This window comes from Taudactylus pleione, unplaced genomic scaffold (assembly GCF_031769625.1).
Source record: "Taudactylus pleione unplaced genomic scaffold, aTauple2 ptg000113l, whole genome shotgun sequence".
Taxonomy (NCBI): Eukaryota; Metazoa; Chordata; class Amphibia; order Anura; family Myobatrachidae; genus Taudactylus; species Taudactylus pleione.
Genome location: NW_028284515.1, coordinates 4,416,097 through 4,560,275, shown reverse-complemented (window position 1 = coordinate 4,560,275; position 144,179 = coordinate 4,416,097). Strand labels below are relative to the sequence as shown.

The window sequence follows — 144,179 nt, the reverse complement described above, 5'->3', positions numbered from 1 at the left end:
TTCGGTTCCTAAGTATAGCCTCCAGCCTTGCTGGAGGCTGAAGTGGTATGTGAGTGCCATCCACAACCCCTATGATGTGTGGGAAGCCAGCAATTTGGTAAAAATTAGCCTTCACCACATTAAGGGAACCCATATCCAATGGCATTTTAATAAAATGATGGAGGTGTTTAAAAAGTGCCTCCATCACTGCCCTCAGGATCCTTGTAAAGGAGGATTGGGATATTCCTGCCACTATTCCAATGGTGGTTTGAAAGGATCCTGAGGCACAAAAATTAAACACCGCCATTAATTGCGTAAGTGGTGGTATTGCTGTAGGACTGTCAAATTGCCATTCAAGATCACTCTCTATTAATGAGAGAGTGTCTATTATGATTTGTGGTGGAAGCCGGTAGTGCCTTAACACCTCATCATCTGGCATTCCAAAAAGGGTGACACGTGTTCTATATATCTGGGGCCTTGGACGCCTACGAGGCCTATGCCTGGGACGAAGTTGAGATTGGTCGGGTTCTGGAACCATGGCCAATATAATACGACCAACATCAACCTGAAATGTTAAGCCAGGTAGTTATTGTTTTAGACAAATGTGTTATGAAAAATATACTTATCTTTTCAAAGAAAACCAAAGATTCTTACAGGCCTGGGTCTTGTCATGTGAATAGCAAACTACATTTCAAAAGTAGAAAATATTTTTATGATTAATTTAATAAACTAGGAATGAAGCCAAATATAGTTGTCGAAAATTTAGAGAAGGGAGCACACATTAGTTCGCAAAATAGTACGCTACATTTAGAGTTAATACATGATTTTACACTGAAAAAAAACACACATTAGTTCGCAAAATAGTACGCTACATTTAGATTTAAGACATGATTTTACACTGAAAAAAACCACACACATTAGTTCGCAAAATAGTACACTACATTTAGAGTTAAGACATGATTTTACACTGAAAAAAAACACACATTAGTTCGCAAAATAGTACGCTACATTTAGATTTAAGACATGATTTTACACTGAAAAAAACCACACACATTAGTTCGCAAAATAGTACGCTACATTTAGAGTTAAGACATGATTTTACACTGAAAAAAACCACACACATTAGTTCGCAAAATAGTACGCTACATTTAGAGTTAAGACATGATTTTACACTGAAAAAAAACACACACATTAGTTCGCAAAATAGTACGCTACATTTAGAGTTAAGACATGATTTTACACTGAAAAAAAAAACATTAGTTCACAAATTAGTACGCTACATTTAGAGTTAAGACATGATTTACACTGAAAAAAAAACACATTAGTTCACAAATTAGTACGCTACATTTAGAGTTAAGACATAATTTTACACTGAAAAAAAGACACACATTAGTTCGCAAAATAGTACGCTACATTTAGAGTTAAGACATGATTTTACACTGAGAAAAACCACACACGTTAGTTCGCAAAATAGTATGCTACATTTAGAGTTAAGACATGATTTTACACTGAAAAAAACACACATTATTTAGCAAAATAGTGCGCTACATTTAGACTTAAGACATGATTTTACACTGAAAAAAAAACACATTAGTTTGCAAAATAGTACGCTACATTTAAAGTTAAGACATGATTTTACACTGAAAAAACACACATTACTTAGCAAAACATATGCTAAGACCAACACATCGAATTTGTTAGTTCATAAAGCCAAAAACACTTACCAAAAACAGACAAATATCCCAAAGTTAGAAAAGGTCACTTGGTCACTGCCAAAATAACTGTTAAAAAAAAAAAAAAGTTACAAAATGAACACTATTTACTAATAATTTTTTAGGGGAATTTTTGAATTACTTACTCAAAAATATAAATAAAAATAGAAAAAAAAGACGCAAAAAAGCTAACGTAAACAAACAAAGTACAAAAAAAAAACTTAACAACAATACCAACTACTCCTTCAAGAAATCACAAAGCACGAACAAACCACTACACCGAAAAACCTCCAACAATCCAAAAATGCCACCTCGAATGGAGTCACACCAAGCCATAAATAGGCTTTATTTTCCCGCTCAAATTAAGGACGGACAATAGGAGCGCACAAGGAATGATGCGCCGAATAATGCTGACACATGTATAAAAACGTCACTGAAGTCCAAAATCGGTCTGCTACATTGAAAAAAGACAATAGAGTACAGAGCAGCAAAGTACTAGCCAAGAGGCGCCATGTAAATATTTTCTAAATTATGTGAAAATGCTTATGTTTAACATTACATTTTGAAACATTTAACTTTTAAAATTTTTCCACCATTTAAAAAAAAAGGTGTGGAGGATGCCATGGAAGAGGCTGCTGGGCCTAGTAGGCAAACTAGGGCCAAAAAAAGAAGACAGCCACAATTCACAAGGAAGGAGATGGAGGTTTTGGTGCAAATGTGCAACGACAACCTGGCACAGGCACCAAGGAATATGGGTGCAACACAGAGATGGAAACTGTGGGACGACATAGCCAGTGCTGTCAATGGGGTGGGTGAGTTTGAACGTGCAACCCGGGAGGTGGGAAGCCAGCAATTTGGTATGTAAAAACTACATTTGAATAAAAGATGGTTACAGGACCAAATACTGCAATAATAATTCCAACTTTTTAACCAACAGATGGAGCGACTTCAAATATCAGCTTAAACAAAAAATGGCTGTTAGGGCTATGCATGCAGGGGGAACAGGTTGGGGTCCCACCACTGTGTCACTTGAGCTCACGGATTTGGAGGAGCTTGCCCAGGGGTGTGTGCAGGATGAGGAGGTGTTTGGCGTGTCGAACACGGATACCGACATGCCAGACTTTGCGGCTCCTCATGTTGCCCCAGGTAAATGTTGTAATGTTAACAACTCAGAAATGTGTTTTGTAAAATATCTCGTTTTGAATTTGAATCTTTTCTCTTTTTTCACACAGAGACACAGGTGGATGAATCTGCTCCAGAGGAGAGCTTTGGCCGCAGAATTTCTTCTGGCTCAGCAGGGGAGGAAGCAGTAGATCCGGCTGGGGACCCTGTGGCAGACAGTCCAGGGCCTTCCCCCTCGCAGGCAGTGGCCCTCCTCACTGATCTCAGTGTTAAAATGGATCAGCACACAGAGATTCTGCTGAGGATGGACGCCAATATGCTAAGGGTGGCGGATGCCCTGGAGCAAAATACTGCAGCCAACGTGAGAATTGCAAATGCCCTGGTGGAAAATACTGGGGCAAACATAAGAATTGCAAATGCCATGGAGCAGCTCGTTTGCCAGCACATGTTGGAGCCGGCCTCCCTTCCTGCTTGAACATCAGGACCCTCCACCTCTGGCACAACAACACCCATCCCTCCAAATGTGCCTAGCCCTATGCCTAGTCCAGAGGCAACAACATCTGCCTCTGGCCAGGCCAGCCGAAGGAGCTCCCGGGCCCGTTCCGGCTCCCTCCAACCCCCGGCCAAAAGGCCTAAAAGGCGATGAAAGCACTGGCTAATTACCCCACAATCCATCTCTGTGTTTGCCCCATATTCCTTCATGACAACAACCTCCCTCTCCTTTCTTGTGAATTGTATTGTTTAGATTTTTTAAAGTTCAAGTGCCACTTATTTTGTGTGTGTGTGGGCCAAATCATTTTTAATTTTTTTATCCTTATTAAAAATATGATTATGGCCAAAATAAATAAATAAAATAATAAACATGGACACAATCATTTAATAAAATTATGAAAAAAATCTGCAAAATTCTATTGATGATTTATTCCAAAACGGGATAAAAGGTAATCCCTCAAACAAACTTAGAAACAATACAACGGAAATAGAAACAAATTTTGTAAAACAAAACAAGGGTTAAAAACAAATTATGAGTTTGAATTAACACAGCAAAAAACAAAAGGACGATTGGTTTCTTGTCCTCCAAAAAAATAAGCAAATAAACAAACATGCGTACAATATTGTTTCCCAAAAAAAGAAACACTTCCAAATATTTTAAAAGCACCAAAAAAAAAAATTGGTTAGCTAATTGATTGTATGACCCAGAAATTAGCAGCTGAGTAGTTCACCTGCGTTCGGATTTTAGCTACTAAAAAAGGTCTATTTCCTAAACACCTTACAAGCACATTTGCAATTAAAAGATTATTGTTTTTGTGGCCTCAATTGATAAATTGCTACACCATCGATGAGCCCAGGGAAGTACGAAGAGACCATCGTCATTGTGGTAGACTATACCAGACCACAAGCTGAGCGAGCAGTCTTAATGGAAATTGGATAAGACAGTGACGTATCACTTGTTCCGTTCACATGTGGCGCTCGCATAAGATAATTTATGTACGCCCAAAAAACGCCTCGACACGCCTGCATTTTTCCATCTCCACCCCTGTCACCACCCCAAAATGGACAATTCTGTCAATCACATTTGACATGTCACTTCCTGTTCGCTGTGTCTACAATTGACTGAAAAATGCCCGCAATCAGACGTACGCACATGCGTACTGTTACAACGACGCATGCGTGGTTGTACAACATCGACTGACTACGAACGAGCGGCCGCTTACGAGCGGCTCTGAATCAGGCCCTATGTTCGCTACCACATGCTCACACACACACATACAAATGAGGGTTAATTTTGTTGGGAGCCACTTAACCTACCAGTATATTTTTGGAGTGTGGTAGTAAACCGGAGTACCCGGAGGAAACCCCGCAAGCACATGGAGAATATACAAACTCCACACAGTTAGGCAGTGGCGGGCTGGGCCGGGGGGCAGGGTGCCATGTGCCCCCCGGGCCGCAGCGTAATGCAGGCCGCGGGCCAGTGCAGTCTGTGTCACTGTGACACAGACTGCACCGCGTGTGTAGCGCTGACCGGACGGAGTTCGGTCAGCGCTACACTGACAAACACACAGGCGCCGGCTCCGGCAGCTGTGTGTTTGTTGTAAGCAGCAGCCAATGAGAGTCTGTCAGACTCTCATTAGCTGCTGCTGTGCCCACTGCGGGAGCCGCTCCATCTTCCGGCTCCCGCAGTGGGCAATGGGAGAGACGTCATGATGTCATATGTCGTCTCTCCCATAATGCAGAGCGGCCCGGCCCAGGAGGACAGATGGAGGAGCAGATGGCGGTGGCGGCAGCGGGGATTCAGTTTTTTTAATTTTGTTTTTTATATTACGTGTGTCTACTGGGGGGGGCGGGTGTCTGGCACTACTGGGGGCACTACAAAGGGGGGACTACTATACTGGGGGCATTACAAGGGGGTGGGGCACAACTACTGGGGGCACTACAAGGGGGGGCACTACTACTACTGGGGGCACTACAAGTGGGGACTACTGCTGGGGGCACTACAAGGGGGAGGGGACTACTACTACTGGGGGCACTATAAGGGGACTACTACTACTACTACTACTGGGGGCACTACAAGGGGGGTGGGGGACTACTACTACTGGGGACTACTACTACTGGGGACACTACAAGGGGGGGACTACTACTACTGGGGACACTACAAGGGGGGGACTACAACTGTGGGCACTACATGGGGGACTACTACTACTGGGGGCACTGCAAATGGGGGAACTACTACTACTGGGGCACTGCAAATGGGGGGACTACTACTACTGGGGGCACTACAAAGGGGGGGACTACTACTACTGGGGGCACTACAAGGGGGGGGACTACTACTGGGGGCACTACTGGAGGCCTGCATAAGGTGTTCTCTCCTGTGGCACACGGGTGCACTGCATATGGGCACTAGGACAGGGGGCTGCCCTAATCTTTATTTTTACCTTACATTAATCCCATATGGACCCGCCTCCTCCCTGGAACACTGGAGGGGGGGGCGCCGTTGCACGCATATTCTTCGGGGACACACGCTACTCCTCTGCCAGGGCCGCCTGAATGCATTTGCCCCCAGGCTAAAAGTTACCAGCCAGCCCCTGCAGTTAGGGTCGTGGTGGATACTATTACACCAGCGTTCCAGCACCCGCAAGAGATAAGCATTATACTTCAAAAGACCTATCTAGGGATGAGTTCAAGCAGAGCTGTAACTATACTTTTTGGTGCCCTGTGCCAGAAAGAGCATTGGCACCCCCCCAGTATTTTTCTAATAGAGACATAAGAAACGCACCCAAAAAAGGACCATGGCCTCATGGGGAAGGGCCAGGGAAGAGATAGGGGAGAACAGGAGATGCTGGGGATAAAAGAAGAGGAATCTAGAAGTGAGAATGATAATAAACAGGAAATTTGACAGGCCCGAACAGCGCCCCCTGCCCTGCGGTGCCCTGTGCCATGGCACAAGTCGCACTACCCTAGTTACAGCGAAGGAGGAGGTGTTCAACTTTCACATATTTGAGTCACAATTATGAGAACATGACCATAATGTACTTGGCCTACATATGCCCTTCCCTTCACTCCACCATTCGGCTCTCCAGGCGGATGGAGTTGAAAGTGTAACATATGGAAAAATCAGAATGTTCACATTTGAGTAATTTTGCATTCATGCCAAACAAAGTCACAGACATACGTACAGTTCCTAATGAGCCTCAGTATGTATTAATGTTAGCAGATACCCTGTATAGAAGCAGCAGAAAGTATAATATCAAAGGCAAATAAGTGATTGTCTGACTCGATTGTTGTGGTTCCAATGCACAAAAACTATTTATTAGAATGCGAGGGGATCGCACACACAAAGCAATCACATTTTACAAGAATGATCAGATGCAGTTATAAGGGAAACATGAAGACTAGCATGCACTGCTAGTCTAGCACAGGGGCATCTCTAGGACACTCTGCCATCCAACAGGTCAGAGTAGTACAATTTATACATAGGGATGGGGTCATAAATTACATCATTGCAAACATAAGGTTTCAGGAACACAGGTCAGTCTCCTATAGGACAGGGGGTCAGATCCATCGAGGAACACAGTGGTTAATTGGTAGATACGTGACAAAGAAAGTTATTGTGCTGTCGGGTGGCGCTGGATATACAAATATAGAGGTACAAATCAATGATATAGTACTTAATCCTTTTCCTGAATAGGAGATTCTGACATATGTCACTTTATATGTAGAATCCTCAAAGTCTCCCGAGGTTATCCGTATGGTACATGTAAAACAATAAATGCAGGAAAGAGACTGTCTTACAGATCTGATATAATGTTCCTGGTAATCTCTATATAATAAAGATGAAAAATGGTGTAATCCTGTCAGTTGATCGGGTATAATAAGTGCGTACCCCGACTCACATTCAAATGAGTGGTTATATTCCCATAAAGGTTTCTTTATCCCTCCAGCCCACTCAGTATTCCAAAGATGAGGGTTAAATGATGCGTACCCTACTCACGTGATATGGATGCTGTAATCTGCATACAAAGGTTTCTTTCAATCGTTCCCCAGAATATTCTGGTAATTTATCACCATATGGTAAATCCTGCTTTCCTTACCATTACTGTCTTATTAGAATACAACTTTATAGTCCTGAAAGAGCAGGAATTGCAAGGGTACAGACTAGCCTGTGAGGCAACATGAAGCCAGGAACAGAATTGATTCAGGTAACTTGAACTGAACAGCAGAGAGCCTCCTGCTAGCAGCATGAGCTGGATAGTCTGAGACGCATCATTTTACCCTCCTCGTGACTAGCATGCGCTCTTGGCCACCATCGACCCGGTTGCGAGCGATCAGCACTTGCGACCGGGTCTGAATCAGGCCCTAAGTTCTATATCTATATAATTTGATTTGTACCTCTATATTTGTATATCCAGCGCCACCTGACAGGGCAGCAGGTTTTGCGCACCATACTTCATAGTTATCTTTTCAAATATCTGTTAATTGGTAGATAGTTTCTCTTTGTTAGAATCAGGACTTTCCTGAACACAAACATGTTTAGCCTCAGGTTTCCGCTCTGTGGACCTGATTAAGATATGGACATTAATGGATTAGCAGTTGCGATTTTTGTACACAGGTGCTGTGCAAAAATATACTAATGCTATAGCCATCTGGAAATGAGACGCCCACTTGTGGCCTCGCAGATCTAAGCAACTGTGTACAGATGTGCAGTGGTCGTAGATCCTTCGATAATCGACCATGTAAGTAACCCTATGGTAGGTCATGATGGCAAGGGAACTGAGATGCTGGTGCCATGTTTTCTACATACTGGATCATAGATGTAAGCAGATACATGCCCCAAAAATGGAAATCGGTATGTAAAACCGAGAGTCGGGATACGCCCTGTAAAAATACAGACAGTGGCATCCCGATAGTCGGTATCCTGACAGGGGTCAGGTAAGTATACTTCCCCTCCCCACTACTTCCCCTAACCCTCCCTTCTTGTAGCCTAACCCTAACCCTCCCCATTAGTGCCTAAACCTAAGTCTCCCCCTTCATGCCTAAAGCTAACCCTCCCGCCTTAGTGCCTAACCCCCCCCAGTGGGGCCTAACCCTAACCACCCCCCCAAAACCTAACTCTGGTATGCTGCCTAAACCTAACACTCCTAAGATGCTCTGGACTCACCTTATTTGGGATGGCATCCCTCTGGATTCCGGCATTGGGATTAAAATAGGTGTCAGGATTATTAGCCACTATCAGTATCATAGCCCTACTATCAGCTGTATTATTTTCAATTGTTACTATTGTTACTCTTTTTCCACACTTCAGTAGAGCAGGAACACATCTATAATATGTATAAATTATTAACAGGCCATTAAATATAAAGAATAAGGAACTACTATCACCCAATCACCAAATCCTGAGAACCAATTCACAGGATTTAACCATGAGACCCAATCTACCAACTTTTTGCCCACTGCAGAAAGATAAAAATTATGTGCTCTCCCATTTTAGCTGTAAGATCTCATCCATTTTATGATCAGTTATTTCCTTAGGGTCATTGGTATTGTTAGTGATGCAACACTTCACACCAAACTGTGTTACTAAGGTTACACAGTATCCTCCAGTGACAGCTGTCAAATAGTTGAGAACCATTATATGTTGTACTAATTCTTTCTTATAAGCCTGCAGCTCCTTTCCCGTATACCTGAACATGTCATCATACATTTCAGTTATGTTATGAATTAATCTTGCCAGAACTTGTATATAATTAAAATTAGGGTTCCCCAGGAAGTCCTGGTTTTGTCCAATGCTACCAGAAACTGAAACACTGTAGACTGTGTTATTAATTAGTACTGTAGCTAGGGGTTCCTCCCCAGGTACGATGCTTCTTTTAAATCTCTGTTCATAGTCTTCTGGTAGACAGGGCGATGAGTATAGCCGCATTTTAGACCGACTCTGTGTTTTAGCTAGTCTAGCTAGTCTCATCCCTGGTGCTAATACTGGTATTTGCTACCAGGGGGTGTATCAATGCCTCTAACATTTCCTCCTCTTGCACCCTGGGGCTGCTTCATGGAGCCAAACTGTCTTCCACCAGAGTCCAGCCCAAAAGTTGGGCCCACCACAGTGACCTGTCCTGCCACGTTTTCTCCTGCATTGGAGATATAACTGGGAGAGCTGATCTTACCACATAGCCCTAGGCAATTATTATTATTATTATTATCCTTTATTTATATGGGCGCAAATGTTCTGCAGCGCCTTACAAAGTACATAAACAAATAAGTGAACAAGAAACCAGTGACTTACAGTACAATACAATACAGGACAAGGAAATGATTTATACACATTGCTGCATTAGTGATCATAACACTCAAAATAAACAGCATGGAGTCAGCAATCAAGTGTTAGATGCCATTGTGGAAGTAAGGAGTAGAAGAAAGTATAAGAAGAAGCACATGAGGGAAGAGGGCCCTGCTCGTGAGTGCTTACATTCTAAAGGGGAGGGGCAGACAAACAGGTGTGACACAGATGGGGTATACAGGGAGGAAAGAGCATGAAGTAGTTGGTTAGGATGAGAGCTGAAAGACCTTGATGAAGAAGTGGGTCTTAAAAGCCCATTTGAAGATTTGTAGAGAGATGGAGAGATTGATAGGGAGAGAGTTTCAAAGATAGGGAGCAGCATGGGCAAAATCTTGGAAATGGGATTGGGAGCAATCCACCTCTACTGTGCTGGAGGCCCCTGTGCTGTGATAGTTCTTTGTCCTTGGCTTGGACCGTGTCCACTCTGGTGATCTCTGGTGTGACTGGGGGTTTCCTTGGTGGACTGATTTGCTGCTTTCAGCTCTGGGAGGGTTCTGCCTTGCAGTTGAGGAGCACCGGAGTCCTGTCTCTACCTCAATTTCTGATTGCGGTACTGCTGTTTTCCACTGGGCAGTTCTATCATGCCGATGGCTCTGCTGAGTGCTTCCATTACAGTCACACAGGATGCCACCCTCTGCTGTGACATTGCAGATCACATGTCTGAACCACTGGCTTCACCAGTCCCTTGATTGTTGTGGGACTTCACTGTGCTGCTGATCTACAGCATCCCTGATTATCCTGCTGAAGTTGTCATTTCTGGTGTCTCCTCTGGGAACAGAGCTTGCTCACCTGCTGCCCGATGGTCCACCTGCCTGGCCTTATCTGCATTACGTGCAGCCCCTGCTTTTCTCCTTCTGTACCTGGTGCCTTTGGTTGGATTGCCTTGAGTGAGTGTCTATCGACACCCTGCCTGATAGTAATATTTTGCTGTTCAGACAGTGAACTGCAGAGAACTGTGTAATATGTCCAACATCTTGCTGCTCGCCACGTTGGTTGTCACTGCCCTGATCTTCTTGTCCATTGATTAGGTCCTTTTTCGGCATTGCGTAATTTCTCAGAATTTCAAATATGATGCCTCTATAAATATTGTTTACTGTTTATTCCCCTTGATGTTCTACTGCTTTTTGTTTTTGTAATTGTACTGTTTTGTATCTTTTCTACATTTGCATACTATACTATAACTGTATGTGTTAGACACTGCTATATATTTTTATTGTATTTGTACTATAACTATTTTCCTATAAGACCTATTTACTGTGTCCATTAAGTAACTGATTTTCCTAGTTACAGGTTTAACCTTTCACTTAGGGTTTTGTTTCTTGCACTTCGCAATGCCATGGACCCACAATAGTTTCTCCAGTTAGAAAATGGCACTCTCCCTCACCCCTCTACTTTACCAGTGATATGGGTTGTTTTACCAATGCCTAAAGCTACTGCATTTGCCACACAATTAGCAATAGAGGTGTGGGACCTATTGATGCTCTAATTGGAAGACAGATTTAATCACCTATTTTCTACTTTGGATTGTGCCCAGGTCAACTGATTGATTCTCAATCCTGTCCTGTATATCCACCACAGGGGAGAGGCAAATCTGTCGTTGGCGTTCCTCTTTCCCCACGTTTGGTGTCTAAACCTATTACCCTGGCACTAGTTTGTGCTGAAGGGGTTGACAACTCATTACTGCCCCATCCCTTTACCACTGCAATGTGCTTTCTAGTGTTGTCCTAGGCTCTGACTGCTTTCCAGGGTAGTTGGATCACAGGGGCATCCTCTCTCTGTGGCACTGAACTTGCATAATGGGATGGGAGCAGTAAGGTTGGAGAGATCCCAATATCTTTCCCAGAGGGATATGAGTAATATCTAAAAGCCCTAATTTTTTCACTTCTGCTTTTCAGCTATTACAGTTTCTGCAGAGATGCTGATATTGTATATCAGATGATCACGCCTGCTCATTTATACATTGGTTTTTTCTCAAGGACTCCTTGGTTTCATCACATGAACAACCTTTGTGTTCTCTACATACCCCATACACTATGTCAGTTACCTTTATCTAATGACCCAGTTGCATTGACTAAGAAGGATTAAGACCCTCCAACTCTAATGTGTTGTATTTTCCCTCTTACATGCCAGTACTTTTCTTTATACAGTAGTTTTTGTTCAAGTTCTACCTGGCTATCTTTTTTTTAGATAGGATAAATTAGAAAAATTGAAGCATATGTGTTTTATCTAGTTCCCGTTATTACTATGATTCTGTGCATTGGCTCTTTAGTGCTCCTTTCAATTGTTACATGTTTGCTGTGTAGCTACTATTTGAACCATATTATCTGTGTCTTGTACCTTTAATTTTCTTTCTTCACTACATTTGTGTTCTGCCTTTACGCCATAGTATGCTCAAATAAGTTATTGTTTCCAATTGCTGTATCCATGTTTATTTTGTGATACTATTATTGTAACCTTTCTTATAATTGTTTTATTATGTTATGCTTCAATAAAAATATGTTGAAAAAAAACGTGTTCAGACTGTGTGTACCTATGGAGGTGGGGTAGATCTTTAAACACTGAACTTCTTTTCACATGATAAAATCATGAATTTGGGATTATTCTTCATAGGAAACATACTCCATTGGAGTTCAGAGTTAACCATTTACAGGTTTTACACCCGCAGACATAATACACCTACTTGGGGAAATTATATGATACAGAGTAACCTAGAATAATGCTGCATAAAGTTCTAGTAAATCTACCCAAGCCCAAAGTTCCAATCTGTTCAAAACAAGTATTTGCCTGGATAGTCACTAGACAGTATGAGATTTGCACTTTGCCAACAGACACTTTTCTAGGCTTACTCATGTATCCTGTTCTCTTGAAATCAGATGTACTATATGATAAGATTTAGCCTGTTGATATCAATTGGTTTCCCATCAGTCATCCTGGAAAAGGAAATTGTCTTATTGAGCCACACTACTTCCCAATACCCAGGTTTCTTGGTGTTGGTGAAATTTATACATATCAAGGACATGTCTACTGAGTATTGACAAAGTTTCAAACAAGAGGATTTAGTAACATTATACTTTCCATCTGTTGGCTTTCCCTCCTGTAATTCAAGAATTTCCAAGATTGAATGGGGACTAATTCTACATTATGTTGTCCCTAGGTACATGGGTACACACCCAGCAATCACTCTGATTTAAAACCCTTACCACTAAAGCATGAAAGTATTCTTGGTACTCTGTCAAAATCAAAGTACTGTTAGACTGATACAGCTGGATGTACCTTTCTTCTATTGCAGGGCCACAATATTTACAAATGCAGCTTTCTTAAGACAATAACCCCTCACATTGCCTCCAAACTCCAGGGTGGGCAGATCATTTATTGATCCTTGAGTTTAGTAGAGTGAACTACCAATTCATCCTCCATCTCTACATCAGCAGTCTCATCCCCAAAACCATTTCCATGACTTTGCATTATCACAGAAATACGGGGTACTGTATAAAAGAAAAATAGAAAGAAAATGAAAAAAAAAGAAAAATGATGGTCCATGGTAGAGTAATAGAATCAGTCTATTTTCGGTGGAGGCTACTCAAGTCTCTTGAAACATGCTCACGAGAAACAGTGATGTTGAAGGATCTGGTGCTAATCATCAACACTTGATATGGCCCTTCCCAATGGTCTACTATACAACCTGCGCACAAAAAGTTTTGAATCATTACATTTTCTTCAGGTTCAATATCAATTCCTAACATATCTGGAGAAAGCAGTTTTAAACATTTCTGCTACTGTCTTAGCTGTTTGCTAATTTTAATGAGATACTGGACTGTCACTTAACTGTTACAATTTAAATCATCCTGGGGATCTACCATTGAGTACAGTTGTGACCAAAAAATATCTCACTTGGTGAAAGGTTAAGAGGTGGTCTAGGAGTGGTTCTGTAAGGACTAGTGGCAATGCGTCTGGGCACAGTAACGTAGTCTGCTCGGAAAGTATGCTTCTTTCGGAGCTACTGCATACCTGTTCTATCTTTTCTAGCTACATTGCTTCAATTTTCAGAGGGCCTTTTCCTGTGGGATATACATTTCTTGCATTCTGGTTAGTCTGTTCATTCTGCGAGCTTAAAATAACAGCAATTAATTTGAGTAATCATCAGTGTCAGTCTCTATGTTTCTTTGCAGCCTCATCTGCTCTTCTGTTGCCCATAAATACTGGGTCAGTGTTGTGTGTGTGTGCTTGGCATTTGATGACAGCTACTGCCTGCAGTAACTGTATGGCTGTCAGTAGTCCTTGCATATGTTGTCCGTGTGCTATGGCCATGCCTGTTGCTGTCAAAAAGTTTTTCAGGAGCCACAGTGCCCGAAAGTCATGGACCACCACAAAGGCATACCTGGAATAATTGTAGATGTTTACCAATTTCCTTTCTGCTAACTCGCAGGCTCTTTCAAGTGCTATTAGGCCTGCAATTTGTGCTGAGTGTGGCGGTCCTAATGGTTTGGCCTCAATGGTGCCTCTGTCATCAACTACAGCATATCCAGTGCACAAGACTCCTGTATCTGTGACAGTTCCTGTCAATGTTATGCCCGTGTCAACTAAAGGGAAGTTGATGATAGAAGGTCTTGCTGTGAATGTCTGATTTAGATACTCCATAGAGTCATGCTAACCTGAACAAATGTCAAAATGCATCTTATATATAAAATGCATTAGTCTGTTTGTCCGGTTATGCATCTGGACACCCCTTCACCAATTGGGATGAACCCAAAGTGAGGTGGTTCATTTGGATCCTGTCTAGGTTTTAAGGGGGGTTAGGGTCCAGTCGGAATTCCTGTTGGTGTATGCTGGGCAGAATTTGACCCAGGGAGCCTGTTTTGAGCTTCCAACTGGATGGATTTGGATGAAAACCTCAGAGTGGTAACATTGGGTCCCATAACACAACATACTAGGGGGTTGAAGTCCTGGTTGGACCCACTGTTGGTCTATGCTGGGCAGAACTTTGACCTGAGAAGCCTGTTCTGGGCCTTTCACTGAATGGATTTGGATGAAATCTTCACAGAGGAGTGGCAATTGGTCTGAGATGCCTAATGAAGTGGTTGGGATCCTGGTCAGACCTTATGACAGAGTACACCGGGCAGAACTTTGACTCAGGGAGCCTGTTCTGGCCCTTCCACTGAATGGATTTGGAAAACATCACATAATTTGGATGAAAACTTAACAGACATACTAGGGGGCTGAGGTCCAGGTTGGACTTCCCGTTGATGTACGCTGGGCAGTACTTTGACCCGGGGAGGCTGTTTTGCTGTTATGGTTCTTCTACTAGATGCATTTGGATGAAAACTTCACAGAAGGGTGACAATTTGTCTTGGTTGCCTAATGGAGTGGTTGGGGTCCTGGTTGTACCTCATGGCAGAGTGCATCTGTCAGAACTTTGACCAGGGGAGCCTGTTCTGGGCCTTCCACTGGATGTACACTACTGTTCAAAAGTTTAGAGTCACCCAGACAATTTCGTGTTTTACATGAAAACTGACTTTTATTTATCAAATGAGTTGCAAAATGAATAGAACATATAGTCAAGACATTGGCAAGGTTAGAAATAATGATTTTTATTTAAAATAATAATTTTGTCCTTGAAACTTTGCTTTTGTCAAATAATGCTCCTTTTGCAGCAATTACAGCAAAGCAGACCTTTGGCATTCTAGCTGTTAATTTGTAGAGGTAATCTGAAGAAAATTCACCCCACGCTTCCTGTAGCACCTCCCAACAAGTTGGATTGGCTTGATGGGCACTTCTTGCATACCATACGGTCTAGCTGCTCCCACAACAGCTCAATGGAGTTAAGATCTGGTGACTGCACTGGCCACTCCATTACAGACAGAATACCAGCTGCCTGCTTCTTCCTTAAATAGTTCTTGCCTAATTTGGAGGTGTGCATTGGGTCATTATCCTGTTGGAGGTGGATATTGGCTCCAATCAAGCGCTGTCCACAGGGTATGTCCTGGCATTGCAAAATGGAGTGATAGCCTTCCTAATTCAAAATCCCTTTTACCTTGTACAAATCTCCCACTTTACCAGCACCAAAGCAGCCCCATAACATCACATTACCTCCACCATGCTTGACAGATGGTGTCAGGCATTCTTTCAGCATCTTTTCACTTGTTCTGCATCTCACTAATGTTCTTCTTTGTGATCCAAAACACCTCAAACTTCGATTCGTCTGTCCAAAACACTTTTTTCCAATTTTCCTCTGTCCAATGTCTGTGTTCTTTTGCCCATATTAATCTTTTAATCTTTTCCTTTTATTGGCCATTCTCAGATATGGCTTTTTCTTTGCCACTCTGCCTAGAAGGCCAGTATCCCGGAGTCGCTTCTTCACTGTAGACGTTGACACTGGCATTTTGCAGGTACCATTTAATGAAGCTGCCAGTTAAGGACTTGTGAGGCATCTATTTCTCAAACTAGAGACTCTAATGTACTTGTCTTCTTGCACAGTTGTGCACCGGGGCCTCCCACTTCTCCTTCTACTCTGGTTAGAGCCTGTTTGTGCTGTTCTCTAAAGGGAGTAGTATATACACTGTTGTAGGAAATGTTCAGTTTCTAGGTAATCTCTCGCATGGAATAGCCTCCATTTCTAAGAACAGGAATAGACTGTTGAGTTTCACATGAAAGTTCTCTTTTTCTGGCCATTTGGAGAGTATAATCGAACCCACAAATGTGACGCTCCAGATACTCAACTAGCTCAAAGGAAGGCCAGTTTTATAGCTTCTCTAATGAGAAAAACCCATTTTCAGCTGTGCTAACATAATTGCACAAGGGTTTTCAAGGGTTTTCTAATCATCCATTAGTCTTCTAACGCGCTTAGCAAACACAGTGTACCATTAGAACGCTGGGGTGTTCGTTGCTGGAAATGGGCCTCTATACACCTATGTAGATTTTCCTTTAAAAACCAGATGTTTGCAACTAGTATAGTCATTTACCACATTAACAATATATAGAGTGTATGTCTGATTAATTTAATGTTATCTTCATTGAAAAAAAACAGTGCTTTTCTTTACAAAATAAGGAAATTTCTAAGTGACCCCAAACTTTTGAATGGTAGTGTATTTGGATGACATCACATAATAAAACTTAATATCTTGAATATTTAAACATTGACAATGCCAGGCACTTCAGCTAGTTTCTTTTAAATTTCTGTCCTCACCATTCAGCCTTTGTGCCTTATGCAGGATTCAAAGTGTTACATCTTGTGATAGTGATGTTTGCTGTTACCATTACCATGTCATTGTGTGAGGACAACTAGCACTTTCCATACAGAATAGGTCAAATGGCTTTCCATAGTCTGGTATTCCCAAAGCAGGAGATCATGTCAGACTTTTCTTGAGTGCTAAGAAAGCCTGTTCCATTTTCTGTTGCACTTGATCAGGCTTGGTAGAGGACAGATTAGATATTAGCATCAGATTAGAGATTGTGGGATCTACTGCCTACAATACAACACATACCCAGAAATCTTTTGCACTTGCTGCTGGTTTTGTAGCAGGGTCATGTCTAGTATAGCCTGTACTCTGCTGGGTGACAGTTGTCATAGTCTCTGGGTTAGACATTGTCCTAAGTATTTTATCTGGCACAGCTGTAAATTATCCTTAGAAACATTGTGACCTGTTTCTGAAAGATGCAATGTCAGAAGATTAGTGTTGGTCAGGGAAGATTCAAATGAGTCTGAACACAACAATAAATAATCAACAGAACCACATGTAGGCTGAGAAGACTGAAAACAATCATGCAACAGTCATGCAAGGCTTGAGAAAATATATTAGGGCTGTCTATGAACCCCTGAGGTAACTGTGTCCAAGTATATTGTACCCCATGATAGGTAAAAGTAAAAGGGTACTGGCAGTCAGGGGGTAGAGAAACTGAAAAAAGCAGAACAGAAATCAATTACAGTGGAATGGGTAGCAGAAGGAGGGATTTGCATCAGTATGACAGCTGGATTGTGTACTACAGGGAATTGTAACTTTTGTCAATGCAATCAAAGGGTGATGGTCATCTCGACTGTTACCCCAACAGCCAAAATAGTTTCCCTGGTAAGAGATAAGTTCAAAGGATAGGTTTACACAGTTCTAGCCACAACCATAATTACTAGGAAAGTTTGTTTACTCCACGCAATGTTAATTTCCACTTTTGGCTCCTTACCAGACCTACTAATTAACTGTACTGGTAGTAGCAACTGGGTGTGGCCTAATCTTTAACCAAACCTTCACTCAACCTGCCTGACCATATGGTGCATGCACTCAGGATCGGTCTTAGTGTGCATCGTTTATGAGTGTATGCACAATGTCGCTGGCGTGCATGCAAAATGCATTCATCAACTTCGTCAAAGTCTAAGCCCCATTATACATGGATTGTATGACCCACCTATTGTCCTGACTATGTGTACGTGCATGTCACTGTATCTCCCTTTCATATGCCGATGTGCGCAATATCTGGCTATATGTCCCATTTTTCTACATGCGTAGCATACACCTATGGGTGTATCTTGGGACAATGATGGCCACCACACAGAACGGGAGAGTAAATCCAGAGTTTTGGAAATACCTGGATGACCTGCAGCTTTGCTGGAATGAAAGTCCACCAGGACTTTCTGGAACAAATAATAATCCTGGAGGTTTTTCAGAAGGAGCTTCCGACTGAAAGGTTTGTCAGAGATAGTAGACTGCTGAATAGGAAGAAAACTTCAGGAAAGGGCATCAGCCTATGGGTTGTATTAAATTCGGAGCAAAAAGCTGTTTTTGCGAGTTTTTTTGCAAAAATTTCACCTGAAAATTTATCTCCGTTTTCAATTCCAGTCCATTTTCGCCTATGCGAAAAGTCAATGAACTGAAATTGGTGAAACTTGTTCTCCACAGAATAGCAGGTGAAAAAAAAGTGTCAAATCTATATTTTGGGGTGGAGATGTTGGGAAACCACTCGAAACCCTTGGTACACCCCCACAATTTACAATTCACCCAAAAAAGAATAAAACAAATTGCAGAAACACCCCACAAACACCTTTGAAATTTGGGGTGAAGATGAAAAAAGTGGGGGGACAACTTCAAAACCTAGCAAAATAAGCTTCTGGGGGTGCTCTAAGAAGGGACCAAGTGTTTTTGGGTTGCAGGTGCTTGTATGATGGAAGAATTTAAATTTTTCTAAAACTACACTTTCGAGACATTAAAATATGCTAGTACCCATTTTCAAGCACCCCAAATTTGATGGAACTACTAATTTGCTCCAAAAAACACTGCTTTATGCCATTCTTCCACACTTTTACCAAGACACTAATAGCAGGCATTTACCACCACTTAAGTAGCCTAACTAGTTCAATTAGGGCTAATCATATATATCTGGATAGTCAGAATTTAAAGAACCAACTATTAGTGAAATATACGGACAAAGGTCCCACATGTACAATAATAATCGTTGGTGGTGCTCCCCAAGGTTAACAGAAATGTAATCAGATACACCTAGGATATCCTCACAGGAAAACTGAGAGAAGAGCCCTGTAAGGACATCAAGAAGGAAGAACCCTTTTTGGAGGCACAACTTCAAAAAAACATATAAGACTCGTATGAAAAAATAATAGTTAATTAAAACATAACTTTTGATCTATACAAATAAAAAATTAAATATATTTGGACACATTTGGCCCAGTGAACATTCTTTGTAGAAACTCGCTCCTTTAGATTCAAGTATTAAAAATAATACAAATATATTATACACAAATATACAAGCACCAACCTTGTTTATAAATACTGGTTGATGTGTCCAATTCAGAAAGAAAAGAAACAAAACACACATACAGATTTATGAGTGTCAGTACAGGCTTATTGGAACAAAATCACCAAGCTAGGTGAAAATACTAAGATAAATAACATAATATAGTCTCACAGAACATAAACCTGTGAGAAAATGGCAGGAGAAAAAATATATATCATGTATATGGAATAAGGCACCAATTAAGCCCTTCTTATTAATTCCTAAGATAGAAAAATCAAATATCCAGCAGATATAGGTATTAGTTTGATCCAATATCCGTTAATGAGATGGCTCAAAAACATATTAAGAAAATTCACAAAATGGGTCACAGTCTATGCAGGGGCGTTTCTAGTGAGGAGGGGGCCCGTGTGCAGTCTCCGTCATGGGCCCTCTTCTCTCCGTTCAGCAGCCGGCAGCACTCTGAGCTGTGGGCCTGATTCAGAGCCGCTCGTAAGCGGCCGCTCGTTCGTTCCGAGCGATGTTTGCCCAACTGTGCATGTGTACGGATTTTAATACGCATGCGTGAACCATTCAATGCGACCGAAAATCGTTTGTTCACTAAATAGCGAATGCCTGCTATTTTGAGTGACAGGAGGAGGCGTATGTGGGTGGTAACGGGGAAGGTGCTTGAAAACGGGGAGTGGAGATCAGAACGCAGGCGTGCTTAAAGGTCAAAACGGGCGTTTTATGGGTGTGCATAATTAATACAGCAGCGTCATTGACCACGTCACTGGGTTATTTTATAGTCAGAACTGCTGGCAAGATTGTGGTAGGAAAAACCAACCACAAGAATAGCGAGCAGTTCATACGCTGGTCGATGTACTCGATTAATCTAATAAATAGCAGACATGACGTAGGATGCGAGCGGCCAGGGGGCGTAGTTATCCAAAAAACGACCGCAAGTTTTGTTCGCTCATTCAGACATGGAGGCGTCAACAGACCGCAAAGAGTGAACGGTTCATTTGAATAGCCACCCCCTTTTCCTGAACGACTGTCCGCAAATAGCGTCCGGCTCTGAATCTGTCCCTGTGTGCAGCCAGCACCGTAGTTATAGACTCTGGGCACTAGAGTGTGCCCAGAGTCTACAGTGCATGCACAGGTCACCAGGAAAATGGCCACGGCGGCCATTTTCCCTGTACTGCGCATGTGCAAATGATGGGAAAATGCAGCCATTTTCCAGACGTTTTTACAGAGAGGTAAGTAAATTATGGGTGCTACAAGCGATGTACAAATAGTAGAATGTAACACTCTGTAGTTCTTCCTCACTCTGATATATTATGACCAATGATGTAATTCTATATTTAAGTTGAATGAGAGAGAAAGAGTATATATTGGCCATAAACAGAGAAAAGACTGTGGTGTTGCAAAAAATTAACTGAAAGATGGTATCAATGCAACAGGCATTTAGAGAGCAAATAGAGAATAGTTAAATACATATAACGCCAAAACATGAAATGGTGCATGAGATAATATAATATAATCAGCACATACATTGTGCTGCAAAGATATAGAGTATCATTTCACAATAGTACATACTAGTAGAGGATTATCACTCTTTAATTGCATCATTTAAAGTGCACAGAAACTGATAAAACAATTTACATACAAACCTCAATGATTGTGAGGAATGCACAATTAAACAGAACAGCAAGGTGTATTGCCACAGTATAGTTATTTTTCTTTATGACTCATAAATCAGTATGTCAAAAACATAAATTATGAGGTACAGACGTTTCTGTATTACGCAAAACAATGTAAATGTGGTCTGGATAGAGAAAGAAGAGAGAATTGTATAGTCGAGGTCAGGGTCCCCAATACTGGATATGTGCCATAAGCAGTGAACAGGCAGTTTAAAGGGTTGGACACACAGCTTTACAAGATAGAAGAAAGAAAGGTCACCTCTGCTGTCTGCAGAGCAGTTAACTGGCGAATTCCCTAATACCACGTATTGCAGGGTTTTTACCTCCGTCAAACCAGATGAGAGGGTGACTAGTTAGGAGATGGGAAATACCTATATAGTGCTGGATTAATGGTATCTGCGTAGTTTCTCCCAAATGCCAAACAGGATGAAGTCCCGTTGGCGCCTATGGGAAATAAAGCTGGATGCGTGTTTCACACTTAGTCAGCAGGGCTTGTTCAACAGATGTCAACCTAGCCTGCTAGTGTCTCAGTCCAGGCTGAAGTAGCAATACTGAGCCAATCAGATTAAATGTTTCAATGAGTGGCAGGTCAATCAGCCAATAACATTGTCAGGCTGAAAAAAACACACATGAGCCTATCGTGTTGTATGTTTTGATGATTGGCATATCAAATAGCGAATAGCAGTATCATACCTACAGTATAGCCCAATAGAGTTATTAAAACAGCAGAAAAGCATAAAGAAAAAATTATACATAATGACAAATAGCTTTATTTAGCTAGCGCAAGCAGTGGGTAGACAGTTTGGTGGCAGAGAGGGAGGAGAGAAGACCTCCAGAAGAAAAGTAGAAGGAAGAACCAGCCAAGAAAGGAGCACCAGCGGAAGAATGAAGATGAGCCACTCCAGCTAGATAAAGAGAAGAAGAGACGGTGTCGCTGGCCAGGACGGGTGATCGGTAGAAGACTGAAGCTGAGGACCAGAGAAGACTGCAGTGGTGGAATGCAAAAGAGCTAAACAAAGCTCCCCAACCACAGCCTCTCCCTGCGATACTGGTAGGCGGTCTTAGGCCACTAATATTTAACTATTAATCCCCCTAGACCACCAGGGTTGTCGGGCAGTAGGCCCATGGGCAAATTCAGGCCTCAGGCCTGTGGCAGCCATAAGGCAGGCACAAGGCCTGAGCCCCTATAAGTGACTCTGGGCATTAGGCCCAGGTCACTCTGTGTTAGTTAGGCGAGCACCAGACCTGTGCCCCCATCAATAAGCCTGGGTATTAGCCCCAGACCACATGAACAATGCCCCTTTAGTGAGCTTCGACATTAGGCCCAGGTCACTTAAACAGCTCCCCATCTGTGAACGTGGGCCTTAGGCCCAGGCACTGATTCACCCATCACTACATCAGTGGCCACAAGTCACCACATTAGTGACCACTTGTCACAATAATAGGAATATAGCTAGGCTATACTAAGAGGGTACTAATAGGGTTCCTAAAGAATGACCCTATCCTCATCTTCAAAGGTCCTCATCAATAAGTGGGAATATACTGGTATACAATTTAAGGGTAATCCCTAAAGGATTTTACCTGAATCAAGAGCACTGTGACTCTAAAGCTGCCTATAAATCTAATAAAGCATTGTTACCTATTTACATTTGAGCAGTATTTATTTTTGGTTCACACACAAACCACCCCCACTACTCTCGACCATACCTATTTCACCCCGTTGCCTCACATATCCCTTCCATTCTCCACTGCAATGCCCAATATTTCACTATTTTATTTATATTCTAGTAGCATGTCTCTCCCGTTCTTGAACACCTCCTCAACTAATTACATGTCATGATTTTTTTTTAAATTTGAGTTATAATGCCTTTTCATCGCAGAGTGTAAGATCTGAACAATTTCCGTGGCCTGACATAATCCTGGTGCATACATAACTAATGCATCTTGAGATGCTGACAACTTAGTATATGATGTAAATACACAATTTTTACGCTTTTAGAGCTTATTTTTGTGACGCACATGCATACAGCAAAGCATGAGTCACAAAGTGATGAATACAGTAGGATGCTATATATAATATAGTGCTGGGGAGTTCCAAGTCAAAGAATAATGCAAGTACAGGTCAGCACGCACCTATATGACAAAGCTTAAGATAACATACAGCTTTTCCTCATACTTCTGAGGCAGAAGCTTTCTCTTGTTGCCTGCAGGAGCTAAATCTGAGATAAAAACAACATGACAGATGGTGTCATAATAGTTTTGTAATTGTTAGTACATATACATAAGTACAATAGTTCTTTCATTAGTAAGAGGCTGCATACTGGAATGAAAAACTAAATAGGCTCAGCTGTAGTAAGTGGACATATTTATCCAGAGCCGTAACTAAACTTTTTGGTTCCCTGTGTCAGAAAGAGCATTGGCGCCCCCCTCATTTTTCAAAGTGACATGATGCACCCAAAAAAGGACCATGGCTTCATGTGGAAGGGCCAGGGAAGAGATAGGGGAGGCCAGGAGATGCTGGGGATGAAATAAGAGGAAGCTACAAGTGAGAATTATAATAAACAGAAATTTGATAGGCACAAACAGCGCCCCCTGTCCTGTGGTGCCCTGTGCGATGGCACCGGCCGCACTACCCTAGCTACGGCCCTGTATTTATCTGTACTTCTAGTGTGCCTCCCTTCTCTTTGTACCTCACAGTAACATTAATCAGGGAAGAGGAAATATTGCAGAAATCCTTTTTAAAGAGAAGAATTTAATACCACATTGCACTTACAATAAAAATGACACATAAAGTGTATAAATGACTCCTCAGTGTCACACAGGAGCTCATTCAGATACGCTCGCTAGATGCGCTCTTTCGCTCCCAGCGTATGCAAATTCAGCTAAGTGACGGCACGGCAGGCAATCGCACGGCAAGGCATAAGCACGCCCTCTATGTCTGGGCGTGCAATGACTTCGTGTATGCAGACGCCCCCACCAGTTTGTCTTAAGACGCCCACTAATGGACGTCATCTCCAGGAAGTGTATGCAAGCATCGGTACGTCGGTTACCATCGGAAGCGAACGCAGCGCTTGAGGTTGACTATACCCTACAGCAAGCACTACGATCACTTGAGTGTAAAAAACAGCCAGGTGACGTGCATTATGACGCTGCCTGTTAATTATGCACGCCTCTGAAACTGTGTTATTTCGGTCAGGCTTGCTTGCGTTCACATATACACTCCCCTGTTTCTAATGCCCAGCCCCTCTTACCACCCACAAACGGCCTCTCTTGTCACTCTGCTGGGCTGTCTATGCTTGGTGAGCAAACGCATCTTGATCTTTCGCACTAGTTCGTGCACATGCACTACGATGCATACACATGCGCACAATGCGAACCACCGGCAGCTATGAGCGAACGCTTCTTAGCGTCTGGGTCTGAATCAGCTCCACAGCTCCCAGGTGGGTGATTGCCCACCTGGGAGTCCCAAGATGTAGATTACGGGTGGTAGGATAATGGCTTGGATACCAGAAATCCATATAAACAGGCACACACCGTTACCCAGAGTCTGGTCACTGGAGTCCTTCAGCGCATAGAAACCATAACTTGTTGCCTCGTGCGAGGAACGGGAGATGCCGATTAGCGGCAATTAACAGCAGATGCTCTGTAAATAGGAGGAGTATATTAGGATGTTGATAGAAGCCAGGACTTATGCTTCTGAGGAAGGACCAATTGGTCAGAAACGCGTTATATTTATTGTAAGTGCAATGTGTTATTAAATTCTTGTCTTTAAAAAGGATTTCTGCACTATTTCCTCTTTATGTGTCTTCCCCGATTAATGTTACTGTGAGATACAAAGAGAATGGAGGCACTGTCTTTCAGAATGTGGAGGAATGAAAGGAGGATATATCTAAACCACACCAATTATGAAGGGATTTCCCCAGTCAAACTGTCACTGAACAATCCTGCACTGTGGTATTTGAAAGAGTATTTATGGTGACTATTCTTTCTCTTAAATTGTGTGAATAACACAAATGGTGTTTAAATAGACACTTTGAAAAAAAAATGTATGCAAATATATTTATTGGGCGAGCGCTATGTTTTTAGTGTAATCACTATTTTCTCTACCGTCAAATGCATACCTGCCAATATTCCCGATTTCTGCGGGTCAGTCCTGAATTGTGCCAACTGAAAGGGATGTGAATACTTGTCTAAAATGCTTGTGTTTTCAGTGGCTCGGTCTGTGATTTGTCCTAATTTTGTAATAAGGAATCTGTTATGTACGCAAATGACACAAAAAAATCATATTACAAGTGTAAGGTTTTAAACTTAGGACCTCAGCAACCTCCAGGCATATTTATAACCTACTTAAATACTAGAGGGTGCTGGGGTGCTTTGTAGCTTTTCTGTGTTATCGATGTTATCTGAATATGCTATGGCCATCTCTTTAGTTGGACTTTCTGTCTCTATCCCTGCCCTTGTCTTAGTCCTTGTCTTTCTTCTTGTAATTTGTGCATCCCGTTCTACATGTTCCATTTAACTTGTGTCGACTCTTTCTGAATTGTTTGCTACCATCTGACATCTCTCTGACCTATTTCTTTCTCACTCAGATTGTCCTACTGTAATTTTGGCATTTCTGGTGCTGTGTCATGCTCTGGGGACATCTGAGTACTCCTTCTACTATTGGCTGTAGACCTCGCTAGAGGTCTGGGTGACTTTTTCCTTTCTTTTCCAACCTTGTTTTGTTCCTGTCTCGGTCTAGTCTGTTGCCTGTGTCCATGGTCTTATTTAACTCTTTTAGCTTGTCCTTTTGATATATCACTGTCTTCTCCAAACTCTTGACCATGGCCTGTTGGACTTCCCTAGTTTATCTAGTTATCAGAGTATTCATATAGTATTCCTGTGTCTGTAAGTAAACCTTCTCTGCTTATTTCCCAGTTTACCCATCTGCTCCGTTTAGGTTGGTTCCTGCTCTGTGAATCCAATTTTCCTTATTTCCTTAACAGCAATACTCTGTTAATGATTACAATGATATTTAACATACTCTACCTATTCACCAAAGGAACTATAAACTGATACCACCACAGTGTGTTTGAATGTTTATTTTATTTCATATTTATTTTATTTTAATTTATTTTGCTTCAGTATCATTGTATGTTGATTTTATGATGGTGATGATTGGTTCTCTGAAATTGATCCTTACTTATTACCTATATCAGGATCTCAGATATATATTATTCTAAATGTTATACTCATTATCAACAGCAACAATTTTTTTTAAACATAAAGATGTGTCCTCATACACGAAGGCCCAATACGCCATGTACCACGAGACACCCAGTATGAGTGAACTGAGTGTAGGGGGTGCAGTCTAGCGACTTTTTCTTTAAACTTGCATCTTATTCACCCTGCAGAGTCACACAGGACCTGGAGTGCCGAGAAGGGCTGTTTAGTGAGACTGCAACAATAGGGTATGAGGTCACATGTCTACCACATATTCAGGAATGCAGATATTTTAGGTTGTTTGAAGATGTACCTGTGAATGTACAGTAGGAAAATAAAACAGGCACAGTTTTTTACATTACCCATTATTCATTGCACCCATACCTATTCGGAACTAGAATTATTGACATTGTATTGAGATATATTGTCCAGCTAAACATAAACTGTCTATCTCTATTATCAGCTATTTTCTGATACAATATAAGAAACTTCCTATAGTGTAATTTAATGGAGAAACTACATGAGATCAAACTAACATCTATAAAAAGGTCCTTCCTTGTTTGACTTTTTTGATTTTACCCAACTTGAGGCAACATATGAATTTTATACAAGAAACAACAAAAAGTAATCCCCCAGCACACTGAATGAAATCAGCAATAAGATTTGAAAAACTACATGGTGGTAGATAATTCAGAGATCTCAGTTGCATATATTTGCAAAGATATGGCTAAGCCTCCGGGCCACGTCACGGCGTCGCTGATACTGGAGGTCCCTATCACTTGGTCAGAATCTTGGGTGCAGAACCCCAAAAAGGCCGGCGATAGCCAGCCACCCCAGAGAAGCACACCAGTGAGAGACTAAAGTGTTAGTATGGGATTAAAGCAAAAGCTATGTGTTAATAAGTGAAAGGTGTAATTAAAATGCTAAGAAAAATATATATACAATATAATAGAAAAAAATTATCATGTGGCCTTATATTGGGCAATTATTACCCAAATTGGATATAGTTATCAGTTTTGGGGTTGAGTTTGGGGTGCGGTGCCCCTCGGGGTTGGTGTGGCTGGGCTGCTCTGGTGAGGTACACATTAACACTTTATTTAGCACTTTCAAACCTTCAAATAATTTTTTTCTATTATATTGTATATATATTTTTCTTAGCATTTTAATTACAACTTTCACTTATTAACACATAGTTTTTGCTTTAATCCTGTACTAACACTTTAGTCTCTCACTGGTGTGCTTCGCTGGGGGGGCTGGCTATCGCCGGCCTTTTTGAGGTTCTGCACCCCAGATTCTGACCAAGTGATAGGGACCTCCAGTATCAGAGATGCCGTGACGCGGCCCGGAGGCTTAGCCATATCTTTGCAAATATATGCAACTGAGATCTCTAAATTATCTACCACCATGTAGTTTTTCAAATCTTATTGCTGATTTCATTCAGTGTGCTGGGGGATTACTTTTTGTTGTTTCTTGTATAAAATTCATATGTTGACTCAAGTTGTGTAAAATCAAAAAAGTCAAACAAGGAAGAACCTTTTTATAGATGTTAGTTCGATCTCATGTAGTTTCTCCTTTAACAAGTGGGGCCTTCATATGAAATGTTCATAATCGTGAAAGTTCTTCACTAGACAGTCTTTTCAATGTTGCATGAAGTATAATTCCTCCTCTGAGCACACATTCTCAAAAAAAGAGTAGAGAGGAGAACACATAGTGCAGAATTCATAAAAATTAGCCACATCAAAATATACAATAAAACAAGTTTCACATAAAAATAACCAGACCAATTAAGCTAAATAAAAACAGATAAAAGATGGGTATGGAGTTATCCAGGAAAATAGTGCAAATTGGAACCGTACCATGTTAACTCCTAATGGAAGGAGCATGGAAATGGATGTTTATAAGTGGGAGGCTCCGGAAACTTCCCTCCTCATCTCCAGGCTCAGTCACAAAAGGTTCTATCGGCCGGATTCGATAATCAAAGCATCCCAAAAAGTGTCAGGATATACATAGGTAAGTAGAAAACACCTCCAATGTATTTCAAGTCTCAAGGACTCTTCCTCAGGGCTGCCTGTAGTCACCTGTGTATATATGTACTCAACAGGAAGAGACATCATCATCCAGAGTAAATGATCCACTAAAAACATAGTGTATAAAGCAATAAACAACAATATGAATACATAGTCTTCTCAACAATAAACTGGGGGCAACATATGAATTTTGTCTATATACTGTATGTGATAACATAGTACAGCCCTGAGAATTTCCTCTCTATCCTTTTCTTTGTTATTGTTGTTGCATTGCTGTACAACTTGGAACTTCTCGGGCTGCACATCTAGGAGCGCTGGTGTGGTTTTCACTTCTACTGTATATCTGTTTCTAACCCCTCTTTGATTACCACATAGGCTGCATCATGTTTTCTCATCTTACGAACAGAGAGAATTTAGTGAAGGACAGTTTTACTCTCTCCATAGAGCAGGAGGATACTACAGATAATAATTTGGAGACAGCCATGGAGAGACTGGAAGTTTTACTATTAAGAGAAAATAAATTGTGGTGGGATGTGGCCACTTTAGAAAAGTATTTGGCAGACAAAATAATCCTGAAGGGTCTTAGAATTAAGAAACCACCTTCCTTTAATTATTGTACTGAATCATTTTCTGGAGAATGGAATTCCATGCTTAATACCTGTTCTTTTTTTTAATAGAACTGATTTTAAAAGAGCAGAGGGATAAATTAAAAGGAATCAATGATAGGATTTCAGTACTCCATACCATACACGAGCCACTCAAGGAACTACCCAAGTTCATTATCCTGGAAAAGGAAATAGAACATAAAATCAATAAGAATTAATTACTAAAAAACAAAAAAATTACAAGATCATGACTTTTACAAAAATAGGGTTATTAAATTTATTGATAAATATCAACATAAAAATAAGATTGACCTTTCATGAAACTTGGGTGTGTCAACAGATTAAAGTGATTATGAGGATCTTACTAGGACTCCTCTGAAAAAAAAAAAAATAGGTCACGATATGTGAGTGATCATTCTTCCAGAAAGCCTTCTAACCAAACAACTGAAAATTACTCAGACAAGAATAGAACCCGTTGGAGAAAAAAGATAAGAGATACCTTTATAGACTCTAGAAAATACTGAACAGGGGGGCGGTATGAACAGGAGAGAGCTCCCATACACTATAAAGAGTGGAGACCTAGATATACTTATAATAATAATGAAAGAGGACAAGAATCTAATTGGATGTATCCTAGAAAGAGAAGAATCTTCAGAAGGAATCAATTTTATGAGCCTTCTAGTCCACCTTCCACTAAAAAAAGATACAGTGTGTTAAGGGACCATACAGGACTGATCCTTTTTTAAGAAGGAGGGAGGAGAGGATCATTTCTGAAAAAATAGATATCAATAAAAAGAAGAAAATAAAAAAACCAAGGGGAACGAAAGGTGGGAAAAAAGTAGAACAAGGACTGACAAAAACAAAAATAAAATTCCTAATCCTAATGAAAAAGAAAGTTAGATTTTCAACATAATTAATAAAGATTTAAAAACAGCTGAAAAATGTTTTCTTGGTAAGGGTCTGAAGTTTGCTCCGTCTTGCACTTTGGATCCTTTTAAAGTATATGTAGATACTAAGAAATTTGTAAGGAAGCTTACGGTAAATAATTTTTTGCTAGTAAAGATCAAGAGATGTCTGTCTCTGTTTCAGCAGAAGATAGAAAATTCTGTAAGAAGTCCTCATTTTTCACACGTTAAGGGGAGTTTCATTGACTGTTTTGAGAAGGTTGTCACTGAGGATCTGAAGAAATTAAAAGAAGAGAAATTAAGCAAAGACAATTTAACCACAAAAGAACGGGAAGCTATGAGGACACTTAAGACAGACAGGAGTGTAGTCATCAAACAATGTGATAAGGGGGGGGTGGTCTGTTCTTAGTAAGGAGGTGTATACTAAAGAGATATTTAGACAATTACAAGAAGGGGATACGTATCTGCAGGGCTGGCTCTTGGGGTGTTCAACCAGTGCGGTCAAATAGGGGCTCCACCCCACAGAGGGCGCACCCCTCCCCAACATCCCGATTTCATCAGGACAGTACTGTTCCACCTGTGGGCTGAAGTGGCCCACGGGTGGTCAAATCGGGAGGTTGGGGGCCCCCACTGCCACAGCTGTGCGGCAGTGCTGGACGCCGGAGTAGCTGAATGGATGCTGCGCGCATCATCCATTCAGTGCTGGGAGAGGGCTGGGGAAAGCCCAGCTAGTGACAGAGTGCTGGGTTTACCCCCCAGCCTGATGTTATTTGGAGGCATGCCATGCGGGCACGCCTCCAAATAACGTCACTTAGGGGACATGGTCTATTGTAATTAGGCCACGCCCCCATTTTCAGTCGAATATTGGGTGCTATTCACTGAGCCGGCACAGGGTGCTCCATATCTGAAAATGAAATCAGACCCCATTTATAGAATTAAAAACAATTATTTGAAATACTTGAATAAATTTGTAGAAAAATGTACTATAACAAAGGAAGAATTAGATTTTTTAAATGTAACTGAACCTAAAACTCCTGCTATTTACATACTTCCCAAAGTACATAAGAACAGTACTGCTCCCCCAGGTAGACCAATTATAGCGGGTACAGAGGGTCTCACTACTAATCTATCAAATGAAAAGACCATGTAACCTGCGCTCCTTCCTTCGCAAGAGTCCACACCTAGGTTCACCACACCATATGTGTGTATCCAATACAAAAAATGGGAAAGGTCACCAAGCGCTGGATTCTGTTCATATACTCAAAAAAGAAAGAAGTTCTTTATCGGTAAACGTTGATTGAACACAACCTTTAAACTCTTTAAACTTCTATTGCAATGCTCACCTTAAATAGGTGAAAGGAATTCCTTGAAAGGTATCTTTTCTCGTCATATATCCACTTATAGGGGGAAGACTTTATGTTGATCTTCAATACTAGACATCAGTTTTCAATACCCATATGCATGAAGAAAGAAAATCTCTCATAGTGTTTAAAAGTATAAATAACCAATTTTTTTGACTTAGAACAACAGATAAAAGTTACTTCGTACCATATAGAGCCTTCTGAGAAAGGCACACTTTTAAAGAATTTGTGGTGACAAAAGCACCCAGGTTTACCACTCCTCCTTTTCATGTGGTCCTTCGCAGGGACTCCTATGGTCTCCAACAGAGTGCACACTTCCTCCACCAACGCGTTTTGGACCCCAGTCCTTTATCAAGGTGTATGGGAAGTGTGCACTAGTGGCTATATTTATACCCCTAGCCGATCATGTGACCTTACAATTAGGTCCTCCCATTAATTATTTTAATTACTAATAACTCTAAAAACAAATCCATTAAATCTTATATTCAATGTAATGTATCATTTCTGTATCTTCAGTACTTTAATGAAATATACCATAGCTTTTTACGACACTTTTAAACCATTTTTCACTCCTTATTATAAACCACCTGTGTGGTTAATCCAAAACACGGACAGTCCAAAGTAAAGTCCGTCAAAACATATCTATAATCAAATGTGGGTGTTTATCTTAGTCCATCATGGGGTTTGTAACCTCCGGAAAATGCGTCGTCATCTCGAGATGACAACAACATGGTCCCGAGTCACTGCTAAGATCCACTCTAACAGGATAAGTACAAACAGTACAAATATTATTATTCTTTGCTATCCAACTACTTGTCCTTTGTACTTATGAAATATATCCTACACCTGCAGCTACATCTGCTGTTATAATAATACTGAATTACTTAATTGCTGACTTACTCATACATTATATCTTAAACCAGAGGCAGGCTTGGAAAATCATCAGACTGCTAATCATTATTTTTAACTCATATATCTTTAACATTGCTGCTACTGATGTCATGACAATTATTACAAACTGTTCGGAGTCCGAAATATTCTTTCAATACAGTATCTACTGTAAATGTACATTCTATTTAAAAATGTGATTATGTTTATTATTTTTATATATTGTTTATTTTTAATAAATGTCTAAACTGAGCTCATCTAAATCTACTGTTTCTCTGTGGCTGAATATGTTTTTTTTATTGATACAGACAGAAGCATATCAGTATTCAATACTATACAAAAATGGATATGGATATAGTATAAAGAAAGCCATATAGAATTAGGGTTGTATGTCCAGCGCTAACCTTATATATCTATGAGTATGGAATTATATGTGTGGTATGATTACCAATGTACACGATGCAAGTTTATGTTAAAAAAATATAGATGTTTATTATGATAAATATGATAAATATAAAAGGAGTCACATTGCTCCTGTAGAGAGATTAATGTCCAAATTCTATAATGATAATGATGCTCTGTAGTTGATACTGGCTCTTATTAGGTGAGGTGAGAAGGCTCCTTTAGGGTGCCTCTTTCCGTAGGGCACAAATGAGTGTCTACGTCTCCCTATGGCCAGACTGAGTACTATCCCTATGATGTAGGGGATGTCTCAGAGTCTTAGGGGTTAATTTATTAAAGGGAGAGTTTTTAGAAGTGAGTTTTAAAAGTGATGTTGCCCATAGCAACCAATCAGATTCTACTTAACATTTAACTAGCACCTTCTAGAAAATAATAGCTAGAATCTGATTGGTTGCTATAGGCAACATCACTTTTAAAACTCACTTCTAAAAACTGTCACTTTAGTAAATTTACCCCTTAGTCTTTACCTTAATCTCGTATGTGGGTTGCAGGTTCCATGAGCAGGCCCCTTTAGGGGGTCCCTCTCCGTATAGCACTATGGACCTCATTCAGAGTCGGTCGTTGCGGCCGCACAGTCGTAGAGGAAAGGGGCCGGATATGCAAATGAAGCGATCACAAGTTGCGGTCCTAAGGTGAGATCGTTAACTGAACGACCAAGGGTAAGAAGCGGCCGTAAGACTAAAGCACGCCCCCTTCTCGTTCACAACACACGTCATCTCCTATAAGGATTAATCGCGAGCATCGGGAACCATCGGAACTGGTCGTAGAGCTTAAGGTTGACCATACCCTCTCTTAAGCGCTACGATCAGGTCAGTGTACAAACCACCCATGTCACGTGTGCCATGACACTACTTTGTTAATTATGCACTCCCATTAAACGCCGTTCGCATAATTAGGCACGCCTGCGTTCGGATCTCCACTCCCCCGTTTTCAAGCACCTTCCCCTGTTACCACCCACAAACGCCTCATTCTGTCACTCAAACTAACGACCTGGCTGTGTTCAAGGAGAGAGAAATTTCTGAGCATAGCAGCTAGTTTGCGCACGCGCATTGCGAACTTACGCATGCGCAGTTTAGCGAACATCGGTGGCGTACGACCATGCGGCCGCAACGACCGACTCTGAATGAGGTCCTATGTGCCTACGTTTCCCTATTATCACTAATGTGACAACCTGTGCGGATGCAATAGTAAAATACAATCTCCAGTGAGTGTTTCTCAATGGAGGATATGTCCTGTATGGATAAGTGTAGGGTGTTGGTATACCCACAATGAGGGCTGACCCGCCGTATGAGTGTATCATAGGTTCCCTCACTGTATGTTAAGGGCACTGTAAAGTCTGTGTGCAAGCTGGTGTAGTATAAGACAGGGTTGGCATCACACACTCCTGTCCTTACCGTGGGCAGTATTCTGTTTCGCTTATGCAGTGCCTCCGATCGCCTCCCACCTCCACACGCGGCTTATGCTCACCACTTCTCCATTGGGGTGCCTGTTGTGTGTGAGCTCACCGGCAATCTGCTGCTGCCCGGGTGCTTGTCGGTAGTGCAGGGTTACTGTGATGTGTCACGTGCCAAACACAACGCTTTTCAGCCTATCTGCCTTTTTCAAGTTCACACAAGCTTCTCTCAATGTGGTTTATGTATGTTAGTCCTCCAATCAGGTTCTCGATGGGCGTTTCCATCTGCCCCTCCTCCTTATGGTGTCCTGGTAAACGTAATACTGCATCTTCATGCAGATGTGTACACTTGTCCTTAGATGGGGTTCTGTATATGACTCCAGCTGTCCAATGATATAGTAATGGGTCACAAACCCTGGTTTCGATAGTATATGTGACTGTGTGTTTAATGAGCAAAGTCAAGGCAGAGGACGTATGGCACAGCATATATGTGTATATGATGTGTAGGAAACAGGGATAAATGGGGGGCACAGTTTTGGGGGGAGGGGGGCACGGTATTGAAGGGGGCATGGTATTGAGGGGGGGAGAGGGGACCTAGGGCAGAAGAAAGAAAGAGAGGGAAGGGGTTTGGGAAATCAGAGTGCTGAAGGGAGATGCGTCCTATAAGTGTAAATTCCGGTCGTGGGCCTAATATTATAATTCTAGCGGTACCTGTATCTACAAGATTCTATGTTATCAGTGATGAGGCATCTTCATGTTTTCGTATATCCATTGTCGAAGCTGGATTAGTGGCTGAGACGGAATCAGCGTAAAAATTAGCGTGCGTGACGCCTTGTAAATGGCTGCTAGACTCCATTTTAGAAACAAGAATCTGCAAGACGCCATTTTGCGACCAGCGCCATTTTAAGTTACAACTCATGAGCTAAGTACAGATGGCAATTTTTGATAATCTACCAAAAACAACTAGAAATACAGCCCCTGAGAAAAGTAAATAGAATAGACAATACACCAGAATACTGTGAGTGTTTTACATACAAATTGGGAATCCCTGTATATAGACAAGTATAGTTGTGGCAATTGTAATATAACCCAGACATTGATCTACACAATTGAATTTGTCTGAATCCTAAACAGGTTTTAGTCCCACACCCAGACAGAATGGCCTCGGCTTCACAGCTGGGGGTAACACATTTGCATTGCAGTTTGAAACTGTAAGTAAGGAATGAGATGTGTGTGTGTGTGTGTGTATGTATATATATATATATATATATATATATATACACATATATATATGTATAGAATCTCATGCATAAACACTGCACATTACGCACAGTTAAGCTGCTAACATGACGCTCAGTAGCGAATGCACAATATCCTACATGCGAACGCTGTTTATTAGCTGCATGCATGCACATCTTCCCCATATCAGATAAACCTAACTAGCGTCTTTTCCCATATCCATAATACCTATATAAGGCACACTTACACAAAAGGTTCCATAGCTATAAAGTAAAAGATCCAAGTTTTATTCATTTATTACAAATGCTGTGAAATAAAGACTATTTTGGTATCTAAGGTTTAATACATGATAAGTAAGCCGTGTTTGATATTATACTGATCCGCACTTTATCCACAGCTTTCCGGTATCAACGGTGTGAAGATCGGAACATGAGTTCGCAACTTATGGATCGTAAAGACATAAAGAACCAAAATGTATTTTTGTGCATGCAGGGGAAATAGAGGAGGCAACAAGCTGTTAGAGGCTGTTCTGTGTCCATTTGAACCAACCTGTTAAATGCCCTGTAACAAATGCACCCGCACTGGGAACCAATGGGATCAGCAACAAACTCCTCTATTGTGTTGTCTATTTCTGGGGAGGTATAAATATGTGTGCTCTGACCCTGGGTTTCTAGTCTTCTTGCTGATTGCTGATTGACGGAGGTTATCTTGCTGATGCCGGGATCTGGTCCAGAGCGCTTGCGTATGTATAACTGTACTTGGGTCTGTATAATTTCTTTGCGCTAATTTGTACTTAGATCATAGCGTGTAACTGACTGTACTTTTACTTGAATAATACATTATGCTTTGGAACCACAGGTTCAAGGTCTGGAGTCTTTATTTACTGTATGACTGCGTACGCAAAATAGCATCATCCTTAGAGGTTTATAGGAAGAATATTAGAAGGTATAGGCAGGAGCGTATAGAGGTTGAAATCCAGAATCCTTACCATTTAGGCCAATTGTAGCCCTACTACACCAGCTTGCACACAGACTTTACAGTGCCCTTAACATACAGTGAGGGAACATATCATACACTCATACGGCGGGTCAACCCTCATTGAGAGTATACCTACACCCTACACTTATCCATACAGGACATATCCTCCATTTGGAAACACTCACTGGAGATTGTATTTTACTATTGCATCCGCACAGGTTGTCACATTAGTGATAATAGGGAAACGTAGGCATCATAGGGATAGTACTCAGTCTGGCCATAGTGAGACATAGACACGCATTTGTGCCCTACGGAAAGAGGCACCCTAAAGGAGCCTTCTCACCTCACCTAATAAGAGCCAGTATCAACTACAGAGCATCCTTATCATTATAGAATTTGGACATTCATCTCTCGACAGGAGCAATGTGACTCCTTTTATATTTATCATATTTATCATAATAAACATCTATATTTTTTTAACATAAACTCGCATCTTGTACATTGGTAATCATACCACACATTTAATTCCATTGTCATAGATATATAAGGTTAGCGCTGGACACACAACCCTAATTCTATATAATTTATTCCCTGAGTCTGGACAACTCTGTGCCCAGCAGCTTCCGGAACTATTGGTAGAGACACTGCAACGCTGCTGTATAACATCCCAGGTGAACATAAAGAAAACCATCCAACACAGTATAAACATACAGAAAGGATCTATAAAACAAACTGAATGTTAGCATGTAATGAAGTGAAGGACACGCTGTATGAGCAAATTAGACAACCTATGAAGCTATAGGGGGATAATTGTCAACCAACTTTAATAAATACCAGGAGGTATAGGTACTATATATGAGAAACATTGAGTGAGGAGTTGCTGAGACTGTGCCAGGAGTGTAGAAATGTAACTCTCCCACACCTCAAAAAATCTGGCCACTCTGGATTCTTTGGCTAAAGGCTGGATTCTTTGGCACACTTCACGCTGGCGGCGAAGTGTGTGTAAAAATGCACAGCCTGAGTCTGCCTCCCACCCTTCGCCTAGTGCTATTGGGTAAGCGCTCAGGGGGAGGGAAGGGGCTCGGCTGTGGAGCACAGGACCGGCGTTGGGCACAGGGAAGTCTAGCGCCAGTCCTGTGTAAATGTGTAGTGCTGACCACACTCACTGCGGTCGGCACTACACTGGTTAACCAGGCCAGACCAGTACCGTGGCCGGCGGCGCCCACCGCGCTGCCAGTCCCACGGCGCGGCACGTTCCCCGCCGGCCCTACCCTAGTTACGCCACTGGTTTAAATTCTTCCACTTCTCTCTAAGTAAATCTTATCATCTCTGTATATCACTTCAAGTTGAATCATTGCTTAGCCACATATTCTTCGCACCCTTCTCTAAATCCTGTCTTAAAACAGCATTTTAAGATTTAAAAGACAAAACACATTAATATATATATATGTATGTAATATTAAAAGGTTCAGAAATCCTTACTATTGTAATGTATTTTAATGTAATTATTTTAATGTAATTATTAGTTTTTTTCCAATACATTTATATTGAATTTTTCAAAAAGAAAACACATAACAATACAATAGCAATAACAAAATAAAATATAAAACAATACTGATAATAGTAATAATTAAGTGAAATAAAGATATAGGGGAAGAAAGTATACAAAAAAAACAAGCGGGGAAAGGAGGGGGAGGGTACCACAATTCACATATATGAATATTACACTATACAATTCCGAAACATACAAATGAAAATACAGTAATAAACAGATCAAACATATGGTATAATATAGAAGAGTACCAGAACCAGGATAAAGTCTAATAATATAAATAGCTTATTTTGATAAAAGCATATCCCTAAGCAAAAGATCCGCACCCTCACCATCAGTTACAAATTTATGCCACTTAAACCATAGCATCAGTGGTGACGAAGTGGACTTGAAATAAGTAACATCTGCTGTTTCCATAAAAAATGCAAATTGTACCTTATGAATAATCTTATAGATAGAAGGTAGGGTAGCGGATTTCCATAATTGTGCTATTGCTGTCTTAGCTGCTATTAGGATGTGACCCAATATATAACAGTCGATGTTGTACAGGTTTGAAGGGTAAATATTTAGTAATACCAAGGAAGGGGGTGGCTGTATACTAACATTCATAACCTTGGAAACCAAATCAAACACATCTTGCCACAAAGCTTGGAGGTGAGAACAACTCTAGAAAATATGAAAATATGTCTCCAACGTTCACACTACACCTCCAACAATACTTTGACTGAGAAGGCCATATTACATGCAATTTGGCTGGGGTGAAGTATAACCTATGAAGTATTTTGTATTGTAACTCTAAATGGTTATAACATTTGGACACTTTGTGGGCAGAAGTATAAATAGATTCCCAATACTGGAGAGTATATGACCCCTTAAGGTCTGACTCCTATTGAACTTGGGACTTGGATTTAACTGGAGGGTTAGCCTCAAGACACAGGGCATACCAAAAACCAATAAATCCCTTTGAGTTACCTCTTGTCAATTTAGCCAAAATATCTGCTGAGGGTAGTTCCAAAGAACCGCTCACTTTAATGGAACTAGCCACCCAATGCTGGATACGAAGATATGTAAATAGTTCACCAGCTGGCAGATGAAATTGAGTTTGTAATTGAAAGAACAGGATGAGTGAGGTAGAACTCGAAATGTCTGTGATGGTCTCTATTCCTCGGGATTGCTAGACCGCTACTGGTAAGTCAGGGATCAGACGTGAGAGTGCTGCCAAAGATAAAGTTTTAGCCGGCAATTTAATACATTTGGACTTAAGCACAATATCATCCCACATCTTAAGGGAGTCGAAAATTGCCCTAGAAGTATGTTTTAATGAGGGACGCATTTGTTTGGGAGTCCAAATTAAATCTACCAGGGGGTAATCATTTAGTAATGCCCTTTCTAAGTCAACCCATGGTTTAGTATTGGGGGGAAGAGACCAATCACTAATTTGTGATACTAAGCATGCTGACTGATATATATATAAGTCTGGAACTTGAAACCCCCCCTTATTCCTAGGTCTAGTCAAACGCTGGTAAGCTAGCTGCGATGTTTTACCCTTCCATATATAAGACACTATCAATTTACGGGTCTTGATTAGGTATTGTTTTGGGACCAAAAAAGGAATAGTATGGAATAAGTACATTAATTTTGGCAATATCATCATTTTAAATGCTGCGAGACGACCCAGCCAGGAAACCTCAAAGCCCAACCAATTGTGTAACAAATCCGCTATATAGTTAAGGATCAGATCAAAATTTATCTTAGCAAAGTCATGAAGACGATTTGGTATATTAATACCAAGATAGAGAAGGTAGTCCGATTTCCATTTGCAGCTATATTGGTATTGTAAATGAGACAAAACTGAACCAGATATGTTAAAAGGCAGAGCCTCGGTCTAAGTAGTATTGAGCTTATACAGAAATGCTGCACTATATTTATCTAGCAGTCCATGAAGGGTGGGCAATGAGGGAACCGGGCTAGTAACAAACAAAAGTATATCATCTGCAAACAGACATAATTTGTGGGAGGTCAGGCCAATATCCACCCCAGGAAAAGATGAGGAATTTCTAATTGCTGATGCAAGGGGTTCAACAGCCAAGATATACATCAGAGGGGACAAGGGGCAGCCCTGTCTAGTACCATTCCTAATGTTAAACGGGGAGGATAAAAAGCCATTGCTAAGAACCGTAGCTGTAGGATTCATAGAGAAACTGCCAATGAAGGCGATCAAACACCTTCTCAGCGTCTCCTGAACTCCTTATGCCGCCTCAACATTAGTTCTGCCAGTTCACAGACTCTGCATGTGTTATCTGATACTTGTTTGCCGCTGACAAAGCCCACCTGGTCCGGATGGATCAACTGAGGGATTAAAGGGGATAAACGTGTAGCTATAATTTTAGTGTAAATTTTAATATCAGAATTAAGTAAAGTTATTGGGCGGAAATTTGGGCAGGACGTGGGAGGTTCTCCTGGTTTAGGTAAGGTAATAATTTGAGCTTCTAGCATTTCTGCCGGTAAGGTGCCCTGACCTGAAACAAAATTAAATAAAGAAGTGAGTATGGGAAAAATAGAATTTGCTAATTTTATAGAATTAATTAGTAAAACCATCCAGACCAGGGGACTTCTCCGTGGGCAATGCTTTAATAACAGTCAAAGTTTCTTGTTCTGTTCATGGGGCGTTTAAAACGGCCAAAGACTCCTCCCCTAACTGGGGAAAAGTAAGATCATGTAGAAAAGAAGAAATAGAAGCATCCAAAGGCTGTATCGTAGTACTATCAGTATGCAAATTATAGTCCAGCATAGTATTTAGCAAAGGCATTAGTGATTTCAGCAGGGTTAAGTAATTTCTTATTTTGGGGTGTAAAAAGATATTCAATTCTTTTTCTGGCCTGACGTTTATGCAGTTTACGTGCTAAAACTTGCCTGCCTTATTCCCCGAATTGTAGAATTTCTGTTGAGGTTTAGCTAAATTGGATTTCATACTAGCCAAAAACTATTTTTGTAGTTGGTTTCAAATTGAAACCAGCTCCCTTTTAAGGAGGCGAGAAAGGCGAGCTCTATTTAAAGACTCGACTTGTGATTGAGCAAATATTGTTACTTACGTCCAGAACTCGCTATTTTGTCTTGTGTCAACGTGTATTGGATTTTTACTGATGTAATTAATTGTTCTCTTGCTCCTTTATATATCTGTATGATGTAACTGGAATGCTTCTGTCATGGTTCTGCCCGGAAGCAACCATGAGATATGATATTTCAAAACCTCTGTGTGTTTTCAATGTGTAATATTGCCCTGTAAATGTATAAAGATGGATGCCATGTAATTGGGTGTGCCTATGTCATGTAATTGACCTATGTTCTGTGCTGCAGAAGTGAACAGGTTTATGGCATCTGATCTCTTTGAAACCAGCACAATTTTTTATACTATGCCTGGGTGCACCTCCCACCAATCATTTTTAATTTTTGATCATATTACACCACATATATATTATATATTTGGATTGTATAGGGAAGGACTGTATCAATATTTTTTATTTATTTGCTGTTTGTATATCTCTGTGCATGTAATTCTCCTCTTACCAGGCCAGGAAAGGGCAAGTAACAATTTAGGAGCAGATGTAAAAAGTTGCCTGTACAAGACATCTGCCAAAAAGATTCTAAGAATCCTGTGACTATAACCCACCGGATTGAGGCATTTGACAAGGGATTGTATGTAAATCAGGGATCCGCAGTAACATTTTACACTAAACAGCTGGGACTAGAGGTGGCCCTGCATAGGGATAAATGACAGAAAGACATATAAGAAAATGTCCATTTCTTAAAGGAGCTCAGGGCTGAGAAGCACCACCTACTTTCTAAAGTAAGCTCCTCTCATGACAGTTTCATAATTCATACTTTGAACGTTAGGGCTCTGTTTATTCCTTATTTTGAAACTCATTTGCATTAATATTAATTTATGTGTAAATTTGTAACTATTTTTGTAACCATTAAGCAGTGGTGTAATTATGCATTTGAGGGACTAAGGCACATTTTTGTTTGAATAATAATAATAATAATAATAATTGTGTAACTGAGAATTATCAGGAGAATTTAAGGACTCCAGATTAACCCTTAGTGAGTATTGGCATGACCATAATGTTTGACAGTGGTTTCAGACTGATGTATCTGGTAACCAGCTGATCATTACAAATTGGTGGCAGTAGTGGGATCATATTTTTCTTTATTATAAGAACTTGAATTAGTGGTGAGAGAAGGTCAGCATTCTGATTTACCAGAGAACACTTAATGCTTGTTATGCTATAAAGAAGATACACAATTGCAAATAGGTTCACCCCTTCTATTCTTGTTTTTCTTTATTATTTTACACGAAAATGCCAAAGGTCATGGGATAGCAGTATGTAAAGGTGCTGGTAGGTAGTGCCACCATATTGTGATGTCTTTTAAATGACCAGACCTGCATCAGTTGTTTTCTGACATCTCGTTAGTCAGTTTGAAAACTTGCTAGGCTGTTCTTGCCAAGGCAATGTGAATTATCGGCGTTCAAATGTACATAATAATATGCCTGACAGTTGGGACATTCCATTTCTGAAGTTGTGCGAACGTTCTACATTCCTTAATCTATGATGTCAATGTGTGTACCAGTAATCCCTCATGGAAGGCATTACCACCCACTGTGGACAGTGCTGTGGCTGGCTATGGGTGATTAATAATCATGACCAGCGGCATCTGGCCAGAATTGTCCATGATAACAGACAAGGAACACTGGCTCAAATCACATCCACATACAATGCAGGAGGTACCAGATGCATATCCAGCAGGTCAGTGCAATGTTCTTTAGCTTCCATGGGGTCTGGGAGCAGAAAACCTACAGAGTGCCCCTATTAACACTATGACACTGGACACAGCACCTCACCTAGGCTTCTGATGTTGTCCAGAATTGGTTTGAAGAGCATTCTGGATAGTTCTGACGAATGGTGTGGCCGCCACATTTGCCGACATGAACCCAATTGAGCATTTATGGGACATGATGGAGAGGTCCTTTTGCACCCTAGATCCTGCACCTATAAATATTAGAGAGCTGTGGGAAGCTATCCAGATAGCATGGGTCAACATCTCTCAAAATGTCTTCTGTCCACTTGTGGAAGCAATGCCATGTTTATTTGCTACATTTTGCTGGGTTAGAGGGGGCCCTACATGATACTAGGCATCTATCCCATGACTTTTGGCACTTCAGTGTATTTGACAATAGTGAGATCCAAGATGGTAGCAGAGTATAAGCAGCTGGAAAAGGATGAGATTCTGGCATTATATATAGACAGAGGAATTATCAGCTCCAGTAAGAACAGAGGGCCTGATTCAGAGCCGGACGCTCTGAACGAGCGCCCGCTCTGAATCAGAGCGTTTTTTTTCTATTTTTGTAGCGGCCTCTTGGACGCTCGCATAGCTGTGGGTTACCACCCACAGCTTATGCGAGTATCCATGATGATGGTCGCGATGGTCAAGACCATCGCGACCATCGGGCTTGCAACGAGACCCTTGTGGTAGGGTCTCGCCTGCCGCAAGCCCAGGAGTGCTTTTGGCTCTATCAGAGCCAAAAGCACTCCCACTGACATCACTAGTGATGTCAGTGGGGCCGGCCCCAGACGGTAGGCGTTCCCATCGACAGCACGCCTCCTTTGGTGCGAGACCCATAATGACGGCTTGGCCATCGTTTTTCGGGTCTCGCACATGCACACAATGGAGCAGCCTCTGTCGTGCGCATGCGCACTTGCCCAACATCGAACCGCTTGCGAGCGCTCAGCGCTCGCGAGCGGGTCTGAATCAGGCCTAGAGATCAACTGATCAAAGCACTCGTGGAGGCTGATCAAAATCCAGGTGCCAGATGGAACCAGACAAGCACCAGATTTGAGTCAGAGAGTCAACTTGTACTGGACACTGCAATGAATACCCGGTGGAGTTCGGGTACCTTTACTATTTCCAGTAAGGATCCTGCAGACAGACAGTAATCAAATATGTGAAGGATACAAACAATCTAACCCCCCTCCAGCTTATCCCGCAGTTCAGAGCAGCTATAGAATGTGAGGCTACAGAATTTGAGGCTGCCAGGGAGGCTGCAGAATGGCAAATTGCCAGAGAGGATGCAGAATGAGAAGCTGTTAGGGAGACTGTGGAGCACAAAGCTGAACGCCAGTACCAGCTGGAACTAGACAGACTCAACTGCCAGCCTGCAGCCAGAGACTTACATGCCCCCGCCCATAGCATTACCCTTTACGCAGAAAAGATGGAGTCTTAGCTACATGTTTCATAGTATTCAAAGAGGTTTGCAAACAACATGCACTGGCCCCTGGTCAGTGAGCTGTTTAACTGCTGGACTAATTGGTAAATCTTTGGAGGCATTTGCTGACCTCATCATGAAATGGATGGAGATTCTCTGGGAATTTAACAAGCTTTGTAGAAGAGTTTCAACATCACCCCTGAGGCGTAGAGACAGAAATTAAGAGGCTTACAATGCAGTGCCTCTGATACATATTTTGGCTCAATTTCCAACAATATTCCATCAGTGGCTTGATGTGACACTGGGGCAGATATTATGCTGGTTCACCAAGCGCTAGTGAGACCAGAGAACCTTATTCCCAGAAAGACAATTTTGGTAGAAGGGGTGGGTAGTTTACATCCTGATGTGCCCCTAGCTAGAATTTATTTAGATTGGGAATCTTCTTGTTTTATTAGGCACTAGGGCCGGATTAAGGTCTGTGGGGGCCCCTGGGCAACAAACTTGTGGGGCCCCTATATACCACCGTCCCCTGTAGTAATGCCCCTTATGCAGTGCCCCCGGTAGTGGTCCCCCTATGCAGTGCCCCAGTAGTGCCCCTTATATAGTGCCCCCAGACCCAGTACTGGTCCCCCGTTTGCAGTGCCCCTTATATAATGCCCCAGTAGTGGTCCTCCTATACAGTGCCCCCAGTAGTGCCCCCAGACCCAATAGTGGTTCTCCCTATATAACTCTCCAGTAGTGGTCCTCCTATACAGTGCCCTCAGTAGTGCCTCTTATATAGTGCCCCCAGACCCAGTGGTGGCCCCCCATGCAGTGCCCCTTATAGAGTGCCCCCAGTAGTCCCTCCTTATGCATTGCCCCCATAAGTAGTCCCCCCCTATACACTGCCCCCAGTAGTAGCCCATCCCTATTCAGTGCCGCCAGTAGTTGTCCTATGCATTGCCCCCAGTGCCCCCATGAAGCACCCCCCCTATGCAGTGCCACTTACACACACAACTAAAAACAAAAAAATAAATAAACACAACTTACGTGAAACCCCGCTCCTGACGCGACCGCCGCTGTCCTCTCCGGCTTCTATTCTCCTGCAGTATGGGAGAGACATCAGCTTCATGACGTCACTCCCATCATCACACGGGGGGGAGCTGGAAGACAGAGCTTATAAGTGAGCTCCAGCCGGCTCCCTCCGCTGAAGCAGCAGCCAATGAGAGTCTGTGTGACTCTCATCGGCTGCTGTAACAAACACACAGCTGCCGCCGGCGGCTGTGTGTTTGTCACTGTGTAGTGTGGCTGCGCTCGCTGCACGGTCTACACTACACTAGCGGTGGGGACACTAGCGGCACGTGAAGCCACCGGGTGCACCGCTGCTAGTGGGGGCCCCTCTGTATGTGGGAGTCCAGGGACGACTGCCCCTGTCGCCCCCCCTTAATCTGGCCCTGTTAGGCACTGATTTGGGAAGGATGTGCACTGAATATATTACCGATTGTGATGCTTGTGATGAAGCTGTGAACTAACCCTGTTCCATCCCAAATGACCCAGGTTGATCAAGGGAAAATGTGTACAACTGTACGTGATGATGTTAATACTTCAGGTGGAGAAAATATCCGTTTGAATACCCAAGGTTCTGAGCATGATAAGGACAAAATGTATTGGATTAGGCCTAATCCTGATGAATTTTCTGTTGCTATGGTGGAAAATAATCTTGCTGGGTCTCAAGGTTCAGAGACTGATCAGGGACAAATGTGTGCAACTCTAAGTGATGATTACTGTAGTTTATCTCCTCAGTTGGGGAAATTAATCAGGATGGTTCACAAGCTCTAGAAAATGATTAGTGTAAAGTGCTTTTAAAAACTTATTTACTAAGGAGGAAATCTTTTCTGTTATTGTGAAAAATAGCCCTTTGAATTTCCAGGTTCAAGGTCTGATGGTAGAAAATAGTGTCAATGTATATATGATGTAGAAATGTAGGATGCCTGCATGTAGTGAAGAGGGCCAGAGTCTTCCTGGACAACAAGCAGCACAGATAAACTCCTCTACATTAACCCCTGAAGATAAGAGCTGGGAGTTGTCAGTAACAATAGATACTGTAGAATAAAGAAAAAAAGAGAAGAAAACTCTTTTTGTTGGGGGCACAAACTTAATGTAATCTATTGAAACAAAGTTTATTATAATATCTTAAACATACAAACATACATTACAGACATGACACCATATATAGACAAACAAATAACAAAACATACAAAAAATAGTTGTCACACTCGATAAAGGACAATAAATAGGTAAATCCTTATGTATTCTGGTCAAATGTGGCCATAGAAAATGTTTATATTCTAATCCAGAACATGTCCTCTCAGTGTGATTCACCGTGCTCCAATCTCAAGGCAAAAAAAAATAGAGCATGTAGAATGAAGTATAGAATAGGAGAGTAAACAGACTATTCCCTAAAGATCAGTGCTCGAAGTGTGCCGGTATGTAACGGTATGACATACCGGCACTTCAAGCTCTAAGCATTTTATTTTATTTTTCAAACAAGTTTTCTGGCCAGCAGAGCTTAAAGCGGAGGTGTGGCTTGAGTCTCACTCAAGCACGCTCCGGAGCCCTGCTGTGCTGCCCCTACTAACCTGACAGCCTGTCAGTGAAAGGACAGCCCCTCATTCTGCTGCTGGAGCAAGGGGTGAAACTTCTACTGGAGCACTGCACCGTACCCATCCCATTCGCCGCTGGTCAGATCATTATCTTCGATGATCTGCAGGAAGTGGTGGAGGACGGTTCCCAATGGGCCGTCTGGCTTGGGCAGGGGGATCACCGCGGACCAGTAGCTGCTGTTGGGCTCCTAAGGAAATCTACGCACGAGGGGGGCGGAGCCGGGACTCGTGACATCAGCAGCAGCCACTCGAGTCGTTGGCCGTGCAGCACAGTCTCTTCCAGCCGGGTGCTGAGTGATCCGACTGGTAGTGGCCTTTGCTCGTCTCATTCCCCTGCATGCTGCTGCTGAAGCTAGGCTCTTACTGCCAGAGTTGCAGGGCGCTTCAGTGTACACAGGTCAGTGTGGCCTGGGGTTACCAAGCGGGAATGGACTCTGCTGCATGCAGCTCTCGCTGGCTGCACAGAGCCAGCCACCATATATGCAGCTCAGCCTGGCCCTGGTGTCTGCACTGTATGGATTATGAGGGGAGTCGGGGGCACAAATGATATGGGGAAAGGGGAGGAAGGGTCAGTGTAGGCTCTGTGTCATGTAATGTGCGACAATGCTCCAAAACAAGGACAGTGCCTGTCCCCTGCATACACCATACACATACTAGTCTATGCCTTATATGTGCACACTGCCAGTCTCCTGCTTATAACATGTACTATGCCCTATGTGGGCACACTGCCAGTCTCCTGTATATACTGTAACACACTGCCAGTCTCCTACATATAACATGTACTATGCCCTATATGGGCACACTGCCAGTCTCCTGCATGTACTATGCCCTATGTGGGCACATTGCAAGTCTCCTGTATATACTGTAACATATACTATGCCCTATGTGAGCACACTGCCAGTCTCCTACATATAACATGTACTATGCCCTATATGGGCACACTGTCAGTCTCCTGCATGTATTATGCCCTATGTGGGCACACTGCCAGTCTCCTGTATATACTGTAACATATACTATGCCCTATGTGACCACACTCCAGACGGCTCTGACAATCCTTGCGCCGGCATCCTGACCACCGGTATCTCAAAGGTAAGTAGCGGGGTTAGGAGGGATGGTTAGGGTTAGATACTAGGGGGAAGGTTAGGTACTATGGGGGGTAGATAGGTTTAGGGTGCAGGGAGGGGAAGGTTAGGGTTACTGTGCCACATGTTGCTGGAAACCCAACCAAGTAATGTGATCCTGTTGTAACATTTCTTGTGCAGTTAAGACAATGAAAGCATAGGTTGTAATACTGTAGCTACAGAACTTTTTTCCTGCTTACATTTTCAGATTTGTCTGTGTCTCCCTTTATTTTGTAGGGCTTTTCTGGCTGAACCCAAAAAGTACCTAGCAAATGCTGCATAAAATAGTTGACAATGTTTCATTGGATTCATCATCTTATGTAGAATTTTGTTTTAGACAAGTAGGGTCAACTGCATAAACAGTATTCTTGTGCAATACGTTTCTATAAACCCAGGGATGAAACTATACATACGCTGCTGGCACCCGGAGCTGCTGCTTTGTAGTCTGCTCAGTCCCGAACTAGCTTTGTAATCTAGGAACCCACCAGTACATGTGTGGGGAGCATCTCGTTGGTGACCGCTGATCCTATACTGCAGCAAGCGACGGCGCACCCACTGCTGCTGCTGCATGGTCAGCTGTGTCCCTGGAAGTCTTGTCTGACCCACGTCATCATACAGTGCAGCTAGCTGACTGCGGGCTCTAGGAACTGGTGACCACGCAAAACCAAAAATGCAAAAGAGCTCCTGTGGATACTGCAGAGCCAACAGGGTGACTATTTTAGAATGGGTTAAATTCCCCTTCATCCACAAGGAAGTCTAACATCAGTATGTACTTGGACTTCCCTGTAATTTATATTCCAGCACCAGGGCCACAACTAGGGGGGGACTGGAGGTGCACGTGCAGCGAGTGCGCTGCTGCACCCGGCGCCAATGTCCTCCAGCCCGGCGCCGCAGGGAGACTCCAAGCCGGACGCCCACTGAGATGTTATCACCAGCAGGCGCACGGCTCCTTCTCTGCAGCGCCGCGCTAGCCGGAGGCTGGAGTTCACTCCGGAACTCCACCTTCCGGCTCTCCCCACAGGCACTATGGGAGAGACGTCATGACGTCATTTCTGTGTGTGTGTATGTGTGTGTATGTGGCACTATGGGGGCTTTAACAGGGGGCACTACAGGAGGACTACAGTGGCATTACCTACAGGGGCATTGCCAGGGGGCTCTACAGGGGCATTACCAGCGGGCACTACAGGGACATCACCAGGGGGCACTACAGGGACATCACCAGGGGGCTCTACAGGTGCATTACCAGGGGGCTCTACAGGTGCATTGCCAGGGGGCTCTACAGCGGCATTACCAGGGCGCTCTACAGGAGCATTACCAGGGGGCACTACAGGTGGCATTACCAGGGGACTCTACAGGAGGACTACAGTGGCATTACCTACAGGGGCATTACCAGGGGGCTCTACAGGGGCATTACCAGGTGGTATTACCAGGGGGCTCTACAGGAGCATTATCAGGGAGCTCTACAGGGGCATTATCAGGGAGCACTACAGGTGGCATTACCAGGGGGCTCTACAGGGGCATTACTATATGGGGACTACAGGGGCATTACTAGGGGGCATTACTATTTGGGCACTACAGGGGCATTACCACATGGGCACTACAGGGGCATTACTATGGGGACATTACCATATGGCCACTAGTACAGGGGCATTACTATAGGTGCGCTGCTGTGGGGGGCATTACTATGGGGGCACTGCTGCAGGGGGCATTACTATGGGGGAATTACCATAGGGGGGGCGCCAAATTACTTTCTTGCCCTGGGTGACAAAAACCCTAGTTTCGGCCCTGCCAGCACCCACTAGCAGATACTTTTTGCCAGCTATTATCTGACCCCTTTCCTCCCCCCACCTTCCCATCCAACTCTGTTGTTTCCCCATTGTTATTCTATTTGTCACACTACAGTATTGTCACCCTATCTCCTCTCCCTGTCACTTTCTGTTCATCTACCGCTGCCCATAACCCTCTGCTTTTCCCAGTCACCCTCTGCCTCTATCTGCAACCCTGTGCCTTTCCCCATCACCCTGTGGCTCTCGCCATTACCCTCTGTTCATCACTTTCTGCCACTGGCCGTTAACCACTGCCCATCTGCCTATGTTCATCACCCTCTGCTGTTCTCCCTGTGCCTCTCTCATCAACGTCTGGACATCACCCTCTGCCTCTGGCCATTACACTCTGCCTGTCAAACTCTGCCCATCACCTTCTGACCATCATTCTTTGCCTCTGCCCTTCACCCTCTGCATCTGCCCGTCACCCTCTGCCAGCAGACCCATCTGTGAAGCCTCTGAGGAGCACCACTGAAATCAGGTCCTGTTGAGTTCAAAGGGGGCACATATTATTAATTGATTAAAGGGAGCATAGATTATTATTATTTGGTCAAAGGAGGCACAGATTATTATTAGACACTGGGGTATTTTATTTGTATTGTTTGGTGGTCATATGACACAATACCATATAGTATGTTTATTTAGCATGGGACCTAGAAGGCTTGTAGCCAAAGCATTTTTTGCACCTGGACCCACCACTCACAAGTGACTTTGGCCCTCATTCAGAGTCTCTCGCAAGATGCGATCGGTCGCTTGCAAAAAGGGGCTGGGTATGCAAATCAAGCAATCACTCTTTGCGCTGTAAGGACGCCCTCTATGTCTTAGTGAGTGATGGCAGTTAGCGTACGCTGGACTATAAAACCTCCCACCTGTCACTCGCAGCACACGTCATCTCCGGGAAGAGTCTGAATAATCGTGAACATCGAGGGACATCGGAGCTGCTCGCAGGGCTTGGGGTTGACCTAACCTACCCCAAGCACTGCGAGCAGTTCAGGCTAAAAAACAACCAAGTCACGTGTGCTATGACGCTACTTTGCTAATTATGCACACCCATTAAACGCTGTTCTGACGGTCAGACACGCCTGCGTTCGCACATCCACACCCCCGTTCACAAGCACCTTCCCCGGTTACCACCCACAAACGGCACTATCTGTCACTCAAAGCAGCGACCTGAAAGTGGCTTGCGAGCTAGCAAAATCAGATCGCAAACGAATGACTTGCACACGTGCACTGCGCATTATACGCATGCGCAGATGTGCGATTATCGCTCCCAGCGAGCGAGCGTGCCCTAACAAGAGACTCTGAATGAGGTCCCTTGTGCGGCTGGCAGAGCCATAACTCAATCTCACTCAGCCACACTGCGGACTCCTGTAAGGTTCTGCCGCCAGCCTACGTGTGACCTTACTGCCTCTCGTCACCCACCGCTAGTGCTACCCTGACAACCTTTCTGTGACAGGGCAGTCCCTAATACAGGCCACCGCGGTGACTGTTTGTGCGGCTGGCTGAGCCCTGGAGCTCGTCCCTGCTTCTTGGCCTGCTAACTGCTGGGGCTTCCCCCCTTACTTGTACCACATTTGCTGCCACTGGCTCCTGCACTGCTCCACTCCTCACCACTCTTTCGGATGGATCTCTCTCTACTCCAACTTTACAACACTCAGCCAGAGTCAGACTGCCTCCTTCTCAGCTCTGTGTGATGCATGGCCACACTCATATTAATATTGAGACATAGGTTCTACTTACACCACTGTCATGACTTCTAAATTTTCCATACCCCCACTTCAAAATTCCCACTTCGACCACTGCTAAAGATAATATATGTCAAAGATATGACAGAAAGAAGTAGTTGGTTTAAAAGAACTGCACAGATTGAGGAGTGAGATACTACTGTGAATTCATCTGTAAAAACATCGAATGATATTAATGAGTGTTAACCTCCTCAGTGGCACTTATAACAGTCAGAAAATTAAGGATGAGTAGTAGTCATAACGAAAAGAGGGAATCAAAAATGCCATGCATCTGCTTTCAAATCTCATTGCTTCAAAGGTATCGTCCAGAGGAGATAATGATGAGAGTACACATATATGACGATAATTGATTCATAGACTACACATAGTCGCCGTCATATCCTCTGAGCACTAGGGATATTCTGACTCAGGAAATATCTAAACATCCAATGTGTTCAGAATTAGATTGATTAAAGAAATTTCAGCAATTTCACAGTGATCAAGCCAGCAGAGGCGAAACGAGGTAGCATCTCCGTTCCCGCTGTGCGCACAGCGAGCGCTGTCACATGCCAGGTGACTCCTTATTTCTCCACTTCAGCCACACCAGGTAACAAACAATATGTACCTTGTTACATGAATGCTGTTGAATATCGGGGAATACTTACCCATGGAACACAGGATCCAGCTTGTCTCACAGTAAGGCTGCCATGTGATTCCACACTTTACTGATCTTTCTCTGGGTGCTTCTTATTACACAGGCACTGAAAATTACCATACTATCTGTCTATTGAGTCAGTGTATAGGACATATATATTTTTTCCTATATCACAGGCTCAAGCATTAGCTTCAGTCTATACTTAAACTGGATACACTTTTATTTATGACATTGTCATTTTGATAAAATCATGGTTAAGGCATAAAAACATTGTGTGTGATATACAGACCTGTTCATGACCCTAACATATGGGGTTATTTCAGGTCAATAATTGATCATGCTCCTGACAATCTGACCACACTTTTAACCCTTGAGTGATTACTTAAGAAGCATTATTATAGCAGTGGATTTTCTTGCCATCTCCATTGATTGATACTGTATCTACTGAGAAATGTGAATGACACTTATGAATGACACAGGTGCACAACCTATGTTACCACCATAGATAGATACTGTATTTATCGACAACTATGAATGTTGATTGATAAGAGATATCTGTGTAAAATTTATAGCAACTATTGAGACATTAAGCAGGACTTATGATGGTGTAACTATCGTCGATTGTTAATGTACCCATTGAGAGCTGTGAATGGCACAGACATATAATACCCATGCATAAGCAGTGATGATGAGAGATTATGCAGAGTTCTTTATTACAACATTTTTTTCTCTGTGCCATCACTAATGATCGATATTATATTTTGAATGTTTCTGTTAGAAGATACCTACGTCCAATTTGTGGTAATTACTGATGAGATATTGTGCAAAATTTATATCAGTATTACTACCATCGATTGTTACTGTATTTGTTTTCAACTATGAATGGCACTGACATATGATACCTGTGGTAATTACTGATGGAATATTTTGCAATATTCCTGTTATAACATTTTTTCTTGGTGTCACTACCATTTGATCGATACCGTATTTACTAACTATGAACGGTACTGACAAGTGACACCTGTGCTTAACTAAAGGTGATCACAAACAGCACATTATATGATACATTATAGCCATTGAGGTCGCTATTCTTCAATCCAATGTGCTGGTGTGAAATTGCTGAAATTTCTTTAATCGATCTAATTCTGAACACATTGGATGTTTAGATATTTCCTGAGTCAGAATATCCCTAGTGCTTAGAGGATACGATGGCGACTATGTGTAGTCTATGAATACACCAGTGTATATATATTTTGAGTCCATTCATAAGGGTACCTGGCATGTGTAAACGAACAATGTTTTGAAGTATTTTAGGTATATATATGATTTTGTACCCCCATATTAGATACATGTGTGGATTATAACAGACTTTAGGTGAACCCTACTGTCTTTTTTCGCTCTCTCATCGGCACTGGCCCACAGGAGCCGGGCACAGTATGACCGACAGCAGAAGCACTTATCAAAGTGGATCAATTATTGTCATATATGTGTACTCTCATCATTATCTCCTCTGCACGATACCTTTGAAGCAATGAGATTTGAAAGCAGATGCATGGCATTTTTGATTCCCTCTTTTCGTTATGACTACTCATCCTTAATTTTCTGACTGTAATAAGTGCCACTGAGGAGGTTAACACTCATTAATATCATTCAATGCTTTGACAGATGAATTCACAGTAGTATCTCACTCCTCAATCTGTGCAGTTCTTTTAAACCCACTACTTCTTTCTGCCATATCTTTGACATATATTATCTTTAGGGAATAGTCTGTTTATACTCCCATTCTATACTTCATTCTACATGCTCTATTATTTTTTGCCTTGACATTGGAGCATGGTGAATCACACTGAGAGGACATGTTCTGGATTAGAATATAAACATTTTCTATGGCCACATTTGACCACAATACGTAAGGATTTACCTATTTATTGTCCTTTATTGAGTGTGACAACTATTTTTTGTATGTTTTGTTATTTGTTTGTCTATATATGGTGTCATGTCTGTAATGTATGTTTGTATGTTTAAGATATTATAATAAACTTTGTTTTAATAGACTACATTAAGTTTGTGCCCCCAACAAAAAGAGTTTTCTTCTCTTTTCCTTTATTCTATACTATTGTAACTCTAGGGGAGCACCGCCAACTTTATTTTTTTATGGCATTGACCTTAGTGAATTTTTTCATTACAATTCGAGCATTATGATCCATTGCCATACAATTTCAAGTATTTGGCTATAGACAACAATAGATACTGACCAGGCAAACCCCCCTCTCACACACAGCCACTGTAAACACACACAAACACACACACTGAAACTGCGTAGATGATAAGTTGGACGATTTGATGATAAGTTGGACGATTTGAATGATAACTATATCGTTATAGTTTATCGTGTTCAATATTGTCCAGTGTATGTGCGGTGAACAATCAACGATGCTTGTTCCAGCGGGTAGTTGAAGATGTCGTTCATCGCCTGAACATGCAGGCCAACCTGACGATATTTGTCAGGTTGTGTATGTTCAGGGATGAGGGAGGGTGCCAGCACTGAATGATATCTTTAACGAAATTGTTCAATGCGTGTGCTCAATATCATTAACAACATTAAAGACATTGAGCCCAGCACTGCAGGGGAAACACTAGACGATATCGCTCATGGAGCATATTGTCTAGTGTGTACACAGCATTAGTCAACCCCTCTCCATTCCTCTCCTCACAATGAGAAACTTTCCAAGACTGAAGCCTTTCAGGTCATTCAGCAGACTGATTCCTCCTCAGATACAATGAGCAGATGGGCAAGTCAGCTGCACCAGGAAGGTGATCCAGAAAATTGCCAGTTGTACAGGCAGGAAGATTTCCCAGATTGGAGTTACTGGCAACTGGTGGCATTGCCTGGGATAGTAAAGCCTGTTGCACTTGTTACTGTGGATATTGGGGAACCTGGTATGGTTAGTTTTGTGCTTGAAATGTAACCTCTGATTGTAAGGTAGAAACAGAGGAGGTTGGGCCCAAACATTTAATGTCTAACCCTGATCTCACCTGAATGTATTCCCAATATGTTTCTTCTGGGGAAGGGAGGTGCTAGCTGTAGCTACCTCTGCCCAACTTCTGTCACACAACCCTGGCCAGCATGGAGGGGGCTCTCCAAGCCCCCTGGGGCTGCTGGATAAAGACATCAACGAAATTCTAGATGACAATGCATTAAGTGATAGTGTAAAGAAAGAGAGGGTGCCAGAATGTCGGCTGTCCTGTTGAAATCTACATCCCCTGAGTTAGAGACCCAAACTGAAGTCAAGGATTTTAGAGATATGGTGCCAGGTTGTACATTTACCATAAGAACAAACAAAGTTGTTGTAAAAGACCTCCCTCTCTCTCCTGATATAAATTTCAGGGAACTAGAGATGTACAAAGTTTGCTTCCAGGTGCTGTATATGGAGTCCATAGCCGCAGTGTTAGGTAGAGAGTTCCCCTCATTCACCCGTATTTTCCCAGGCAGAAGAACCAGGGGAAACAAACGGTAAGCAGACCCTCCTCAGAAAACCAGCATTTCCTGTTTTTGTGACAACTCTGGAAATCATGAAAAAGGAAAATGAAGGACTGCTGCAGTTAGGGGTGAATCAAACGTCCCTCAACCATTGGGCTGACCTAGTGGTGCTGATCACAAAAGAATGTGGAGGTATTTGAATCTGTGGGGTCTATGGATGGTTAAGTGATGTCTATGGATGGTTAAGTGATGTCAATATGTTTGATGCCTATCCCATGCCCAGGATATAGCAATTGCTAGGAATTGTGCTGAGCCAGGTAACTGGGCCAGGGGACCACTCCCTTACTTTTCCTAGAGAGGAAACTACTCCCCAACCTTGTGAAGAGGTGGTGAGTGGTGAGAAGGGGAGACTGTGACATTTGGGTCCCTGCTCCTCATGCCCATCGTAAGAGAGAGGTGTCATGGTTCTGACCGGAAGCAACAATGAGATATGATATTTCAAAACCTGTGTGTGTGTTCAATGGTTATGCAACAATAAGGTTGCGAAGGTCTTGAGAGAGCTCTTTGCTTTTAGCCAGCGTGAAATGTTTCTTGTGTGACACCTTGGTAATGAGACACCTTTTTGTAGGCCATCATTTGGGATTGAACCAGTTTATATTAATTTGAACTGGCAAGGGGCAGAATTGCTTTTTAATTACTGCTAGATTTCAGCTGGTGTCTTGGCTTTCCATGCCTGTTTGCACTTCTCTTCTTCATGTATTCAATACTTTTTGTTGACTTTGTCATTTTACATTATTACACATAACTTCATTTATGGACATCTATGGTTTGATTTCTGTGCATGTGTGGATTGCATGGGTAGTTGCTGACATTTGGTGAAAATTTCATTACAATAGCCCCATTACATATATATTTACTGAGAAAAATGTTGATGTGTTCAATACTTATTTTACCTGCTGCATATGCCTATACATGCTATCGGTTAAACCGAGTGAAATTGATATTATTTATTATTGCTGTCATTTTGAGTGTACCATCTGGGAGGGATCTGATAGACATTGTCTGCTCTTAATACTGTATTTTATTTAATCATAGTAAGCTGTGATGCAGTTGTTAATGCCATGACAAAGATTATGCCAGTTTTTAAAGAATAATGCTGATTCACTGAGTATATATATATATATATATATATATATATATATATATATGTATATATATATATATATAACCCCCCATAAAAATCCTGCATTTGCCCCTGACTTATGTATAGTCCATAGTTGATGTGAAGGCATTAACATGTAAACTGTTACACAGTGAAGAAACTGTCTTATTTATTAAACTGGTGCAGTTCCATTTTTAAACATGTGTATGCAAGAATATTAGTACAGTGCAAAATTGGCCATCACATACCAGTAAAACTAAAAATATCCGCACAGTATTGTAGGGGAGAAAAAAACTTTGAATAATGACATCAGGTCATTTGCAATGTGGGCGTGGCTGTATTGTACCTTCTGGTGAGTATAGGAGTAGGTGTGGGATTGGATATAAATACCTGCATATCCACTGAACAGGTAAAAAGGCAGTTCAACTTCCAACAGAGGAGGGAGACTAAGCAAGGTAAGATAAAGCTATTTATTTCATGTATAAGAAATGCTCTATCTGCGGCAATAACTGGAACATGTCAATGCAGATTACCTTTCTGTTGCTTGTGGATATTTTGCAGATCTGCCTAGATGTTTTATATGGTGATCTGATCAGTTCCATTAACTTTCAATGGTTTTCTTTTTAAGAACAGCTAATAATAATGATGTTAATAATAGTAATACTAATAATAATGCTACTAATAATACTAATAATAATACTAATACTAATAATGGGCCTGATTCAGACCCACTCGCGAGCGGCTGTCCGCTCGCAAGTGGGTCGATGTTTTGGACTGAGCATGCGCACGACGGAGGGAGCTCCGTCGTGCGCATGCGCCAGACGCGACGAGCGAAGGAAAGTCCTTCGCTCGTTGTGTCCGATCAAAGGGGGCGTGCTGTCAAAGTTGATTGACAGCACGCCCCCTTTGGTAGGCGTGCCGGGGGCGTGCCTCCCTGACGGGGGCGTTCCCACGGGAACGCCTCCCGTCAAAAGCCGGCCCACTGACATCACTAGTGATGTCAGTTGGAGTGATTTTGGCTCTGATAGAGCCAAAATCACTCCGGAGCTTGCGGTTGAAAACCTCAACCACAGGCTCCGGCTCGCAGTTTCGATGGTCAAGACCATCGCGGCCATCAAACTGCACGCTCGTATAGCCTGTGGGTGGTCACCCACAGCTATACGAGCGTCCAGAAGGCCGCTCCTTTTTCATGGAGGCCGGCCCTCATTCAGAGCGTGCGCTCTGCTCAGAGCGTACGGCTCTGAATGAGGGCCAATAATACTAATAATAATAACACTAATAATAATATTATTATTATTATTATTAAGTGTTTATGATGATTAGATAATACTTTCCAACTTCTGTGCAGAAGGAATCCCCTTTGTATCCTAATACAGCAGCTGTGATAGCACTATTATGGTATTGCAGCAGGAGGCATCACACCTCCTGCATTCATTACTGTTCATTACTGTTCTGAGCTGCATCCATCACACAGCATTGGAACATCTGCGTGATCTTCTGCTGGCTGACGAACGCAATTGCTCCAAAAGATGCCAGGAAATCTCTGTCAGCCGATGGAGATCATGGTCTCTTTCCTCCCCCCCAACGGTGGCGACACGCCACCATTGGAGGAAACGTAGACTGTCACCATCCTCTCCCTGCCCAGAAACGGCAGAAGACAGTCAATCACTGACAGTCTGATGCTGCTCTGCGAGCAATCACGCAGGACCCGTACTGCACATGTGCAGTATGGGTCTTGCACTGGCGCAGAACAGCACAATCGGAGATGTGCGCTAACCATGTACAGTACGTTTCTGAATTAGTCCCATTGTACAGCAACTTTAAGTCAACAATATATATTGTATAAGATAGCTTTCCTATCATCAAATCTGCCCGCTCCCCTCTTTACTGTTGACATACTGCTAAAATCTTGCTATAAAGATTAATAAACACATACTAGCATGTTTTATACAGATTTGAAGAGATTTTCAGACAGATTTCTACAGAATATTTTTGAGGGTAGCATATTTTTTTCGCTTCAAAAATAAACTAACAAAAATGGCTTTTTAGAGCATACGATGCAAAACTGCAGTATTAGATGACCAAAAAATGACATGCAAAAATATATAAATAAATGAATACTGTGTGAGCAACCTATGAAAATATGTAAAACAAATTTAATAAGCACAATACACAATCTAAATTTTCCAACAAGTGCATAAATAAAGTCATATGAATAACATTAGACTCAAGGTATAAAATGGGGAAAAGGACCAATCCATGCTTGCAGAAACACTGTATATTATTATTATTATATTACATTTTATTTATAGGGCGCCACAAGTGGTCCGCAGTAAAGGGTACACAGAACATTACATTACAATACAGTAACTAAAATATAAACAGAACACAAGTAACAATTAGCAACACAATTCTCCATACACAGTACAGCTCTGAAGGTGAAGGCTGTCATATAAGTGCTAGAGAAGAGGGCTGTGAGACAGTGGGGAGGAGGACCCTGCTCATAGGAGCTTACAATCTAGGGGAGAGTAATAGTAATATGTATAGTAATAAGATGGAGGATCCAAATATAGTTACCGGGTGCCTGCTGAGTCCAGGGTGCAATTAATAATGTCCAGAAGGGTTAGAATAACCTGCAGCCTGTGCAGTCCCTTGGCTGTATAGTGCTCCCTGTCAATTAGGACCTAGAGTAGCTTGGCTTGTATTCATCCGGTTTTTGATGGCACCATATACACTGTATGTGTAAATATATATATATATATTAGGGATGTGCAGTTATATATAATTATATATACATATATACACTAATCCACTTTCTCCCTTATGAAGCAGGCAGCACTCACTCGGTCTTGCATAACTTAATCATAAATCATTTATTAGGCCATATATATATTGAAGATGCTTCCAGCTGGGGACCTGTACTGGTTGTTTGGATACACAATTATGAGGCTATACTGCTTGAAAAAGGTCCATTGGAGGACCGAAAGGTCCCTTTGTATGTGAGCTTGTTAAGATCTGATTATTAAATTAAGCTGCATTTACTGGTGAGTGCCAATTTTCATTCTATATATTAGCTGGTGGATTCTTGGATTTTGGACATACGGCTGATGTGCACCCTGCTTTTGTGGATATGGTCTTTTGCTGAACTTTGGAACAATATATATATATATTTTCTATGCTTGTATATTGATCTTGATTAGCGTTTTTTTTGGACTGTGTATCACACACAGGGATTGGTTTTAGGCAGCGCCCATCGATTGTGTTTTTTTCACACTCTCTATTTCTTCTATTTTTTTAGCTTGTTTATTGTCAGGTCTGATTATAGTAGGTTAACTATCAGTTTTTGTGGCAGTGTGGGGGATGTATTATAGCGGCAGACGAAGCAGGAAGCACTGACGATGAGATGTATTAACATCTCATCAGCCGGCGCGGGGGAGTGATAACCTCCCCCTCCGGCGATCCCTGCCTGAGTACACAGCGCATCAGCCTAGTGCCTCAGTCCTGGTCTGCTCCACTGAGCATGCGCGGGATCTCGCAAGCATCGCGAGATCCCGCGTGCAGCCCTGGAGCCAGCAGCCCCCACAGCAGGGATAGCGTTCTCCCTTCTGTGGGGATAGAGTAATGCCAGGCTGTAGCTGTCTATAGCAACAGCTATAGCGGGTGGAATGGTCAGGCGAACTGACCGTTCATACATAGCCCAGGCTATTGGCGCTGCTATCTTGTAGATAGCAGCACCAATAATGACAAGTGCGCTTAGCACTCCTGTCAGTTACCGCCCAGACCCCCACACATAACGTGCGCTGATGCCGCTTCGACGGTTCATACATCTCCCCCAGTGATACCCCATTTAGTTTCAATATGGCATATAGTTATTTTGGAGCATTGTTTAATATGCTCTTTTAATGTTTTTGATATGGTGTATTTACATGTGTATAGTGATGGGCAAAACCTCTGTAATTTGGATTGAAGGATAATCCGCTGTTTTTGGCCAGTACATCAATTTTTGTATTGCAAATCTTTAATAGCTTTTACAAAAATATATCTTAAGAAAACATTTTAATTTTTTAAAAATGTTTTACTTTTTGTTGTTCAATTAGTTGTGAAATTTTATCACAATTTTGCATCCAATTTGTCATTTTAAAAATGTAAAACTGTATGTGGCTTTTTAGATACTCTATGGGGGTTATGCAATCAGTTATAAAGCTGAACCAGTCTTATAATTGATTGCCGATTTAAATTTAGCGGCTATTTCGCAGAAATTTTGCTGGTTCCATAAAATCGGCACATATTACATAACCCCCTATATGTAATACACAAGATTCACAATCAATATCAAAACTCAGAGGGTTCAATTCAATTACACATGATTTACTCGCGGGTGTTATATGCCACACTTATGATGCCGCCAGATCCATGGATTTTTGTTCATTTGCGTACAAAAATTAATTAATCTAGGACAAGGACAACTTTTTTTTTAATACAATATAATCTTTGTTAGATTATTATATTCAAATGCCCAATTAAAAGCAGCAAAATAGTAATAACAATAATAGACATAGGGCCTGATTCAGACCCACTCGCGAGTGGCTGTCCGCTCGCAAGTGGGTCGATGTTATGGACTGAGCATGCGCACGACGGAGGGAGCTCCGTCGTGCGCATGCGCCAGACGCGACGAGCGAAGGAAAGTCCTTCGCTCGTTGTGTCCGATCAAAGGGGGCGTGCTGTCAATGTTGATTGACAGCACGCCCCCTTTGGTAGGCGTTCCGGGGGCGTGCCTCCCTGATGGGGGCGTTCCCACGGGAACGCCTCCCGTCAAAAGCCGGCCCACTGACATCACTAGTGATGTCAGTGGGAGTGATTTTGGCTCTGATAGAGCCAAAATCACTCCGGAGCTTGCGGTTGAAAACCTCAACCGCAGGCTCCGGCTCGCAATTTCGATGGTCGCGATGGTCACGACCATCGCGGCCATCAAAATGCACGCTCGTATAGCCTTTGGGTGGTGACCCACAGCTATACGAGCGTCCAGGAGGACGCTCCATTTTCATGGAGCCCGGCCCTCATTCAGAGCGTGCGCTCTGCTCAGAGCGTACAGCTCTGAATGAGGGCCATAGTTTTCTTGAATAATGTTATAAAGAATATTGTTTATTATCTCACAAAAATATAACATTAATAGCTGGGAAATGGGAATTTAATGGGAATAAAATGTTAATAGCTCTCCCTCTAATGGTGATCATACACGGTGCGATGCACCGTGTAGTGCGACTGCCGATCCGTCAGCAGACGGATCGTGCTGTGTCACCGCCAGCAATAGTGCAGTCCCCGCTGACCGCACGATTTGCCGGCTTGCCTCTCCTCCATCTCAATGGGATCGTACATCGCATGAACATGCTGGAAGATCTGGGGATGCTATATACGATCCCGAGGGAGCGTGCGGCACAATATCAGGTACGATATCATGCCTATAAACTGCACGATATAGCACCTATATCGCGCCGATCCATCGTATCGGCAAATATATTGTGCCGTGTATGGCCACCTTAACTCATTCTTAACTCTAGGGGTATATTTACTAAAGTGCGGGTTTTTAGAAGTGGAGATGTAGCCCATAGAAACCAATCAGATTCTAAGTATTATCTTCTAGAGGTGCTAGATAAATGTTAAGCAGAATCTGATTGGTTGCTATGGGCAACAACTCCACTTCTAAAAACCTGCACATTAGTAAATATACTCCTTAGAGCCGTGATTCCCAACCTCGGTCCTCAATGTACACCAACAGTCCTGGTTCTAATTATATCCATGCTGGAGCACAGATGGTTAAATCAAAATAACTGAGGTACTAATTGCTCAAGTATGGCTATCCTTAAAACCTGGGCTGTTAGTGTGCCTTGAGGACCGTGGTTGGGAACCCCTGCCTTAGAGTCTCAGATGTATCCTTCTCATAGTAGTTTTCAAGTCCTTAGCAGTGTAACAAGTGTTATCCAAAGTCACGTTACTACACTGGCTAATTTGTATCAAAAGGAGGGAATCGGTATGATATCCTGGCTGCCGCGTGGACAGGAGTTCAAATCCCAGCAGCGGCAGCCCGACAAACCAGCAGAGCCCGGCAGCGGAAGCCCGACAGCGCTGGAAATCCAGATCGTCGTAAGGTAAGTATCTGCTAACCTAGCCTAACCCCCCTAACCCTAACCCTCCTTAGGGGTGCCTAGCCCTAATCCCCCCTGTAAGTGCCTAACCCTAACCCCCCCCTTCCCCGCTGCCTAAACCTAAGTCCCCCGGGGGGGTGCCTAACCCTAATTCCCCCCTGGGGGTGCCTAACCCTCCCTCACCCTAGCCTAACCCTAACCCTCCCGGGGGGGTGCCTAACCCTAAGTCCCCCCTGGGTGCCCTAAACCTAACCCTCCCCCCTGCAGCTGTCCGCTCGCGGCGCCCGGCATCCCTTTGACCGGGATGCCGGGTGCCTGTCTCCCGGCGTCGGGGAAATGACAGGCGTCTAGATATAGATGCCCGGCATTTCACCCTCGCCGGGATATGACAGTCGGGAAGCCGGCTGCCGGTATTAAGGCAGCTGGCTTCCCGATTGTATACCGAAAGGAGACATCCCTTTGGGGCTGATTCTGAGTTGGATGTACTACCGATGTTGGACACAGTTGTACGGGTTTTTTCTTCTGCGCATGCATCTAATTCGCACTGCGCATGTGTACAGAGTCGCAGGTGACATTGAGAAGCACAGGAGATTCACGGTTTCATAAATGTATTGTGCATTCCTGGGTGGTGGCAGGGAGGTGGCTAAGTGGACACACAGAGATGGTCCGTCTTATAGGTTTGTTATGGGAGTGTCGCTGTGGTGGCTGAGGACTCAGATGCACAATCGTTCACACTGAGATCCTGCACCTAGCATGGGGCTGGTGCAAGTTTCAATGGTGCGATCGATGGTTGCATCTAAAGACGCACCAAGCGGTATCTGAGCTTCTAAAGTGGCTAAAAGTGGGTGTCTCAGCCCTTGCGCACCAGCTGTACACCAGGGAAGGGGTTGTACCGGCATTTGTATAAAGTTGCAGACATGGCTGCCGCTGCATGTGACTCAGGATCAGGACCTTAATGTTTATTATTTTATGTTTGTTATTTTTTACTGAAAATGATATACAGAGTGCTAAAGTAAATCGCCCTGTAATTTATGTATTGCTGTTTTATGGTATGTGGTCATAAAGTCAACATTCAGAATGTCAATAACAGGATGTTGCACAAAACATGTCACCATTCACAATGTCGACACTGACATAATGTAAGAGCCAGAATGTCAATTTATTTTAGGGTTAGAGTTATATTAGGGCCAGTGGCAGCTGCAGCAAAGTCTAAAATTCAAATACGGGAGCCACACCAACTGTCTGTAAGTCCCAGCCATCTATGGGCCGTTTTCAATTAGCAGCGAAAATGGCAGTTTTTCGCAAAAAAAAGCAAGATTTTTGCCAAAAAACAGGCGAAAACGCAATTGGTGAAAAAAAACTGGAGTTAAGTTTTCTCCATCCCAGACTAGGCAAAAAAAAATGCAAAATCACAATTTTTTGCTACAATTGTGGGGATTTCTTTTAGAACCCTTTGGACACCCCCCTAATGATAAATTACCCCCAAAACATTTCGCAAGTTGCTCACTTTGGCGAAAAACGACCGCCAATTTTGGGTGAAAAAATATAAAAAACCTTGAAAATGATAGGAAGTTATTTTTTTCCAGGAAATTACTGTTCCACGTAAATTGGGGGTACGTTAAAATGGGTGCAAGTATATTTTCGTGTCATACAAACGCAATTTTAAAACCCGTAAAAAAACCACCTGCTGCGACCGCGTGCGATGTTTAAAATACTTCACACATCCATACCGTCCCCCCAAAAATCAGACCCAATACATTAAAAATGTTTTTCGCCAAAGTGCGCAACTTACGAATTTTTTGGGGGTCATATATCATTAGGGGGGCGGTGTCCAAAGGGTTCTGAAAGAAATCCCCACATTTTTAGCCAAAAATAGGGATTTTGCTTTTTTTTTCACCTGATCTGGAATGGAGAAAACTTTTCACCAATTGCGTTTTTTGCCTTTTGTTTGGTGAAAATATAGCCGTTTTTTGGCGCAAAACAGCTGTTTTCAGCAACGGCGAATAAAACGGCCGTTTTCACTGCTAATAGAATACAGCCCGAAGTTAGGTAGTGTTTGAAATGACAGTTGGTGTGGCTCCCCTATACTGAATTTTGAACTGTGCTGCAGCCCCACCCTGGAGCCGCCACTGATTAGGGCTATATTAGGGCTAGGGTTATATTAGGGATTAGGGCTATATTAGGGCTCGGGTTATATTAGGGATTAGGGCCATATTAGGGCTAGGGTTATATTAGGGCTAGGGTTAGATTAGGGTTAGATTAGGGTTTGTGTAAGGTAGGGTTAAGGTTCGATTAGGGTTAGATTAAGGTGGAATGTATTTATGATCCCAGCGGTCGGGATGTTGGTGCTCAGAAACCCGGCGCCAGCATCCTGACCGCTGACATGTTGACAGTAAGCATTGGGGTTAGAGTTAGGCACTAGGGAGAGGGCTAGGGTCAGGCTATGGGGGGGTATAGGTGTAGGCTGCAGGGGGGGTTAGGTATAGGCTGCGGGGGGGGGTTGGGTTAGTTTTATGCTGTAGGGGAGAGGATTAGGTTTAGGCTGCAGGGAGGGAGGGTTAGGTTTTGGGGTAGGGTTAGCCTTTTTACCGGTAAGTGTCTGCATTGTTGTAACCCAGTTGGAATGCCAGCTTCGGGATTCTGAGAGCAAGGATCCTGAGTGCCTGCATCCCATTTCCAACCCATTAGGGTTAGATTAGGGTTAGATCAGAGCTAGGGTTAGATTAGGGTTAAGGTTAGATTAGGGCTATGGTTAGATTAGGGATAGAATAGGGCTAGGGTTAGGGTTAGATTAGGGCTATGGTTAGATTAGGGTTAGAATAGTGCTAGGGTTAGGGTTATGGTTAGGGTTAGGCTGTGGTAGAGGTTAGGGTTAGATGACATGTTAAAGCAAATCATACTATTGATATGTCAACATTCTGTCCATACTTTCATTCTGAATGTCAAGTTAACATTCTGTACCACACCCTTTTGTTATGACAATGTAGTTAATAACATTACATCAGATATTAAGAAGATTCACATTTACAACCTTAGTATTATTCATACACTAATTTCTTATGACACCTGTTGACTCTTATTAGTGTCTATTCATCATTTACTCTACTAATTCCTATAGTCTACATTTTATAAAGCACTCTGTCCATAGGATAGATTATTTGTATGATCACATTGAACTCTCACAATCTGTCTCACAATCGTGTACTTCCTCAGCCACAACTAACAGTCACCTCTGATCCAAAAAGCTATTCTAAAATCTTATATTTGGAATATAATATGTCCAGTGCTTGCTGCATATTTAAGTACTATGGTCTGATACTGTATATGCAGCAGTATTAACAACAATTATTTTGCTGTGAATGCGCCCTGTTGGAGAAAAACATAAATAATAATAATAATAATAATAATAATAATAAATTATTAAATTAATAACTTATTATTATGGATTATTATTATGGATTATTAAAGTCACATGCATGTGTTGAAAATAATTAAAAAAAAAAAAAAAAAAAAAAGAAAAACCAGCCAGAAAAAAGAACAGGTGTGTGCAAAATGTCTACATGTGCATTTTTTCTGGCGGGTTTTTCCTTCTTTCTTTTTATTGTTGTTTTTTTCTATTTCTTTTTTTCAACACATGCATGTGACTTTACAGTAATTACTGTTTGATTTATAAAGTGGCAAGCAAAGCAGATAAAGTTGCAACATCCAGGTGGCAGAAAGTATCCAAAACGGGATTTACACTTTGATATTTCGGATGGTTTCATTTGGCAAGCAATTTACCAGCAACAAACTAGCTGTGTGTTTAAATTAAAATCATCTGGATTGTTTCCATGCACCTGACAGATAACCTGAGGTCAAAGTATTCAATCTAGTGACTTGGACATAGGCTTATGCTTGTATTCTATGAGGGCTCATAATGTTTTATAGTTTACTTACCTCAGATATGCATGAACGGAGTCCCACTTAGATGCACCTTTTTTCATGATTCTATATATTGTATTTACATTTTAGGCATTTTCTATGTATTAACTTGTTTTAAAATTTACTGTGTATAATCCTGTTATTGGGACAGCGCCCCACCAGTTCTTTAATCTACTGAATTGACATGTATACTGCAACTTCATGAGTCAAGATAATCTGTCTCAATAATGCTTAATATATAGTTGGAATTTCCTGTAAAATAGATCTCGAGTTTTATATATATATATATATATATATATATACATTTCTATATGCATACATACAGGGCTGCTAAGAGGCGGGCTGAGTGAAAGGGACGTGGCCTAATCATGGGAGATGTGGCCCCACACCCTTAAGAGAAAGAAAGAGAAAAAAACATATTTGCAGCGCCGCCTGCAAGCCCAGGCCCGGATAATTCGTACCCCCCCCTCTCGGCGCCCCTGCATACATATATAACTGTTTGCAGAATTCGAGGTGTGCACTATATGTATATATTGTATATATATTGTCACATCTGAGGGTTGGTTTGGACTCGAACAGGTGTGGGATGCTGAAGATAAGACTTGTGAGGTGTGAATAAACCTGGGTGGCTTGATCCAGGACTACCTCATGTACTGCTGTGAAGAGGTAGAGGAGCTGAAGAGGATAATGGGCCTGAAGGCGAGAACAAGAATGAAATGTCTTTATTAAACAGCAGCTTGGATGAGAATTGGAGATGATAATACTGAATGAATGAACAGAATCAAATTGGGACCGATGATGATTGAGAGCGGGATCAGTTTGAGACCGATGTTGAGAATTTGAAGAACATGATGGATTTGAATCCAATATTGAAGAATTAATGAACATAATTGATATGAGTAGGATATTAATGAATTGATGAACTTGATCGGTTGGGACTGATGTTGATGAATTGATAATCTTAATTGATAAGAGTCCGATGTTGATGGATTCATGAACTTGATTGGTTGGGACCAATGTTGTTGATAAATTGAGGAACTTAATTTATATGAGTCCGATGTTGATGAATTGGTGAAATCCATCGGTTGGGACCGATGTTGATGAATTCAGAAACTTAATTAATATGAGTAAGATGTTAATGAATTGATGAACTTGATCAGTTGGGACCAATGTTGATGAAATGAAGAACTTATCCACATTCTTGATTATAGCCTCTAGGCCATCATTGTGTGGTATACTTGTATATATAGATATATACAAGTATACCACACAATGGTGGCCTAGAGGCTGTTAAGATGTATTTGGATGATGATATTGAAGTATGTGAAGATAAAAAGAACTTCATCTTAGAATTAATATATTACATCCTGATTAATAACTACTTTAAATTCCAAGACACTTTCTATAATCAAGAATGTGGAGTAACGATGGGGACCCCATATGAACCAAGTTTTGCCAATTTATATTTGGGTAAATGGGAAAAAGAAGTAATTGAGAACAACAACCCTTTTGAACAGCAGTTGAAAATATTTCGTAGATATATAGATGACATCCTTATTGTGTGGGAGGGAGACAAATTAAATTTAATAATTTCATGTCCGACCACTGCAGAGGTGCAATACTATAATATCGCAGCAGATATATGATTATATATTGGTTCTTTAATTTATGAAGTTTTTTATGTTTGTTTATTCATTTGTTTCTAATTGGTCTTTTTTTCTCTTTCTTCTCTCCTTATAAAATTATTGTAGACTATATAAAAACTTGAATTTTATCAGATATTAATAAATGCAATATTTTTTTATGTGAAATATGAAATGTATTTGGTGATATAATTACATTTTATGATTCATAACTGAATTGTTTTAATACTTTGATTGAATTATTTTGAATATATGATTGTATAATAAGTTTATATATTGTTCATACGGAATGTAGCGTGTTTTAAAATATGATACTGATTATATAAGATGTGGTGTATAATCTGTACAAAGTTGTGAAAATTGAACCTTTTTAATTTTTTGAACATAGATGAATTGTATAATTATTGAGACAATGTGTTCTATCAAACTATCTTATTATGACTCACAAGTGGGTATATATAGAATAGAAGTAGGGGATAAGCCACACTCCCTGACGAAGTCATACTGACGAAACGCATATGGCATAGCTAGTAAAACGGACACTGGTAAAGCTGCAAAAATCGGGGTGCCTTCCTAAGTGGTTAATACAAACAGCAATGATCCTCCTGTATGAGGTACAGAGACCCCCCCCAGGAACAGAACAAAAAAGAGGAGGCGCTTCCTTTTTAAAGTAGAAAAAATATCATATAATTATGACATGTTGAAATTTAGTACAGAGGCATGTCAACATTTCAAGGTCCGCAGACCTTTTCGTCAGGACTGTACAACAAGCATTGTAGGATTTGCAGGATTACAGTCAGGTGTATGATTAACTAATCATACCAAACAGGTTATAATGTATTTTCATATGCAGGTTGGAAACAGTCATAAACAGAAACAGCTGTGCAAGAGGTTTAAAAGTGGGTGAGGAACAGCCAAACTCTGCTAGGTTGTGAGGTGAGGTTGTGGAAGATAGTTTCATGTCACAGGTCATACACCATGGCAAGACTGAACATGACAACTAGACACAAGGTAGTTATACTGCATCAGCAAGGTTTCTCCCAGGCAAAGATTTAAAAGCAGACTGGGGGTTCAAGATATGCTGTTCAAGCTCTTTTGAAGAAGCACAAATAAACAGGCAATGTTGAGGACTGTAGATGCAGTGGTCATCCAAGGAAACTTAGTGCATTAGATGAATGACACATCATGCTTACTTCCCTTCAAAATCTGAAGATGTCCAGCAGTGCCATCAGCTCAGAACTGTCAGAAACCAGTGGGACCCAGGTACACCCATCTACTGTTTGGAGAAGTCTGGCCAGAAGTGGTCTTCATGGAAGAATTGCTGCAAAAAAGCCATACCTTGGACGTGGAAACAAGGCCAAGCAACCAACTATGCACAAAAACATAGGAACTGGGGTTTAGAAAAATGGCAGCAGGTGCTCTGGACTGATGAGTCAAAATGTGAAATATTTGGCTGTAACAGAAGGCAGTTTGTTCACCACAGAGCTGGAGAGCGGTACAATAATGAGTGTCTGCAGGCAACAGTGAGACATGGTGGAGGTTCCATTTCAGTATATGGAGTTGGGGATTTGGTCAGGATTAATGGTGTCCTCAGTGCTGAGAAATACAGGCAGGTACTTATCCATCAAACATTACCATCAGGGAAGTGTCTGATTGGCTCCAAATTTATTCTGCAGCAGGACAATGACCCCAAACATACAGCCAATGTCAATAAGAACTTTCTTCAGCGTAAAGAAGAACAAGGAGCCCTGGAAGTGATGATATGGCCCCCACAGAGTCCTGATATCAACATCATCAAGTCTGTCTGGGATTACATGAAGAGACAGAGGGATTTGAGCAAGCCTACATCCACAGAAGATCTCTGTTTAGATCTCCAAGATGCTTGGAACAATTTCCCTGCCGAGTTCCTTCACAAACTGTGTGTAAGTGTACCTAGATGAAGTGATGCTATCTTGAAGGCAAAGGGTGGTCATACCATATTGATTTAGATTTATCTTCTGTTCATTCACTATGCATTTTGTTAATTGATAAAAAATAACAGTTAACACTACTATTTTTGCAGAATTTTATCCATACCCGCCGAAAACTTTTGCACAGTACTGTATATCTTCCAATAGTTAGGTCAGTGGAACTTATTTAGAAAATCAATATAAGTAAGGTATTTGGCTGATTAGCCACATAAAGTTAACTGTGATAAGGTACCAGCCAATCAGCTCCTAACTGCCATGTCACAGGCTGTGTTTGAAAAATGACAGTTAGGAGCTGGTTGGCTGGTACCTTATCTCCGTTGACTTTATCCCCATTCAAGGCTTAGTAAATAGACCCCTAAACCCCTTAAAGATACCTGCTACACGTAGGTAATAAACATATACCATAAGTATAATACATTTTATTAACCTGCATTTGCTGTGTGTTTCGTGCCTCACATAATATTTGTTTGCCCAATATACATCCTTGCTTGATACGTGAACTGTATATATTTCTATGTGCATGATGTTCAATTAAAATTAACACTGTCAGCACCATTCTAAATAGCAGAGAATTGTTGATATATGCAAATGCAGGATGATCAAATATAAATGCCAGCACTACTAGAACCAGGGTGGCTATGAAATATCAGCAGCCCACATTTAAACTTTTGTTACATATACAACAACTTTGGCTATACACGCTTCTGTTACATGTATAACAATCTTGGCTACATCATTATAAAATCTATCAAGTCACTGTGTACTGTATATAAATTAGGATTGGAATCACCCTCAAAATAACACGTGATAGTGAGAAATGTCTCCAGTGTCCCTGAAAAAGGGGAATAAAAGGAAAAGAGTAACAAAATATTAAAGAACTATTACCACATAATTAATTGATCATCAGGACAATATACCGTAATAGTGAGCTATGGGCCTGATTCAGACCCACTCGCGAGCGGCTGTCCGCTCGCAAGTGGGTCGATGTTATGGACTGAGCATGCGCACGACGGAGGGAGCTCCGTCGTGCGCATGCGCCAGACGCGATGAGCGAAGGAAAGTCCTTCGCTCGTTGTGTCTGATCAAAGGGGGCGTGCTGTCGATGTTGATTGACAGCACACCCCCTTTGGTAGGCGTGCCTCCCTGACGGGGGCGTTCCCACGGGAACGCCTCCCGTCAGAAGCCGGCCCACTGACATCACTAGTGATGTCAGTGGGAGTGATTTTGGCTCTGATAGAGCCAAAATCACTCCGGAGCTTGCGGTTGAAAACCTCAACCGCAGGCTCCGGCTCGCAATTTCGATGGTCGCGATGGTCACGACCATCGCGGCCATCAAAATGCACGCTCGTATAGCCTGTGGGTGGTGACCCACAGCTATACGAGCGTCCAGGAGGACGCTCCATTTTCATGGAGGCCGGCCCTCATTCAGAGCGTGCGCTCTGCTCAGAGCGTACGGCTCTGAATGAGGGCCTATATCTCTAATGTCTCTGAAGGAAGAAGTAATACAGGAATTAAGAACAGTCACACATAATTTTTATACAGTACTACAGAGTGACTAATCAAGTATGCTGAATAAATGGCTTTAAAATTGCTTATAGACACATAAATAGAGGGCCATTTTCAGTACATTTAAGATAGCTATATGAGAGATAGCTATATGTGCAGAAGATTCACAACTAAAGTCTCAGCAGGAAATATCCCCAGTGTTTTACTATAACACCATATACTGGCTATTTGTTGCTACAACCAAAAGAATTCCTCTGTTAACACTAAATTTATGCTACTGTATATGTACAATGTATACATTCCTTGAAGATCCCTGTAACAGGGATCCTTAAGGAATTTAGTGACTAATCAGCCTAATACTTTACTTATATTGATGTTCTAAATAAGTTACACTGAATTAATTATTGGAAGATTTATGTATATACTGCTCTGTGTTTATTAATACATTCACTGAGATTATCTATACTTATAATAAAGTTGTAATGATTGTGTCTGTACATAGAATTTTTTTTGAGAATTGTACTCCTTGGGACTCTGTATGAACTATGGAGACAAAAATTTTTGTTTTGTTTGTGTGTCTGTTCATCCCGGCGTCAAGCAAAAACTACGAGTTGCACATGCTACTGGACACATGGCTGGAGCATCTGAAGGATGGCACCATGCTAGCCAGATGCAGGGGCCGAGGGGCTGCAATAGCGCTCCTCCAGAGGCGTTCCACCCTGTGCGACGGCACCGGTCGCACCGCCATCCTTACGGCCCTGCCGCCTGTATCCTGCAGCACTTTCCTAGGAAATAATTTCACTATTTCTTATAGCATAGACCCTATTATGCATGTTTATTTTGTTTTAATCCCTTACACCCTTCTCCTGTGAACTTCCCATATGCATGATGAAGTTTATAGATGGACTTGTTTGGTAATGTTTTAATGCAGTTACTATAAACCTTGTCTGTGACAATAGGAATATGCCATGTGCTGTTACACTTTTTGCAACTGAAGTCTGAGAAATCTCATACATTTCCGACAAATTATGTGTATTCAAGGAGGCAAACCTATTTCAGGTTCAAAAATTCCTTTTCAATAAGGAAACTTGAGAATCGGTTTTCAATTCCCTAACGTCATATAATGAAACACATTGCTTAATATCCCATCGACTAGTCCACCCTTGTTTAATCATATATCATTTCCTGATAATCTTCAGTATTGGGCAATGTGTTTCAGCATGATTATGTTGCTCAATGTACTGTATACATCATGATCAGGTTATAATATGAAAGCTGATGAGCATTTATTTCCGAGACAAGTACAGACTCTCCACCACAGGATGCAGGGTTACTCTACTGTTGTCTATTATCTAATACTTCCTAATCTCTCTATGCTGTTTTTTTAAACCTTTAATAGCTTTCAGGTACACATCACTGCTGAGCAAGTGTATTTAATTAAGCATATCACAAATTTAGCTGGCACCCAGCTGACCGACTAATATAAATTTATTCTTGATTATTTTTGCTATAAAGAAACTGTTTAAAAATAATAAATACATAATCAAAATAATAAGGCTACCAGTGGCTTCCATTGACTGGCGTGAGCGTGGCCACTATCTCAGAGCAAATATGGTCCAGTGCCCTCCAAATCACAAACACTCCAGTGTTTGGATACATATACATATATATGGACCCTCATGTTTTGGTTCTATTTCATTGGATCCCGTCTTTGTTTGGTTTTGGATTTCATAAAAATCAATAGAAAAAAACAATAAAATTGGCTAAAATCGAGTAATGTGGACCTGTTTACATGCAAACCAAAATCTGAGTTCAGTTTTAAATCCGAGTACCAAACTGACTGCAGAAGTGAACTGGACTTGGTTCTGCTTGGAGCCACAATATATATATGTTTATAAACTTTTACAATCAATTTCCAATGATACCTCATGTTGAAGATGTGCCATGTGGTTGGTACCACCAATAAGTTACGTCTAATCTTTCTCAAGCATAACAAGATCACTGTAAAATACATAATTGCTGCCATCTTCTTATATTAGGCTTCCTATTCTTCACTCTGGCATGTGTGGGTGTGCACTCCTTAAAGTAATAGCGCATGGGCCTCATTTATTAACAAGTTTTATCACTCAAAACGAGTGATAAAACTCGCTGTGTATGATAAATGGTGCTCCAGCCAAACCACTCCCAACAGATGACAGTTGGGAGCTGATTTGCTGGAGCACCATTTATCATACACAGCAAGTTTTATCAGTCGTTTTGAGTGATAAAACTCATTGACAAATGAGGCCCTTTAACTGTATAAATCTGGTCCTGAACTTTGCATTGTTCATGTCCTGATCATTGTTCTTGCTGCTGCCATGACCTTTAGCTGGCCATACACTGAATAATACATACTTAGATCAGTCTATGAAATGACTGTTCTTATTATTCAGTTTTATGGTTGTGAATGATAATTGTTCACAATCTTCAATCAGCTTAAAAATTATCTAGATTGTTTGGTTTGGTTATCTAACCGGTCTGATCCCGCTGACCATCATTCAACCAATTCCACATTTTGAATAGAGTTCACCAGCATACATTGTGCAGTGTATGGAGGCGCTACAATTATAGGGCCGTTGTTTCTCCCATTGTCTGAGCATGCACTCTATTGCCAGCTGTTTTAACATTAATATTTCATCTTCTAAATAAGAGGTTAGGAAACCCCGGCATTATAGTCCACGTTTTAATAGAGATGTGCGCTGACCCCCGTGTTTTGGTTTTGGTTTTGGATCTGGATTGGTTTTGCCAAAACATCACCTCCGTGTTTCGTTTCCGTGTTTTGGTTTTGGATCTGGATTTTTTCTTAAAAAATAAAAAAAACTGCTAAAATCACATAAAATGGGCCTTTTTTGTTCCTACAGTATTAATAACCTCAATAACATTTATTTCCATTAATTTCCAGTCAATTTTGACCACCTCACAGCTCACAAGGGGACCAGGAAGAGTGCTTTCTAAAAATAAATAAACAATTGACTTAAATAATGCTTTGCAAATCTTCTAAAGGCATTTCCCAACCTGTAAAGGGACATAAAAAAAAAACATAGTTAGTGGCCTTCAAACTGCCGTTGTTCCCACTGTCCACTTAACCATATGAGATATATTGTGAACAAGCAGAACAGAGCAGCAAATGCAACATTTCAGACCTAAGGTTTAAGTATTGCATTGTGTCTTTCTTGAGCGCCATGCCTGCTTGCTTGGAGTTGATTTTTTTTCATCCCAGAAGGGGACCAGGAAGTGTGCTTTCCAAAATTAAATAGACAATTGACTTAAATAATCCTTTGCAAACCTTCTGTTCTGTAACAGAATTTTCCGATCTGTACAGGGACATTAAAAAAACAGAGTTAGTTAGTGGCCTTCAAATAGCCATTGTTCCCACTGTCCACTTCTTCTTAGATATGTTAATGTTATGTTGGCCATATGGTGTATGTTGCTGTTAAGGGATCAGGCTGGTTACTTATCAGTGGATACATTATTTATATTGTAGTTGTTGTTATTCTGGGTTGCCATCTCCTGAAGGGTGTTTACCAACAGAGACTACCTACCTATCAGCTCAGGCATAGACACTTCCTGAGGAACAGAGCTCTTTTCTCTGGAGGGAAGCCAAATAAGTGGGAGCCCCTGTACTTCCAACATCTGAAGCTCTTATCTCTCCACACCATCTATGATAGAAGAAAAAAAATGTTATTGGGGACATCTAGCTCCTCTTTCTGTACCCTGCTTACCCTTTTTGAATAGGAAGTCCAGCATGGATGGTTTGAAAGAAGAAGGCCTAGCAACAGATGGGGATGGTCATTATCAAGACCTGGTCCCCCCAGTGGGTGTAGTCTGGGAGGTATTGGTTGGCATGCAGGCAGCAGAATAACAAAGTCCTCCATGTTTCTATTCCGTATTTCAGTTTTTGATTCAGGTAGGAATAAAGTGGGCTAAAGAACACAGTGACAGAATCACTGGATGTCTTAGTGCATTCAGGCCAAATACGATCCATGAATTTCCAGACAGATTCCGGACAGATGAATCCTTTGTTTGTAATAATCTTTGGTAATTCCTGGCAAAGGTGGGAGTTATAGCCAGACACGTTTAAGGCTGTAACTTTGAACTGCTTTATAGACAACATGTTAATGAAACCTTTCCACACTGCAGAACATGATGGAGAAATCCCTTGAAGTTCAGCACCTAGAGCATCTTTTTTTTCATGTTCTCTGAGGCCTCTTCTGACTGTGAAGAAAGATTCTCCACACTAGTCTTCCATTGTAACTTTTTAATGGTGATTTCAATGTTGTCGACTGGCTGAGATCCATCTCATATGAGGGTTGGGTTTTCCCCATGCAAATTAGACAATTCACATCCAGAAGGTGACTCTTATCCTTAGCCGTGGTGTCAGTCTCTCTTTTGGCAGAATTAGGCTTTAGTTTTTTACAAATATAGGCTTTAGTTTTTTAGAGCATATAAGTTTATAAGCTGTTAGGATAACATTTCTGCTATGTTTAAAATTAAAAAAAAACTTTTTGTAACCCAATAACTTAAAAAAGTTTTCATTGCAATATTCATGCAGCCCCTTGACAGACAGCAGCACAGTACTCCTGCACAGCTATGCCGGGATGACAGGTGTGGCTGACATGCACACAACATTTTTTTTTTATTTATTATTTTGGGCAGCATCCCCTCGACAGATAGGAGCACAGCACCCCTAAGCAGCTATGCCGATGACAGTGACAGCCAGGTATAAAATTGATAATAAAGTAATTAAAAACCAATTCATTGGGTGCAGCCCCTGGCTGTTAAATTGATCATAAATTAATTTTAAAACAATTCATTGGTTCCTAAACCAATCATAATATTAATTTAAAATGTCAGGCAGCAATGCCCTAACCAGCACATAATGGAAAGGAAAAAGGTGCAAGATGGAATAGTCATTGGGCCCTCCCACCCACCCCTATGTTGTATACAAAACAGGACAGTTTAACAAACCAATCATTTCAGTGACAAGGACTGCCAATTGTGGCTGAAATGATTGTTTTGTTTGGACCCCCCATAAAACAAGCTGATCTTATATACAAACTGGCTTCACATTACAGGTTGCCCTTGTCCTCGTCATCCCCATCAGTGTGTACATCCTCTTCTTCACACAATATTAATTCTTCCCTGCTGGAATCCACCATAGGCGCCTCTGTAATTTTTTCATGTAATTGTTGGTAGAGGTCTTCCTCATGGAATTTGTAATTCATTTTAATGAACATCATCTTTTCCACAATTTGTGGAAGTAACCTCCTACGCCGATAACTGACAAGGTTGCTAGTTGCACTGAAAACTCTTTCGGAGTACACACTGGAGGGTGGGCAACTTAAGTAATGCAAAGCCAGTTTGCGTATGGGACTCCAAATTGCCTCTTTTTCCTGCCAGTACTGAAAGGGACTGTCTGACATGTCTATTAGTCCACCACCATTCTGTGAATGGAGACCTTATCACACATAGTCACGGTAGAAGACATGTCACTAGTAGTCAGTTCTCTCAGGCCCTACCAGATGTCATTTTTTGGTGACTGATCTGCATGACCAACAGGCATTCTGTAAGGAAAATGTAGTTTTTTCCTAGCAGCTGTTGAAACTGAAGGAGGAGATGAAGGCGTTTCACATGCGGTTGCAGCTGACAATTTTTTGACCAACAGCTCTTTGCATAGTTTTAGATTTTGGTCTGTTGGAAAACTCAAGCTGGCAGTGTCTGAATTAACTTCACGTGTGGCAAGTTCAAAGGGTTTGAGAACCTTGCACAACACGGAAATTATTCTCCACTGTGCTTGAATAAGGTGCAATCCCCCTCCACGGCCTATGTCATAGTCCATTGTATAGGCCTGGATGGCCTTTTGCTGTTGCTTCATCCGCTGAAGCATATGGAGGGTAGAATTCCGAGTTACTACCTCTTGCTTCAGCTGATGGCAGGGCAATTTTAACAGTACCTGCAGGTCATGCAATCCTCGACAAGCGGTTGCCGAATGTCTAAAATGTTCGGATATTTTGCGGGCCACCGTGAGCATCTCCTGTACGACTGTGTCACCTTTTAAAAAAATGTTGCACCACCAAATTAATTGTGTGAGCAAAACATGGGACGTGTTGGAATTCGTACAGATATTGGTGGCATTGTCCGAAATCACAAATCCCAAGGAGAGTCCAAGTGGGGTAAGCCATTTAGCAATGATTTCCCTGAGTTCTTCTAAGAGGTTCTCAGTGGTATGCCTCTTTGTGAAACCAGTTATACAAACAGTAGCCTGCCTCTGTATCAGCTGTCTTTTGGTAGATGTTGCTGCTGCTGCTTGTGCTGTTGTAGGCAATACACCTACCCAGTGGGCTGTCACAGTCATGTAATTCTTAGTTTGCCCTGTCCCACTTGTCCACATATCAGTGGTCAAGTGGATAGTGGGTACAACGGCATTTCTGAGGACATTAATAAGGTTTTTTTAATGTCCTTGTACAGATTTGGAATTGCTCTTCTAGCGAAGTGGAATCTACAAAAGATCTGGTAGTGAGGACACAGGACCTGAATTAACTGTTGAAAACCCACTGCAGTAATGGTGGATACTGGACTCACATCTAAAACCAGCATAGCTGTTATGGCGTCAGTAATCCGCTGTGCAACTGTGTGATTGCTGTCATACTTGTTTGCCCTTGCAAACGATTGTTTAACAGTTAATTGTTTTTTTGGAGGATACGCTACAAGTAGTCTTCCTTCTGGTCCTTTCCTGGGCTGAAGATCCACTGACAGCAACAGCAGCAGCAGCAACAGGCGTAGTCATCAAGGATCCTTCTGAGGAATCACGGATAGGAGAGGAGTCAATCATGCTTCGAATACCAACATTTGATGCAGCAGGACTACTTGTGATGACGAATGAGGATGTTGATGATGCAGGTGTTGGTGTTGGAGATCGAAGGCGCTTGGATCTCACAGAGAGGGAGCAGGTAGGTGACACTGGACTTGTTACGTTTTGAGTTTTGGAACTTGGCAACATACACTTTGATATTTGATGAATGCGCACCAAGTGATGTAACAAGGAGGAGGTTCCTAGGTGGTTTAGGTCCCTCCCTCTACTCACTCTTGCATGGCAACGGGCACATATGGCTTGTCAACTGTTGTCCGGATTGGGATGGAAATAATTCCACACGAGAGTAGTAGATTTTTTTGTCTTTTGTCCCGGCATGACAACAATGGGCTTTGGCTTTTTCAAACCATGGGCAACAGCTGTTGCCTTACTTACACAAAGGACATCCTCGGCATCAACATCCTCATCACCAACATCTTCATCGTCAACATCCTCATCATCCTTAGCGCCTTCATCCACCGAAATATCCTCCTCCTCCATGTGCAATTCCACAGAAGCATCCTCAATGAGTACGTGTGCAAGATGTTGACTGCCCTTCCCCACATTTACAGAGGGTACACAAATGTTGGAACGTGGAGGATCCCCCAGTATACTAGTATTTCCTTTCAATTTTTTTTCCTAACTTCAGTAAAACTTGCTTTACCATATTGATGGTGTGACTTAAGCCCTGGGGCATAGGCCTTCATAGAGGACGAGGAAGTTGATGGCATTGCACTACTGGCGACACCTACAACATGTGGTTCTTGAACTGGCTCTCCTGTCATGTGACAGCCCTCCATATTTTCTGCGGTATTGAAGCAGTATCACAAGCACCAATAGTGTAGCCAAGGTGCGGTTACAAAATTCACACATATGCAGTCGTGCGAACTCAGACAAATATTAGACAAAAAAAAATTATTTTTATTTTTTTACAGCTCCAGAACTTGGGCCCAGAGCACTGATTGATGGCGACTAGAGTCGGGCTGCACTACGTTGCAACTTGTGTTGCTGGCTGGATCTTGTGCAGTTAAGCCTAACACATACACACACAGACAAAGATAAAAAAAAAGACAATTTATTTAAAAAAAATTTCAGCTCCAGAACTTGGGCCCAGAGCACCAATTGATGATGACTGGAGTTGGGAAGTACTAGGTTGCAACTTGCGTTGCTGGCTGGATCTTGTGCAGTTAAGCCTAACACGTACACACACACACACAGACAAAGATAAAAAAAAAGTCAATTTATTTTAAAAAATTTCAGCTCCAGAACTTGGGCCCAGAGCACAGATTGATGACGACTGGAGTCGGGCAGCACTATGTTGCAACTTGCGTTGCTGGCTGGATTTTGTGTGGTTAAGCCTAACACACACACAGACAAAGATAAAAAAAAGACAATTTATTTAAAAAAAATTTCAGCTCCAGAACTTGGACCCAGAGCACCGATTGATGATGACTGGAGTTGAGCAGCACAAGGTTGCAACTTGCATTGCTGGCTGGATCTTGTGTGGTTAAGTCTAACACTCACACACACACAGACAAAGATAAAAAAAAGACAATTTATTTCACATTTTTTTTAGCTCCAGAACTTGGACCCAGAGCACCGATTGATGACAACTGGAGTTTGGCAGCACTAGGTTGCAACTTGCGTTGCTGGCTGGATCTTGTGTGGTTAAGCCTAACATGCACACACACACAGAAGAATATTACACAAAAAGACACTTTTTTTTTTGACTATATATATATATGTATATATATATATATATATATATTTAGTCCAGAACTTCGGTCCAGATGGACGCAGCACCAGCCCAGATGTATCTGCACCAGCCCAGATGGACATAGCAGACAGCACAGCACCAGACCAGAATGGATCAGCAGCACTAACCCAGGACACAGCAGACAGCACAGCAGACAGCACCAGCCCAGAATGGATCAGCAGCACTAGCCCAGGACACAGCAGACAGCACCAGCCCAGAATGGATCAGTGCACCTGCCCAGGACACAGCAGACAGCAAACAGCACAGCACACAAGCAGGAACATGAGCACCAGCACCTCCCCCAGCCTACACTACCCACCCTCCCTGTTCACTCTCCACAGCTGGAGCAAAATGTCATCCGCCGCATGGTCCCTTTATACTACATTGATCATAGAGACTCTGCTAAATTCGGGTGGGTTTGGATCTCTGAGATCCGAACCCGCTCATCTCTACGTTTTAAGGATATTCATGTTTGAGCACAGGTGACTTTATTAGTGCCCCAGTCAATTCGATGTAACCATCTGGACTCAAGCATGGATACCCTTAAAATCTGGACTGTAATGGTATAGTTTGAAAACCTCTGTTCTAAATGCTTTCATCTCTTCTGTGTGTTTGCGCCTGACTTGACCTAACTGATGTCTTGGGATACTACTTTGATTGCTTTATGCAAGGGCATCGAGATGGGGGGGAGTGGGTGCTACTTACCCGAGCCTGTTGAAGGGGCCCGGCAGCGCACCCCCTGCCCCCGCCCCAGCCACCGCCGCTGCCGTTAAGTTCATGCAAGGAGAGAGACAACTAACTGCTGCTGGAGCAGCCTCTCCCCAGCCCAGCACACACGCTGCTGCGATGCCATCAGTTCTCTCTCTCCCTGCATTATATGCGTGAGGGTGGTGCGATTGTGCTCCCACCCCCGTACACCTGCGTCCCGTGTGCGGCGCACACAGATGCCAACCTATTGGGGTTTTTTTGTGAGGAGGGGGTCTAGCCACACCTCCCCAGTTAGCCACACCTCCTTTCTGTACCTGGGTGTGGCAGAGCTGTCGGCAGCCCTGGCTCTATGACTATACTTGTCAGTGATTATAGCCCATAATGGTATCAGATAGGAGTGCTGTACTAACTGAGCCTTCCCGACATCCTGCTGTATCAGTGGAATGCAGTATTGGAGCCTCTATAGGCAGTTTCTCAAAGAACAGGTGTGATACAATGGCAAAATAAATGGTACATTACCATAATACACAGTGATTTATTGGAAATAAGATTAAAAAAAATTTTTTTTAAGTGCACTAAGATTTGATCATCATTATTTATTTTCAGAAAATAATTAGATCCTTGCTGACATGGACAATTGAACTCAGTTTGTTAACATAAAGCCTCTATGATAAATATTCCTTTAATCATCTACAATAAGTAACTGAATTAAGCACTTTAGAAACATTGAAACATAGAAACATAGAATTTAACGGCAGCTAAGAACCACTTGGCCCATCTAGTCTGCCCTTTTTTACCTTTTGGTAACCTCAACCCTATGTGATCCTCAATTCTTTGTAAGGATATTCTTATGCCTAGCCCAAGCATGTTTAAATTGTTCTACTGTCTTAGCTCTTAGCTTCTACCACCTCTGATGGAAGCTATTCTACTTACTACCCTTTCTGTGGAGTAATTTTTCCTCAAATTTCCTTTGAACCTACCTCCCTCCCTCCATTATCAGTGCATGTCCTCTTGTTCTTGTACTTCTCTTCTTTTGAAGAATGTCTCCCTCCTGCACCTTGTTAAAACCCATGATATATTTGAAAGTTTCTATAATGTCCCCCCTTTTCCTTCTCTGTTCCAGACTATACATATTGAGATCTCTTAGTCTTTCCTGATAAGTTTTGTGATGTAGGCCATGCACCATTTTAGTTGCCGTTCTTTGTACAGTCTCTAATGTATTTATATTTTTCTGGAGATGTGGCCTCCAGATCTGAACACAGTATTCTAGATGAGGCCGATCTATACAGTGGCATTATTACTTCTTCCTGCTACTGATTCCTCTCCCTATGCAACCAAGCATCTGATTTGCCTTTCTCATTGCTTTGGTCCCCTATATAATTTAGTGCAATTACAGTGTTTTCTGATCATCCTAATTATGGTTAAACATGATATTATAAGAGTGCTTCTGTCATTTATGTAGTACAGCAACATCTACAGTTCTCAGCATGTGGTTTATTTTGCAGTAAAGTCTACTTTGGTGCAACCAACAGATCAAACTATTTTAAATCACAATTTTATATAAATTTACAAGAGCGCCAATCTTTCGCTGATTTTGCCACAATTTACCTTACAATAATAATGTAACTTTAAACCAGATCAAAAAGTAAAACCTCTAACATCTACAGCAGTGTTGGACAATCTGTTACGTTTTAATTGCCTCATCTTCAAGAGGGCCACATATTACCCTTAATCGCAGTAAAAATACCACAGAATTACTTCTACACCTCAATATCACTCATCTCAAAATTCCCACGTTCCTCTCAGATCTTCAACATGCCACCATAATGCTCCAAAATTCACCCATGTGACCTCAGACTCCAGCAAGATGCCACTTAGACCTCCCACTTGCCATAAAAGATGTTCCCACATGCCCCAATTCACTGGGAGTGTACCATTGACCACTCAGTTCTAGTATTTTAACTTATATAATTACACTAATTAAATAATTCATTTTAATAATTTTTTTAATGGAAGCCTCTAAATTGGAACTTTATTCTGAACAAAAATAAGATACGATAATAAATTTTTTATGCATCAGGCTAGATCATAGAACTAATATTAAGGGTACAAGTGCTTTAAATTAAGATTATGCTGCAACATAGAAAGTGATGCAAATTGATTGGTCACCAGACACAGCCACAGGTTTAAGGTCATGAACAAGCTGATAGTATTATCTCAAGCAACATCAAAACACACATACTGTAGAGGGGTCATTCCAATTAGGTGCGAATTGCAAGTTTGGTTCATGAAACTCGACAACTTCGCACCCAAGAATTCTTCAATCCAATTAAAAATGCCTATTCGCTGTACTTGCAGCGGAGGTTTGCGAAATGACTGCCAAATGCGATGTGAGAGATGTGCATGAAAAAGTGGGTGGACCCTCCAGGATCTCCCAAAATTGATAATTTTGTTAATAGGAACATATAGAAGGCTGTTTGTTGGCATTAGGAAGGTACTGAAGGGTTTTAAGTGGTGTCAAATGGCCACAAAAAATGCAAACAAAAGTAGGAAAATTTGATTTTGGGGTACTTGAGAGCACTTTGAAAAATAAAAAAAAAATTATAAAGAAAACCTTATTATTTTTCAATTGAACAAATACTGTAATTAAATTTGGGGAGCTTAAAAAAAGTTGATTTGGGGGTAATTTCAGGCCATTTTTTTAACCCCCAAAAATGACATGTAATTATGGGACTAATTAAACTAATTGGAAACTTCTAATTACCTAATTAGTCATTAGGGTGGGTGTCCAAGGGGTTGAGCATGGTGTCCCGACATTTTAACCTTACAAAAAAAATTTAACTTTCCATCTCTCACCCTCAGGGAGGTGCGAATGGAAAAGTGCGAATTCAGGGCCTGATTTAGAGCCACTCGTAAGCGGCCGCTCATTCGCTCTGAGCGATGTTCGCACAACTGTGCATGCGTATGGGTCGTAATGCGCATGCGCAAACCAGTCATTGCGGTTGGAAATCGTGCGCTCGCAAAACAGCGAGGGACTGCTAATTTGATTGACAGAATGTACCGTTTGTGGGTGGTAACAGGGGAAGGTGCTTGAAAACGGGGGAGTGGAGATCCGAACGCAGGCGTGCCTAACGGTCAAAAGGGCGTTTAATGGGAGTGCATAATTAGTAAAGGAGCGTCATCGACCACGTCACTTGATTGTCTTTTAGCCTGAACTGCTCGCAGTGATAGCGGTAGGAAAAAGCTACCACAAGCACTGCGAGCAGTTCAGATGCCTGTCGATGTACCTGATTAATCTAATAAATACCGGAGATGACGTGTGATGCGAACAGCAAAGGGGCATCTTTACAAAATAGCATTTTTCGTTCGCTCGCTAAGACATTTAGGCGTCAACAAACCGCAAAGAGCGAGCGCTCAATTTAAATAGCCGGCCCCTTTTTTGGAACGACCGTCCGCAAATAGCGTCCGGGTCTGAATCAGGCCCTCAGTCTGACTGATTCAGTGCGAGTTGCTAATTGAATTGCAAAAAGAATTCGCTATGCAAAAAATTCGAAGAGTAAATAGCGACTTGCATCTCGCAATTCGCACCTAAAATTGCAATACTCTGTCAAGTGGATTATTGCTTAGACCAAGTTCAAATAAACAGTGTCCCAAAGACTCACTAGCATATCTATAAGAGGTGCATATATGTACATAGGCTCCTGATTTAAAGGGGTCCACAACCCTCACACTGCATCCACATTTTCTAAACTCTCACCCTATTACATTTGGACCATGGTGTTGAAGCCATATTTTTGAAAAATATTTGCTGAGAAAATGTCAGCAACACCATTGTCTTGGAGATATTGCGCTTGCACAGTAGATTCAAGCATAGTGTCAGAGTCTTTAGAGCAATTGTTGGCATGACTTTTTCCAAAGGGTGGGGGGCACAGAGATGGCACACAGGCACCCTTCTCTCCTCCTCTGATAAAATGCATTTGTCTGCGTTGCCTCATAGGGCAATATTGTGCAGCTTGTGGTCCAAGCTCCATATGCAGTCATAAAAAGGTTGCTTGTTGATTCACAGGTTTCTTGTAAGCTCAATAACCTCTGCTGGGTGACATCAAGAGCACTGAGAGGTTGCGGGGTGAGTCCATACAATGTACCTGGGTCCGAGGACAGATTAAGAGAGGAGGGTGTCTGTGTACAGTCTCCATATGGACCACCTCCTCTCTCCACTGCACAAATGCGAATAGACTCTGGCATTGTACCACAGTCTACTGTGCATGGGAGGGTCTCCAGTCCTGTAATACAGATGCAAAAGTGTCTGAGAACATGGCAGGCACTTCATTTTCCCAGTGATTTGCGCAGTGCCAAAGTGGGACTCTGGAGAGGTAAGTATACTAAAGTGGATGCAGGGCTTGTGTTGTGGGCAGAGCAGGGTGTAGGGGGGTCTCAGCCTGCCAGGAATGTGCACTTTATTGTACATAACACCAACATTAATACAGATTCAAAAAAGGCCTGACCACACTCTTCTGTACTCCCCAGCCAAGGTACTATGAATACCTAATGATCTGTATACCTAAATGTCGCTATTTAGCGTTGTAAGTTGCACAAGAAATCATTGCTTTACAGACTTTGAGTGTGGATCCAAAGCACAAAAAGTTATTATTCATATAAAAAGCATTTACATGCTGTGATCTAAATACAATTAGAGCAAAAAATTATACAAAAACCATGTACAGTCGATACATACGCAAACGCACCGGTCCCAGTTACAATCATCAATCCTGAGGTCTGTGGTCATCCATGAGAATGGCTACTAACTAGGACCGGGACACAGGCTATATACCCTCACAGATCATGATAACAACAATGTAGACAGACAAACATAATTCCATTGGTTCTTGCTCTTGGTCTTTGTAGTACGCTGTAGTTCATAGGACAGTTCACTAGGGGTATGTCCCAATTCTCCAGATTACATTGTCTTTCTTTAATTGATTTAAACTAGATAGAGATAATACATTACAGTGTATACATTCTAACCAATAATTTCCTATATACCATAACCATCGAACGCAAGATACGACTCCCTCGCTGATAGATTCAGATATCTGGAAATAAACAGTGTGTCAGTTTAGTACCAAACATGCCATGTCTATCATGTTGTATACCATTAATATCAAATACATACATTTTACATCATAATTAATAACTTTAATATAAACCATAATGTGCAGGAACCTTTTATGAGTGCGTGTATATTTATGGTTATATGTAAGTATGCGTTGTGTCTCTACATGCAGTGTAAAAAGGTGCGCTGTATGTTTTTCTATTTACAATAGCAACTGTATATATGGGTGCATGCATTGTGGATACACATGCGATCGTTTAAGTGTATATATACATATATATATATTAATATATATATATACACAGCTTCAAACAGTCACTGGCTACTATCAGTATTACTTCTGTCTGAGCTAAAACATGACAGACAATAGAGTTTGTCCTGTTCATAGATGGAGCAAGCTTTGACAAACAGTCTGATAATTTTAACAAAAGGCTTTCCTATGTTTATTCAGAATACAATTGTCAGTCCCTCTTAACCACATCAGCATGGGACACAAAGCCTACAATTTCTAACGATAGCTAAACGTCTGACAATTCTTTCTAAATCCACATTCAGAACACTCTCTCTGAGGGTATCAGTGTTTGTGTTATACTTCAATTGCCACAGACATGTTTCTATATGTGAAGTAAACACTCACAGTATCTTTGTATATTCCAATTACTAGTCCCAGACATGTCCACAAGACTTGTTTGTCAGCACTGAATATATGAAGTCTTTAAATATGAGGGTTGTTCAAAAAGTAATGCCTAAATGCTCACAACTCAAATTTTATTATAGATACAGATTTGAAAATTTGACGAAAAATACTTTGAAGTTTTAGTAACAGAATGACTCTACTCAAAAAATTCACCATCTGCCCTCAAACATTTTCTCTACCTCTCAACCCAAGCTGTGAATCCACTTTGGAAAAATTCCAGTGGTTGGTGTTTGACCCAGGAACATATGGCATTTTTAACAACCTCTATGTCTTCAAAATGTTGACCATGGTAACAGTTTTTGAGAGGGCCAAACAGATGAAAGTCAGAAGGGGCCAAATCAGGACTGTATGGTGGATGTGGCATTATTGCCCACCCCATTTTGGCAATGGCCGCAGATGTTGCCATCGAAGTGTGAGGTCTGGCATTGTCGTGGTGTAAGATGACATTTGGTAGTGGAATTGTTGACCTTTTTTTGCAGATGGCTTCTTTCAGCTTCTTAAGTGTAATAATGTATTGATTACTGTTGATTGATCAGTTTGGTTCCAAGTAATCGATGAGACTAACACCTCGGCAATCCCAGAAGAATGTGGCCATGACTTTGTTTACACGGATCGCTGTGATTTAAACTTTTTGGCATAGGTGAACTTGGGTGTTTCCATTGCTTTGATTGGGCCTTTGCTTCTGGGTCATAAAGGAATACCCAGGTTTCATCTCCTGTAATGACATTTTCCAAAAACGTCTCAGGGTTGGCTTCAAAGTTATTCAATAGGTCATTGCATACTTCCACCCTCTGGGCCTTATGATCCCTGGTTAATTGCTTTGGAACCCATTTAGCACACTTCACGACATCCCAAATCATTGATTTGTGTTTTTACAGTGCCATGGCTACATTCAAGTTCATCACTGACATCTCTGATGGTCACACGATGGTCTTTCTGAATCATGGCATTGACTTTGTGTCGGTTCTCTGCTGTCACTGCAATTGATGGTCTGCCACCACGAGGTTTGTCACACACGGACGATTCTCTCGATTGAAAAAACTTCATCTACCTTCTGACATTGCTATAGTCAATTATACACTCACCATGCACTTTTTTCAGTCTTCTGTGGCTTTCTGTAGCACTGCAGCCTTCTTTTTCCAGAAATTCAATGATGGCTCTTTGTTTCATCTTGGATTCCATGGTATTTCTTGGACTACCTAAACAAAAATACATATATAGCTAGCAGTCATATCAAACTAACAAAGTTTCAAATAAATATTGCATATTATTTCTAGGGGTGTGCACCGGCCACTTTTCGTGTTTTGTGTTTTGGTTTTGGATCTGGATCTTTCTTCGTGTTTTGGATCTGGATTGGTTTTGCCAAAACCACCCTTCCGTGTTTTGGGTTCTGGGTTTTGTGTTTTGGATCTGTATTTTTTTGAAAAAAAGCATAAAAACAGCTAAAATCACAGAATTTGTAGGTTTTTCTGCTCCTATGCTATTATTAACCTCAATAACCTTAATTTCCACTCATTTCCAGTCTATTCTGAACACCTCACACCTCACAATAGTGTTTTTATGTCCAAAAGGTTGCACCGAGGTAGCTGGATGACTATGCTAAGCGACACGAGTGGGCGGCACAAACACGTGACCCATCTAGGAGTGACACTGCAGTGGCAGGCAGGATGGCAGTTAGAAAAACTAGGCCCCAAACTGTACATAATGCAAAGAAAAAAAGAGGTGCAAGATGGAATTGTCCTTGGGCCCTCCCACCCACCCTTATGTTGTATAAACAGGACATGCACACTTTAACAAATCAATCATTTCAGCGCCAGGGTCTGCCACACAACTGTGGCTGAAATGATTGGTTCGTTTGGGCCCCCACAAAACAAGCTGGCAATTAATGTGTCCCTGCACAAACTGGCTCTACGGAGGCAAGATGTCATCCTCATCCTCCTCATCCACCGATTCCTCACCCTCTTCAGTGTGTACATCCTCATCCTCACAAAGTATTAACTCGTCCCCACTTGAATCCACCACCACAGGTCCCTCTGTACCTTCTGGAGGCTGGTCTCCCTGGAAGAGCTGATAATTCATTTTGATGAACATCATCTTCTCCACATTCTGTGGAAGCAACCTCCTACGCCTTTCGCTGACAAGGTTCCCGGCTGCACTAAACACTCTTTCGGAGTACACACTGGAGGGGGGGCAACTCAGGTAAAATAGAGCCAGTTTGTACAGGGGCCTCCAAATTGCCTCTTTTTCCTGCCAGTACAGGTATGGACTGTCTGACATGCCTACTTGGATGCTGTCACCGATGTAATCCTCCACCATTCTGTCAATGGTGACAGTATCATATGCAGTGACAGTAGACATGTCAGAAATTGTTGCCAGGTCCTTCAGTCCGGACCAGATGTCCAAACTTGGTCCTGCCTGCCCTGCATCACCGCCAGCGGGTTGCTTAGGATACCTAAGTTTTTTCCTGGCAGCCCCAGTTGCGGGAGAAAATGAAGAAGGAGCCGTTGACGTGTCACGTTCCGCTTCAGCTGACAGTGTGTTCACCAGCAGGTCTTTGCACCTCTGCAGGCTTGTGTCGGCCGGAAAGAGAGACACCACATAGGCTTTAAACCTAGGATCGAGCACGGTGGCCAAAATGTAGTGGTCTGATTTCAACAGATTGACCACCCTGGAATCCTGGCAAAGCGAATGAAGGGCTTCATCCACAAGTCCCACATGCCGAGCGGAATCGCTCCGTCTTAGCTCCTCCTTCACTTTCTCCAGCTGCTTCTGCAAAAGCCTGATGAGGGGAATGACCTGACTCAAGCTGGCAGTGTCTGAACTGACTTCACGTGTGGCAAGTTCGAAGGGCTGAAGAACCTTGCACAACACGGAAATCATTCTCCACTGCGCTTGAGTCAGGTGCATACCCCCTCCTTTGCCTATGTCATAGGTGGATGTATAGGCTTGTATGGCCTTTTGCTGCTCCTCCATCCTCTGAAGCATATAGAGGGTTGAGTTCCACCGCGTCACAACCTCTTGCTTCAGGTGATGGCGGGGCAGGTTCAAGAGTGTTTGCTGGCGCTCCAGTCTTCGGCACGCAGTCGCTGAATGGCGAAAGTGGCCAGAAATTTTTCGGGCCACCCAAAGCGTCTCCTGCACGCCCCTGTCGCTTTTCAGAAAATTCTGCACCACCAAGTTTATTGTGTGAGCAAAACATGGGACGTGCTGGAATTTGCCCAGATGTAATGCCCGCACAATATTGGTGGCGTTGTCAGATATCACAAATCCCCAGGAGAGTCTAAGTGGGGTAAGCCACTGGGCGATGATTTCCCTCAGTTTCTCTAAGAGGTTGTCGGCGGTGTGCCTCTTACTGAAACCGGTGATACACAGCGTAGCCTGCCTTGTAACGAGCTGGCGTTTCTGAGATGCTGCTACTGGTGACGCTGCTGCTGTTGCTGCGTAAGGTGATACATCTACCCAGTGGGCTGTCACAGTCATATAGTCCTTAGTCTGCCCTGTTCCACTTGTCCACATGTCCGTGGTTAAGTGGACATTGTGTACAACGGCATTTTTCAGGACACTGAGGACACTTTTTCTGACGTTTCTGTACAGTCTCGGTATCGCCTGCCTAGTGAAGTGGAATCTAGACGGGATTTGGAACCGGGGACACACTACCTCCATCAATTGTCTAAATCCCACTGCACTAATGGCGGATACCGGACGCACGTCTAACACCAACATAGCAGTCAAGGCCTCAGTTATACGTTTTGCTTCAGGATGACTGCTGTCGTACTTCATCCTCCTCGCTAAGGACTGTTGGAGGGTCAATTGTTTAGTAAAAGTAGTGGTGTTCCTACTTCCTCTCTGGGATGATGAACGACTCCCAGCAGCAGCAGCAACAGCAGCAGCGGCAGCAGTAGGCGTAGCAATGCAGGATCCTCCGGAGGAATCCCGGATAGGAGAGTCAGTCATGCCAGTGATATGGCCTGCAGGACTACTTCCGATCCTGACTAAGGAGGAAATTGACGAGGAGGGAGTTGACGGTGTGGTTTGCAGGCGCTTGGATACAACAGGACAACGGGATTTAGGTGTCCCTGGACTGCTTACGGTCTGAGCCAAAGTTTCTGAACTTGACAGTAACTTTTTATGAACGCGCTGCAGGTGCCGTATAAGGGAGGATGTTCCTAGGTGGTTGACGTCCCTACCCCTACTTATTTCACCTTTACATATGGTACATATGGCAAGACAGTTGTTGTCCGGATTTGGATAGAAATATTGCCAGACCAAAGAGGTGGAATGTTTGGTCTTCTGCCCAGGCATGACCGTGATGGGCTTTTTCATCCCACGGACAACAACTGTCTCCCCCGGAGCCTGATTTAAACAAACCACATCACCATCAGAATCCTCCTCGCCAACTTCCTCCTCAGCGCCAGCTACACCAGTATCCTCATCCTGTTGTACTTCAACAGTGACATCTTCAATTTGCATATCAGCAAGTGGACTGTGGGTGCTCCTTTCAGCACTTGCAGGGGGCGTGCAAATGGTGGAAAGAGCCACCTCTTCCCGTCCAGTGCTGGGAAGGTCAGGCATCGCAACCACCACCACACTTGGACTCTCTTTGGGGATTTGTGATATCTTCTTAGAAAGCACAGTTCTTCGCTGTGCTTTTGCCAGCTTAACTCTTTTGATTTTTTTAGTGGGAGGAGTGCTTCCATCGTCATGTGAAGCTGAACCACTAGTCATGAACATACTAGGGATCGACCTTAGCCGTTCCTTGCCACTCCGTGTCGTAAATGGCATATTGGCAAGTTTACGTTTCTCTTCAGCTGATTTAAATGTCTTTTTCAAGGTCATTTTCCTGAACTTTGCCATTTGGGATTGTATGTGCCCTCTACTATGACATTGGGCATCGGCCTTGGCAGACGACGTTGATGGCATGTTATCGTCTATGTCATGACTAGTGGCAGCAGCTTCAGCACTAGGAGGAAGTGGTTCTTGATCTTTCTCTATTTTATTTTTATCGGAGAAAGTTTGGTCCTCCATTTATGTTATATCGATTTGATATATACGTGCGGCTAAACACAGAAAATAAATTTTTTTTTGGTTCGGACTGGAGTGTACTTTGTGGGTTACAGCACCCTTTAACGGTCAAGCCAGCCGGCCCTTTACTTATGACACAGGCGCACTCTTGGCACTACTTTGTTGATGCACGTGCGGCTACTGCGCACACAATTCACAAACACAGAAAATAATTTTTTTTTGGTTTGGACTGGAGTGTACTTTGGGGGTTACAGCACCCTTTAACGGTCAAGCCAGCCGGCCCTTTACTTATGACACAGGCGCACGCTTGGCACTACTTTGTTGATGCACGTGCGGCTACTGCGCACACAATTCACAAACACAGAAAATAATTTTTTTTTGGTTTGGACTGGAGTGTACTTTCGGGGGTTACAGCACCCTTAACGGTCAAGCCAGCCGGCCCTTTACTTATGACACAGGCGCACGCTTGGCACTACTTTGTTGATGCACGTGCGGCTACTGCGCACACAATTCACAAACACAGAAAATAATTTTTTTTTGGTTTGGACTGGAGTGTACTTTCGGGGGTTACAGCACCCTTTAACGGTCAAGCCAGCCGGCCCTTTACTTATGACACAGGCGCACGCTTGGCACTACTTTGTTGATGCACGTGCGGCTACTGCGCACACAATTCACAAACACAGAAAATAATTTTTTTTTAGGTTTGGACTGGAGTGTACTTTCGGGGGTTACAGCACCCTTAACGGTCAAGCCAGCCGGCCCTTTACTTATGACACAGGCGCACGCTTGGCACTACTTTGTTGATGCACGTGCGGCTACTGCGCACACAATTCACAAACACAGAAAATAATTTTTTTTTTGGTTTGGACTGGAGTGTACTTTCGGGGGTTACAGCACCCTTAACGGTCAAGCCAGCCGGCCCTTTACTTATGACACAGGCGCACGCTTGGCACTACTTTGTTGATGCACGTGCGGCTACTGCGCACACAATTCACAAACACAGAAAATAATTTTTTTTTTGGTTTGGACTGGAGTGTACTTTCGGGGGTTACAGCACCCTTAACGGTCAAGCCAGCCGGCCCTTTACTTATGACACAGGCGCACGCTTGACACTACTTTGTTGATGCACGTGCGGCTACTGCGCACACAATTCACAAACACAGAAAATAATTTTTTTTTGGTTTGGACTGGAGTGTACTTTCAGGGGTTACAGCACCCTTTAACGGTCAAGCCAGCCGGCCCTTTATTTATGACACAGGCGCACGCTTGGCACTACTTTGTTGATGCACGTGCGGCTACTGCGCACACAATTCACAAACACAGAAAATAATTTTTTTTTGGTTTGGACTGGAGTGTACTTTCGGGGGTTACAGCACCCTTTAACGGTCAAGCCAGCCGGCCCTTTACTTATGACACAGGGGCACTCTTGGCACTACTTTGTTGATGCACGTGCGGCTACTGCGCACACAATTCACAAACACAGAAAATAATTTTTTTTTAGGTTTGGACTGGAGTGTACTTTCGGGGGTTACAGCACCCTTAACGGTCAAGCCAGCCGGCCCTTTACTTATGACACAGGCGCACGCTTGGCACTACTTTGTTGATGCACGTGCGGCTACTGCGCACACAATTCACAAACACAGAAAATAATTTTTTTTTGGTTTGGACTGGAGTGTACTTTCGGGGGTTACAGCACCCTTTAACGGTCAAGCCAGCCGGCCCTTTACTTATGACACAGGCGCACGCTTGGCACTACTTTGTTGATGCACGTGCGGCTACTGCGCACACAATTCACAAACACAGAAAATAATTTTTTTTTTGGTTTGGACTGGAGTGTACTTTCGGGGGTTACAGCACCCTTAACGGTCAAGCCAGCCGGCCCTTTACTTATGACACAGGCGAACGCTTGACACTACTTTGTTGATGCACGTGCGGCTACTGCGCACACAATTCACAAACACAGAAAATATTTTTTTTTTGGTTTGGACTGGAGTGTACTTTCAGGGGTTACAGCACCCTTTAACGGTCAAGCCAGCCGGCCCTTTACTTATGACACAGGCGCACGCTTGGCACTACTTTGTTGATGCACGTGCGGCTACTGCGCACACAATTCACAAACACAGAAAATAATTTTTTTTTGGTTTGGACTGGAGTGTACTTTCGGGGGTTACAGCACCCTTTAACGGTCAAGCCAGCCGGCCCTTTACTTATGACACAGGGGCACTCTTGGCACTACTTTGTTGATGCACGTGCGGCTACTGCGCACACAATTCACAAACACAGAAAATAATTTTTTTTTAGGTTTGGACTGGAGTGTACTTTCGGGGGTTACAGCACCCTTAACGGTCAAGCCAGCCGGCCCTTTACTTATGACACAGGCGCACGCTTGGCACTACTTTGTTGATGCACGTGCGGCTACTGCGCACACAATTCACAAACACAGAAAATAATTTTTTTTTGGTTTGGACTGGAGTGTACTTTCGGGGGTTACAGCACCCTTTAACGGTCAAGCCAGCCGGCCCTTTACTTATGACACAGGCGCACGCTTGGCACTACTTTGTTGATGCACGTGCGGCTACTGCGCACACAATTCACAAACACAGAAAATTATTTTTTTTTAGGTTTGGACTGGAGTGTACTTTCGGGGGTTACAGCACCCTTAACGGTCAAGCCAGCCGGCCCTTTACTTATGACACAGGCGCACGCTTGGCACTACTTTGTTGATGCACGTGCGGCTACTGCGCACACAATTCACAAACACAGAAAATAATTTTTTTTTTGGTTTGGACTGGAGTGTACTTTCGGGGGTTACAGCACCCTTAACGGTCAAGCCAGCCGGCCCTTTACTTATGACACAGGCGCACGCTTGGCACTACTTTGTTGATGCACGTGCGGCTACTGCGCACACAATTCACAAACACAGAAAATAATTTTTTTTTTGGTTTGGACTGGAGTGTACTTTCGGGGGTTACAGCACCCTTAACGGTCAAGCCAGCCGGCCCTTTACTTATGACACAGGCGCACGCTTGGCACTACTTTGTTGATGCACGTGCGGCTACTGCGCACACAATTCACAAACACAGAAAATATATTATTTTTTTAGCACTTGGGGGGAGCACCCCTGATGGACAGAGCACCCCCTGGACAACACTACAGCACCCCTTTAGGACTGGGACACTGCACAGGACTTTGGAGTGGACACAGCCCCTATGGAGAACTGACTGCACAACACAGTCCAGCCAGCCCCTATGGACTTTGAAGTAGTGGACACAGCCCCTATTAACAACAGCAGCACAGCACAACACAGCCAGCCCCTATGGACTTTGAAGTAGTGGACAACAGCAGCACTACACTACACTACACTACACAGCACTAACTCCCACCCTCCCTCTTCACTGTCCACAGCCGAGTGAGAAAATGGCGCCGACGCGGGTACCTTATATAGGATCCAAAACCCGCGAGACTCGGAAGGCGGGATGATGACGTTTTGCCTCGATGTCAGATCCGAGTCAGGCGGGAAAAGTCGAGCCTGACTCGGATCGGACTCGGATCGGGGGGGCTCGGGGGGGTTCGGATTTCAGAAATCCGAACCCGCTCACCCCTAATTATTTCAGAGTTATGAGCATTTAGGCATTACTTTTTGAACAACCCTCGTATATGTGTATTCATGATTATGTAAAGACTTTAACAGTGTGCAGTAACACGGCAGATGTACACAACGCAAAAATAGTGCCGTGCACCATAATATTATACCGACTACGCCAGATTTCAACGTGCAAATATTATTTTTACAATTTAGGTCTCAGCCAACCATCCGGCTTCGACAGTACCTAACCTTGGCCTGATCATTTCCTTGGCATCCCTGTGTGGCATAATTTTGTAACAGTATTCGGCCCAGAAACACAGAGTTAAACCAGGGGCAGATTAACAAAGGAGGGGGTTCGTGTGCAGCAGGTCACTCCCAGTTTGGCGGTGATTTCTGCAGCACCGATGGATAGGTAAGTATCATCTATGGGTGCAGGGTGTGCAGTCTGGGGGTCTCTGTGCACCACACACACTGCATTATACTGTAGATGCGCCAAAGAGTTAAACAGAAATAGAGAATTTCTCATTGAAGTCAGGAAGATGGGAGTCAACAAAGATACTACTGAATTGAATGATCCTTTATAAGTAAAAATAAATTCATTAGGGAACAGTCTCTACATATTGGATACTTATCTCCTGCATTATTAAAGGCTGAACTCCCGGAGGTCTGGCTAGCTGGAGGTCTGAGAGGGTTGTCTACTGTCTGGAGTTTCCCCACAATTTTGGGAGCGTAGACAAGTATGATTGCATAATATATGATAAACAAAATAAAATGCAAATCAGCGCACCAGAACAATGAAGCTAGATAACAATCACTTTGTATCACTTGGACCACACCTTTTTTGAATTACGCAGAGAACTGAATTGATTGTATGAATAACCACTCAGCACTTTGTGTCACACCTTTTCCAATTGCATTTTATAGGCTCATAGATAAAATTCATAAAAATGATGTAGTGTAGTAAATTCTAAAGAAGTTTATACACCCTGGTGACTTTAATTGAAGCCAAGTGTAGAATACATTTCCCTACCTTTTAAATAGATGTCAGGTGGTCAGGGAGTAGTAGGTTTTAATATTCTTACTTTACAATCACTTGGTAGTAAGGAATATCATGAAGAATTTAGTTCTAGGATCCTCAATTTTGTACTCCCATGTATTGGTTTACAATAAAACAATATGATTTAATAAATTAAACTCACATATTACACTGAAATAACACAAATAAAATGCACTGTTAGGTGCTCTTATAGATGTATTCCTACTGAAGATGTACAGTATAGTAGTCATATAGTGTGACTATACCCGGCCAGCAGAGTCTCCAACCAAATTCTTGCTATTCCTTCAGATTCCTTTCTGGATAGTGAAGATGGCATTGGTGTGGGTTCCCTCAGTATCGCTTAACGCATTTCTATATTAATATATCCTTTTCAAATGTGTATATGAGGATCCTTAGGTGTTCATATTTATTTACATTATCCACCTATCTTAAAATGCCTAAATAGGTCATGTGGAAAACTATCCTTATTAATTAATAAGCCCCAGCTTACAGCAGCGGAGTCAGAGTGGCCAGATGCTGAGGAGATCCATGTCTTGGTGCCAATTACCCCACATTCACGCAATCAATATGCACCACCTTCAGAGACACGGCAACCAGAAAGGAAGTCCGCTGCATTTATACATAAATAAATTCATTATTCATGAATAAATACATCTGAGAGAGATAAGAATCATGGTGCATAAATACGTAGACTTTATGGCATATTGACATGACGTTTATTCCTTAGAGCCTGATCAACACAAGATACCAATCCACACCAGCAGCAGCAATAAGAGGCATTGCAAACCTCACACGTATACAGAAAAAGCAAAGAGCTTCAATTGTGTATCTTTAATCAATATAAGCCGATAAGCATATAGCATATATACGATATTTATTACATACATAAAATACAATAAGGCGCTTAGTGGTTAACACATTATCTGAAATGTCACCACAAGGAAACAATCAAGGGATATATCAACAATATTCACCAATGGTTCATACATTTTGGGTACAGACAGATCCCACTTTCAATTCTTTCTGTGAATCTCCAAGGACAAATGTCTCCCCTGCCCTTGTAGAGCTAAACGATATAAATAAATCAGCATAAACATGTACTCCAGAAAGATAAAGCAGCTTCAGAAAGGATAATCACTGCGGTCCTAAGCAGGCCCGCCAATCCCGGGTAAAAGGGGGCGTGGCCTAATCACAGGAGGCGTGGCCATGTCCCCTTAGGTAAAAAAAATACAAGTTTGCAGCGCCGCGCCCTGGCACATTACCAGTGGGGGTGTGATCAGCTTGATCGCTCCCCTACAGGCATAGGAAACTGCTGTGGCTGCTTCTTAATATCAGGTAAAACATAAGCTTCGCTTAACGCATTTCCGACCTTAGTGGGTCCTTCATCAGAAGCGCTTCTTTTGTGGAATTCTTTCCTTTACTGTGCTATTTTAGTGTATATGTGGATGTATACGTATTCTCACAGTATTTGTGCTGCATGGTGGTTTTAACTGCGCACTTTTTCAGACTTTTTATATCTTCCTCATTACATAAAATATATACAATTTTTTAAAAATGTCAGTAGACTTATAAAAATAAACTATTACATAAGTCTAGGCTAATTCTTTAGAACGTAGTAGGTGTTATATGTTACATTATTGTATTCACAACAAAAATGTTTTTTTGTTTTCAATTGTAGTTCACCTAGATATTAGAAACAAAACTCAACAATGTTTATATATTTTTTGTGGGATATACTATATATATAGAATACACAAGGCTGGCACTCCACACTAACTAAAGAAAACCGTGCCCTGGTGCCATCAGAGGTAAAACACCTAATTAATACAGTCAAACAGCGGTGACACTCACGGGTCTTGTAGCCAAAGAATGAGCCAACAATTGTGTTGTGTAGTTCGACGTTTCAGTCACAGAATGACTTTTATCAAGAACAATCACATAAGGAACTACACGTACCCTTATACAGCACAATCTCCATGAGGATCAATTGGCACAGCCTCCGTCTCCGGGCTAGTGATGTCATCCATGTGCGTCCAGCTCAATGCTGTGTGCGCGATGACGTGTCCCGTCTCTGGCGCTCCCCGCTCTGCGATGACGTCAGAGCCCGGGTGTCAGACATCATGTCCCATATGGCAATGTACAACTGAAGTCAGCTGTGCATAAATAGTAACAAAAACACATTTAAACATCGGGCCAAATATGCAGCCCATATGATGATACCTAAACACGTGACATACCACATATCACATATTCGGATGTAACACCGAAGAGTGACATAAGACCAACAGAAACAGTGATCAGAGAAAAAACCAATACATATAGGGGGACTGGGTGTGACACAACAATAGAGTACAATATAGACACAGACTGACTAAATGAATGTGAAAATAGTTGTATACTCGTGTTTAAATTCTAAACAAACCTAATATTGAGGCAAATAATTTGGATATCATAAAATATAAAAAGTATCATAGATCTGATAAATTCTCTGGAATGGAGACACACTGATTTGGTAGTGCTCCTGTTTAATCAAGTGTGTAAGTACCCAAGGGGTCCTATATTATACAAGATACAAGATAGTGGCAATCTGGCACGGTACAGGACCGCCTTAAACAAAATTAAAACAAAACTAGATGACCCCGTTGTAATCCTTTCATCAGGTAGGGCACTCTTAACATTGAGACCAAGTGGTGAAACTCCTGAAAATATAGGTAGAAACCGAGGGGATAAAGTCCGGATAGCCCACAAAAAATAGCCGAATATTATCCTTACAACACTCAGTCTTTCTGGGTGGTCTCCCAACCTAGTACTGACCAAGCCAGACACTTTTTTGCTTCCAAGATTGGATCAGGCTTTTACAGTGCTGTATGATTGTAAGTATTGAGTCAAAGAGTTCATATTACAACCCGGGCAGTCCTCCTCAAAGAAAACCCCTGTAAGGAGTATACACCCAGGTCATTATGTATTACTAGCCTATAGCTGTCATATATCTTGTAAAAAAAAATACTACACCTAAGATCAACCAGTGGTGTAGAGACAAAGAAGCCATATCACAAAGTGTACGAAAAACTCGGACAGTGTATAGCGCAAAAAAGATATATAAACCACATCTTGGATGAATACAGACAGAGACGGACAAGGAGAGAAGGAGAACTATAGGAAACAAGCAAAGTATAAACTCTAATTTAGTCCATATGGGGACACCGTATTCATTCTATGTATCCCCCGGGCTTCAAGTTGGAGCAGTTGTTTGTCTCTGTCCCCTCCTCTCTTTGATACTGGTACGTGATCTATGATTTTGTAGGAAAGAGAGGCCAAAGGATGTCTTGCTTCTTTGAAGTGACGAGCCACTGGTTGATCACTTTCTCTTCCGTCAATGGCTTGTCGTGTTGCTGTTCTGTGTTGGGCCATCCTAACACGCATGGTAAATGATGTCTTTCCAATGTAGACCAGGCTGCAAGGGCATCTGATGATATATATAATATATTTACTGGTTAACACATGTCTGATTCCAAAGCGTTTCCATGAATGGGGATGTACTACGTCTGATCCAGTCTCTAGATAGCCACAAGTTGTGCATCTGTAGCTACCTGGTTTTTTGGTTAAAAAATGCGTACCAGGTTCTGTTTTAGAGGAAGAACAATCATTGCGTACCAGCCAGTTTTTGAGATTCCTGCCTCTTTTGTATCCCAACATGACTCTTGAATTTTTTAATGATTTAAGAGCAGGATCTGTATTTATGATAGGCCAGAGTTTCTTGGTTGTAGAATTAATATGATTGCTTGTTGTATTATAGTGGTTGATGAACAGCATCGTTTGTTCCTGATTTGGGTGATCCTTAAGTTCTTGATCTGTAGAACCTGGAGTCCAAGCTAATGCTTTCAATTTAGCTACAGTCAGTTCTTTCCAACTGTAACCTCTGCTTAGGAATTTAAGCATAATTTTGTCTATGCCTGTTTGCATACAGTAGATGTCATTGGTAATTCTTTGCACCCTCAAAAATTGAGAATAGGGAAGACTTTTCCGAAGGGATACTGGATGGTGGCTTTGTGCATGTAATAGGGTATTACAATCCGTCAGTTTATTGTGTATAGATGTTATAAACGTAGTACCTGTCCATTTGATCGTAACATCCAGAAAATGTGTATCTATGTGACTACATTCAAAAGTAAATTTGATATGCTCATGCATGTCGTTAATCTTAGTCATAGCATTAACAACTTCAGTTTCTGATCCAGACCATAGAACAAAAATATTGTCTATCTATCTCGTAAACCAAAGTTGATTGCAGTTGAAGTCGTCATTATCAAAGTACAAAACTTTTTCAACAAAAAACATGTAAGTGTTGGCAAAAGCCGGTGCCACATGTGACCCCATTGCGCATCCTCTTTGTTGTCGGAAAAAGGAGCCGTCAAATAGAAAATAGTTCCTTTTTAAAGCTTTATCTAATAATTGTACAAAAAACTGAATATTAGGCCCCTGGTATTCTACTTGGGATTTCAGGAATCTTTCCATATACTCCAATCCTTGTGAATGTGGTAAACTAGTATATAACGATACCACATCTATAGTACACATTAACAGGTTCAGGGGTAATTGGCTCAGTTGACTAAGTTTGTCCAAAAATGTATTTGTATCCTTAAGAAATGTTGCTTGTTTGCAAATCAAAGGCTGGATGTAAAAATCAAGATATTGGGAGATAGAACTATAAATCGACCCTCTTGCTGATATAATGGGGCGGCCTGGGGGAGAACATAATGACTTATGGACCTTGGGAAGTGTGTATAACAGAGGGACCAACAGTTTTTCTGTTAATAATCTCTTACATGTATCTTCAGTTATAATATGGTCTGAGCTTGCCTCCAGCAGAATGTTGTCCAGTTCTTGTTTATAGATGGCTGTAGGGTCTTGTTTCAACTTGCAGTATACATTTTGATCACCTAATTGACGATAAATTTCCTTTTTGTAGACAGAGATATCTTGCAACACTATTCCTCCACCCTTGATGATGCTCTTATCTTCACTTAGGGATTGGAGAGGTAGAAATTCTCCTTTTGAAAGGTTCCGTTCCTTTCTTTTGCTGTTTTTAAATTCCGTCATGACTTTGTGATCTAGTAGTCTGGTAAAGCTTGTAATAGAGGCACTGTGGCTTTGTGAATCAAAAGAGGATTTTTTATTTATTGGACACTTGGAATAAGCTGGTATTTTCACTATCTGCATAGAATTCCTTTAGTTTGAAACTGCGGTTAAAATGCCAAAGATCCTGCTTCCACTCAAAGCTGTTGAATGAGCAAGTGGGGACAAATGTCAGTCCTTTATTCAATACTCTCCTCTGTGGGTCAGTCAGGGGTCTACTTGATAGATTAATAATTAGGTCCTCCTTTTGTATACTTTTTTTCCTCTCCCTCTCCCCCTGCCCTCCATGTCACATGCGGGCCCTCCTTCTGTTCTGGCATGCGTGGAATCCCCTAAAGGGGATTTATTCAGTTGAGGGAGAGGGAGGGATTCCTGGTCACTCTGTGATGAATTCACTCCTGCTGATTCATCTGTGTCAAACTGAAGCCTCAGTCTTCTGTCATCATGCACACAGCATTGAGCTGGATGCACATGGATGATGTCACTAGCCCGGAGGTGGACGGAGACTGTGCCAATTGATCCTCATGGAGATTGTGCTGTATAAAGGTATGTGTAATTCCTTATGTGATTGTTCTTGATAAAAGTCATTCTGTGACTGAAGCATCAAACTACACAAGATAATTATATATATTATTATATATATATAAATAATATATATATTATTTTTTTGTGCTGGTTTGATACTACTGTTACTACAGTAATTAGCCAAATTCACAGTCTCTCATGAATGCAGTCACACCACTGCAATTGTAAAAAGTCCTGTATTTTGTAAAGCTGTAATCGGCAGATCCGCTAGATTGGATGTGTAGAGCCACTGCTGTAACAAGAATCAGCTTGAAAAAGGCCACATGAGTGGCTGAAAGGCATTGCTGTGTTCTCCTGGGATCTCTAGTATAAGCCGTACTCATATTTGTTTTATGTGAGCGTCATATTTTTCTTTTCCAGAACAATTTCTTTTGATTCTCTTGTATTGGGCCAGCAGTATATTTCTGGCCCATTTCAAGTAATGTATGCTGCCACATTAAATGTAGTTGTACTTGTCTGTTGGTTTTTTGTATACATTTGTTTAAATTTTATTGTCTTTTATATAAGTTATAGTATATAAAAATATAGTATTTCAGTCTATAGTGATAGTAATTCATATATGATAATTCCTTATAAAATCATTTAACTTCACTGAGTCATTCTTCTATAAATTGGGACCAGGAAACCAGGCCTGCACACAGCTCACCCTGGGGCCAGATGGTGTTGTGCTTCCAGTATGTAATTAACAAGTTTGACAAAGCTGGTACCAATCCTGGTTCCCATTGCAGTCCCAATCTGCTGCAAATAATAAGAAAGGAAACCAATAAAAGAAGTATCTATTAATGAAGTGCAGAATTATCTTATGTAACACATAAAATGTGATGTTTATTTATTGCTTGAATTAATAACCACTTTTCATAGTTGGAAATATATTAGATTGCAACAAAATACAACGAAATAGTAAAGTAGGGAGTAATTAAAATATAATCTGTGCCAAGTCGCAAATTCCTAAGTGTGTGGAATTATTCCTGTTATACTGTATTTAGCCAATACACAAATACAATACTGTGTTGTAAGTTGCCAGAATATTTTAGCTGCAGTGGACTTTCTAATTGAATCTCGGCTAATATCTCATGCCCTACCTAATATCACAGTTGGACATGTGTCTTTGTCAATAACTGTGTTCATATATTGTTGCTATCTTGAGGTGCATACACACTAGACAATATTTTGCACGATTCGCCAGATTTCGATGCATTGGAATGACAAATCATGTAAAATATGTCCAAATCGTGAGTGTCCACTCACGATCACTATGCCGATGTGCATTACAGTGGGCCGTACATCGCATCTTCAGATCTTTCCTACAGCAGGCAAGATCTGCCAATCTCGTACAGGATGCACTGGAAATCGTTAAAGATGCACGATAGGTCGTTGGTCAGATTGGGCACTTTTTAGCACCATATCGTGTCCTGGAGTGCTGGGGAGCTGATGGGGAGAATTCAAGGGAAATTGCTTACGATATTGCATCGTAAGCACATCGTCTAGTGTGTACACACCTTTACCCAAATAAATGGGATGCAATAATGTAGCTAAGTATAATATTATGGCTTAACATGAATCAGTGCACAATTCTAACATACAGTTGTTATAATTTGCCTGAATAGGATTACATCATTCACAGGATGAGGCTTCAATTAACTGTTCTAATTTTATCACTCCATATGACATGTCTCATGAATGCAGTGTGTAGTGTGAAGCAGCCCTAAAATATAAGGAAGTTGATATGGGCGTCATGCACATCTATATTAGGTGGTTTGCAAATATATACACGTAACAGTTATTCAGAGCATAACAATCGAGTAATGTCATTTAATTGTTTAATGATCAGAGACTTATTAAGGAATTCTAATTTTCACATCCCATCCCATATGTCTTCTGTGCTAAGTATTCAATGTTAATATGTGCTTTATTTTAATTACCCATAATCATGGACTGAGCCTATGACTTAATTGAGCAATTCACTTACATCAACACATAATAGTTTATTAGTAAATATTTAACACTTTAAATGTGAACGCTTAGGCCCAGATTTATCAACGAGTAATATTCTTATCACTCATTACTAATCTTAAATGGTGCTCCAACCAATCAGCTCCTAACCGTCATGTGTTTGAAAAAAATGACAATTAGGAGCTGATTGGTTGGAGCACCATTTAGGATTAGTTTTGAGTGATAACAAGAATATCACTCGTTGATAATACTGGGCATTAATGTCCTAATATTAGAGTTGTACCACTAAATTTTTGTATCATTATGTAGTGGATTTATTACAGTTCACTGTTCCACTTTGCCATATATAGCTTATATTTATTCGCATATTCAGGGGCTGAAGTGTGCCGAACAATACATAACAGGTATGCATAGAGTGTTAATATTAATACTGGCTTACACTTGTAACAACATGTATAGCATTAGTAAATGTTGTTTGCCTTAATGTAGACACACAGAATTTATATGTATGATGCTGCAGAATGGAAACAAGATTCATTAATGCATTCTGCTATGCATTGCAATGTCATGACTCATAAGTGTTTAATCCGCCATAAAATCAATACTGCAAAGTGCTTGTTAGAGCTGAAATATCTACAGAAAAAGGTAGGCTGTCAGTATTGTCTATACTTACACACATTACGGGCTGATCATATAGTCTGATTAGGTGATTCACATACAGTCACACTTCAAAGTGTATTCATTGTAATCACTATATCACAATAGTGTTTAGGAAACTTAGTTTATTGTACCTGGTTATAGCACTATACCATTGTACTGTTGCAGAGTAGACATAAAGCAGGGGCATGTTAAGAAATGTGGGATTTGCATGGTGTGTGGGGCCCCCCTAGACCCATAGGCCCATGTGCACAGCACACCCTGCACCCATGATAGATACGCCATTGGGCTGAAATATGGCGATCAGTACATGTGCAACAGCGGATATGAACAGGTGGTCAGTACTAATAGTCTAACACTATTTTCAATAAAGGACGTATTTTAATGGGATATCGCAGCATCCCTTATGTACTCATTTTAGTTTCAGTATTCTAATATTAATGTCTCCCATAGCCAGGCGGGATGTAGTCAGCATCCCAGCGTGCATGATGCCGACGGTCAGAAGACCGGCGCCAAAATCACGGCATCAGTATCCCGACCGCCGCCATCCCGAAGGTAAGTATAGGGGTGTTAGGGGGAGGTTAGGTTAGGTAGCGGGGTTAGGGGTAGGCATTAAGGGGAGGAAGTGTTAGGATTAGGGTGCGGGGAGGGGGGGGTTAGGTTTGGGCACTAGGGGGGTGTTTGGTTTAGGCAACGGGGAGGGGATGTTAGGTTTAGGTTGCGGGAGAGGGAGGTTAGGTTTAGGTACTAGGGGGGAGGTTAGGGTTAGGCACCAGTGAGGGAGGATTAGGGTAGGGATCGGGATTCTGGCTGTCGAGATGCCGCTGTCGGTATTCTGACCAGCGCCATCCCGACAGCCAGGATTTCATACCCAATCCACCCAGGTTAGTGACTAACCTGGCTATAGTATCTAAACTTTTGGTGTCACTGAAGAAAATTAGACAGATCAAACATATATTGTAGATGTAGCGTCCTATGTGTGTACTAAGTATTATAGTCTCTTTGTATCAGATTTATACTATAACCATATCAAATATTTCCTACACATGTACTAAATCATATTACCTGCACATGTACTAATTCAGCTGCCCAACAGAAAAGTGTTGATGGAAATTGTTTTAAACCGTTAAACTCAAGGTGACATTTTTAAAAATGAAATTACAAATTATAAAATATAAATTGCCATTTATTACATTTACAAACTCTCTTCTATTTTCTGATTTTCAGTGAACTGGACATTATTTTCAATCATTGGGCATTAAAACAAAATGCGGAAGGTGCATAAAAAGTTGTTATTTTTTCTCATCATATCTTTTGCTGTCTTTGGCTTTTATTTCCATATTAAATGGATAGAAAATACGTTTTTGTCTGGTAAGTGAAACTGAGTAGTTTGCTCGGATTTCTTGCATCTTTAATACAACAGCGGTGTTGAAAAGTATTTGCCAAGTCAATTTGTGGTGTAATGTGACTATCTTTATTATACAATACTAGCAACAAAAACAAGGACAGACTAAAGTGGGTCATTTGGTCAGAGATTTAGCAAGCTAGAAAACAGGAGCAGGTGAAGTCTTTTAGACAGAGCATAAGCAAAATCTCTCAGACATACTGTAAATCACACATTAATGCAAGTCTCTCAGGTATAAACAGTAGCAGATGCAAATTCTCTAATCAATATAACAGAAGCAAGTGTGGGGATCACAGTGTAAGCAGTGAATAAGACCCAAATACAACAGGAAAATAAGTTCCAAACACACCAGGAGAATAAGACCCAAACACACCAGGAGAATAAGTCCAAAACACACCAGGAGAATAAGACCCAAGCACACCAGGAGAAAAGAATCCAAACACATCAGGAGATTATAATCCAAACTCACCAGGAGAATTAGACCCAAAACACACCAAGGGGTAAATTTACTAAGAATCGACAATGTTCGAGTTTAGTTTTTTTTGTCTCGATTTGCATCGCCGAATCTTGGGTGATTTTCCCATTTTTCATCTCGCAAATTTACTAAGAAGTGAGTTTAGCTGAAAGTGAGTTGGCCGATGGTGAAGTAGATCAAGATATCTCCCCCGAGTTGCAAGTGAAGATGAGATTACTCACCCGAGATTGCAGTGTTTTCTCTCTGCAAATTTTCCCGAGCTAGCAGCCTGCACATATCAGTGAGATATGTGCTGGCTGCTTTTTGTTAAGACCTGTATAAAATAGGTTAAATGTTATCAAAAAAATGACATAGGGTCCCCCCCTAAAGCATAACCAATAATAAAATCAGCACCGGACCCTTTCTAGCGGGGAGCTGATGCCACAGCCAAGGGAGACCTTTCACCGGGCCCCCCAGCCCCAGCATCAGTCCTGACTGCTAGTCAGCCCAGGCCAGGGATCCCTGGGGAGTTGGGGACCCCCCAATAAAGGGGTCCCCCTCTCCAGGGCAACCCTGGCCTAGGCTGGTAACCCAGGGCTATCCCTGCCACCCCTGGGTGGTGGGTGGCGGGTTGATAGTGTATGTAGTGTGTAAAAAATAGAATTAACAACATTGTCTTTACAGTGGAACTACAGGTCCCAGCAAGCCTTCCCTCATGCCGGTACTTGGAGAACCACAAGTACCAGCATGCGGGGCATTAAGGGCCCTCTGGTACCTGTAGTTCACCTGTAAAGAAATGTGTAAAAATAATCACAACACACACCATGAAAGTACAGTTTTATTACATACATACACACACACACACACACACACACATACTCACCTACATTGCCAGGAGTGGTCCCCTTGTCCAAAGTAGGCATCCAAGGTCTTCATAAAAAAATTGCGATCCACGCAACAGATACCAACTAGGATGGTTGATATCTCCTGAATGAAATGCTCAGACATGGTTTCTGCCTTTATAGAGCTGTATCTGAGCGTTCATTGGCTGAGAGAGGTGAGCCCCTGCCCCTCTCAGCCAATGAATGGCTCTTACATTGAAGTCAATGGTGGGAAACACAGAATAAACTTTAGTAACCTGCGACTCTCCATTGACGAACAAACTCGATGCTTAGTAAATTTACCCCCAAGAGCATAAGGCCCAAACACACCAGAAGAACAAGACCCAAACACACCCGTAGAATAGAACCCAAACACACCTGGAGAATAGAACCCAAACACACCAGCGGAATAAGACTCAAGCACACCAGGAGAATAGAACCCAAACACACCAGGAGAATAGAACCCAAACACACCAGGAGAATAGAACCCAAACACACCAGCAGAATAAGACTCAAACACACCAGGAGAATAGAACCCAAACACACCAGGAAAATAAAGCCTAAACACACCAGGATAATAGAATTCCAAACACACCAGGAGAATAGAATCCAACATATCAGGAGAATGGAATCCAAACACACCAGGAGAATTAGACCCCAAACACACCAAGAGCATAAGACCTAAACACACCAGAAGAACAAGACCTAAACACACCAGGAGAACAAAACCCAAACCCCACCAGGAGATTATAACACAAACACACCAGGAGATTACAACCCAAACACACCAGGAGAATAGAACCCAAACACACCAGGAGAATAATACCCAAACAAAAATCCAGGGCAAGCAGATGAAGTATAATTAGAGTGAGGGAGCAAAGAGTACCTTGTGGTCTCACACAGGCCAGGTCAATACATTTCTGAACATGATTTATAATAGCTGGAAACACAGTTGACAGACTCAGGAAGAAGTATGGGGAGGGGCTCTAGACTGCACACCCTAATAGTAATGAAAGGTGCTATCATGCTGAGATTTTAAAGTAATATACACAGGAAAAGAAATTGCAGATGCACTATGTGATCATTACTGTTCTAATTTAAATGTATTTTGTAAGTAAATATAATTTCAGAGGTAGTTAGCCTATCAGTGGCCAATGATACGGGCCTGCCCACAAGCATCCAGGTCACCTCATTGAGCAAGTCCCTAACACTCTGGGGTTCACAGCCAAAGACCTCCCCAGGGCATCACATGAAAAAAAGTGTGACAGTGAAGTGTTATAAAGTATCAGGTGTGTGAATGTAGCTTAAAAATATATGTGAAAAAATACATGAATAACAAACAAACATAAAAAGTGATATAAAAAGTGACCCTGTGTATTAAGTGGTGATGCCCTGAAGAGGCCCAGCCAGTACAACTCAGGGGGCCCAACGCCCAAACGCTCAACCCAAATAAACTGACACTATATAAGTATAAATAGGACTTACTTTGGATTATGCCTGTTACCAGCAGCAGTTAAATGCTAGGTCCCTGCTTAAAATCATATATAGGGAGGTGGGGGAGGGGTGCCAATCTAGACTGAAGTAATTTCAGATTTCAGATGAGTGTATAAATACACATAATATAGAGTATGGGGAGGGGCTCTAGACTGCACACCCTAATAGTAATGAAAGGTGCTATCATGCTGAGATTTTAAAGTAATATACACAGGAAGATAAATTGCAGATGCACTATGTGATCATTACTGTCCAAATTTAAATGTATTTTGTAATTAAATATAAATTCAGAGGTAGTTAGCATATCAGTGTGCCAATGATACGGGCCTGCCCACCAGCGTCAGGTCACCTAGTCGAGCAGATCCCTAACACTCTGGGGTTCACATCTGGGGCTCAGGGCACCCCAAAAGACAGAACAGCCACACCCTGAGTCCTATAGGGTAAAATGCCCACCATATTCAGCAGTCCACCAACCAATGCCCTAAGATGCCGATACCCGGAAGTAGCCCTTGGACCAGAGCGCGAACAGCTGTAGCCTGCACTCGTGAACGGGACCCACAGGCTGGGGAAAAAGAAGGCAAGCATCCAGCAATGCCAGGAAACGGTAAAGGAGCCAGAGACTCAGCACAGTGCCAGGAGAGGACGAATAGCGGCACCCCGTATAGCACTCCTGCAAGACAGTACTGTCAGCGCCGGGACCCAGGCTGGGATAAAGCAAGACCGCAGAAACGTCCATCGGTAAATCCACCTCTCATTAGAGAATTTTCCACTAAAAGACTGTGACTGGTTTGGGTGAGTGCTATTCACATTTGTTTTCAGAAGCTTCCACATGCCCAGATATTGCTAAAAAACTTGTCATAAAGTTTAGACAATATTAAGATTGATTGCAATAAGCACCACATGAACTATGCAGTAACAGTGAGTGTGATATTAACAACATCATCTCATTTGGACAACATAGGGCGGTATTCAATTAGTTTCGCATCCGCAATAAAGTTCCGCCTGCCGGACTTTTCGCCTACATCGTGTGTTTTGGACACAAACTTATCGTGCGTGTCCCCGCTATACGCCATATTCAATTTCGAAACAGGCGGAAACGGCAAGTGCTGAATGTAAAACAGGCGGAAAGTACTTTCAGAATTGGGGTAATCACTCTGTATCCCAGAAAGAGATGGGCAGACTTTGGAAATTATTATGGTAGTTTAGTATTAGCCCTAATTTAACTAGTTAGGGTAACTAGTTAGGGTACTTAAGTGATGGTAATTGCTTGCTATTAGCGTCTTAGTAAAAGTGATGAAGAATGGCATAAAGCATTGTTTTTTGGAGAAAATAAGTAGTCCCATCAAATTTGGGGTGCTGGAAAATGGGTAGTAGCATATTTTAATGTCTCGAAAGTGAAGCTTTATACAAAGAGAAATTCCTCCTGCATACAAGTACCTGCAATCCCCAAAACACTTGGCCCCTTCTTAGAGCACCCCTAGAACCTTATTTTGCTAATTTTTGAAGTCCCCCCCCATTTTTTTAATTTTCACCCCAAATTTCAAAGGCATTTTTTGGGCTGTTCCTGTTCCCCCCCTTTTTTTTGGTGAATTGTCCTTTGGGGGGGGGGTGTATCAAAGGTTCTGAATGGTTTCCCAACTTTTGCATTCCAAAATAAGAAAATTGCACTTCTTTTCACCTGCTTTGTGGAGGCAAATCTTTTTCACCTATTACATTGCATTGACTTTCCACGTACGCGAAACCCAGCTGGAATTAAATTTGGAGATAAGTTCCGACCATGAGAAAAGAAGTAATCGGCGATACTAATTGAATATGGGCCATAGTCTGAAGCATACCAGAAGGACATATATTATTGCTGATTGTTGCTTTCATCTTAATTACATACATTGTTTTTTTGTACATATATGTATATTTCTATATTTTACTATTATTATCCGATCAATGTATTTATTTGATGTTTTTATATTTGCATATTTATGCTAATTTTAACATTTTAAATAAAAAATAATTTATGACCGATCCATAGTCCTACACATATTCATAATCAGTGCGCCGGATAAAAAACATCTATTTATTAAGTCCTATTTATACTTATATAATGTCAGTTTATTTGGGGTGAGCGTTTGGGCGTGGGGCCCCCTGAGCTGTTCTGGATGGGTCTCTTTAGGGCATCACCACTTAATACACAGAGTCACTTTTTATATCACTTTTTATGTTTGTTTATTATTCATGTATTTTTTCACATATATTTTTTACCTTTATTACTATTTCCAACACTTATTAGCTACCTTCACACACCTGATACTTTATAACACTTCACTGTCACACTTTTTTTCATGTGATGCCTTGGGGAGGTCTTTGGCTGGGCTGTCTTTTGGGGTGCCCTGCACCCCAGATGTGTACCCCAGAGTGTTAGGGACTTGCTCAATGAGGTGACATGGACACGGGTGGGCAGGCCTGTATTATTGGCCACTGATAGGCTAACTACCTCTGAAATTCTATTTAATTACAAAATACATTTCAATTTGAACAATAATGATCTTGTGTATAAGACTCAGGAAGAAGCAATGGACCTGGGCTAACAGCAGAAACTTCAGCCATTTACAGGGGCTGGCTGACAAATTTTAGCCTGGGGGTCAAGCAAACACCACTGGCCCACAAAGAGTTGCCTGTCCTTGAAAGGTAATTTTAGCTACAGAACAGAGGGGCTGATATATAAAAGGGGGATGCCAATCATACAAATGGCTTGGCTATCATATTAGGCTGTGCTAAACCATCCTCTATCTCCTTTAAATACACAGGTAGTGCTGCATGCACTGCTGTGAGGTGCATGCAGCTCTGCTTTCAATAGCAGAACAATATCAAGCAGGTCATACCTTTCAACTTTCAACACAGTTGATGCAAAGTCCTGACTGGGTGGGACAGTCAAACAAAATTCTGATTACCCCAACAGAATCAGAAGTAGAAAGGGAAGATTCTGCACAGAACTATCGAAAGATAGGTAATGATAGACCAACTATACTAATTGAAAATTAATATTTATCATCCGTAATTGTTGGTGGTGCTCCCAAAGCCAAAATATTATATCAAACAGCAAAAGAAGAAAAAGTATGGCTATTGTCTGGGGCACTTTTAGGTATTGATTATAGTATAATTAGAACATAACTGTTATTGACAATATTAAAATAATCATGTACCATACAGTTATCTCAATAAATTAGATGGAATATTCCATCATACAATAGCAGATTTCATCATTCATAATAGAATCTGAAGGCGAATTTAAAAATTAATAACACACTCAGAAATTGGATGTGTTTGATTGATACTTATACTTATAAGTTCCTATACTGCTTGACCATGTGCAAATACCCCTCCCAAATGGATATCTTGAACTACAGCACCTGGTATTCCCTGGAGGTCACCCTACCAGGTACTGACCAGGCCAAATGCAGTTTAGCTTCCAAGATCTGCAGACCCCCGTACACATTTGCCGATGGACAGAAGCTTTTATAAGCATAGACCAAAACTGCCTCCCTGTGTTCCTGTGGCTGCTGATCGTGTACTAAATTCAAAATAAATGTCATAGACACTGACTATTATATAAAATGATTGTTGGCCGCACTATATAGGAAGATGCTATTTCCAGTAGCAGCAGAAATAACACAGTGTAGCAGCAAGAATCTCACTAAATAGTCATAAACTGTGGGGATACACTGAGACTGCAGCACTGTTCAAATTACTGTGCAACAGGACTATCTCTCTTTTGAAGTATAGATAAAACGGAATGTGAAGAAAGTTATGTTGTGCTTCCTATTACTTTTACACCAATATGTATTGCTGAATTTAATAAGGGCAGTTTCGGTCTATGCTTATAAAATCTGAGTGCAGTATTAGAGGAAGAATAGATCCCCATAGCTGTTTAAACATTACAGCACGGCGGGGAGAGCTCAATGAGAGGTCACAGATTGCAGAAACTCATCAAGACTGCAGTGACATGTAGACCTTGGAACAACGGCACTTATTAAGCTAACAAGATGAGAGGTCTATGGCCCTCATTCAGAGGCAGTCGCAAGAAGCGATCGCTCTCTCTGAATGAGGGCTGCCGCTTGATTTATTAAGTGCGGCCTCCTGGTCGCTAGCTAATCTGTGGGGTACCACCCCAGGTTGATGGTTGCAATTGTCAAGACCATCGCGACCATTGGGGCTTGCGACGAGACCCTAAGGTTGGGTCTCAGCAGCCGCAAGCCCCAGGGAGCTTCCTGCTCTGATCGAGCAGGAAGCTCCCCACTGGCATCACTGCTGATGTCAGTGCGGCCACCAACAAAACGACATGCGTTCCATCAGGAACGCCTCCGTTTGTGTACCCACCCCCCCGTCCCGCCTACAAAACGGGGTGAGCTGTCGATCAACATCGACAGCCGCCCCTTTTGTAGTGAGCTCTGGAGCAAGAGAATTTCTCTCTCGCCCCGGGGCTTGCGCACGCGCAGTGCGGCCGCTACATGTGCGCAGGGCCTTAACATTGACCCGGTTGTGAGCGCTCAGTGCTTGAGACCGGGTTTGAATTTAATAGGTAAAAAAGTTTCGCCTATGAATATCCAGCAAAAAAAAATGCAGAATTGTGGTTTGGGGTGCAATGTAGCGGGAACCACCCTGCACCCTTTTTGATACCCCACATGATGCTAACTGCGTCAAAATACGCAAAAAACACACAAAAGACATCCCAAAAAAGCACTTGAAAAAATGGGTGAAAAAAATCAAAGTTGGGGTACAAAATAAAATACTAGCAAATAGCCTTTGGGTGGTCTGCAAGTATGAGGGAGGTGTATTTTTGATTGCAAGTTGTTGCTGAAGGTGCGTTTTTTGCGCTTTTTAATGCTTGACTTTAGACATTTTAAAATACGCTTGCACCCCAGATTTGTTGGGAATACTTTTTTCACCACTAGCTGAAAGGGGATCAGTATGATTAAAATCCCGGCAGCGGCAGCCTGACAGAGGAGGAAAGGAAATCCCGATAGTCTAGAGAAGTAAGTATAACTAATCTAATTCCCCCCCTAACCCTCCTTTAGAGTGCCTAACCCTAACCTCCCCCCCCAGTGCCTAACCCTAATCCCCCCTCTAAGTGCCTAAACCTAACCCCCCCTTCCCCGCCACCTAAACCTAAGTCCCCCGGGGGGGTGCCTAACCCTATCCTCCCCCCGGGGGTGCCTAACCCTAACCCCCACTTCCCCTAGCCTGACCCTAACCTCCCGGAGGGGTGCCTAACCACAAGTCCCCCCCGGGAGCCCTAAACCTAACCCCCCCCGTGGCTGTCCGTCTCCCAGCGTAGGTAAAATGACAGGGGTTGGGATTTCGATTAAGCAGTTGGGATTAAGCAGTTGGGAAGCCGATGGTCGACATTGCGTCCGCCGGCTTCCCAACTGCTTCCCGCTGAAAGACGCTAAATAGCACCTAATGAGAACACTTAAAAACCCCAAATACCTTTAGCAGGGCTATTCCGGGGTACCTTTAGTGAACCCCCATGTCAGAGCATCTTTAGGGGGGTGTCAGCCTGATTTCCTCAAAACTGACAGAACTTTTTGCTGATTTCAGTTTTGCCGGGTCCCGTTTTCACACCTTTGCAATTGAATACGGGGATACGCCGCCACGTGCGCCATACTTTTTCGCACCTGAAACCAGCGATGACGGTGAAAAGTCCAGCAATGGACATTTCACTTCTAATTGAATACGGGCCTAAATGTCATACCAACTTAGAATAATCTTTTTTACAGGCATAAGGTACTTACAGAAATTGAGTATATAAACTGAGTGATCAGTATTTATTTCCTACAAATTTCAGTAGGAAACACTATAAACATCAATCTATGTGTTTTTCATAATAAGTAGGTTATTGAAGATCACTTTATATCCACTTAATAATTACATTTTACCTGTAACATAAGAAACCTTCAGAGAAGATTGGATAAGCCAGAGAACACGACACACAGATAAGGACAAGTGCTGTATTCATAGAAGTCAGTGTTGTATAATCACTAGATTGTTACATAATTATTATATGGCTACATTTACAATATATTAAAGTATCCTTTAAGTGTCTGATGTTATAATCTAACCATAGTGATATTACTGAAATAAACAGAAAAGACACAAGGAACAATATGATGGTCTAAAATAATTTTCTTTATTGCGGAACAACAAAATGATATAAGTGATTTTATGACAGAGAATATCATCTATTGAGGGTTAGTAAGCCTTTATAATGCTATAAGAATGGAGTATACAGACAGCCGCCACAGGCTTTATAACATTTTATAACAAATTTTCTATTTCATTTACACTTACTATATTTTAATATTTCACCTTTGGAATATATTGCAAATAATATTTTTAAAGTATACCAATAAAGATTTATTATATTTTATCATAACTAAGGTCTTCAGTGCACCCACACAGATACTTTGTCTTGTGTTGGTGTGTAAGGACTTGTACAATGATGATAAAGGACTTACCTCAGCAGCAATTTTAGAATCCATCACAACAAACAGTGAGCAGACTTACCAGCCTTTACCCTGAAAAAGCATTTAGCATGTCCTGCCTGTACAATTCACGTTTTCTTTCCAAATTGAACCACTCTTAAAGTAATAGTAATTACACATTAATGTTCCTGATTTGAATGTTCAGCTGTTTCATTCACTTACACTGTTGTACAGTTAAATGTTTATTCATTAAAATTAATTCAAATTCTGACTACAGTCACATCAAATGCGACCATGCCAGGCTGGGTTTTCCCTGACATGGTCAAATCTGATTTGACCAGTCAGTAACGCCCAGTGGATGGATACTGGAAGATGATCTTCCAGCAACCGCCAATCTCAGAGGGACCTGCCAACACCACTGCAACCTTGCACCCTCCCCCAGTGTCAGCCATGCAGCCAATCACTGCTGTTCCTGCGGCACAGGAGCACCTCCACCTGGTGGCTGCAGAGGGGAGCAGCTGCTGGGGAAATGTAAATAAAGCAGCCTTCAGCCCCCAAATGTCTACCCGGTGGGGAAAAAGTAATGATGATCAATGTTCTGATAAATCGTTGCCCAATATTTAAAAGATCAATATTAATGATATATGTTTTTAAAAAAAATATATATATATATAATTTAATAAAATTGTGTTTGATAAATTTTAAATAGATATTCTTGATCTAATTCAATCATAAAAAACTATTTCTGAAAGTGTTTTGTAAACAACAAAGGGCTTAAGGTATTGTATTTAGAGGGTAGCTTTATCGGGTAGTTAATCATTAATGAATGGTGGATAGATGTTGTAAAGCAGTCTTTTTTTTGTTTTGTAAGGCTGGTCTTGTGGTTGGGTTTATGAGTATTGATTTTTTTTGTACGTCATTCTTGAATCATTTTTGGAAAGTGTTTATAAAGCCTTTTGAGTATAGTGGGTAAAATGTCAAGGCACATATAGTGGGTAAAAAGTGGGAGGCACATATAGAAACCGTTGTAATTCCTACTCCGTTCACCTGATTTGGATGTAATTACCGTCAAATTAAATCTGAAAGCCTGCAGTTAAAGCACATCTTGTTTGTTTCATTTCAAAGCCATTGTGTTGGTGAATAGAGGTCAAAATATGAAAATTCTGTCAATGTCCCAATAGTTATGCACCTGACTGTATATGTATATATATATATATATATATATCACAATATGCCCCATGGCGGTGGGTGACAGGGGGAGGCAGAGGGTGACAGGAAGAGGCAGAGAGTGACAGGGAGAGAGAGAGGCGGATGGGGAGTGGGAAGTGGAGAGGCAGAGGGTGGCAGACAGAGAGAGGAGGACAGGGAGAGCCAGAGGGTGATGGGGAAAGGGTGACTAGCAGTGGGTGACAGGGAGAAGCAGTGGATGACAGGGAGAAGATAACAGGGAGAGGTAGAGGGTGATGGAGAGTGGGTGAAAGGGAGAGGCAGAGGATGACGGAGAATTAGTGAAAGGGAGAGGATGTCAAAGAGAGGCAGAGGGTGACAAGCAGAGGGTGATAGGGTGACAAGGAGAAGTAGTGGGTGACAGGGAGAGGAGGACAGGGAGAAGGTGACAAGCAGAGGGTGATAGGGAGATGCAGTGGGTAACAGGGAGAGGGTACTGGAGAGAAAGAGGGTGACGGAGAGCAGGTAAAAGAGGGTGACAGGGAGAGGCATTTGGAAACAGGGAGATGACGGAGGATGGGTGAAAGGGAGAAGGGTGATGGGAGAGGCAGAAGGTGATATGGAGAGTATGACTGGAACAGGATTGCAAGGAGAAGCAGTGAGTGACAGGCAAAGGGTATAGTAGGTCTCTGAGTAAGGGAGTAAAGGGGGTAAATTTCTGAGGAAAAACAATGCTAGTGGAAGGAGAGAGAGAGAAAATCAGGAGTTAACTGCTAGTGAAGAACTGACCTTTCATGCAGTCCTTGTGAAGCTACAGCAGGTAAGTATTTTCCCCTGGCCAACACAGCAGGAGCCCAAAGAGAGACGGACTGGCATGCCTGACTTTAGACCTAACGCTGGCTGTAGAGCTCCTCTCCTGGTTTTTATGCCGGTGCCAGTCAGTAGATTGTGACGTCAGACCCCTGGTAACAACAGTCAGAGGCAGTGGTCGAATTGAACATTTTGAAGTGGGGGTATGGAAATATTAGGGGGGCTTTACTTAGGGAGGCCCAAATCCTGAGCCCCTCTTATATTACCATACCCCCCACTTCCTCCCCTCACAGAACACCTCCCCGCACCGTACCTCCCCACACCACACAGAACTGCACCTCCCCACACCACACAGCACTGCACCTCCCACACCACACAGAACCTCTCTCCACACCACACTGCACCTCCCCACACCACTGCACCTTCCCACACAGCACAGCACTGCACCTCACCACACAGCACTGCACCTCCCCAGACCACTGCACCTCCCCACACAGCACTGTACCTCCCCACACAGCACTGCACCTCTCCACACACCACTACACCTCCCCAAACACCACTGCACCTCCCCACACAGCACTGTACCTCCCCACACAGCACTGCACCTCTCCACACACCACTACACCTCCCCACACACCACTGCACCTCCCCACACAGCACTGCACCTCCCCACAAAGCACTGTACCTCCCCGCACACCACTACACCTCCCCACACACCACTGCACCTCCCCACACAGCACTATACCTCCCCACACAGCACTGCAGTTCCCCACACAGCACTGTACCTCCCCACACAGCACTGTACCTCCCCACACACCACTGCACCTCCCCACACAGCACTGTACCTCCCCACACAGCACTGCACCTCCCCACACACCACTGCACCTCCCCACACAGCACTACCTCCCCACATAGCACTGCACCTCCCCACACAGCATGGTACCTCCCCACACACCACTGCACCTCCCCACACAGCACTACACTTCCCCACACAGCACTGCACCTCCCCACACCACTGTACCTCCCCACATAGAATTGCACCTCCCCACAGACCACTGCACCTCCCCACACAGCACTGTACCTCCCCACACCACTGCACCTCCCCACACAGCACTGTACCTCCCCACACACCACTGCACCTCCCCCACACAGCACTGTACCTCCCCACATAGCACTGCACCTCCCCACACAGCACGGTACCTCCCCACACACCACTGCACCTCCCCACACAGCACTGCACCTCCCCACACCACTGCACCTCCCCACACCACTGCACCTCCCCACATAGCACTGCACCTCCCCACACACCACTGCACATCCCCACACCACTACACTTCACCACACCACTGCACCTCCCCACACCACTGCACCTCCCTGCTTCACAAAGCACTGCCACAGGCACACACAGACTCTCCTCGCTGCGCTCCAGTAACCGCTGGTTGCCCGTTCCATTACCGCTATAACTGGCTGCTCCTCAGGCATTCTCATTTTAGCTCCGCCTCTGTGACAGCTCGCGGACCGACAGCCAATTAGAAGCGACCACGTGGCTGCTGCTGATTGGCTGCCGGTCCGCGAACTGTGATTGGCTCTTGGAGAGGATGATCTAAGTGGAGGGGGACACGATAGGGTAGAGGAGGCAGGCCAGACCTTCCCTCCTTCTTTGTTGTTATGGCTGGCCGCAGTGTACTGTAATGAGTCAGTGTGACTCATTATCAGCACTGCTGTCACTGTCGATGTGGGCTCATTCATCATTGCTGCGGGAACCGGTGCAATGCACCGCCGATTTGTCTACCAGTGGGATGGTCAGGGCCAGATTTCAGGGAGCCCGTCTGTGGGCCCCGTGAGACCTGCCGGGCCCTAGGTAGGTGCCTAGGTTGTCTAGCGGTAAATCCGGCCCTGGGTAGGACACCTAGGTTATGACAATGTACAGAAGCTTCAAAGTGATATGGCAACTGGCATGTCAATTGACAGTCCTGTAAGACCAGCATGTGAGAGCTATGTGAAGTGAAAACAAACACATTGCACCTTCCCTAAATTTGCATCCAGAGCACAAGTGCCATTGGAGTTAGGGCCTGATTCAGATCCGCTCGCGATCGCTGAGCACTCGCAAGCGGGTCGATGTTGCCGTAGTGCGCATGCGCACGACGGAGGTGGCTCCGTCGTGCGCATGCGTGAGACCCAAATAACAACGGGGAAGCCATCGTTATGGGTCTCGCACCAAAGGGGGAGTGCTGTCGATGGTGATTGACAGCACGCCCCCTTTGGTGGGCATGCCAGGGGCGTGACTGCCCAGATGGAGGCGTTAGTATGGGAACGGCTACTGTCTGGGGCCAGCCCCACTGACATCACTAGTGATGTCAATGGGAGTGATTTTGGCTCTGATAGAGCCAAAAGCACTCCAGGGCTTGCGGCAGCGAGACCCTACCACAGGGTCTCGTCGCAAGCCCGATGGTTGCGATGGTCTTGACCATCGCGACCATCATTTTGGCCGCTCGCTATAGCTGTGGGTCATTACCCACAGCTATGCGAGCGGCCAGGAGGCCGCTCCCAAAAGGAGCAGGGTCGGCCTTCATTCAGAGCGAGCACTCTGTCAGAGCATCCGGCTCTGAATCAGGGCCTTAGTGCATACAAATGTGTGTAGATCAATGGAGGTAGAATCCATGAGTGCGAAACATTAATTCATGACACTCATTGATGATGCTACAAGGATGACACATTTATTTCCTAAGAAACAAAAGCAAAGTAAGAAATAAGTTCAAAGTGCACAAAAGTCTCAAAGAAAACCAAACAGAAACTGATCGTACTAAGATCTGACAATGATGGAGAACATGAGAATAAAGATCTAGCCAACTACCTAAGAGAAAATGCCATAAAACTTCAGCTAATTAATGCCACTACACTGGAACACAGGACCATAGCTAGGGTAGTGCGGCCGGTGCCATCACACAGGGCACCACAGGGCAGGGGGCGCTGTTTGGGCCTGTAAAATTATCATTCTCACTTGTAGCTTCCTCTTATTTCATCCCCAGCATCTTCTGGCCTTTCCTATCTCTTCCCTGGCCCTTCCCCATGAGGCCATACCCCTTTTTTGGCTGCATTATCTCCCTTTGAAAAATGAGGGGGCGCCAATGCTCTTTCTGGCACAGGGCACCAAAAAGTCTAGTTACGGCTCTGCTGGAACATAATGGTGTAAGTGAAGGAACAAATAGGACAATAGCTGAAAGAACTCGAGCTATGCTGAATGATTCAAGTCTTGACAAAAGATTTTGGGCCAAATCAGTACAAACAGCTGTTTACATTTAAGTGAGTGGCAGTCAATGACAAGACACCATTGAAGACATGGACTGGTAAAATGCCAAATATCAGTCTCCTACATGTATTTGGAAGTAGGGCTTATGCTCACATACCTAAAGAGAAAAGACAAAAAACTTGATCATAATTCCTTCAATTTGGGATACTGTAAACACACGCAAAGTTACCGTCTATGGGACTCTAACAACAGGAAGCTCATACTATCACGGGACATTGTGTTTCATGAGACTACTTTAGCTAATGTCAACCAGAGAATCGTACAGCTACAGAGACATGTGTTGCTGGATATGCCTGCAGCTGAAAGCGTGTTAGAAAGTGAGACAACAAATGTACTCAATCATTCTAGGAACAGGAGTTCCACGAGGAGCATCAAGGGGAAATCTCCAAGAAAGTAGTGAGGTGTTTGCTGGACTTGTTCATTATGTACCCCAGAACCTAAACCAAATTGTGATTGGCAAGAGTGGAAGTCTACTATGGGTCCTCACATTCAAAATAAATGTAAAAGAAGCATGAAGACATCAAGTGTTGTGTACCCAACTGCAATGGAAGAAGTAGGAAAGAAGAAACTTGCAGTTGCACAACTTACTTTTGGGACTAAGTGTAATTTAAAACATTTCTAATTCAGAGAGGCCCATCAACATTACTATTAAACACCACTTTATTGGGGAACTGATAGAGGATGCTTTATCTTATGTATCCAGTTAAATTTTCACCACAAGTCATTTTCATGCTCAAAATATTTTCTTGTAGGAATGTGGACAGGAACATATTTCAATTGTTAAATAGTGTTATGTTTGCATAATCTTCCATTTTCTGATTACAGGTGAGATGTCATTGTGTATGATGCTCACGTTATGTCATGTGATGAGAGGCAGTCTTGAGCAAGGAAGGGGGATGGTGTTGGATGAGGAGTTCTCTGGTGCAGCCTCCATCCTCAGGTATACTGAGCAAGTTGTCTCTAGGACATGTTGGGGCTCAGTAAGAGGTCTATCCTCTGACATGCACTACTGTCTGGGGACTACTACATCTAACATTGATGCTGTGCACTGCACTGTTACACAGTTTTACTAATAGGTTATGGGCCAAGTAGTCTCCTGTTAATAATCTCTGCATCCCCCATAATCAAACCGATACTCTGCTAATAGCAACAATATTACCCCAAGTTAGCATTGTTTGCAGGAGTTGGGCACTTATTCATGAAGCTGGAGCATTGGCAGGCAGCCGTGGTGGCTGTGACTTAGTTCTGCAGCTATATGGTGGTCAGTGAGTGGCATGGCTGGCACTAAGTCAGTTGGAGCATAGTTGGCCTGTGACTACATCAACCACTACATAGCCAACAGTGTGGCAGTCCTAACCACTGAAGAGGGGTCTGGCCCAGGCCACCTGGCCTAGTCCACCCTTGTCTGTAGTACTGTCAAGTAGTCATGTATTAACTCAATAAAAAGTGCAAGAGCTTAACAGTAAGAAGGGAAAAAAAAGTCCATTATAACTGTGGTGAGACCATATTGAAGCATTTGTTACAAAAAAAATTAACTTGTCAAAACTTAAGACAAGCTTCATCAACATAAAAAGATAAATCTCTTCCTTCTGTGTGTTTGGAAAAGTACAGTTGCTTCTCTTTGGCTCCACTAAATAATGATACAAATCTGCTCTACGGGTACAGGTGTGTTCAATGCTTCAATTCAGTGCAGCTGGGCTGTGTGATGTTTAAAGTTGGGGAGAGGGGAAGGGAATCTCCACACAGGATTCCAGTATAATATATAGGAAATTCATAAGGAACCAACAATATAGAGAAAGTGATATTTTTATATAACTGTATCAAAAACAATCTTATGTGTTGGTGGTGCACCCCGGAATCAAAAAGGTACATCAATTATAGACGTTAGGTTTTCTGCTAGGGCAGAAAGAGGAAAGTGATTCCTTTGTGGGGACACTCTTTGTTAGTTCATTTACATTGTATTTAAGGCATTACTTTTAATGGTATAATTAAGAGTAGATTACAGAATTATCCCTCCATGTAACATATACAAAAACATATACAAAAGACATCAGAAAAATACATTTCTTTCTGTGGAATGCTGTTCTGTTCTGATTCCAGGGAACAATAGCTTTGGATTTCCAATGATAAAGCACAATAAACACACAGTGACATTAGCATGAGCTGTGGGTGAAGGCACTGCTGTCACCTATCTGTGTAGGATGCAGAAAAGGAAAAAGGATTTGTTCTTTGTGGTGCACAGGAGAATTGGTTATTAAAATATAACTTTTATTGGGTCTCTTTAATAATAACTAATTGGTTCAAATTGGTGATATAAAATAAATAAATAGCAAGTGGGGCAAGTAGGAAGGGTGCAAAAATATATAGAGATTATTCCTCCATAGCGAATAGTCAAATTGTAACAAACTTCATAAATATAGAGTCCAATGTGTATAAACCTTGTTCTTATGTAAATAGTAAAGCAGCAGTTATCCTCAATGATACTCACTGACTTCGGACCTCCATAGAAGAATCACCCCGAGGTACATATTATGAATATCCGTTAGCTGTACAAGCGTGCTGGGTGTTACGGAAGTCTGGGAGAAAGGACAGGACTCCAGTGGGTATTCAAACAAGCAATGACTTGGCCGGTGATCAAAACGTGTCCACAGTGAGTTAGGCCAAGTGGACCATCCAGAGGTAATCTGACTGTAGTAGTGGTAAATGTCGGAGGGCCAAGTTGGACATCCAAATGCAATGGCCATCCTCAGTTCTTGAAAAATTGTGTTCCCAGGCACATTCGCTATGGTGGACACAAGACAAAGCACTAGGAATAGCACCTGTAACTTCAACACATTTCTCCGTATCGCACATCTTTCTCAATAGCTTTACTATTTACATAAGAACTGTTCCCTTGGAGTTGGCAATCTTCACAGGTTGCTGCTGTTTGACAGCTAAGGAATCTATATTTAGCACATTTTCAGGGTTGGTGCTTGGTATATCTGCCTTTTGCTTATTTTCTATGAGATGTAGCAAGTATAAAGGAACAGCTGGCTTCACTTTTTTGAGTCATTGTGCCATTCATGCATTATGATTTGCGAACGTAACTCCCAAAATAACATTTTGACCAGGTAGTACCAGTACTGTCCAATTGGACTTTTGCACACATTTAATGTACAGCTAAAAGCAAAACAGCATGTCCCCTCAGTCACTCAACTAGCCTCAGTGGCATAATGGTTTTGTCTAATTAACTATAAACCAGTGAGCATAGCGTTCCTTTGGTTTAGTGAAATCTAGCCCTTGACTGGCAAGTGCAAGACTGGCACTTCCATGTGGGTAGGGCTCCCTGCTAGCGACGGTGCTGCCCACAGAGGCCTGCACTCTCTTCGGGAGCACCGGTCACACAACAATAATTATGGCTATGCTCGGATCTAAAAACCAGATCTTATGTATTTTAGATTTGATTTCAGGTGCTGTGAGGTGGTCAAAACTGAATTCAAATGTCTGGAAAGTAATGTTATTGGTGTTAATAACACTATAGGAACAAAAACAGGTCCAAGTTACATGATTTTAGCTGTTTTTATCAATTTTAAAGCAATTTAAAACCAAAACTGAATCTCGAAGCAAAACATTTCGAGGGTGGTTTTGCCAAAACCAAAACACGACAATAATTTGGAACTTGAGCACTGCTCAGATATGCAAAGAAGAAATGTGTGCGAGCCCCCGTGTTTTGGTTTTGGCAAAACCACTCTCAAGTGAAGGTTACTCAGATGCCCGATGTCCACGCAAGTGATCCGATAGCTATGTCCTTGGATGCAGCAGAGGTGGAAAGAGGTGCAGGGCCAGGGTACTGTAAGGGGTGTGGCCTCATTGTGGAGGTGTGATCACACCCACTACAAAAATAAAACATGAAAAAAAAAGTATTGATCCACCTCTCAGCCTGGGGCAGATCCAGGGGGGGGGAATCAGTGTTTTTGTTCCCCGCTAACATCATTCAAGCAGAGGATCAGTGTGAACTGAGTCTGGGAAAGAGGTTGCTGGTGCTGCCACTGACAGGAAAGAAGCTGGCTGGCCCATGTATTTCTGAGACTGTCCCACCACCCCAGCCATGGGTTTCAATGTCCCGCAGTGTGTAGTGAAATTGGGTAGCACACGCTGCTGCTCAGCATGGCATCTAGAATGTGTGTGGAGAGTCTCTGGGGACAGCCCAGCATCTCCAGGGAGAGCTGGGGACACCGCCAGAATTATGGAATGGGGGGCAAGGCCAAGATACCTTTACGCCCCCTTTTGGGAGCGCACGCCTTTGGCACGCAAATTTTCCCTCTTCCAGGATCTATAATATTGGGCGGTATGCAATAGTGCCAGTGTCAGCTGAAATGTATGTAAGATTTCCTGGTGTACATGAATGAGAGAATCCTAATACTACTATGTGTCAGCATGTGGATGTATCTGATGTGTTTAAATCCCCAGTGTCCAATAAATGTCTCTTGTAAACAGAAATTGTTACTTAAATGGCTTTGCACTGTACTATAAGCCTCTTGATGTACTCATTATGTTGCAATCATATTTCTCACTCTCATACATTGTTTTGATACTCTCGTGTGTTTTATTTTGCGTTTTCTCCAGGTAAAAGCAGCATTTACCATATGACTTCTAAATTTCCACTTTGACCACTGCTTATAGCCATGCACAAATATGCCTTTGCAGCACATACGCCATATTGCTGCTGCGTTTACTGGAAATGCATTGACCATGCGCCCTGGTGTAGCACACATCTTATCTGGCACTCTCATTAACCCTTCATACCACCTGGTAAGAGAGCTATCAGCAGATGTTGGGGTGTTTGCAGATGGGGCTCTTCTTTAATACATCTGTCCATTTTGTGCAAACACTGATAATCTGCACAAAATCCTTTTCGGTAGAATGTTTTTCATGGGACTAAAGCAATGGTAATTCAATGCAAATTGGGCGAGATGCATCAATGGCAAAAATGCGGTCAAGTGAATAAATAGAAATACGACTGTGCTCATTTATTAGATCCAAGTTGTGAAATGGCAGAAAATTATATAGCAGTCAGGTTTCCTAATAATAATAATTATAATAATATTAATAATAATAATAATAATTTAATAACATATAAAAATAAAATACAAATATACAACAATACCCTTCCTTGTATATTATTAGGAATATTCAACTATAATTCACAGATCAAAATAAAGCAATCTATATAGTGTAAAATTCAATACATTTTATAAAAATGTCCCATAAGAACACCTAATAGAAAAAGCACATGCTGTACTGTTCATCAATGAATTAATAGTGCTCCACTTGAGTGTATATCAATAGGAAAATCTGTGAGAGATGTTCCGTAAAAGTCATATATGGTCTAACTGTCCCAAAAGGGATAAGATCGTAATGGTGATAAGTGAATAGCTTAATTGGTGTCACAAGCTTTGACCGCACTGGATATACCTGGTCAGTGGAGTTGCTCTGGAAAGTAGCCTAATTGGGGCCGTCCTGCTCCAGCAGTCTTGTTTAGCTCCCGTGTGCTCCAGCTTGATTCGGCCGCATACATCCACCGGTTCCACTGCATACACCGTGGTGTTATCGTGTGCACTTGCTGTGCCTCCTCCGTAAGGTTTGTATTAGGAAGACATTCCGGTGTCTCCATCACAGATCAAAGTGCTGCCAATATGGGGGTCCTCTTATGTGTTTCACTCTAGCATATGAGGGCTTTATCAAAGAGTAATGATAGTTAGAACTTACTGTTCTTATATACCAGCACCAAAGGGCAGTGATTGGAGCAACCATTCTTAATTATTAGTTCAGGTGAGTGACACCTGTTGTTCCTAATCACTATTTGCATCCAAAATATATGGGACAATACTCATGATGTTTTGTCTATATAATTCCTATTAGCATTAAAAAATGTATAGCTCAATATGCTTTACATATATAAAAAATATATAAATAAACAAATACATATATAAAACATATACATAGAAATCGGGAATCATCTAACTGCTATAATAAAACCATTACTATCTATGTCAAGAATACATACTGGAATTAATCAATTTCCCATCTGGGACTCAAACTCCTGACTCTAAACATGTCTGCCACTCTATCTTACTCTACACTACAGGAGAGTGAGATATAATTGCATATCATTAAGTATCTCATGACTTAACAAAAATACATTTTAAGTTTAATAAATTTCCCATCCAGGAATCAAACCCTTGACTCTAGGTACATCCATCACTCTATCTTACCTCTACACCACAGGGGATTCGGAAATGTTCATACATCATAAGTAACTCAAAACTTATCTGTGTTTCCACCATTATTTACGAGAAAGGATGAGGTATATTGTTCTAATATTTTTCTTCATACAGAAAGAGATAAAGAAATATATAAATGATGATTAGTCAAACTCCACACTTATAAATGGACACACAATCTATATTATTCAAAATTAATCTCTATTTTTCTTTAACTAGTTGTTTTTTTCACCTATTTTGCGATGTTTGATATTCCTATTGTACTCCGATATCAATAACGCACCTCAGCTATGTTGCGGATGTGTGACGAATTAATAAGAAAATAAACTCACTTCTAGACCAAGTATAAACCCCTAATTATATATAATCCTTAACATTATATTTAGATCTTATGATAGTGACCACATTTATTGAATAATTACTGTTAACATTATTTGTGTTCATTAAAGACTATAATTATACTAACAAAACACTCTTCATAAGCTTCAAACTCCCTATCTTGTATTAGTTTGAGCCTATAATATAGAAGTCCATCCCATGAGGTAAATATCTTCTGTTGCTATTGTAATATTAGTATTGGATAAATCCTATTATATAAAGACACTTAATACGGTAAAATGATGCAAACCACAAGTTATCAAAGTGTATTAAAAATGTTCCAAAATCAGACAAGGAAGTTATAATATACCTGTATCTCTAGTTAACAACTTAGATACCTCTCAGGACAAGAAAGCTCCATAATTCTAGGCGTATATATTAACTCACTTATATGGGGCAAATCCCCAATAAATATACATGTATTAATAAGACCATAAGGCACATTTGGAGTTACCTTTACATAACCACAAAAAAAATATATATTTTTTTTTTATATAATGGGACAAAGGATCCTAATTTCAAATATATGAGAACAAAATGAATCATCCTATGCATATATTGATAACTAGGAAAATGAGCTGACTATAAGTCCTCAAGCAAAAGATTCAAAATCAATGTTCTCATTGAGGTCACTAGGGTAAAGAGAATGTAGCCCAAAGATCCAGAATGCGGGTTTGACTACTTTTTTCATATGCACTAATCCCCACTCCGGGACTTAGATGCGGTGGGTAACCTGATGACATTACCCATAGAAGTCTATGAGCTTCTGTCCGCCAAGTGCTGATAAAGGTATCCAGGAATCTGCATGCACAGAAGGGCACCAGAGGGGCTTTTGGGTCATAGACCCGGAAGTCCCTCCACCGCAAAGGGCTGCTCTTATCGACAGAACTGTTCGTTGCGGGGATCGTCATGCATACCGGCGTTACCAACGCCGGCATACATGCAATGACCGGCGGAATACATTGCATCACGAGTGAGATGTGTCATGCATCCCGCCCATTGAGTCGTTATGACCATAAAATGTGATATGATTTGATCCTAAAATTTGTGCCGAAGTTGTAAGTGCAGATATTACTCTCTCCCACGCTTTTTGCCTCCTTACCTTTCCTCTGTACTCTCATTGCCTGGGACCCTCACAGCCATCCGGACCCCAGCCAAAAGCAGATGCAGGACTTTTTACATATTACTGCAAAATCAAATTGGCCCTCTCATTGGTCATCTAAGGTCAATTGACAAAAAGACCAAAATTAGACACCAGATTTTGCACTATATGTAAGCGCCTTTCCAACTACTCTTATACAAGGAAAATTAATACATTTAAGTGAAGCTATTTATAGGAGGAGTTTGGAAACATTTGATGTGAGGCTGAATATGTAATTGTGATCAGGCAACTATTACGCTTCTGCTTGTGAATAAGTTTGGTTCAGCTGTGAATATATCTGTGTTTTACTTATATGGCGTACATAGCCCCTACAAATGTGGCAACCATCACTCCTCTTTTAGGTTTTGGTGCGATGAGGATCCAAGGAGATTATTTCACACAGAAATCAAATATATTGGGTCAGATTTGCAGTGTCATTAAGGGTTATCATCAAATTAACCTATTATTGTGTCATTATTATTCTTTCTGTGTTTTGTGAGCCAAGTTTCATATTATTAAAAGTTAAGTTAAGCCCCAGCAACAAGAGTTTTCTTTTTATGTTTGAATTTTGATGTTAATTTAACTCTCGGGTGCACCACCGGATATCATGTGAATTCACTCCCCGCTGTTTTCCTATATGCCGGTTTCTGTATGTATATATCCTGAGTGCACCATCCTAAAACCCGCTTTCTGCAATTCTAAGCTGAGGCTTACTCAGCTGGCTTGTGGCCCAGTGCTGTCCACCGTCGCGGCCTTCGACCACCGATGGTCGCGATGGTGATCGCAGTCTATGACCTCTGTTGCAGTGTTGGCATCACAAATGCAGCAGGGGGTGCCATTCATCTCCTGCTGCATTTGCATAATAGCAAGGACGTAATGGCAAAGCTGTCTGCGTGCATAAATCATATATCTATAGCCTGCGTGCAGCTTTGCAATTGCGATCCTTGCTGATTCACCCCCAATATGCATCTTCCTTTCACAAGACTTTAAAATACTTGATTGTTAATCATTATACAGTAGTATGAACCCTTATGTATAAATATCCTTATAATATAGGCTATATTATATATACAAAAACATTCATGTTACTGTATAGTTAAAAACTTGGAATAATTGGTACCATTATCACAGTTGAGCATATAATGGAAAGGCTTCTATTGTACATTGCCATTGATATGATCTGTAATAGCATTGCTCCTATTAACTTAAAACAACCTTATATAAGGCATGTGGTTACATTAAATACAAACTTGAGAATAATAAATTAAAATTTCAAAATAATACATCTATTACAAAACCACGAAAACAGGTGCCTGAACTCACCTAAAGCTAGACGTTGAGGCTGTTCTAATCAGCGGCACAGACTGCAGGGTGCCTGCCAGGAGCATTTAAAGGACGATTCAATGGTACTACAGTACTGATCCTTGCTGCTGGGTCCTGTTCCCGGCGACCGGCTAGCTAGAAACAAAGGCTGTGGGGTGGCGATGGTGCCGGCCACTGACCTCTGCTCTCTGAGTAGTGGCACCGGTCACAGACATCTAGTTAGGGCACTGGTCAGAAGCTTAACAATGCATTAAGATTACAGGCACTCTGCTACAGCAGGTAAGACTATAAACACAATTCCATCAAGAGATGCCGTTTTGTTTGGATGAAAAAATAAGAGAAGCTTCTGTCAGCCATTCCCGGTGCTCCAGGTCATTGAGCGGTGCTGTTACTTATTGGCTCTTACAGAAATTGTCTTAATATCTCACTGATTGATACCATCTGTACTGTACATTTTACATTGCCCTGTTTGTACGTACAGTAAAATTTTAATTTTCTCTGTAAGACTCGGTGGACACTTGGTGATGACATATAAATAGAAGAAAATAATACATGTTTTAAAATAAGTACAGCACAGTATGTTTATGTTTAGTTACATTACTGACAATGAAAATCTTTCTTTTGCAGACAGTTTGCAAAACGAAGTTGCTCGAGAACACCGGAAATCTATTGTGAAGTCTTTTTGTAAAAGAAACAATCTCACCAAGTCTTACTTTTCACTGGACAGAAGAGTCGCTGCTCAGTTGTACGTGGAACACAGCCACAAATTCATATATTGTGAGGTGCCAAAAGTGGGCTGCTCCAACTGGAAGAGAATCATTCTTCTATTAAACAAATCTTTAGGGCTCACAGTAACTGAGCTTAAGCATTACCAGGTTCATTCCTCTCGTTTACTAATGAAGTTAAGCTCGTACCCTCGTTCTATGCAGAGACAGCTTCTGGCAAATTATACCAAAGTCATGTTCACTCGAGATCCTTTACAGAGGGTGGTTTCGGCCTACAGAGACAAGTTCCTCCATGAAGATGACACATACTATAGTAAAACTATTGCACAGTCAATTAAAAAAGCTGTTAGTAAGAATAGCAACTCCACAGAACAAATTACTTTCGAAGAGTTTGCTCGCTTCATTGTTACAGAAAAGCCGCAACATAGAGATACTCATTGGAGACCAATGTATGACCTCTGTGATCCATGCAATATCCATTATGACTTTATCGGCAAGTATGAAACAATAAAACAGGATGCAGATTTTGTTTTCAAGCTCATTGGGGCCCCCAGAAATCTGACTTACCCCAGCACGAAACATCATCCTAGTGATGCACGTACAAATTACAAAATAAGCAGAAGCTATCTGGACTCCATTCCTCTGAGTCTGTTTAGACAACTTGTGAATGTTTACAGTGCAGACTTCTCCATGTTTCAGTACAGTCATTCCAATTATACAAGTCTAGAATAATTTGGTTGTTTTAATTTTGTTCTATATAGAAGTTCAATTAACACCACAATAATTCTTCAGCACTTTGGACAAGAGCCAAACGCACTATTGATGTTACAGTAACACTGAATGCATAGATTTGCTACATGTTGCCCAAGCCCATCATGCTTCAAACTTTCCTACATCTGGAGATGAAGCAGTTTGTGTCAAGATACTATAATATGTTGTAATGCAGTGAGTGGCTGTATGTTATTTTAGCCCTGCCCCTTCCCATCTTCTGCTGTCTGCGTCCACCTAGTCTTGAAGAATGACTAAAGTAGCTGCTCTGATCCTACTGAAATTACACCAACAAAGGATAATCTTTGCAAGACCTGAACTCAATCCTATTTCATATTCTTGCAAATATTTGTGTTAATATAGTAATGTATTCGTAAATTGAATGGCTTATTTATGGTGATGACGAGACTTTGAATAAAGTGTATTTTTAAGAAAGCTATTTTTCTATACATACAGTATATATGGGGTGCTAAATGTTAGAGAGATGCCCTAATAACTTTCTGCCAGATGCAGAGCAGAAATAATGCAGAGCACACTGCAGTCAATTAATTCCATCAGCTCAATTCATGCTGTTCAAGTAAATTAATTTCTAACCACCCTCTCACTCACTTCAGTTCTCCCCCTCCACCGTCCCAATTTCTTCCCAGCACCCTCTTCTTCAATTCATTTTCTCTCATTACCCTCAAATTATTTTTGACCAGCACCTTCAGATCCTCTTACCTCCACCGCCCTCTGATCACTATATTTCTCACCATCAGCCATCATTAATTTCTCCCCACCACCATCACTTTTTTCTCCCTCAGCACCCTCCGCTACAATTCATTGCTTTGTGTACCCTCAACATATCTCTGTCGGCATTTTCAAATTAACTTCTGCCCTAGCTCTCACTCCTTGATTTATTTGCCATGGGCATATCCACCATACTTGCCTACTTTCATAAAACCCCTCCAGGGGGCAGTGGACAAGGTCCCTGCATTCTCATTATCCTGGCCCTGTCTCCAGCTGTTTAAAGCCACTATTTGTGGCATATTACTGCCAGGTTTAGGTCTACACAGCATTATGACTCCTCCTCCTAATGTTCAAAGCTATTTGTGGCAATTTGCACATGGGGTGGGGCTAGGATGATGCAGTTCAATGCAAATTTGCAAATTGTGTCATCCAACCACCCGGCCAGCCACTTTAGTGAGGGAGTGGAAGGCACCAGGAGACTGGCCAACTCTGTTGGGAGGCCAAGAGAGCAGCTCCAAATTCTTGACTCTCCTGGACCTTCCAGGAGAGATGGCAAGCATGATACATACACAGGAGCTCATTTAGAGATAGAAGTAAATCCAGTAAGAAGGTGCAATTTGGCACCTGGTAAACCATGTTATACGGCAGAGAGGTAGGGATTTAAAAGGGTTGGGTAAGGGATCCCGGCGGTCTGGATTCTGGCGGTCACAATACTAACAGCGGTATGCCGACAGTTAGAATCCCGACCCAACTAGGAAAGTACCCTAACCCTCAAATTAAACCTTCCCTCCCTGCAGCCTAACCCTAACCTTCCTCCCCGCAGCCTAACCCTAATCCACCTCGCAGCCTAACCATCTTCCCCTACAGCCTAACACTAACTCTACCGCTAGTGCCAAACCCTAACCCCTATCCTTAAACCTAACCCTCCCCCTAACCGCAATACTTACCGTTGGGATGCCGCTTGGCGCTGGGATTCCGACTGCTGTCTGGATTCTGATGGCGGTATTTTGGACGCCAGCATCTCGACTGCCAGAATACTAACTACATCCCATTTAAAATGCGTGGATGATTTAGAAGAGATGGTGGTAGTGGTGGGGTCTCCTAGCTCCACTATAAGTTTTACAATAAAACTCCATGGTTTGTTTTCTGAATGTGGAATTGCATATTTATCCCATTTGCAATAAACAAGATTTAATTTTACAGGATAATATTTAAATAAGATTTAAAGGTGAAGTATACATTTTAGGGGTTTTCCCTCCTGCTCACAGAAAGATGTGATTGCACATGTTATCAGTGATGAATATTGGACCAAAGCCTATGTTTTTAATTCAATAAATTAGAACCTCAAAATATGATGCATGATAATAAATCCCTATTACCAATGTGCAAAGATGCTGTTATATTTCATACAGTCATATTCCATACAATTATAGTTCATAAAATTCTTCATATATATTAACAAAACTGGATCAGAACCTTTATATACTCCTGCCTATACCTTCTAAAATCCTTCCTATAAACCTCTAAGAATAACGCTAATTTGCATACGCAGTCTCACCGCAAATAAAGACAGGAGTGAAATCTGTGGTTCCAACGCACAAGTATTATTCAGGTAAAAGTACAGTCAGTTACACGCAATTGATACATACACAATTTAGGCGTAAAAGGAAATATTACAGACCCAAGTACAGTATACATATGCTGCGCCTCCGGACCCAGAGATAGACCTCAGACTAGAGACCCTCAGTACATACAGCATTCAGCATGGACTAAAAAACCAGTATTCGGGCACATGTATTTATCCCCCCCAGACTAAAACAGGACAAAGGGGAAATTTCCTGCTGATGTCATTGGTTCCCGGAGGAGAAGCATATGTTACAGCATATTTAACAGGCTGGTTCAAATAGACTCCCCCTGCCTCTAACAGTAGGGGAATCTATGTAATAACGCCTCCTGTAACATTCCACCAGCTAAACATTTTGTTGCTTGTAAGTTCTGTGATCCGTAACTTGAGTTTGCATGATGCGATCTCTCCACCGATAACAGAGGGATGCTGTAAAAAGCGTATGCATCAGAACAAGACCAAACACACCTTGCATATCATGTATAATACCTTAGTTATCAAAAACCTTTATTTCTCAGGATTTAAACTAACTTAACCAACTTGAATCATACATTTGATGCTTATTGAACCTTATGAATGAATATAAAATGTGTCGGTGTTCAGGGTTTGGTATAAGGACGCTAGTTAACTTGGGGCAGATGCGTGCGCATAAAGCTACTTTTTCAGCGGTTTCATACAAATCTTATGCATTCGCTAATATGCGATTAATTAATAGCATATCACAATCTGCTATATACATTTATTTTAGGCTTACATTTACATATTATTTAGTGTTATTCTGAGATGGCACAAGGTGGGTCTTAATCCATCAATAATGTGTCTCTGGGTGGGGACATAAAACTACTATTATACGCACACCGCGGATCTTGGGAGATCATGTGACAGGTGTGGGAATGCACCAGTCTTATAACAGCAGTCTTGAAGGGGAATTTGAGACTTTACATTGTCTGAGGTGTTCTATAAATAACAATTCAATAATATCTTCTATGCATGTCTAAATATTATACATTTAAATGATGGTACTTCCTAGCTCAGGGTTGTAATGCAGTTCTGTATCTATCTCGGTATACATATTATCATTTCTGACCACCATCATTGTTTCATTCTTTCGTTTCACTCTGTTTTTACATTTTCCACACTTCAACACAATAGGAACACACCGGACGCATATGCCAATTACTATGATGACAATCAGTATAAGGATCAAGAATTTGCATATGCTGGCGATCACTTCCTGGACCTATTCCCCTAGACCCGAGAACCATTTCACTGGGTTCAGCCATGACACCCATCCTTCTATCTTTTCCCCTGCTTCAGCCACTGATGCATTATGGTTCTTATGAAATTTCCACTTGAGCTGCAGATTCTCATCCATCTTCTGGTCTATCACCTCCTTAGGGTCGCTGGTATCATTGGTGACATAAGTGCAACATTTTACTCCAAATTGGGTGGCTAACGTTACGCAATACCCTCCAGTAACAACAGTTAAATAATTCAACACTAGCCTGTGTTGCACTAGTTCTTTCTTGTACGCTTGCAATTCTCTCCCTGTGTACCTGAATGTGTCATCGTACATCTCGGTGATATTATCTATTAATTTAGCAAGTTCCTGGATATATCTAAAATTTAATGTACCCCTAGTAATTCTGGTGGGATCCAGGGCGACTAAAACTTGGAAGCCAGTTGTCTCACTGATTAACTGAGCGGCTATATGCATATCACAAGGTATGATATTTCTCTTGCCTCTGTGTTCATATTGTGTGTGAAGATATGGTGACGGTGTGTTTTTATGTATTCCCAACATTTCAACATGTGTGAGGGTCATAACTTCTGGGACTACTCTTCCCAGATAACACAAACCTTCGGAACTCGGGGAGAGCCATTTATACGCTTTTCTTCCACATTTAAAATATACATTATCCGGGAGAAGATAAGGAATGGTATGCATCATTATCATTAAACACATTTCTCTTGCAAACAATCCTATATCAGGCTCTTCCATCTGATATATGCAAGTTTCTGGTTGTATTATTTTAGCACAATAACCATCTGGTACTTTACCAATAATTTCTTTGGTGGAACTCAATGTATACCTGTACCTAAAATGTTTCCCACTTGATTTAATTGAGCGTAACAGATCATAGTTTATGGACTCATTATCAGCTCTTTGTGAGAAGGTCATCATCTGATTATTCCCTGTCACTTCCCAACCACCGGGTTTATTGGGGTTGGTTATGTTTAAACACAAAAGTGATCTATCTACTTGGAATTGATAGAGTTTGAAATGAGGTGGTTTGGATGAGAGGAATTTTCCATCCAATGTTTTCCCTTTTTGCAGTTCTAAAATTTCCGTGACATTCAGCGGAAATGGCACCAATCCTACATTATGCTGTCCCTGTGGCACATGTGAACACACCCAGCAATCAGTTTGATTTAACACTTTGCCTACCATGCTGTGATAATCCTCTAAAGGATACCCTCCCCAGTACGGGTTATATTTAGGTTGGCACCGTTGGATACAGTTCTCATCAACTAGGGACCCACAAAACTCACAAATACAGGAATCTTCAGACGATAAACCTCCACACCTTCCCCGAGTATCCAGAATGACAGCTCTCTTAACAATAACAGTACTAAGATTGGTCAGACACTCCCCTGATTGGCATTTCACTCCTCCTGATTCCACTCCATCAGCACTGCCATCAGCTCCCATTTCCTCAATCGGTCCCCCATCACAGACACTTGATATTCCCGAACTGACCAGGATGGTGAACACTCTAAAAGAGAATATGAGAATGAATACAGCAGGCCCGTCCATTTTAACAACAAGTCCTGCAAAATTTCTCTCGGTTCAGGTATCTCACTACGACCTTTTCAATCCTCCCGGAACAAGTTCGCGAGCGAAAGGTCCACACTATCAGCCTTGTCTCCGCCTTGTTTCTCCACCGGTTGATTGACCTTTTTGCAGTGAGTGGAATGGACCCAGGTATCTCTCTCGTTCACCTTCAAAGATGTAGTACTCATCAGCAGCACCTGGTATGGACCTTCCCACCAATCAGTCAAATAACCTGAACGCAAGAAATTTCTGATCAGTACATATTCTCCTGGTTCAACATCATGACAGTTAGTTTCAGGCATATCATTAGACAACAATTTCAGTTTCTGCTGCTGTTGCTTTAACTGCCTACTAATTGATATAAGATACTTTACAGTTACCTCGTTGTTACCCTTCAAGTCTTCCTGGGGACTTATAATCAAATGAGGTTGTCTGCCGAATAGTTATTCAAATGGGGACAGATTCAGAGGAAGTCTAGGAGTGGTCCTTATGCTATGTAGGACCAAAGGTAACGCTTCTGGCCATCCTAGTCCAGTTTCTGCCATAATTTTACTTAGCTTATTTTTAATAGTCCCGTTCATCCTCTCTACCTTGGCACTGGCTTGCGGTCGGTAGGGGGTGTGAAGTCGGCTATTAATACCCATCAGCTTACACATATTTTGAAAAACATCACCTGTGAAAAGGGTACCCCTATCACTCTCGATGATTCTAGGGATACCGTACCTGCATACAAATTCCTGAACTATTTTCTTGGCAGTAAACGCAGCAGTATTAGTGGCCACTGGGTAGGCCTCAACCCAGTTACAAAATACGTCTGTGCACACTAGTACATACTTAAGGTTCCTGCAGGGTGGTAATTGGATGAAATCAATTTGTATCACCTGGAAAGGTCCATCAGTCGGTGGAATGTGGGACAGTTCGGTAGGGATCGCTTTCCCTATGTTTTTTCTCAAGCAGGTCAGACAGGACATTGCTATCTTCTCTGCTTGTGAAGAAAAACCTGGTGCGCACCAGTATGCCCTCACCAACTTGCACATACCCTGTTTACCCAGGTGAGTCAGACCGTGTGCTGCCTCAGCCAGGCTAGTGTAATATGCCTTGGGGGCTACTGGCTTACCATGTCCGTCCCTCCAGAGCCCAGAGGACTCTTGCCCACACCCCTTGGACTTCCAAATGGATTTTTCCTGAATTGAACACAAATTTTGCATCTCAATTAATTTCAGCATATCTATGGTTTGGAATGACATAATTGTTTAAATTGGAGAAGACATTTTTAACCCTGCTGCCCATTTTGCAGCTTCATCAGCTCTGTTGTTGCCCAGTGACACCGGGTCATCCTCACATTTGTGGGCTTTGCATTTAACTACTGCCACTGCTTTGGGCAGTTGGATTGCTTCTAAAAGATGTTTTATATGTCGGGAATGTGCAACTGGTGTGCCTGCTGCTGTCATAAAATTTCTCAGACGCCATAGAGCCCCAAAATCGTGCATCACCCCGAAAGCGTACCTTGAGTCAGTGTAAATGTTAGCAGATTTGCCTGCTGCCAGTTCACATGCTCTAGTCAGTGCTACTAACTCTGCCACCTGGGCTGAGTGAGGAGGACCGAGAGGTTTAGCTTCCATGATGTCTGTGTCATTTACAACAGCATAACCTGTACATAATTCACCTGTGTCTGTTTGTCTATGACAACTCCCATCCGTATAGAAAGTTACATCCACATTCTCTAAAGGTGTGTCATGTATGTCAGGTCTAGCAGTAAAGGTTTGATTCAGATATGTCATACAATTGTGAGTATCATCATGTCTGCTGAACTCACCTCCCGCCAGCAACTCCTCTCCTTCCACCCTTTGTACATCATGTTGTACATATGGTAAGAATGTTGCTGGATTCAGCGTGCTGCAACGTTTAACAGTAATATTTGCAGGAGCGATTAGGGCTAGTTCCCATTTGGTGAACCTAGCCGAGGAGACGTGTCTGGTTTGAGCTGAGTTCAACAGAGCAGATACAGCATGGGGAGTGTAGACAATCATATCATGGCCCAATACTATGTCCTCACTTTTACTCACCAGTAAAGTGGTAGCTGCTACACTTCTCAAACAGGTGGAGAGTGATCTTGCTACCGTGTCCAATTGGGCACTGTAGTATGCTACGGACCTACTGGCATCACCATGTTTTTGTGTAAGGACACCTGCAGCACAACCATCGGCTTCCGTACAATATAAATCAAAAGGTTTTTCATAATCGGGTATTCCCAATGCAAGAGCTTTTGTCAGACTATCCTTAAGATTAAGAAAAGCCTGTTCTGATTCCTCAGTGTGTATGACGCGATCGGGCTTTGAGGAAGAGACTAGTTCCTGTAAAGGCAAGGCCAAAATAGAAAAACCTGGGATCCACATTCGGCAATATCCACACATTCCCAAGAAGGTACGAATTTGCTGTTGATTCTGCGGCAGTGTCATGTTTTGTATGGCCTGGATTCTATCATTTGTGAGATGTCGTAACCCCTGGGTTAGGCAGTGTCCCAAATATTTTACTCTGGGCTGGCACGGCTGTAACTTGTCCTTAGCCACTTTGTGTCCTGTATGCGAGAGATGAAAGAACAAAAGTTTAGTATCATTCACACATGACATAAAAGAGTCAGAACATAGCAATAAATCATCCACATATTGAATTAGAACTGATCCATTGGCAGGTTGAAAAGCTTGTAAACACTCACGCAATGCCTGGGAGAAAATACTGGGGCTGTCTATGAAACCTTGGGGCAATCGTGTCCATGTATATTGCACACCTCTGTATGTGAATGCGAATAGGTACTGACAGTCAGGGTGGAGAGGCACAGAGAAGAAAGCAGAACAGAGGTCAATGACAGTGAAATGGGTTGCATTTGGTGGGATCTGCATCAGGATCACAGCTGGATTTGGCACAACAGGGAATTGGCTCTCTACTACCTTATTAACACCTCTAAGGTCTTGCACCAGCCTATAACCCCTCCCACCACTCTTCTTTACTGGAAAGATGGGACTGTTGGCTACACTAGCTGTATGAACTAAAATTCCCTGTTGCAATAATTGCTCAATTATTGGAAACACCCCTAGTTCTACTTCCTGTTTTAGTGGGCACTGGGGAATTTTTGGAGCTTGCATACCGCCTTTTAAGTTTACCATTACTGGGCTTACGTTTGCCATTAATCCAGTGTCCTGTCCATCTTTTGTCCAAAGGGAATCTGGAATTTGGGACAAAATTTCATCTACTTGTGATGGATTTTCTTTTAAAACGGTAGAGTGATACATTATCCTTTGAGGAGTGTCTAACATATCCTGCACCTCGTATACCATTCTCTCTGGGATATCTAAATATACACCATCAGGGGTGCAATATATGACACATCCCATTTTACATAACAAGTCTCTGCCCAGCAGGATAGTAGGAGCCGCAGCAGCCAGGAGAAAAGAATGTCTGGTATGCAACGGCCCAATACTAACCTCTATGGACTTTGTTAAAGGATAACGTCGGCAGCCAGGAGAAAAGAATGTCTGGTATGCAACGGCCCAATACTAACCTCTGTGGACTTTGTTAAAGGATAACGTTCCACTTTACCTGTCACACCCATTGTTGGTATTGTCTCGTTGGTCACCTGTAAATTAACAGGAGATTTCGTCCCTGACTTGGTCGCCCCTGTGTCTACAAGAAAAGGATATTCAGTACCAGCTCCATCAACCATCAAGACCGGTTCTTCCCTAGTACTTCCCGTTAACCTGACTATCTGTAGACTACAGGTATGACCTGACCCCTAGCATCGGCTACCATTCTCCAATAAAGCATTTACGGTTACAATTGGAGCTGGTGCTTGCTGAACATTTGCTGGCCTCTGTGCATATCCCTTATGGGGATATCTAGGTTTGCCCTGATGTGGGGTCCATACTCTTTTTACTGTGCAGTTTTTACTTAAGTGTCCGGTTTGTTTGCAATTAAAACATGTCCGTGATTCAGGTGAAAGCATGTGTTGTTGTGAAGTTTGAGCAGAGGGTAAAGGTGGTGGATATGGGTAAAGGATAGGGAGGGTAAGGGTATTGTGGGGGATAAGAAGTAGGTGGATATCCTGGGACCTGTGGTTGCATTGGGTTAGTGGGATAGAGTTGTGTTTGTTGTTGAGTGGGGTTAGTGAGAGCAACTTGTTCTGACATGAGTGTGTGTGCAAGTGCAAGCGTGTCTGTTGGCTGTGATGTTACCGTCATTCCCTCCAGAGCTTGTATACTGACAGCCATTAATTCTTCGCTCTGGGTCTCCCTCTTTTTTGAGATGTTTTTGTCATGTTCTGTGGCAGACTCTATGAGGTTATCTATTGTAAGTCCCCTCCAGCCAGGCTGTGAGGTCTGAACCCGAGTTTTTAAATTCTCTTTTAAACCGTCCATCAATATCGTGACTATCATTCCCCTATGGTGAATGCTATCTTTAATATCTTCTATCCCAGTGTACTGGGTGATAGCCTGCAGAGCCCGGTCGCAATAGTCTTCTGCAGTTTCACTCTCCTTTTGTTTGATTGTGAAGATTTTGTTCCAGTTAACTACTACTGGAAAATATACACCCAATTGAGTCACAATGCGGGAAATGTTACCTTGGTTTACTTGGTCTGTTAAGGGAACGTCGCCATCCAATACACAATCCGTGATAAATTTTGTCACGTTGGTATTGCGTGGTAGACAGGCCCTTAACACCACACGCCAATCTTTATTAGTGGGCTCATGAGAACTACCCAAATTTCTCAAAAATCTTTGACATTTGGCTAATTCTTTTTTTGGATCAGGGAAATCATTTATGATGGAATATAGTTCTGCTCTTGTCCATGGACTATGCATTACTACTTCCCTTGTGGGCACTACACCGTTTGCATCCGCATTTCCATTCGGAATAGTTATTGTCCGAATGGGATGCAGACTGGCAGCGTTGCTACCTCTGACCTGGTTACCGGCTGGGGGTTTAATCTGCTGCTGCTACATATGGTATTAACAATTTCCTCAATGGGTGCAGAGTGTGTTAACACTTCCCTTGCTGTTACCGATGGAGATGGTGGCACCACCCGTGATTGTGGTGATGCAGCATCTATCATTTGCACAACATGGGAAATGGCAGACATTACAATAGGCTCATCATCTACATCATAAACATTTACTTTATGGTTACTTAAGAGGGGGTACAAATTGCTTGTTACATTTTTATGGGTATTTTTGGCAACTGTACTTGCACCTCCATCCACATAAGGTGGGGGACGTGAACTGCTGGCAATACTCTCCTCGACGCTACCTTGCCGCACGTGCGCGCCAATTTGCGGCTCGCCCGTATTGCAACTCAGCGTCGTGGATGTATTTTCTGGCAATGTGTTCGCAATGCTAGTTTGCGTCGTTTGCACATTTTTAAGCCACGCATCCCCTTCATGCTGCCATAGTTTTAAACATTCAAAATACTTAATCTTTTTCTCTCTGGATCTCACCATACTGATGTGATCCTGGACATTATCTAACACATTTTTGTCAAAACTACCAATTCTGGGAAACGGTCTAACACTCTTCCTCATCATATTAAACCATATATCACAATACCTTATTGCATAAGTACCGTACTTAGTATGCATAATACGACGGGCTGATCCAATCGGAGCCTCCATTAGCAGCACATCATTGCCTAACATCTCTACTGTTTGCGTGGCTCCCATTCTGAGACAACTCCTACGCTTTTCAATAAAAATTTAAACTGTTGAAAGACAATCAAGATACTTTCACTTACCTGTGGACGATTTAAGTCGGCGGCGCCCACACACCTGGATAAGATTTAGTAAGGCAACTTCCACACCTGGATAAGATTTGAAACAGGCAACTTCCACAGCCGGATAAGCTTTAATAAGGTAACTTCCAGACCTATGAGAGTTTATATGTCGGCCACTCTCACGCACCTCTATACAACAAAGACAACATGTACACCTGCTACTGTGTATAGAACAGTAAAGCTGCTTACCGAGCGGCTAGGCAAACCTTTGCACCTAGCCCTTAAGGATCATACGATACCCTTAACTTTGTTCAACAAGTATTCACTGTTACACACTTTTTTCCTGTGCAGAAAAATACACGTTTAACCCAGATATTGGTAATAGAAAAAAAATGTAAACCTCAATGGCTTTGTTCAACTTCAAACACGTGGCAGCAGAACTGGAAGTGCGTATACGCTATTGTGCGACCATCTGTATAATGACTTTTTAACTGCGTACGCAAAAATGCATTTTAGCCGCATACACAATACTGCGGCACCCCTCTAAATGCAAGGTTCTATCAACAGAGGAAAACAAACTTTTTCCTCTCTTGTCCCTGGATTCTAGTCAGCTTCCTTAGTTCACACGGAGACGGATAGCAATCTTTCAGCACAAAGCGGTTGCAGGCAAACCCTGCATGTGGCCACTCCACCCTTTGCTGAAATATCAATGACCGTATGTACCATGTGAGCAGGTAAGTGACTTCTTTACGAGCCCCCAACTAACAAAACTGGATCAGAACCTTTATATTCCCCTGCCTATACCTTCTAAAATCCTTCCTATAAACCTCTAAGAATAACGCTAATTTGCGTACGCAGTCTCACCGCAAATAAAGACAGGAGTGGAATCTGTGGTTCCAACGCACAAGTATTATTCAGGTAAAAGTACAGTCAGTTACACGCAATTGATACATACACAATTTAGGCATAAAAGGAAATATTACAGACCCAAGTACAGTATACATACGCTGCGCCTCCGGACCCAGAGATAGACCTCAGACTAGAGACCCTCAGTACATACAGCATTCAGCATGGACTAAAAAACCAGTATTCGGGCACATGTATTTATCCCCCCCAGACTAAAACAGGACAAAGGGGAAATTTCCTGCTTATGTCATTGGTTCCCAGAGGAGAAGCATATGTTACAGTATATTTAACAGGCTGGTTCAAATAGACTCCCCCTGCCTCTAACAGCAGGGGAATCTTTCTAATAACGCCTCCTGTAACATTCCAACAGCTAAACATTTTGTTGTTTGTAAATTCTGTGATCCGTAACTTGAGTTTGCATGATGCGATCTCTCCACCGATAACACCGGGATGCTGTAAAAAGCGTACGCATCAGAACGAGACCAAACACACCTTGCTTATCATGTATAATACCTTAGTTATCAAAAACCTTTATTTCTCAGCATTTAAACTAACTTAACCAACTTGAATCATACATTTGATGCTTATTGAACCTTATGAGTGAATATAAAATGTGTGGGTGTTCAGGGTTTGGTATAAGGACGCTAGTTAACTTGGGGCAGATGCATGCGCATAAAGCTACTTTTTCAGTGGTTTCATACAAAATCTTATGCATTCGCTAATATGCGATTATTTAATAGCGCTCTTGTGAGTATTATTGTGTGTATGAGAAATGATGAAAGAAGCGATTGCATAGTGCTAATATAAATATCGCCACATGTACTATACTGTGAGTTTACCTAAAAT

At 42.1% G+C, this 144,179-nt stretch overlaps 1 protein-coding gene across 1 annotated transcript; it reads left to right on the top strand.

Annotated features, from left to right (window-relative positions):
- The first annotated feature begins 42,918 nt into the window (after positions 1-42,918).
- LOC148525062 (carbohydrate sulfotransferase 9-like) lies at positions 42,919-132,353 on the top strand. Its single transcript, XM_088471187.1, has 4 exons — positions 42,919-42,994; positions 45,522-45,647; positions 46,868-46,972; positions 130,613-132,353. The coding sequence occupies exons 1-4, from the start codon at positions 42,919-42,921 to the stop codon at positions 131,440-131,442; spliced, it is 1,137 nt and encodes a 378-aa protein (XP_088327313.1). The 3' UTR covers positions 131,443-132,353.
- The last annotated feature ends 11,826 nt before the right edge of the window (positions 132,354-144,179 follow it).

Coding starts and splice junctions, on each gene's coding strand:
- LOC148525062 (XM_088471187.1), top strand. CDS start 42,919: ATGGTAGCAGAGTATAAGCAGCTGGAAAAGGATGAGATTCTGGCATTA. Junction 42,995..45,521: donor CAGAGGAATTATCAGCTCCA/GTAAGAACAGAG, acceptor TTAATACTTCAG/GTGGAGAAAATATCCGTTTG. Junction 46,973..130,612: donor GGGCGCTTCAGTGTACACAG/GTCAGTGTGGCC, acceptor TTTCTTTTGCAG/ACAGTTTGCAAAACGAAGTT.